This window comes from Pseudopipra pipra, chromosome 20, assembly GCF_036250125.1.
Source record: "Pseudopipra pipra isolate bDixPip1 chromosome 20, bDixPip1.hap1, whole genome shotgun sequence".
Lineage (NCBI taxonomy): Eukaryota > Metazoa > Chordata > Aves > Passeriformes > Pipridae > Pseudopipra > Pseudopipra pipra.
In genome coordinates, this window is record NC_087568.1 from 441,906 (window position 1) to 585,000 (window position 143,095).

Consider the following 143,095-nt stretch of genomic DNA (forward strand, 5'->3'; position numbering starts at 1 on the left):
TGTTTATCCTCTCTAGGGCCATGACAATCAGTTACATGGCTTATCCATCATTCCAGAGAAAGGAAAGGATTTTAAGAAACTCCCCGGGCAAGTTAATTTTTAAAGCTGTAGGAGGGAGAGGAGAAAAGAAAACAAACACCACCAAAGCCACCGGCACACAAAGCCTGACACAACCCTCTGATGCTGCAGGGACCACACCAGCCAGCTCCAGTCCCACACGGGCTGCTCCCCTTGGGCACTGGGAGGATTTCCTTGGGGGCAGGAATGGCCAGGAGACACCTCACTGGAAAGGAATGGCCACTCCCATGGCTGAAAACACTAAGCAGAGCAGAAGAAATTAGAAATTTTCCTTAGAAACCAAATTCCGTGAATGATGGATGATGTGAGCCAGCTCCTGTCCCACCCCATGTTGGAGGATGAGGGTCCTCCTGGCCAGTGGGCCTGGAAGCTCAGCAGCATTCCCAGGCACTGGGTCTGCAGCCCCACCAGTGTCCCGTGCCCAGGACTGAGCCCGTGCCCAGGGGCAGCAGCGGAGCAGGCAGATGGACGGAGATGCTCGCAGGCCCCACCAGCACAGGGATGGCTCCGGGCAGCTCTGTGCCCACCTGCCACCCCAGGAAGCCACAGGCTGGCGTGGGATGGGCCCACTCTGGTTTATGTCCTCCCCACACCACCTCCTCCCCAGGCAGAACATTCAATCAGGTGCCAGTGACGGCTCCCACGGCAGCTCCAGGATGCTGCTGCAGCTTTTGGTGGAACAAGTGGTACTGCTTTCAAAAGGTTATAAAAACATGTGCCTGAAGAGAATGTCGGGAACTGGGGTATTAATCTCCCTTAATTCAAAGAGCACTCAAAATAAGTGAGACAGAAATATTGGCTGGGGTGAGAAGATGCCAGAGGTCAGACTGTGCACCACCAGCCGGGGTCAAGTTCAGAAGAATAATTTAGCATAAAGAATAAGAATTTTCAGTGTAGTGGTGTGGTATTGGCCTCTCCCTGGCTGAGCAGCCAATTCCCCCGTGGGGGTGCCCACCTGCCCACAGTGATGCCAGCGTGGCCACCGCAGCCCAGACCAGGTGGCCGTGGGCAGAGCTGATGGGACGGGCACTGCCCCAAGCCGAGCGCTGCCCTCACTGCCACGGGCACCATCCCTGTGCCAAGGACTGGTTTTGCCAGGTTTTGCCCTGTCCTGCCCCATAAAACACTTAAATTGAGCTGGGTTGACTTCTATTTTTGACTTCACAGCATACCTTTGGAGCAAGACATTTTAGACAGATTTTCCAAGGGTTTTTATATCCAATTTCCAAGAACAAAAAACCCAAACCAAGAGCATGTTCCCTACAGGGGATTGTGCTGCCACCCCTGCAATTCACCATTCCAATCCAGGTAGCTATTTCAGTCAGAAAATTAAAACACAAAGCACAAAGAATAAACTGATTAAAACAAGTTTCATTTAACAAATTATATTAAGAATACAGACTGAGTTATCACAGAATGAAACTTCCCTTTGTAAAATACAGGAGGGTCATCTAAAATAAATATAAAACATAGTAACATTCATAAGATTAATGCACAGTAAAATCACTTTCAATAACCCAACCATCTTAGAAAACCACTTTGCAACTGCATAAAAGGTTCTTCTCTGCCATTTGCATGATGACATTTAAATCTGTTGCTGTTAGGAAACAATTTTGTAACAAATGACCAGAATATCCAAAGTGTTTGGTTTCCCTGTGGTGAATGAACTGAGCAGCACCTCACTGAGCTTGTTTGTGAGCAGGGGAGCAGCCTCCCCTCCTCCCTGCACCACAGCCAGGGGGATCTGGCTGGGGATGACTGACACCAGCACCGCTGGGCCCTGCCGGGATTCCCACTGCTGGCAGGGATTCCCGGCTGTTAGTCAAGGCTCCAAGGCTGAGGTAATTATCTGCATGTAGCAAGACGTGCCTGCCCTTCAGGAGGAGTGGGAACACCTCTCTGGGCTCCTGGGGCTGTCGTGGGAGAGGCCACGGGCACATCTGGGGAGACAGACCCTATGTCACCCTGGGGGCAGCAGGGAGGTGAGGGCCAACATGGGACCAGCCAGCTCTGCAGGCACCACATCCTGATTTCCCTCCCCCCAGGAGATCTCAGGGCCCCACGGAAGAGGAGATTCCAAGGTCAGCAGATGCATGCCCTTGCCACTAGCATCTGCCTGGCACGTGCCTGCCCATGCAGGGAATTCTCCAGGCTCAGCAGTGTGCACGTTCAGTCTGGAGAGCTCAGAACACTGAGGGAGCAGTGGTGGGTGTGAAACCAAACAAGCCCAAGGCTACAGACTACCAGCAACTTCTCACTGCACAGGAGGCTCCCAGGGATCCTCTGACAAACACTGCAGGCACACGCAGGGACAGCCACAGGAAAAGTCTGACAAAGTTCACTCCTACGGAACTACGGCTACGAGGTGCTCCCACAGGGGACACACCCACTACAACTGTTCACACTTGAATTTTATCACAAAGTTCACACTCTACGTCACTTTCTGTTCTAATTTCTTGCCTTTCTATGGTTAACACAGCAGACAGCACAGCCCGGCCTGGGTGGGCACAAGTCACCTTGGCACATGACCAGCTTCTTGCTGTGGGGGATCCAGGAGGCAGCATGTCACTACGAATTCACATCAGAAGGTGTATTTTACAGTAAGCAAACCCCTTATTGCTGCTTTTCTGTCTCTGTTGCAGATATATGATAATTTGGCAAACTAACTTCTCCATCAGCCGCAAGATTGAACTACCTAGAGAGCAGTTTTGTTCTACAAATTCAGGCAAGGTAGCCAAGCACATCTGGTAAAGCTCTGCAAATCCACTTCTGTTGCTTTCCACTGACTCATCCCCTCCCCTTGTGCTCCAGAAGACTTCCCCACAGCCAGACAACACCCGCATCAGGCTCCCTGAACATTTATTGCCCGGGCCAATACTTCCACAGTCGCATTTCGGACAGGGAGGAAGATGCAGAGAGATGCTCATACTGGCCATGGTACCTGCCAGCATGGAGGAGTCACTGCGAGGATGCAAGGACCAGCCTTGCAATGAGCTGCTGGGAGTACAAAAGTTATGGAATAGCCAATAAAACCTGCCCATGGAAATGCTGACCTGACACTCTGGATCTTGGGAACTCAGCGGTGCAATTAAAAAAAGCTTCCTCTGAGCAGTGGATTGAGAAGCTGACACAGTCAACCACCCTGCACTGTGTCTCGCTGTGCTTTCAAGCACTGGCTCTGAGCCCTCTCTCTTTTGGAATCGCCCAGTTTTCCAGCCTGTGGTTAGCAGGGCTGAGAGCTCAGCTGGCTCTCAGCAGCTGCAGCTTCTTGCTCCAAACACCTTGACTGCATTTGCCCAGAGGAAATGCACCTGCCCTGTTGTGCATTTGGAACAGGGTGTCCCTGCAGTGCCATGGTGCAGGATCGCACTGTGGAGAGCAAACTCACCTCTCAAGGTTCTTCACAGGTGCACCCCTAAGCAGCTTTGCTGGCCCAGTGTCAGAGGAGAAGTAGCTACAAATATATCCTGAAGATGTAGATGCCTGTCCCAGCCACATGTCCTGCCAGTGTTTCAAGCACCCAGTGTCTCCTGTAGGTCACTGCAAAGCAGGCTGAGCTCACTATCTCCAAGGCAGCTGAGCAAACCTAACAGTTGGTTAAAACATTAAAGCACCAATTTTATCTCTAAGCTAAATCTCACAGAAGGGACTCAAAGCTCTGCACCCATTTTCCCAGGCATACCCAGGGAGTGTGGCACCAAGTGCAGGGCTCGGCGCCCTCAGAACTGACTCCTCCCTGAGCCCCCCGGCCGCTGTGCAGGCAGCCCTGCCCTCACACGGGAAGAGGCAGCTTGAGGAAGGGCTCCTGGCAGCGGTCTCTCCATCTCCCAGTGGCAAGCACTGCCCCTGGAGCTCTGCAGACTGTGCTGGCTGCTCTGTGCTGCCCGCAGCCCTCACTCCTCCACTGGGAACAGGGAAGGTCAGCTCTCATCCCAAAGCTATGAGGAATGCACAGCTGCAGACAGGTCCTGCCTACCTGCCGTGACCACTGAGCCACAGGAGAAGCTATAAATGGATGTCACAGAAAACTACAGAACAAATTACAAGCAGAAAAACAGACAGACAAGAGATGGATGAGATGGGTACAGCACTACAGCGTGGAGTGGATTTGAACTTCAAGTGAACCTGAGCCGAATGACCAGGCTGCCATGGTATGTTCATTTGTCGATGTCGGCATCATCAATCTGGCCTTTGTGAAGCCTGGCAGTGAGGTCTGGCTTTTCTTTCCGGCAGGATAAATAACAACTAAAAATGTTGCTGCAACCTCCAAGTAAACGAGCACTTCCAGGGGGTCATGCGAGGCTCCAGAGCTGGTGCAAATGGCACAGCCTTAACTCTTTTGCCCAAAACTAACACACCTGCAACCAAACTGGCCTCTGCTCTCCAACCACATGGCTGCTCTACAGAGGCAGCTCCAGAAAATTATTTACCTGATTGGAAGCAGCTGAAGCAAAGATCTGGACTCAGTTTGTCTTGAATGTTACAGTATTTTGTGCTCATTATCCCAGCAGTACGGTGCGGTGCCTTAAAACCAGAAATGAATCTTTGGACAAGAAATATTTTACATATGTACAAATAAAAAATAGAAGCTGACAGTACAAAACCTGCACAGACAGTCACCATTCTGTGCAACTAGCAAATGCCAGATCAATCCAAGGCAGTGCAAAGCGGGTCGGGGCACACATATGACCCAGGCTGAGAGACAACACTGTTACTGTTACCATGGCAATTGCATTTCAGTGGGGTCAGGAAATCACTATTTTACAATATAAAAAATTGTATGTTTTAACACTTACTCAAAAATTGCCATTTTGCTGCCATGATGTAGCTTTGTTTTACAGCAGAGACTTGAAAGAGCAGCATGGAGTCACATGGGCACTTGTAAATAACTTATTACAGCAACAGACTTCTCCAAGACATGCGTTTGGCTCGGGAGTGAGCCCAGGTCAGCGATCACAGGGGGCTCAGGTCAGGGTTTAATGCATCCCACTCTCATCCTGTGCCACGTCAGAGTTCAGTGCTTCCCTGGGAGTGCCCAGGGAACAGGCACATCTCTTTTATTTTAGCAGCTAGCGGGGCACATTAGAGAACTGTCTCGAGTGACGGGCAGGTGATGGCATCCCAGTTGTCAGCAGGGTCCTGGCTCCACAGGCAGCTTGGCCGGGTCAGCAGGGTGCTGCCAGGGTCTGCCAGCGTGGTGCTGCCAGCATCCAGACGGAAAGAAACACAGGAGTTTGTTGGTCTAGATCCGGATGGACACATGGACACCCTGTGCAAAGCGGAGGTGCTTCACCTTGGCGCTCTGCCCGCCCTGCCCTGCCCTGCCAGTGCCCAGGGAGAGTCCAAGACAGGCATGAGCCAGCGGCCCCAGCTCCCCCAGCTACAGCAAATCCAGTGACTATAGTGGGTGTATGGGGGGGGCTGATCCTGGCTGTGGCAGAACTGCTGTGCCCAGGCCTCGGCAGAGGGATGGGGCATCTGCTGCAGCTCAGTGCTGCCACTGGACCGAGTGCCGCAGGGACCTCCTGCCACAAGGCATAGAGAGCTGACCAGCTCCACAGCAGCTTGGGCAGCGTTACCCAGCCGTGCCTTTCACTGTTCCTTTCAGGGCTGAGAGTTCTCGATGGTCTGCGAGCTCCCAGCTGTGTTTGCAGGGGTTTGCTACAGCTCTGGATTCTGTGACTGTCCTGCAGCAGGGTTACAAAGTGGGGATGACCAAGGCTCCCAGTCCTGTACTCACATGGAGAGGGGTCTGCAGCAGTGTGTGGGGTGCAGCTGCCGAAGGGGGTCCCAGCGCAGAGCGGCGTGTGCAGGGGGTGGTGCAGCGCAGGGTGGCGGTGGTGGCCGGGTGCACGGAGGTGTGCCAGGACGGTCCCAGCACGGTGTCCTGTGTCCTGTGTCCCGCTCAGTAGTATGCACGCACACGCCTGCTCCGGCCGACGGCCCCTCAGGATGGCGGGACCGGCGGGCAGCGGGTGGGGCTGGGTGGCAGCCGGGCCGCCGCGCTCTGCTCCGTCCGGAAGCTGTAGTCGTACTGCAGGGCAAAGCAGAGACAGGGAACCTTGGGGCACCGACCCATGCAGCCCAGGACAGGGCATGTGACCATGCAGCCACACTGCTCATGCCTGGGGTGGGACGATACAAGGAGCAGAAGAATGTGGTAAAAACTGGGCCTAGCAGCAGCTGGCCCAGGCAGGGCCATACCTGGTGAGCCTGCTGGCATCACCTGACCCCACAGCAGTGACTGCCCCAGGTAGGACTTACCCCCTCCCTCAAAACCCAGCATTAACACAAACATGACCATATTCATCCTGCACATAAAGCAGCTACTCAGAAAGATTCCCCTTGGCAGGTTTTATACACAAGCCAGTACCATCAGAATTAACATTTTTGGTTTGACGAGGTGGGTGAAAATTTCTATATACACATCCCTGCACCCCCACAATGTCACTGCAGCCGAGGGACACCCCTGCAACTGAGGGACAGCCCCGCACAGCCATGGAGCCCAGGAGCTGCAGCGCCTGGCGTGCACTGTAGCAGTGCCATCTCGTGGCACGCTGTGGCTGCACCCCGCAGGCCCTGGGCCACCCTGGCCCCTGCCAGGGCACCCCAGGAGAGGCCGAGGTGGCGGTGGCCCACCCACGGTGGGTGGGCAGTTGAAGCAGTGCCATGCGAGGGGGCTGTCGGGGCAGGAGCTGCCCGTGACCACAGCACACCCACTGCAATGGCCTCACATGGGGACTGCCCCCCACACATCTCCCAGTGTCCCATTTGTGGCCCCTGGAACGTCACAAACACATCTCCCTGTGGCCTTGGAACACTCCTTGCCAGCCGGCCAAGGGCACAAGACACATTGCCAGCGAGGTGACCCTGGGAACCAGCAACTGTGCTGGCACGTGGCCTGGGGCTGTGCCACCTGTGCTGGAGCTGTGCCAGTTGTGCCAGGGTTGTGCTGAGGCTGTGCCAGGTCTGTGCCAGTTGTGCCGGAGTTGGGCTGTGGCTGTGCTGGGGCTGTGCCAGTTGTGTAAGGGCTGTGCTGGGATTGTTCCCGTTGTGCAAGGCTGTGCCAGGTCTATACCATCTGAGTAGAAGGTGGGGTTGTGTCAGGCCTGTGTTGGGACTGTGCCAGTGTGCTGGGGCTGTGCCAGGTCCATGTCAGTTGTGCCAGGGCTGTGCCGGGGCTGTGCTGCCTCTGCTCCAGTGCCGACATCTCCTCTCCGTCCCAGCTTGGGAGACCACCAGTGCAGCACTGAGCTGCGGGGGTCCTGCTCCTCTCGAGCACACGGGACCGGCCCCGCCGAGCCCATCCCGGCCCCGCCGAGCTCATCCCGGCCCCGCCGAGCTCATCCCGGCCCCGCCGAGCCCATCCCGGCCCCGCCGAGCTCATCCCGGCCCCGCCGGGCCCATCCCGGCCCCGCCGGGCCCATCCCGGCCCCACGGTGCTCATCCCGGCCCCGCCGAGCCCATCCCGGCCCCGCCGAGCTCATCCCGGCCCCGCCGAGCTCATCCCGGCCCCACGGAGCCCATCCCGGCCCCGCCGAGCTCATCCCGGCCCCGCCGGGCCCATCCCGGCCCCGCCGGGCCCATCCCGGCCCCACGGTGCTCATCCCGGCCCCGCCGAGCTCATCCCGGCCCCACGGAGCCCATCCCGGCCCCACGGAGCTCATCCCGGCCCCGCCGAGCTCATCCCGGCCCCACGGAGCCCATCCCGGCCCCGCCGAGCTCATCCCGGCCCCACGGAGCCCATCCCGGCCCCGCCGAGCTCATCCCGGCCCATCCCGGCGGTCGGGGCGGAGCGGGGCCAGCAGGGGGCGCCGCGGCTTCGCGCCGGGCAGGGCCGGGCGGCGCCACCGGGCGGGAACGGGGCGGCCCCGGGCGGGGCGGCTGTGAGGGGGCTGTGCCGGGGGCTCGGGGGTTGTCCCGGGGCTGTGCCCGTCACCCTCCGGCAGCACCTCCCTGTCGCGACGCCGCCCCGCGCCGCTCGCAATAGGCGTCATTTTTCAACACCCAAACGCATAAAGATGTCAGCTCAAACTGTTTACTAATTAACACTTAAAAAGACACAAATTAGATATGCGTGGCTAAGAGCAATTATAATCAAGACGAATCTCTCCAGTCACTGGGGAACTGAGGAAACTCCTAATTGCTGGAACCAATGTTTTAAAAACTGAAATCATGCCAGTTAGCAAATATGTTCATTTAAAGAACATTTCATGTGACTGCACTCTGGAGAATTGACTACAAACATGCGAACAAGAAAAAATATTGCTGTGGAAAATTAAAATTTTAAGCTCTTCTAGATTTACAACTTCTTCATTAAATATATTTGTGAAGAGCAGCCCATGATAACTTGTAGCAATTCAGTGGTTAAACGAACTGCTTTCCCTGTCAGTTTAAAAGGAATGATGAGTATTGGATGGTTGCTTTACTAATTAGACTCTCTCGAGACTTTTTACTCCACACCAAGCTCAAAGGGAGATGAGATGTGGCCCATGAGTGGCCAGACCACTGCCCTCTCTGCCACAGCCACGGGCACCACAGAGCCGCAGTGACAGTGCCAACACCTTTGCTGTCGCCTGCATCTGCCCAAGTGCCTGCTTGGTGATGCTCCCCTAGCCAGGACAGGCAGAACAGTGAGGACAAAGCCCCACAGCCCCGCAGGGAGAGCCGGCAGCAGCGCTGCCAGGGCTCTGCTCCTCTGCTGTCCATCCTACACCCACCACAGCAGCCACGAGCAACAGCATGCACCGCTCACACCTGTGCTTCACCACCTCTTCATGCTCCAGATCTCCACACAATGCCCTGGGCATGGCTGTGCCATCCTGGAGCAATGAGAGCAGCCTGGGTGCAGTCCAGGATTTGCGCCCATTTCCATCATTTTCCTGACAGGGTGGAGTCCTGTCACTCAGCTGCCTGCAGCTTGGAGGATGGGTGCATACATCTGCAAATGTGGCAACAGAGAACAATAACTCTTGGAATTCTTTGGGAATATTTTTTGCAAGGCATCTTGCTCCAGGGAGAATGTTCTGGCTGCTTTGGAAATCCAGAAGATTTGCTGTAATGGTGCTATTGCTTGCAAGGGAAATAAAGCCATGCTGAAATTCACAATATTTATATGTGTAGCTCTCTATGTGCAGACAAGATGCTTCATCAAGGAATATGGGCTGCATAAACATACTTTTCATTACTCTGGAATGCACACAGCCTATGATGGAGCAGGAGCTGTGGCAGAGCCAGCAGGTATCAGCCTCTCTTCCCTGGCCCACACAAATGATTCCAATGCTGGTGTCCCTGCACTCCACAGGCCTGTGAGGGTACAGGCAGGGCTGCACAGTCCAGCCCAGCCCTCCAGGCAGCCCCCAAGCTGCCAGACCTCTTCCACACCAGGTAACACACAGAGATGCTGCAGAAGCAAATCCAGCACCACTTGGATTCCCCTCTGGCCAAAAGACCATCTGCTCCCTGGCCAGCTCCCAGCAAGGGCGAGGAAGGAGGCAGGCACACAGAGGGGCTGCCAGCCCTGAGCACGCCGGGCTCCCAGGGCTCCTCCTGACAGACGCAGGCAGTCCTGAGCAGAGGCACAGCACATGTGCCATGTGGCAGGACCGCAGCACCTGAGGCAACGGGTGCTTCTGTCAGCCACTGCCTCTGTCAGGCAGCATCTCCAGAGCCACCACTGCAGGCCCACTGCGTGCCTGCAAAAGCCCTGGCAGCCGATCACCTTCTTCTTGTACTCAGACAAAACTTGCAGGCAGAAGAGGATTGATTTAGGCAACTGGAGTCACAACTGGAATCAAAAAGTGGAGAAACTTTGAGTAGTCTGGCAGTTTTGTGATGTCATCTTGTTACTCTCTGCCTTGAACCCAGCTGGCTGGCACAGGAGAAGGTCTTTGTGACCAATGGTGCCTGAAGAAGTACGTGCTGCTGAGACAAATTTCTTCCTGGTCTACGAGGCCACCTTTGCAGAGCAGGCAGCTCCTCAGCACCACGTGACAGAATGGTCCCTTGGGACCACCCTCGGTTTGGTGGCTGCCTCCTCCCGGAGCTCCTCAAACACTCACACCCACTGAAACACAGCCCAGTTCCCCTGACAACAACTTAACAGCATCACCAAACTGAAAACTGATGAAGGTGTTCACTGATAATGCTGAGTCAAGTCCATTTGCCTTCCTGACATGCAAGAGGCACCTTCCTGCCTGCAGTATGTGTTGTTAATTCATGAGAAAGGTTAACCAAGACAGACATCTGGAATTAAACAGAGGGCCCCAAACTTTGCCATTAGATGCACCACCTAAAGCGTGTTCACTCAGCACGGATCACAGAGGACATCCCTGATCCTGAGCTTACTGCTTGACTTTATCCCTCCTCAGTGATTTGGGAAAGACAAGAGAAGCCTTCTCCATAAGGGAAGGTATCTTACAACTAAGTAAACAAAGCTCTTGTGACTTGCTCAGTGCTGGATGGCACTACTTACCTCCTTTTCAATTTCTGCAAGGGTTTTGATTGTGATGCCCAAGAGATCAACTGGCTGCATCTGGCAACAAAGAAACAATGTCAAATTTAGGTGGGTGGTGGTGGTTGTTGTTGTTTTGGGTTTGTTTTGTTTAAAGTCAGCAAACACTCTATCACCAGAGACTTAGAGACCATCTGTAAACAGGGATGGCCCTGTTCCTCACTGCACCAGGAGAGCGAAGCAGCAGCGGGTTGGGGCCAACAGCTCCAATGCCTTTCTCCCTCGGCGGGACAGCCGACACTCATCTCCGCCTCAGAGATATCTGCCACCATCTCCCGCTGCAGGACACAGTCTGTAACACCCCATGGACTTCTGTGGCAGCAGCAGCGAGGTGTGAGAGGCACTGGCTGTGGGAAGCCTCGACCAAAGTGACCATATGGTGGCAATGGTGTCTAAAGGATCCGCTGGGAGGATTAGCACGACCTAATCTCTCTGCATTTGTCCTCGCAGCAGGGACTCCATCTTTCTGGGAATAACGGCCCATAAACAACCCTTTCAGAAAGCAAGGGTTGTGCAAAACCCCCTGTCAGCAGGAAGAAGAAAGCACAAAGCCAGAGTGCTACTGAAAAATCAGACACAGCTGATGGTTTAACAGCTTCTTGCAAACTGATTTTTAAAGAGATACTGGTTTAGCATCGGATGGATTCAGGAACTGGTAGTGGGATGCTGATCTTTGAGCTCTGGATCATAAACTTTAACAAGTACTGGTCCAGTGACACTCAGATGTCATTCTGAGCCCATACCAGGGTTTCCACTCTGCCATGCTCTGCCGGTGTGGCCCCGCAGTGCCTGGTGCCAAGCAGGCAGCACTCAGTGCCCTCTCCAGCTCGCCCCACAGCCAGGCAGGAGCCTCCAACAGCTGCCAGCACTGGGGTGCACCCTGCCACTACCACTGCCCTGAACTTCTGGGGTGCCAACGGAAAGTAGTAAAGCTGATGGCACTATGCCATCCCCATGGCAGGTCAAATCCAGAACTCCACATCTGCAGCTTTCTTTACAATCTATGCTAAGAAATTAGAAATGCTTCCAGCACCAGGGAGTCCCATTGCCATTCCTATTTCTGATGGCAATAAATCTTCCAATCCCAGGACAATTCAGTTTTAGAAGTGATCTGGCAAAAGCCCTTCCCACCCAATGGGCAACTACTGTGATGTGTAACCTCGGCCCATCTCAAGCACTGGTTATATATTTGGCCCCACAACAGAAAAGCTTCCAGAAGCAGGTAATATTGTTGATGTTTTGTGATCGCTTTCCATGAAACAATGAATTTCAGACACTGGGAGAACAATGAAGGCAACTCACCCCTTCAGGAGCACAGGCAAACTTCTCCGAAATCATAAAAGGCACTCCATCCATTGCTGAAAGGGACAAGACATCACGTCACATTTCCAGCTGATTTCTGACATGCAACTTCTCACATTCCCAGTGACAGATCAAGTATTCACAGCACTGACACATGACTGATTGCTCCTACATGTTACTGCCAGCCTTTCCTTCCCTCTAACCTGCCAGTGGTTTCTTTCCATTTAAGACATAGCTGGGTCAGTCCCTACCAAACCAGGAATCCAATGAATCCTCCCTGCTCTATCCATATACAATTTCATGGTGTCAATTTTGCATTTTCCAATTTTGTTCAGCTGCCAAAGCAGGACAGTATTTGAAACTGGAAGGAGAACACACATCTATTTACCACCTCCTCACCGAACCAGCTGAGCACACTGGGTGGTGTCTGAGCAAGAGAACAAGGAACAGCTGGTTCAGGGGACTTGTACCCCAAAGCAGTCAGAACCACCACCTGTGTACTAGGCAGTAAGTGCTACCACTGCACAGGATGACGACAAACACCTGGGGCCAAGTGCCCTCCCTGGCCTGGCTGCTGCCAGTGCAAACTCAACAGTGAGCAAAGGAGCTCAAACACTTGCAAACCACGTCTGGAGGACAGAAACCAATGGAATACAAGGACAGACATGAGGACATGATGGCACATGGCACAGTCTCATGTCACTGCCTTCAGCTCTCTCTGCAGCACAACCTTAACGGTACTCAGAGCACTGTTTGCCTTTTTATTGTCTTGTATATTCATCTTAGTGCAATGATGTTCAGTGTGTCTTGCTATCACCACCTTGGAGACATCATAGGGAGCCTGCCAAGAGATGTGGCAGCACAAGGGAGACACTTATTTTTAAAACATGTAACTCAGCAATTTGCACACAAGACTGAAAAGGGCATATTTCTGAGGCAGATACACCCCCTTTATTACACTTACACCTCTAACATTGAAGTCTTTAAATTTCAGCTCTGAAACAAATAAAAAGTTCAAATTAACACAAATTTAAGCCGTGAAATGCCCCACTGTGATCCTCAAATAGGGTTTCCTTTCAGAAAGGATCTGTGCCCACGAACCCAGCATTTCTCTGCTTGCTGTTTGTAACTCCTACCAGCACCACTTAGTTACCAGATTAGTGATTTAACAAGGACCATTTAAGAATACTTAGCTTTTTACATTTGCTTTGTCTATTTTTGATTTAAAAACCCTCTCCAATGGAGTATTTTGTTATCAAAGGTGCTGTGTGGCAGCCACAGCATGAAGAGAAACAAAAGGAAACAGATGAAAAGCAGCATCACCAAATCCAGGAAGTTTTAAACCTAGAAGACCATCTGCATTTGTTATCCGACAGAAACCCGCTTTGATCAGCCACACGCCAGCTTTTGTAAAGTAATCTAAAGGCTGAGCCACGCCGAGCGAGAGCATCCCTGCAGCCCCCAGAGCCTCCCCCAGCCCTCAGCCCCGCGCTCAGGACGAGGGAGCGAAGCAGCAGATGAAAGCAGGGTGAGCCAAAGGCTCAGCAGCGCAATTAGCACTCTCCTAAACAAACGAGCTTCAACAGAGCTGTAATTAAGCAGGCCTGTAATTAAGTATATGCCCTTTATCATAACGATCATGCTTAAAAATGGCATGATGCATGGAAGTGTGTTATTAATGCTGCACTCCCCGAGCGCAGGAGCGTGCGCGGAGCCGGCGTGTCAGGCCCGTCACCAGCCTGCTGCTAAAGTGCATTAAAGGCAGAAAGCAGAAAACAAGGCGTGCATTCAGCAGGCTCCTTTCACAGCCAGGCACCAGAGTCACGAGGGTCTAAATACCACCAATTCTGGAAACTTTACAGAAACAAGGCCCCAGAGGCTGCTGCCTCTACCTGCCCCAGTGCCGGGAGGGCAACAGCCCCACTTTGCCCCACAGCTCTGCTGGGCTCCTGGAGCCCTTTGGGCACCCAAGGGGCTGCAGGCAGGCAGTGGGGAGCCCCCGAGATGCTTGGGGAGCAGTGTTCCTCCTCACCTCTGATCCCAGGCTGAGCAAAGGCCCCGCACAAAGTGACTGCTCTGGGGGAAGGACTGCCTGCTGCCCCACACACAGCACGAGACACCCATCGCTGCTGCTGCCCCAGACGTTTTTTTCACATTCATGAGGATTTCAATTGAGGCCCAATTCCCACAGCAGCTCATGGAGACTTGCAGGAGAGGGATGGTCATGATGATCTCCAGCGCCAGGCAGCTCCAGCAACAGCAGGAAAGAGCTCCCATCACCACGCTGGAGCCCCACTGGGTATCCAGCACTGGGGTGTCCAGCACCGGGGTCTGGGGACACTGCTCCTGCCACACACCATGAGGCAGCACAACTGCTGTTTACAGCAGTTAATTTCATAATAAAATTTAATAAAACCAGAACTGTAGGAGGGCATTTCAATTTCATGTCCCTTGTCCTGATGTTGTGCTGTAAATACACATCATCAGCAGCTTCTGATTCCTCCCTTTTTCTTTTTTTTTTCCCTCCTCTTGCCTTTAAAGCATTCCTGGCAGGCTCTGATGAGCAAGCACTGTGTTGAGATCCTGCCCTGTGTCACCACCTCCATGGGGAGTGCCACACTAACAGATCAGGCCCTGGCCCTGAGCTGCAGTTCCTATTTTAGTCTGGCCAAAAGCTATTCCAGGCTCCTCCATGTCAATCTGCACCACGTTTGAGACCAGCAGATGGCAACACCAGGGGATAAAGGAACTGGTTCTGGTGAATGATAAAGCACAGCTCTTTCCAAAGGTACCTGTGCTGATTCAAACAAAAACAGTGGGCGAGGTCCCAGTTGTACAGCTCCCACAATGACCTGCACAGGTTTCAACATCTTTAAAGGTTGTGACTTTAAAATATTTCTGAAGAAAAATTATAATTGTTTGCACCTTGCAGGTTAAAGCCTCCTTGCACAGGCAGGCAAAGCTGCTCTTGCCCCACAAAGCCTCACTGCCAGAAGGATGCCTGCCCACTGGGGCCCCCCACCCAGGGGCTGAACCCAGCAGTTCTCCCCGTGCCACTACACCCACAGCACCTGCAACAGGTGAGGGAGGTGCCTGCGCTCTTCTCCCTCAAAATGGAACAGCATAAAATGGGATTTCAGAAGGAAAACTCTTTCCAATGGCTGTTTGCTGCCTCCCAGGATCAGCTTCTCGCTGAGGGTCACAGCTGATAAGCTCAGGCACTGAAATTAGATTAAGAGTTGAAAGGTGCCAGCAGCCATAACTGCACTCCTAAAGCCCAGCCCTGAAGGACAGCGTTCCTGTGAACCCCCCAAGCAGCCAGGAGGTGGATGGATGCCTCAGTGAGGGCCCCTTTGGTGGTGCAGGACCCACTTCTACCTGGTGGCTACTTTAAGTAATTTACCAAGACTTGCTCTAAGGCTCTATCAGGGAGGACACCAAAGCATGGTCTATAAATCCAACTTGTTAGCTCGCTTAGAAATTCTCCCTTTAATCTGAAAAAGTACTGTCATCCTCCTCTAAGCACTCAAGAGATTCTGCCTTCTGTGCTGCAGACTCCAACTAAATCTCAGTTGTCAAATTAGTAATTCATCTTTCTTGAATAACTATATTTTTAGCAAAGCTACCAGATTTAAATAATCAGACCTGCCAATGCTACCCTAATTTGAACATGCTGACGAACTTTCACAGGCAGCATCAGCTAACATAATGAGTTTCTGGATGACAAAGAACTTCAGACTGTAGTTCTCTACCCAGCGTAATAAGCACTTGTTCTTTTCTACAATGTGCACATAAAAGAGAAATCTAAATAATAGTTGCTGTAATTATCTTGAAAAATATGTGGTGATTAATGGTGATTATGAAAATCTGTATAATTGTTCACTGAAACTCCAAAGATCAGATGCTCTCTTGAAGGAGCCATCAATGAAGAACTCGGGAACACAAAAGCTTCCAAGCTCCTGCCCGCTGGAAGCACGTGAAGATGGGATTGCCTGCGTGCCAGGTCAGCCCTCACCCTCCCGTGACCTCTGCCAGAGGTTCCAGGATGTCCATGATGTGATGCACGTGTCATTACGGTTCAAAGCACCAAGTTCAACCTGTTATTTATGCAAATAATTAATTACTCTAGTATGCAACTCGCAGTTTGTCATGACACATTAATGACTTGATAGACTTCTATGAACTAGTGAGCACAGGACAGCAGAGCGCTTTTATCGTCATTTAATTTAAAAACGATCCTGTGTGAAATTATCTAGTCGTGAGTGATGGAAGCATAAAGAACAGACTCAGCAAAGCTTCTTTTGGATCATTGCTTTATTAATGGTAACGTCAGGGAAATGAAAAATGCTAACATTGTCATATTTAGCTCCTGGGTACAGATGAATCGCTGCCTCAGAGCCTGGCGGGCTCCGTTTGCACACTGCAGTGAGTGCTAATTCCTCACACCACCATTGTGGGGATATGCAGCCACGAAAGAGTTTATATACCTCAACTCCCAAGGAAATAACAGCTGTTTCTGCATTAAATTCTCACCATAAGCTTTTATAGCTTTGTATTACTTTATTGCTGTTTTTGCATACCCTTTTACACTTGAATTTTTGACTGTTGATATTAAAAATATTTAAATAAATAAATCCCTTGCAAAATATTTTTCTGCATGACTTTGAAAACAAAGCACTGTTAATCCAAACCAACAAAAACCCCAGCACTGAATGTGCTACTGCCACCTTTATAATTTAAATGATCTCAGATTTTAGAAAGACCTTTCTCTAATGCTGCAGAATTCAGACTTTCCCCAGACCTGAGAGCTAGCAGAGTGTTCATGTTTTACCAAGATGAATATCTCATAAACCAGCATACACCAACACTATAAAACCGAGTTTCCCTGCTTAGAGAAGACTTGATTTTCAGCTAAATGACACCAGAGGAACATGGAAGCAGGTTGAGAACCAGCAGCTGGCAGAGAGCATGGGCATGGCAGTGCTTGGAGGGAGCCACGGTCAGGCTGGAGGGACACTGGTCCCTGTCTGGGGTGGGCAATGAGGGAACCAGCCCAGAAGAGGCTGCTGCCCCCAGCACACAGCCCAGCAGTGGGTGGGCACTGGGAGGGCACCCCAGCTCCTGGGAGGCTCTGAACACCATTTCCACTGAAGCAAGAAAGCACAGTCATGTGCCCGCTGTCCCCAGCCTGGGGAGGTCAAGGGACTGCTCTCTCCACTAGCAGCAGACCCTGCATGGGGTGAGGCTGGGGCTCAGCTGTGGAGTCACCCACAGCAGATGGACCCACTGCTACCTGGGTAAGCTGAGCAGCCGTGGGGAGCTGGTGGCACAGTGTGGCACTGACCAGGGCAGGCTGCAGCCAGGACACCTCCCCTGGTACCCCCTTCCAGCCCCTGCCATGCACACAGCTCTGGCTTCCATCTGTGCCCCTCTGCTTCCCACCACGGCCCCAGTGCGAGCTCCACACTCCTGAGGCTCTGCAGCCACGCACAGAGGGTGGCACAGGACACCTGACCAACCACCTCAGCACAGGGGAAGCCATGCAGAAAACGTTTTACATCAGTCTGCAATGCATCCAGAGAAGGGTGTGAGCTTTTCAGACCAAACCAGCTCTCCACGATGCACAGCTAAGCCTTCTCCTCACATATTTCTGTATATGGCCATTTAAACAGCAGTCTGAACAGTAAATGTGTGTGTGCTCTGTGCTACCACGCACCGAGGCCCAGATGAAACCACACCAAATCACTGATGATGGTAAAACCTTGCAGGCAAAACAAAAGCAGCCTCTCCCACCAGCTCTGGCTAAGCTGGCTGCAATGGGGAACGCTGCGGCCACCCCAGCTGCATCCCCAGCTGCAGACACCATCCCCAGCATGCACACACTTCTTCCTGTCAACAAAGACAAGTACAGGGGTGCAGGCAGGGGCACAGGGCTCAGCTCTGCCGGCCAAGGGCACATGCCCAAGCTCATGAGACCCCACGAGCACCTCATGCAGCTCCTGTGGCAGCAGGAGCTCACAGCAGGGCTGTCATGGGGCAGCAAGGCAGCGGGGGCACAGCCAGCTGGGAAGGCCCCAGTCCTGTGCCTGGTGTCCGGGTCTGGCCAGGCAGCAGCACCAAAGCACCCGACGTGTGGTGCAGTGAGCGGGAGAGCAGGGCCCTCCTGGGCTGGAGAAGGAAACCTCCGCCTTGGGAAAGGTTTACAGCTTTCCTGTTCATCTTGAAATGACTTTGATTAAAAAAACAGACCTGGACTAAATTTTCATTTTTGCTAATTTGATTGTCAGCCTTGATTTTCTCCGCTTCCTGCATAGCTCATGACATGGCACAATTAGTTCTTTACCGCTAAGATCAAGCCATGAAAACACTTGAGAAAATACTCCTGGTTTTGATTATTTTCTTTTTTTAAATAAAGTGAGGGTTAAGTACTGCATGGTGACAGCTAAGGAGCACCTCAGCACTGTGGCTCCATCAGCACCACAGAACATGGAGAGACTTCAAACAAGCTCTTCAAATTGCAAGTGTTTAGGAGCTCTTGATTTTATTATTTTTTAATAAAATGTCCCCTTTGAAGTCTCTGCACCACACTAAACTTCAAAGATCACACCTTAGCATGTGCTACTTCCAAGCAACAACCCTTAATTAATTAGAGCAGAGCAGATACAAACCAGGGCACTCGCGTGGGGCTGCAGCAGAGCCGGGCCAGCTCAGGCATGGGGAGGTGAAGGGAGGCAAAGGGAGGAGAAGGCAGGCTCTCCTCCAGCCTCAGCGCTCGGCCGCGCGCTGAAGAGAAACGCAGATGCTTTTCCACTCCTTTCAGCTCTGGCTGTAATGACAGACTCCTTGGAAGTCATTAAACATGTAATGTCTGTCTGCCGCGGCGGCGCAGGCTGGAGCAGCACTTGCAAAAAGCATCTCGGGCAGCCCCACAATGGCTGCAGTGTTCCCTGGCCAGCAGCTGGAAATTTCTGCTGCTTGATGAGAGAAACATCCCATTGGGTAACGTGGCTTCCCCCCAGCACGGCCATGTTTTGCTCTTTGGTCATTTCAGTGCTGCAGGGCAGGAACAGGGGGTATTAAAGCCACACACTGCACTTCGTTACAACGGCTGGCCCTGGAAGCTTCGATTTTCCTTTGCTAAGCCACCTACAGTGTGAGGTGGGATTTGTTGCCACCATGAGGGTTCTGGGCTCCCCAGGCTCTCTGGACAGTGGCCAGGTCACCAGCCAAAGGAAGATGCTCCCACGTGCAATGACGCTGTGATCCTGCCCAGCAGCACCCCACGTCCTCCAGCTGCGCACCGAGAGACCAACATCTGTCCCACAGGGCTCCCAGGGGAGACAAGGGTGCATGGCATCCTCTCTTTACATGGTTTTGGTTTAAAGGGCTTGAGTTATTTTTAACACACAGGCAGCTTTGTGTTTCCAGTAAAAGCAGGGGAACAAAGCCCAGTCAGCTGCCCTAGAGCACCGTGCTCTCCATTTCCCAGGCATGTGAAAGGTTAGTGCAAAGGATTCATAAGGAGTGTGGCTAGAAAGGACATGGGACACCCATCTCCTACCCTGGAGCTCACTGATGCAGAGAGTGTGCTCCCACTATCCCATGGAACACTCATCCAGCGAGGAGAGCCTTTACACAGACCCACAGCTGAGGCCTTTGGTGCTGGAGAGGAGAGCACAGGGCATGGGCACCGCCCGCTGCGGGAGCCTGGACCTGACACCGAGGGATGTGCCCTTCTCCCAAACCAGACACAGATCCACGGCTCTGCAGAGGCAAAAGCTCTTCTGCAGGAGGAGATCCACTGTGCCACTGCACAGCAACTCGGGATCCAGATCTCCTAACAGGATTTAATTTTTAAGCGTTCAAAGTCATTACCGGAGCCACATATTTCTATCAGGTAAATTTCATTTGCATATGCAAATGATATCTAAATACATTGCACCATTAATATGATCAGTAATTACATAATAATAGTCACCAATCTCCACATAGATCAAACTTACAGTTTTGTAGCTATTAAGGAAACTGTGCTTTGTAATTAAGATAATCCTCGTTTCCAGATGCTAATTAACTATATTATAATTAGCTTCTTTTGCTAATGCAAATTAAATATTTTCATCCTTATTGCTAAAAGAGTTGCTTATCACTTAAAAAAGGGACAACCTAGAAATAATCCCTCCTCCCCCTTAAAGGTGAAAAGGTAACTTCATTTTTATCAGTCTCATTTGTGAATGCAAATGAGCCCCGATTAATCAAGTCACAGATAAATGTGCCCATCTAGCATGGCCAGCGCCTGGCGCGGCCCTCCAGCCCTCAGAGGATGGGGATGGCTCGTCCCTGGCTCCTCTCCCGCCGGTGCTGGCCCCCCAGAGCTCCCTGTGCCAGCGCAGTGGGCACATGTCGCGCTGCCCGGCCACAGCACAGGCACTGGAGCTGCCCTGCGGAGCTGCCCCGGCAGTGCTGGGGGGCACTGGGGGCACTGAGCCCTGGGATGGCAGTGCTGGGGGGCACGGGGGGCACCGAGCCCTGGGATGGCAGTGCTGGGGGCACTGGGGGCACTGAACCCTGGGATGGCAGTGCTGGGGGGCACGGGGGGCACCGAGCCCTGGGATGGCAGTGCTGGGGGGCACTGAGCCCCGGGATGGCAGTGCTGGGGGGCACTGAGCCCCGGGATGGCAGTGCTGGGGGGCACTGAGCCCCGGGATGGTAGTGCTGGGGGCACGGGGGGCACTGAGCCCTGGGATGGCAGTGCTGGGGGGCACGGGGGGCACTGAGCCCTGGGATGGCAGTGCTGGGGGCACTGGGGGCACCGAGCCCCGGGATGGCAGTGCTGGGGGCACTGGGGGCACTGAACCCTGGGATGGCAGTGCTGGGGGCACTGGGGGCACCGAGCCCCGGGATGGCAGTGCTGGGGGGCACTGAGCCCCGGGATGGCAGTGCTGGGGGGCACTGAACCCTGGGATGGCAGTGCTGGGGGCACCGAGCCCCGGGAACAGCGATGGGCACAAGGGGCAGCACTGCCAGCCTGCGCGGCAGGGCCCGGCCTTGGCGCAGCACATTCATCATCTGCTAAACCAATCCACCCCTCCGCACCACCATTTGTCATTAATTATGCTAATCAGCGCGCCATTACTCTCCATTGACACCACGGCACTTATTAGCTAGTTACAGCTTTTCAAAAGCACAGCTTATTGTGTATGTGAGTGCTGTGCCTGCATTAGCCTACAGGGAAGAAATGTCCAATTATGAAAAAAAGAAATTTGCTATTATCTCCTCCTAACAAACCAATTTAGTAATTATAAAAGTCTCTGAACTCAGAAGGATTTGTTAAGAAGAGCTGAGTGATGAAACCAGAGAATTTTCTTTGCAATAACTTTTTGAGTTGAAACTGAAGAGACAATAGAGAACAAGCAGTTTTTATTATCTTAATTATGACTCTTGCATCTTCACTCAAGATGATCAGAAAGCAGAATTTATCTAAACGCGTGACTCTATTTGGCTCTTTCCTTACACCATCTGATTTGTTTATTTTAAGGGATATGCAGCCCAGTGTGTGCAGTACAGCACAGACACTGGCAGGCCCAGCCTGTTCCCAGCCCGCAGCTCTGACCATGCACAGCAGCCACCCCCACACAGCCCCTGCACGCCCAGGGACACAGCCCCAGGCTGACAGAGCTAAAGGGATGGACAGGGGGCCTGAGGAGCCCATGGAAAACCAGCTTTGCTGGAGCATCCAATTCCTATGTTGACTTGCTCACTGTGAGAGGACACCACTAGTTTTAGAAGCTTAATATGTGTTAAGAGCTCATTAATATCACCAGAGTAAATGGGCCTATTAAAACATCTTTAAGCAATATCTGAACATACATCTCCCTAAACTATATTTAATGACTGTACTTAAGATACATTATATGCAAGTCTTAATGAGACATTAGATATCATTTTGAAGATTAAAATTAGAGAATCCATATAAAGTCTGTCCACTTAATGTAGCCTTAAGCTGCACTGATGAAAAGCATTACCACCAAATTATTACTTCATTAGAACAAATATTTTCTAATCATTTCTGATTTATGCCATTAGTTGTCCCCACATATATTATTCGTATCTATATGAATATTTGAGTATACACTAAACAATTTTCCAGTTCCACAGGAGATGGGAGAAATTCTGAGCTTTCTAATGGCTGAGTTAATTACTTGTCTTTTTTTCTATTGAGTTAAAAATACGCAGTCTTCCTAAAAGTCCATTTACTGTGTCCCCACTTTTCTAATTTAATTGGGGATTTTAATTCCATTAACCACAAGGTCGTTTTTTAAACATTTGCTGTTCTGCTTTTCAGAGATCAGTAAGATGCCTTGGGCTCGGCCCTGACTGGTCCTTTGGCCCCTCCCTGGAGGTGGAGGGGTGGTGGCAGTGCAGCCCCCAGGATGGAGCCCAGCCCAGGCAGAACCTCTGCCCATGGCCCACGAGGGGCAGGACATGCCAGAGTTAACCAGGGCCTGACTGCTGGATAAACCTGCGGCTCCAGGGGCAGCCCCTGCCCACGGAGTGCCCATGGCCAGGACAGCAAGGCCATGGGACACCTCCTCCCACAGCTGAGTCACTGCCAAAACCAACTGCAATAAACTTATTAGCAAGAGGGCTTTATGTGGGGTTTATTTTATAGAAACAGCTTTTCATTAGATAAATGAAGCCCAACAACCTTTATAAATGTTTTCAATTATGAAATGATGCCATTGAGATATCTGGATGATGATAATCAGGGAAAACACCAGTGACATCTCCTGCTCAGAGCCGGGTGTGCTGCCTGGATGGCTGCTCCTCCCAGCACCATCTCGCCCAGCCACACCAGGCATTTAAAAACTCCTGCTTTAGTAGATGGAATCTGTAGCAACAAGACTATTTTCATTTGTTCTGCCCAAGTCTTCTATCCAAAAGAGTGAACAACTCATTGTAACAATCTTGCATTTTTAACTGTGCAAATTAAGCATTCTTCATAAATAACAGCCTGGTTTGCTGCACTGCAACTCCTTTTTATTAGCAGCACAGAAATGCACAATGAGCAACGTGTTCTATTATTCTTTGTCAAATCACAGAATGCTACATTAGAATAACTGTGCTGGTCAATGTAATATAGTAGATTAAATTCAACTTCTGTGCAAAACCCACTGTAAAACAGCATGATAAGAAGGCTATAAAAAATTTAATTTTACTCCAAACTCCATCAGAAAAAAAAAATGGTGTGAAAAGTAATTTTGCATAATCAGTATACGCCATCTGGAACAATTAACCGATTTCTATAGAACTATGAGGATCAGTCATATCTGCTTATTAAAGATCAGAAATTATACAAGTAATAAATCCTTGAAAAAACTAAGCGTACTCCCGCCTGTCAATGCTATTTTAACTTCAAATACTGAAGAACGCCTGATAAGGCTGAAAAGAAGAGATTAATATATGCAAATTACATCCAGCATTTAAAATCCCCAACAACTGTCTCTGGTTTTCTGTCCCTTATTGCTGCCTTTATGTTTTATTCATACACCAACTCACCTGTCACTTCATAAGCTATAATATTATGAGGGTATTATTAAACAGCATAAAGCCGTGCTTTAATTGGAAAGCTTCATTGCATTTTCCAATTATTTGGAGTAAATTAAAAGCAGATGCACATAGTTTAATAAGGAGTCTAATATCAGTTCCGGGAAATCAAAATTCATTGTCATTACTATGCCGTGATAGTTTTGCAAACTGTACTCAATTTCGGAGGTTTTGAAAAGAAAATCTGTCTCTGCAATCTGTTAATTGTCATTCGGTTAATAACTGTTTAAATATCCAAACCTCCGAGCGTCTTCCTATTTAAAAAAAATTAAACTCTGGCACTCGGCAGAGCAAAACAAACACAGCCCAGCCCGCCCAAGGCTGTGCTCCACCGGAACGGAGCCCTGCCCCTCAGCCTGGGATCAGCTCAGCTGGATAGGGCACGGTGCTAATAACACCAAGGTTGTGGGTTGATCCCCACATGGCCTTAGGAGTTGGACTTGTTGACTCTTGTGGTCCCTTCCAACTAAGAATATTCTGTGATTCTGTGATCCTCCTCCAGCCACCAGCCTTGGCCCACTGCTGTGGGGTATGAGGGCACCCCTGTCTGGGGGGCTCCGTGGCAGTGGTGGAGTCACCTTGCCATCACCCTCTCTCCATCACACCCCACTCCAGCTGCTACACACTTTGGGATGTGTCCTGCATCTGCCACAGCCCTGCCACTGGGCGGGTTACAGCTGGATGATCCTGTCAGCAGAGACTGAGCAGCCTCCTTGGAAGGTGATGTGTGAGCTGAGGAACAGGGGGGATGCCTGCATGCCACTCCCCATGCCAGCAGGGCAGTGCCCAGCCAGGGCCTTCACCTCCCATGCAGGCACACGACACCAAGGTGAGGAAGACAATGAATAGCACTTTGGGCAACAGCACGTTCATCAAAAAAACACGTCTCAAAAAAGACTCCAGTGGAGAATTCACAGCTCCATCATCCCCTTTTGGGGCTGCTGGCCCAGCACAGCCCAGATAACGTGGGGGGTGTGCTGCCACAGGACACCAAGGGGCTGTACACCAAGGGGCTGTACACCGTGGATGGGCTAATTTAATAACAAATGTATTTTCTGAATCTCATTAAATATAGTATTAAGTAACACACTTCCCTTTCTGAAATACGCAGCTGCAGCATTTTACACGAGAATCCCTGAACTGCTGGATATTAATAGGACCTTTCATATTTGGAAGATTATCCAGGTCTCTTAGTCCAAAGACTGAAAATTGCAATAAGGTAAAGAACAGGCTGACTTTAATCTCAGCCTCAGTAAAGAGGTTTCAATGCAGAATAAAGCTTGTGTCATAACTTGTCTGGTTTTTGGACCATCCTGATTAAAATTCAGTGTCACAAAATATAAATTTAGTTCCGCTTCTACTCTTAAGAAGTGCCAAGAATGTAATGAAGGGATGGGGACCAACAGTAAGATGTAGCACAAGACTTCCCCTTCTGAGAGTGGGGGTCCCAAAACCCTCGAACATCGGAGGGGATCACAGAACCACCAGGAACTGTGCCAGACAACAAAGATAAAAGCAATCCTTGTGCACTGATCCAAAAAATAGCATTTTTCTTTTTTTCAAAATTACCTGTTTTAACAAAGCAGACACACTGTGCCAAGTGAGCCATTTAATTATCTGCAAAAATGATGAAGGAAAACAATGGTTTGCAAAAATAAATGACTAACATCTGATTAAAATGTCTGTCCTACACACAGAAAAAAGATACAGTGTCTTTTAAAAGAAAACAGACATCCAAGGAAGTGGCAGGTGTGGCCAGATAACCTGGCATTTTGCAACAAGAAGGAAGTTGACATATGGGCACTGAAATGTAATGAAATCTAGAAAGCCCTTTGAAAGAAACTTTTGTCATTACAAAAAAAAAGGAAAAAAAAAGGATAGATCCCACCAGACGTTCCCAAGTCAGCCCCTGCAAACAGGAGAAGGGATCAGGAAGCAAACTGCTGCTTTAGGAGCAAAGCAAACCCTTCCCACGCCGCTGCCCGGACAGGTGACACCTGCCCCCCACTGAGAGCCACCACCTCCAGCATGGAAAAGCAACTTGCTTTCCTTTTTGGGAATCCACTGGCTTTGATGTTTTTCTGATCATTAACATCAGTTTTCTACTCTCTGCTGCCTCCAGAGAGCTGGATTAGAAATCAGTGTAGAGTGAACGCCCAACCTCACTGCAGTGCCTGCAGGAGCAGCCCATCCTCCTGCACATGGACCCCAGCTCGCTCGGCCCTGTGCCATGGCCAGACCCTGGCTCACCTCACCCCCGTGCCCTGGCCAGACCCTGGCTCACCTCACCCCCGAGCCCTGGCCAGACCCTGGCTCACCTCACCCCCGAGCCCTGGCCAGACCCTGGCTCACCTCACCCCCGTGCCCTGGCCAGACCCTGGCTCACCTCACCCCCGTGCCCTGGCCAGACCCTGGCTCACCTCACCCCCGTGCCCTGGCCAGACTCTGGCTCACCTCACCCCCGTGCCCTGGCCAGGCTGCACCAGGCTGAGCCCCTCTGCCCCTCCCCAACAGGGCCCTGCCCCAGGGCCTCCTGTTGTGAACGTTCACCTGTGCGACCCAGCAGGTGAACTTGGACCAGAGCATCCCCTGGCAAGTGTTTCCCCCTCCAACCCCTCAGACCACAGTTTGCTCTGGCCTTTATAGAAAGTGTCTTAAAGAGGGAAACAAATAATAAATATTATAAATAAATATTTATATATAAAATATAATAAACACCCATTCAAGTAAATATTTACCTCCTTAAGGTAATAAATACTGGGGTGTGATTCCAAAATAAACAAGGGAGAGCTGTGGAGGAAGTGGCACCTGTAAGAGCTGCCCATGGAAACCTCCTCCTCCGTGGTGTGCTGGCACACACCTCCAGCCAACACCAGGCTATGCTGGCAGCCGGCCGTGCTTCCCCTCCCTGGTGCTCAGCCCAGCTTCTCACAGAAAAAAATACTCACACAAGTAATTGTGTTAGTAATGTGGTTAAAGACAATCACATAATAATACCTTTAAGGTAAGAAATATATGCAAAGACATCGCTGCATCAAATGACTGCTCCAAAACCCAGTGTTCCTCAGCAAATGAACGGCTGGTGCTGCAGCCTTGATCCCAGCATGGACATTGCTTTATCAGTGGATAAAGTGTGTGATGCTTTGGGATGTGACAGCTAAGCTCCAACCCAGAGGACAACTCTGCCTGTAATCAGATTTTGTAATCCAGAAGGTTTCCGTTTCAGTGGCACTTACAGAGCAGAAAACTTATGGAGGCAAGATCCTGAGAGGCACCAGCACGCTGTGCTGGAACCCAGTGCTTAGTTACTTCAGAGTGTTAGAGCCCATTCAATTAGTGGGGCCTGCAGGAATATTTGCATTCCTAAATCTCCAGGTTCCTGAAAGGGTTAAAGCTTATTATTAGCATATAATTTACAGGTCCCTTCTCCCAGGAAAGAAATAATGCACAGTAAATGCCACATTCATTTTAATAATACATGTGGCAGTCTGTGCCCAACATCTGCACAAAGGTAAAGCAGACAGATTTTTTTGACATGTCCCACTCTGCCATCGAAACACAGGTTTTTTGTTTCGTAAGTGACGGAAGGTTTAATCAAGAAAGCAGGCAATTCATCAATCGAAACAAGGCTGCTCACACCGCCCTGACAGCACACACATGGTTTTATACAGAAGAAACCTGGCCACCTGTCAGCAGCACCTTTTACATCAGGATATACAAATACACTGAGTGATCAATCCTCCAGCTCTTCCCATTCATTTCTTCGTTTTCTTATTATATTTTTCTTTATGCTAGATGTTGCCCTCATTCTCTGCAGGGATAGATGGGAGACAAGGCAAGCTATGGCTGTTTATACACTATCATAAAAATTTATATACCCTTAGAGTGACTTATTTCCCTTCTATTTGAGTACCATTATTATAAATAATTTTTCACTTCATTCAGGAATTTTCCCTGTATGTTATTATCTGTGCCTGCCTGCGAGAGCTGCCTCTCCCTCACTGTCCTTGTGCCTCTGATAAGCCAAAGCAATATGCAGGCAGAAGATGCTCAAGTCTGAAATGAAGGCAGTATGTAGTCACAACAACATCTTAATTAAGCTGAAGGCCATGAGAAAAGACTGTGCTGTGAAATACTGAGCCATGTCTGCTGACAGGTCTGTCTGGAGTGAGGCATTCTTCTTCCAGCAGCTGCACATTAAACCTGTCAGCTCCTCAGCACCCCGCTCACAGCAGCACCCACAGACCTTCTGCACATTAACTTAGAACTAATTCTGCCTTTTGCTCTGGGACATGTGGCACGAGGTGGGACCAGCAAAGGTGCTGGGCACAAGGATGACACCAGCAGTGCCAGTGCTGCACTGCCATGGCATTGGCAGGCTCCTGCTGTGGGGTCTGGGCAGTGCTTCCCTATCTGCACCCTGTCAGGGACTGACTTACTAGTTTACTGCACCAAGAGAAGCCTCCTTAACTTTCTGGTCACCCAATGTCTCGTTGCCAAGACTGGCAATGACAAAAGGCTAGTTAAAAACTGTAATTGTTGCTTTCAGGACCATTTTTAACCTGACTCCAGTTTTGTGCAAACAACAACTGCATTACACAGTCCAAGGGGTAATGGGCAGTTCCAGGAAGGAAATGGTCATTCTGCCAAAATGTATTTGAGATAGAGAGTAGGACTGACAGCCAAAATTCATGTCACCTTCCACAAACATGCTGAACCCCAGCTTAAAATGTTTTCATTGACTACTGAGAAAATCTTAGGTGTCTACAGAGAGTGAAGCGAGACCACGCTGCAGCTCTTCATTCCAGCCCTCCCTTCCTGAGCAGCTCCTCCTGTGCCCACCACAGACTAAGGCAATACCAAAACTGGGAGAGAAGAGACTGTTCTCAATGCCTTTTGTTTCCCTCACCAGCCCCAGAAGCTGCTCCACTATGCTGGGAGCCAAGAGAGGGAGCCCACAGGCCTGTCTGCCACACAGGCACAGAGGAATCCTGTGCCCGCCAGACCCCGTGTCCCCTCACCCACCACACCGGCCACTCGCCACTGCCGCACCCACCCACCCCGGCGGGGATCCCACCGCGGCAAAGCCAGCCTGGCAAAGCCTGGCCTGGCAAAGCCAGCCTGGCAAAGCTGGCCTGGCCTGGCAAAGCCAGCCTGGCAAAGCCGGCCTGGCAAAGCCTGGCCTGGCAAAGCCGGCCTGGCAAAGCCTGGCCTGGCAAAGCCGGCCTGCAGCACAGCTCCGGCGGGCACTCCTAAATCTCCCGTTGCCATGGCACTGCAGCGAGCACTGCAGACAGACCGGACCGGCTGCACACAGCACCAACGGAACAGGAAAGTTGGGAATGGTTTCCACAGCACCGTCTGGGGGCTAATCCACCTCAGCAAGGTTTAAGCACACAAAGGGAATTGTCACAGCACCTCATTGCAGCTGCTGACAAGGCAGCCACGGCCAGGAGCTGTGCACGAAGATCCTGCCAATGCACGGGATGTTTCATATGACAAGACTCTTTCTTTGGAAAGGGCTCACAGCTGCAATAGCCATTACAGCATATGCACAACTCATATAACAGCATTTCAGGACAAGAATGTGCAATTGGAGGAAAAATAAGAGTTATATACTTTGAAATGTGCTCATGCAAACATGAAGAACTAATGCCCTGCCCAGTTCCATAGGCCTGTTTTGTGCTTTGGCTGTAATGATCTGGAAAAGTGTTCAGGCTCTTTGCAAAGGGCTCCTCAGGCTGTGCAGTGAGCAGAGGCAGCCCTGCACACCCTGGAGCAGGGTCTCTCGCAGTTACACCCACACAGAGCTGCTGTTGGGCATTTGGTGCTTTCCCAGGAGAGAAAACACAGCTTCCCATCTCCATGCAGGATTGTCTCGTGTGAACACAGGAACACACCTTCCCTTACATTTCCAAATCTATTAGGGCAGGAGAGTAACAAGAAAAACAAGGACTGACAAGAATTATGCAATTGTTAAATTCTATCTCTTTAGGAACCCGAAGCTGCAGTTTCAGGCAGAGATTACCTTTTAAATAACCCTTTGATTATGGTACATGAATTAATGCCATGTTCCCATGTTACAAGTGTCACTCACTATTAATAGCAAAAACCTGTGAATGGCACATTTTTGTCATCTTCTCTTCCCTGATTATGCACAAGCAGTACCTACTGCACAGCCCACTGAATCCACTGCTGCTTTTTCTGGGTTTCCAAACTGTCCTAAAATCTCCTTCAGCCAGAAGAAGGGACTGGACTTTCAATACGTTTTGATGGAGTCAGGTTTAAAGGCAATATTTTTTTCCCCTTTCAAAAACGACATAACAAAGAGAAAATTGTGGCTAAGTGTGACTCCACCATGCCTATCACAATATTTGTTCAGGTGTACTCCAGTACTCCAAAAAAAGATAACTCCAAGGAAAACTGCTGCACCCCAGCAATACCCAGCCAAAGCACAGCACATGAGCTGGCCCCTAAGAGAAGGGGGGAGTGAAACACACTCCTGGGCCACAGCTGCACCCAGCAATTTTTACTCTGCAGGACCAAAAGTCCCTTTGCTTTGGTCCATGAACAACTCCCAGACCACACAGCTCTCAGCACATCCAAGAGTGATAGAGTCCATGAGGTACAGCTCTAAAGCATCTCTCAGAGGCAGTTCTTCCTGGGCCCAGAGAACCTGGCTACGTTTCCTTTGAGCTCACTCTTCCTTATGGAGAGTGAGCACTTGGAGCCAGGACCTCCTCCCGAAGAGCAGAGCTGCCAGGGACAGGTCAGAAGCACCCCAGCTCCAGAACAACCCAATGCATGGTTGTGAGACACAATAACAGGTACCTGCACCTGCATGGAGGAAGGAACAGGCTTGACCCTCCCCACTCTATTTCAATAAACAACTCCCTGCAGATTAGTACTAGTTAAAAACAAAAATTAGCTAAAATTTAATTGAAGGCTTTTCCCATGTTGACATCTGGAAACTATCGCTGGCTCTAGCATTTGTCTACTGGTTTGGAATGGTGAAAGCTGCAGCTAGAGAGACCAAGCATGCATGTGCAAACGTAGCTCTCACAGAGAACCCAGAACTTCCATATCCTAACATCTAACTCCAAAAGTATGTGCCAACGTTGCTTGCCATCAGAGCTCTCATGTAGCCCCTCGGCAGGCTGCAGCATCCCTCCTCAGGGGCTGCAGTCTCCCTGGGCATCAGTAACACCTCCTGCTGGCAACACCTGCCTGGGGTCTCTCTGCACCCCAGCTGCTCTCAACTATTAAATGGCACTGATCAAAAGCTGATGTTGTTCCATGGGTACCACACACCTGGTTGTTTGCACGTGCAGGTTTGCTGTACTTGGCTACACTTCTGATTCCACAAGAGCAAAGAAGCCGTGGCAGCTCACCTGAGATTGCATACAGGTTGGAGTGCTGGTGCTCCAGGTCCAGGCGGGTGCTGTGACTCTTGCCCCGAAAGCTGGCCGGGAGTGTCAGCGAGATATGCCTGAGGGAGAGAGAGGGGAATTGGGGATGATGTTACTACAGAGCAGAAAATGCTGCTGCTGTCAGCTCGCTCCAGCCTGATGACTCCAGTCAGGTAAAGCAGCAAATATTGATATTAACATTGCTTCCAAAACTGTCTATAAATTCTACACGCAACGTCAGCCTCCTCCACCCCACTGAGCATTGGGCTCAGCCAAAAACTGAGGGATGCAACAGTGACCATCTACCCATGGTGAAGCATCCAGCCCTGGCAGGGCATCCACCCTGAGCAGGGCATTTGCCCCTGGCCAGGCACAGCAGCTCCACTCGAGCCAGCACCCAGGAACAGCCCACGTGGCTTTTCGCTTTTAATTAAAATCCGTATTTTTCTAATGCAGATCCCAGGTCTGTGTGAATTTTAATAAAATGTTATCATTAATCTTCTGGACTGTGTTGCCACACATAATGAAGAGGCTCCCTCTTCACAGAGGGGTTCAGTGCAGCACGAGGCAGTGGCAGCAGCTCCCACCTCACCCGGACACAGGCAGACCCTCAGCATCACCCTCCTGCCAGAGGGAGAACCAGGTGACCTTTGTGTCCTCCTGGAGTCCCTGTGTGTGAGACAGGGCCCTGTGTATTCTCCAGCAGAGCATCAAACCCATGTCCTCAGCCAGCAGGTTTTATCTACCACATGAATCATCTGGAAGTTATCTGTCTTTAAAAACAGGACACATTTTGGGAAGAACTATGTATTTTTAGCCCTAGATGCAGCTGATGGTGAACAGCACAGATAAAATAAGAAAAAGCAAACATCAGTCTGAGTTTGCTTGTGCTTCCCAAAGCTATTTCTAACCAAAAAAAGATGGTGTGAAAATATATTTGAATTTGGCTATCAGTCTGCTGTTTAAAACACAATCCACATGAGAGTCTCTGGAGAAGCAGGTTTGTCATGAACACACTTTAAAACAGGAGACCACTGCCTGTAGGCATGACACACTTTTCATTTGGTTTTTAATAGCAGTACCCAAAAATACTTTCCAAGGCACCGAAACAGCCAATAGAAAGACTTTGAATTTCTCTGGTCTGTAGGGGAACTGCTTTCTTCACCACAAACAGAACAGCAGGAATTGTTCTGGAAGCAAACAAAGCAGATCTACTTAAAAGGGCCATTTCTAAGGAGAGTATTTTTTAGAAGTTTGTACCAGCTTGTGCTGCAGGAGAGGCCGACCCCTGCCCTCCAGACAGCCTCCTGCACAGCCCTCTGCCACGCTAGGGAGGTGACACAGGTCCTCTCAGCCAGGGCATTGCAGGGTCTGTCCCACAGCCGGCTCAAGGCAGCACTGCCTGAGCACCACAACACAGCCCTTGGCTCCAGAACGCAGGCAGCAGCCTTCCAGCACAGCTCTGAGCGATCTGCTTGCAGAGAAATCTCTGCAGCACAGCCCCAGTGGGTCCCACCGTGCCAGGCAGCTCACACACACACAGAGCAGATGGAGGGGGGGCACGTGCCACACATGCAATGCAAACCTGCCAGGACCTGACCACACACACGCCTGTGGCAGCAGCAGGAGTGCCCAGCCCTCGCTGCCCAGCTCCACAGGGAACCCCCTTTCTCTCCATTTCACAGGGACTGATGTTAAGACACACTGAGGAATCCCGTGGTGGCAGGGGCACGACCAAGGTGATGGGGAGCACACATGCAGACCTGCCCTCAGCAGGCAGCACTCCCACCACTGCTCCTGGGGCTGGGGGGCAGTGCCAGCCCAGCCTGGACACCAGGGGCTTGACTGTGGCTGTAAACAATGGCCTGCATCCCTGCCCTGGGGGCCACTTGCCATTCCTGAGGTAGGACAACTGGGCATTCCATTGCTCCCACTGAGCTGCATGTGGACAGCCAGAGAGAGATCTCCAAGAAGAACATTAGCTGCAAGCCTACAAGACAGGGCAGTGACTGCTGGATGGAAATCAGGTCTCCCCTTCCCCCTGTCCTTTTACAAAAGCATGACTTTGTAGGGAGAAATAGGAAACAAAGCCTAATTTATTTTAAATTAATGCAAACTTTGGCCAGGATCAATATAACTTATACCTACAAAGTTGATTGCATAATACATTTTCCTTATGTGTTGTAAGAGCCAAATAATTTTGCACTGTAGAAGACAAAAAAAAGAGGCTGCCATTGAAAAGCAAGAAAATCCCAATTACAAAGTCCCCAAGTTCCTAAACACATATCGTGGAAGTATGTGCAGCTCTGCGGCATATGGCAAATCAATTACTAGTTCAAATTTTAAAACAAAAACATGGTAAATGTGTTGCACAAATAATCAAGAACAACGGTTTGGTTTAGATTACAGCGGCCACTAGAGTTTTGAATACAATTAATCATCATTCCAGGCAATGGGAAGCCATACTGACACTTATTCCTAATTTGAATATTTAATTAGGGTGAAGTTCTTCATCAAATTACCACAGAACTGGGAGGAAAGCCTAAAAGATTTAAACAATTACTACTTTAACCCTTCCACAACTTCTCACCTGTGAGCACAACAATCTTTCTACTGTTTTGCAAAGCTGGAACACGCTCAGGCAATGTGACAAGACAGCATGTAAAAGGCACTACAAATATCCTGGGAAAGGGGCATGGACACCCGGCATCCCAAAGGGCTTCTCTGCCAAGGCCAGGCTGGCACAGCCTTCTGACTGCCTGTGTTCCTTGGCCTTTACCAGAGCAAAGCTTTCGGGCCACATCTCTATTTTAGCAGCAAGTGTGGTTCCTCCCAGGGCTTTTGTGGTTTGAGGTTTGTTGTTGTTCAAGTTTGTTACTGGTTTGGTTATTTTCAAGTGAAGAGCCTGTCCAAAACCATCCAACAGGCTCCTGTGCTGAGGGACACCGAAGCTGCCACCCACAGCTGACCTGGCACAGCCGCCCGTTCCTGCCTGGGAGTGTCCCAGCTCTGGTCCTGCACCGGGAGCTCATGGGATGGGGCTGGACCCTGGTGCTGCTCCAGACCTGCTGCACCTCCCAGCACCCCATGGGCATCCTCCCTCTGCACAGCCCTGCCTCCAATCGCTCAAACACCCCTTCATGTGCTGTATTAATCCATACGAGAAAATCTCTTTTAATGAGGAGTGATATATAGTTATGAACTCTCTAGAGCCATAATTAGAGCAAACTAATTGAAGTTGTGTTTTGACACACTTTCCAAATTCACGGGTACTGCATGACATATTCACAACACTACTGCTGCACACCGTGGTGACAGCAAAATCATTAGGCTAATAACACTTATTTGCATTCTGATCATGCCAGCGGCGGCCGTTAAATGCTGCCTCAACCAGTGCTCGTTTACTCAGAAAGTTTCCACTGGAAGATATTAACAGTAATTATTAGTACTTTAGCGAATCTCTGATGTTAAGGAATGGCAACTTGCATTAACTATCCCCATGCCAATTATCTTCCTTTTCAACTGTCACCAGAAGCAGCTTTCCCCCTCCCCAAAAGGAAGCGATGAGGTGATTTGGTGCTGCAGAAGGACTGGATGGTCCTGGTGAGGCCAAGCACAGGGCTCCAGGCTGTCCCTCCACAGCTGAAGTCAAACCCACTGCTTCAGTACTGCTTCAATGCCAAAGATATTTTTCTCCAGCATACAATAACTTCCAGACAACTTAGAATGATCCTACTGCAACAGCTCAGGACAGGGCAGGTTTAACCATTCTCTTCATTTCAGTTGCTCTTTTAGTCAGTAAGTCCACAGAAGAAGTCAGCATGTGATGAGGAGATCTTTCACGTGCAGGTGAAGGGGATTTGAGGTCTGTGCACATTATGGCCGCTTTTTGAATGTTTTTGGAGAGTAACTCACATAAAACAGGCCCAGGAATGCCTGACAGTTCCAAACTGGTTAAGAACTGTCTGCAGGAAGGTGATGGACTGCTTTTGAAGTGAGGGGGCAAGTACTCATAAAAAGGAACAGAGGATCACAAGGGGAAATGCCAGATATCAAAGGATGCTTCATAATTCATATAAAAATATCAACAATGCACAGCAAAAGCTGAATGGTAAGATGGGCTTCAGACCCAGCAGTGACAGTTGGGTGGTACAAGTGTGGCACCCAGAGCAGCACCTGAACCATCAGGCAGCAAAGTTTGTTTCTTTCACAATGACCTTCAGAACAGAAAAACCTTCAGTCTCATAGGAATACCTTCCAAAAAAAAAAAAAAAAAAAAAAAAGGACCCTGTTTTCCATAATCAATGATCATGGAAGGATCACGCCTCATGAAAAAACTGAGGACAGAACAATTAAATTCCAAGCTGTAGATGGCTGAAAACACACCTAAAATGAGTTAGTATCAGGCTGCAGCTCTCAAGAAACGTAATCTAACTCAAAAGCTTTGCCTATGGAGACTGGAAAAGGCCCATTTCTAAGAAAGGAGCTGTTGGGATTCCACAGACTGGCATCAGAAGACTTGGCAACCACCTGCTGTACCGGGAGGCATTTCCCAGACCGCAGCTCACAGCCCAGCAGGTATCTGTAGTTCCGGCAGTGGCCAGATCCCAGCTACAGTATTTATTCACAGCCCTTAACTTTGACTGTGCTGGGGTGCTGTGCTGCCAGAACACCTACCTCATACCCCAAAGAACTGCAATGAAAACCAAAACTGCGAGGCAAAAATCACCTCGGGTAATGGACTTCATTCCAGACAATCTATTCTAATCGTGTAAACCAAATACTTAAATACTTTCTAAAACCTTCCTGACCCTTTCCCTAAAACAAGCAACATATGGGCTTTGCAAGCATTTCATCTCATTCCAAGCTACTAAAATATCCTGTTTCCTAAAAGTCAATGAGAACTGGGGGTGCCAGATTCAGATTTTATAAAAGCCCAAATGCAGGAGAGAATGAAAAAGGGAGTAAGCAATTCTTTCCATGTTCAGATCTCCCTGTTTAACTTTCCCAGCTGTAGGAAGGGAGGAAGGCAGCACGTGTTCTGTGCACTGTGCCCCCTGTGTTCCCCTCCCCAGACACCCACGCCACGACGACAGGGGTGATGTTGCACTCCCCATCAAACAAGAGCAGCCACTGGTTGAACACACAAGCCCCAGTGATGTTCAGGAGTGCACATGATCTCCTGCAGACCAGCAACCCAAAATGGTTGGGCCTAATGCAGAATGAAGCTCCTGCAGCTTCCTCTACACGGGGATTAATTCAGATCAGAGGACTCGAGTAACTAGGACAGAGCAGCTGCCAAACAATAGAAAAAACCCAACGAGTTTAATATACACCGCTTGGAAGTCTGAGCTGCAGCCCATTAAATCCTTATAGGCAGAGGCTGCATCAAAGAACTGAGACCTTGCACTGCAAGCACGAAGTGCTTATGAAGTGGTTGTCTCAGCTGAGCAGCGCCGTGTCTCGGGAGGCTGCGGCGGGAAGCGCGGCTTCCACATCCTTCACGAGCTGCTCTCCAGAGTCAGGAGTTTTCAGATAATGAAGCAGTAGGGAAAAATTGCCAAACAGCAGAAATACTCCAACAAGATAAATTACACACGGTGCAAGCTTCCTCGGTTAGGATTTTAAATTCTGTCAAATTAATCAGCACAACAAAGCCCAGGCTCACGTGCACAACGCAGAGCCCCTCGCAGAGAACAGCCCCTCCCAGGGGCAGGGGGAGATGGGGCTGCTGCCCAGGCCTCTCAGCTCCTGGGTGCTACAGGCAGAGCCTGGCCCATGGGAACACTGACGCTTCCCCTGCAAAACCTGTTAAACAAATATTCCACATAAAGACTCATTTGGGAAGAGCACATTGTCAGCACTTTGCCAGTAATAAATAATGACAGTCCAAACACTTTACTAAAAGCAATAAACTCAAGAAGTGTTTTGGAAAATGGTGAAAAGTGACTGATTTAAAGAAGGAAATATCTGAACACAACCACATGCACTTCAGGGTGAAAGTGCAGATTACAAATCAGCAGTGGCAGAGATCACAGTAAGTAGCAGACAACACACAACTTTTAGGAAAAAATGCTCAATACCCCCACAGGGCTTATTTAAAAACCCAGAGTACAGCTTCTCTGAGCGGATACCTTCGGTTTGGACTTAACAACCCTATGCTATGCCCTCAGAAAAACATGCCTCCAGGAATAATGCAGTATAGCAAGAATAGGGCTCTATAAAGAAAAATGACTCTTCACTTAGAGCACTCCCCAAATTTTTCAACGCATTCTCAAAATCAGCTAAATAAATCAGGATCCTTCTAACTACAGTTCATGGCTTTCCTTCTCAGCTGCTGCAAGGGACTCTTGTGCCTGGAAACCAACTATATTGTTTAAACATTTTTTCCTAATCATCATTTTCTACCACTAAACCATACTGGACTGTGACCAATTTTTGCACGTCTTCATCCAGCTGAGCTGGACACAAGCCACACGGTCAGTGCCGTTTCATAACAAATCCTTTATGGGAACCAGACCCTGGAGAAATGTGTGCCAACCCCGCTTAGCCACCCAAACCATCATGTTCAGATCTGCACAGCCTGTACGCATCATGGACATTTCATCCTTACATTTCCCTCTTACCATCCCCACAGAGAGCATCCATAGAAACACTTCCACCAGGATTCCGCTTACTGTTTCAGTCTCAGGGTTTTTAATCCATTGCTGCTAAGATGTGACCTCAGTCCTTATGCCATCCTTGGCTTCTGGTAAGTATGTGATTTAAAAACTAGGAATGTTGTGTTGTGTTTCGTGATGCAAGTGATTTGAGCATTCAAGTCAGATAATATATTCAACATGTAATAATATAATTACTATATTGTATTTTTTGCTTGATCTTATAGGTCCTTTCCAACACAAAAGATTCTATGACTAGCTGCAAGTCAGAAGGTGGTTGTACTTTAGAGCTCTCCTGATGAAACAGATTAGAAAACACAACTCCATCAATGCAGTGCTTTGCAGAAAGGATCCCACTCACAGTGTTTCTCAGAGCAGTTTCCAGTCACACCACAAACATCCATCCCAAAGTACTCTTTATCTGGCAGCATTTGGTTCAGATGAGGGATTTAAGGCAGATCCCCATGGCTCTGTGGAAGCATCCTGGCCCTCAGGTCACTGACAGTGGCTGCCCCCAGGCCATGGCAGCTTTCTCAAGTCTCTTCTTTCTTTCTCAGCTTCTTTCTACACCAGAGCAGAAAAGCACTGAAACCCTGGAACCTTTTCCCTTATGGACTCTTCATAAAAATCTATTTTAAATGCCTTAAAGAAAAAATTAATATAGTTATTTCTAAATAATAGGGTAGCTACTTAAAAAATAGGGAAGGCAGAAGACTTCCCACTTCCCTTCCATTACTCCATTGCACAGTCAGGCTGGCACATCCCAGCCCCAGCTCCAGTCTCCTCACTGGCTCGTTGGTGCTGCTTTTATGACCTGCCACAACTGCACATCATCAGCCTGCAGCAGAAAGCCACACACTGATCCCTTCCCAAGCTTACACCACCAACTTCAAACACCCTTAATAAATCAATTTGAAAAATCAGACTTCTCTGCCTAGCAAGGAAATTTTTACATTCCTCAACATGAAGCTCTACTGGGAGCAGAGAACAGCAGCAAATCTTTTCCTTTTTCTAAGGAGGGGCAGTTTAACTAATGAAAAGGTAGCTGGGAGCTCAGGAGGAAAATTCACACATCTTGCTCTTATTCCAGGGAATTAAGCAGGGCAATGGCTATCTACTAATCAAAGCCAAAGTGGCACTTCCCTGGTGCAGTGCTCTGCCAGAGCAGTGTTTGAAGACCTGAGCACTGGGTGGCACAGACAGATCTGCTCCACACAGGGAGGGAAGGAGGGACCCAGAGCTGCCAGGGCTGAGCTGTAGCACAAACGAGCTGTTTCTGTGGGTTTTCAGCCCTGGGGGTCAGGCACGAGCCAAAGCACAGTGGCTGCACACTGGGCCCGGGCGCAGGAGGAGGCAGGAGCAGGGAGAGGCTGCCCGGACTGGGGCAGAGCCCAGAGGAACCACCATCTCCCCTGGACAGGCCAGCACGGGTCCCTGTGGCCACACAGGAGTTGCTGTGGGACCAGCACCTGCCTGCAGCTCCCTCCAGCCCGGGCAGTCCGAACACCTGCTGCACAGGCATCCCGGGAAGGAGCTCTGCCCTTCCGAACAGCTGTGCTAGCACACGAGAGGAACGCAAGGAGATTGCAGCCAGATCTTCCCTCTCCTCTCCCTGGTAAGCCATTAACCTTTTGGATGACAGCCTCACAAACCAAATGACTGAATGACTCAGGGTCAGTGCAAATCTACATTTTCAAAACCTGACATCTACAAATAAAAGTTGTGACTGAATCCCAAGCCTCTCCAAGAGGGAGATTAAACACCTGTGACGCATCATCTGCAATCAGAGTGCTCCACTTCCCAAAGTATCCATCACAGATTGATAACATCCATGCAAAAAGTTAAGTGCAATTATGTCTGTCACTGTAAAACACACTCTGGCAGCACTGGTTGACATCTTGCTTGCAGCTGACAAACTGTGAGCGGGCTGTTTGAGTGACAGTGGCAGAGGCTCCTGAAGGAATGTGCTCCCGAGCCACAGAAGCCACCCAATGCTCAGACACCACAGCTGGGATGAAGCCACTGCACAGGCAGCTGCAAGGCAAAACTGCTTAAGGTTGCTTCCAAAATGCTGGACCTGGACTTGAAGAGGAGAACATCACCCACGAATCCTGCTCCAGCCTACTCCAACAGAACCTGAGGTATGGCAGGGCTGAGGCCAGAGACACTGCTCAAACACTTGTGACACGTGCTGTTCTTCAAGTCCCCACCCATGCACTGGCAACCTTCAATGCACAGGCTAGGTAAAGCAACAGTGTGCCAAGGGCCAGGTGAGTCAGCTGTTACCAGCACCTCTTCTGGGGGAGGATTACCCTCCTGCTCCCCAAAGCGATGCTCCCACACAGCACAAGTCTCGTGCACAGAGCAGAGGAAGTTACATCCAACTCCCCTGTGTGACTTGAGCCTACAAAAGCCACCCTTCAGCAGCAGGACAGGAAACTGCAAGTGCATTTCTCCAGGCTGCCATCAGTGCCAAGAAGCTGTCGCAGGATTTGGAGAGAAAAGAAGGAAAGCAGCTTGATGTCTGCACAGTGGCATGGCCATGCTCCACAGCACAGCATGCCACCCTCACCAGGATGTGCCAGGGCTGCCCTCAGAGGCCATTAAGCCAGGTGCCTGCAGTAGAAAACACCAAGGAGAAGAAGTGGCTGAAAAATACCACATGCAGTCCTGCACGACTCTCAAACAAAGCCTCTCCTTGTGCAGCCCTGACTGTGAGCCATAACCCCGTGACAGGAGCAGCAGAAGCAGCACTGCTGACGTGCAGCAAGCTGTGCAGGTCACACCTCTGACACATGACCATACTCTGATGTGCCGCCATCCACCACCATCAGCACCTCACACCACAGATCAGAGGGGCTGGTGCAGAAATAAACATCTCCCACAGTAAAAAGTTCTTCCATGTTGGAAGGTTATGTTGTGCAGAACACTGGTGTGTTTTACTGGTTTAGCTTATATGCAGCATTACCAATTGTTCTGAAGCACCCAGGTATACCATCTTAATTTAGAATTATTCTATAATGCCAGACAGCAACTGAGGAAAGCAGCTGAGATATGTTACCATCCCAACATCAGACTCTCCACAGCACTCCATGTGGCACTGCTCACCAGTTCTCCCTCAGCACTGAGGCAGCTTCAGAACAACTCACTGCTGTTCCTGTCAGGATATATCCACATGGAATAAAACAGCAAACTGGCTGCCAGTGTCAGCTCCTCTCTCTACGGTGAGGTAAAAATAAGAGGTTACTTCTGACTACAATCTTTCTCAAATACTGTGTTGAGCAACTCACCACATTGCTGATAAAGTATTAAAAGAGGCTTTCAAGTTGTCTGTGTTCCCTGTAATAATGAAATATTTGCAGGATGCACCTTTATATACATTTATATTTCTTAAAAAATATATTGGATAATAAATAATCAGAGTAAAAAAACCAGACATGAAAGATGCTTTGAATGATCAGGCTGGTGGTGTAAAAGTTACCTGTAAATCACACACAGGGTGTGAGAGTGGAGCTGGCTACAGACAGGTGGGTTTTACTAGGAAGCATTAATGTAACATTCAATTATTCCACTGCACACTGGCTGGTTTAACTCAGCCAAATTAGAATACATTTTATATTGACTATTTTGACATTTGCTTTATTTGGCAAGTAAAACAAAACTGATCCAATTTCCTTGGAGCCATTGTAAACCATAAACTGTACAACAAGAGGTTATAAAATATATAAGCCTTGTAAACACTTCAGACTGTCACTGATGCTCTGAGCTCTAATTCTGGCCCTGTTTCCAACAGCTCTGACACTGTTCTGCAGCCTTCCCTGCTCAGCCATAAAGTGACCCTTCTGCACTCAGTGATTAAGCACTGCCACTGACATTCTCTTGCTATGTTAATTTTTTTTTTTTATTGTGGAAATCTGCCCAGACAGGAATTTCTTGCAGACAGAAAAAGAAGATCTATGCTTTAAAATCAAGACATCTTTCTCTCTGATCTCACATGGCCTGGGCTGGCCTCTAGCTTGTGTCCAGCAGAACTTCAGAAAAATGTCTCAAGTGTACACACCTGCCTTAAAAAGACACCTGATACCTTTTTGAGGAGCATTTTACAGCAGTTTAAAAGCATAACTCTGAAATGATCTGTAAATCAAGACTCCAAAGGACATGAGCAATTTCCACCCATGTGATACAATGACCTTTGTACACAATGACCTTTGATTCCCCTGGAATTTCTCTCCTCTGTCTCTTCCGAAATTCTAGCTCTCAAGCAGAAGTGGCTGGAATGCAGAAGACCTACCTGGGCAGGTTGGGAGCAGGGGTGGAAGCTGGTGCTGGGGCAGGAGGAGCCGCAGGCTGAGCGGGGTCGTGGTTGCGTGGCACTCTGCCCATCCGGTACCAAATGCCCATGCTGTTCAGCTCCCTGGGGAATCAGCACAGAAGGCATCAGTGCTACAAACAAATGCTGCACATATGCATGAGCATCAAGCACTGACGTGTTTCACAGACACCTTAGTCAGTGAGAGCCAGTCTAACTGAAAAAAAGAGAATGAATTAATTCCTACCTTAAACCCAGCAACACTTGTACTTACTTGGACTTTTCTAACAACAAGCTTCAGCTCTTACAAACTACTACTCAGTAACTACAGGAACACAGGGTGTGTTGCCTTGGTACAACTGAACTTACAACAACAGCTTTGGAGTGAGGGTTACTTACCCTATGAATGTGTACTGAGGAGGGGCCTGTTTAGATCTTCCCAGGATTCGGATATCACAGATGGCTGCCTCTGTAGAATCTCGAGGGATGAATTTAATACACAGTCTCTTCTTTCTGAAAGCTATTTCTTCTGGAAAAACAATGCAGAACACAGGGTGTGTTTTATGCAAGATTAGGGTATAATGTTATTTATTGTCTCTCCACATATTAGGCAGACAATCATGGCAAGAACTGGTGCCAAAGAACAGACATGCCAGCAAACTAGTCAGTGCAGTGCCATTCAGCGAGGAATGTTTCATCAGGAGATGTGTTATGGGCACCACAATAACCAGATCTCCTCCTGCCCTCTGCAGAGATCAGCCCCCATGTGTGCCCAGTGCTGCCACACAGTGCTGAACGGAGGTGACTCTGCCAGTGCCACATACCTCTCGCACTCCCCTGCTCCTTCCCAGGTACTGTTTGCCTCACTGGCCTGGACAGATGTATCTATACATTTCTCTCACAAGCATCACCTCTAGGAATGTACCTGGAAGCACAACTGCTCAGTTCATTCTGCCAATTGCTTCCAACCAGTCACCTCCACCAAGAGGAGGGGCAGGCAGAGCCCACTGTGCAGAGAGGTCGAGGGTAAGAGCTGTCTGCCCAAACCTCACACATCCCAAGTGTTAGTGACATCTCCTGATGCAGTCAGCAGGCATGGAAATGATACTCCCACAGTGTTTGCCCTGGTTCTTCATAGGGACAAACCAGATTCACAAAGCAAAACTGCCAAGACCTCCAACGAGGCAGCTGTGCTGCTCTGACCTGTGCTCTGGGGGTGAACCTGCTGCACAGCCCTTTCTGTTACGTGTCACAGAGCAATTCCACTTCCTTCCATGTTATCCATCACGTAAAACTCAAGCCCATCAAAGTTAAGGCTTATCTGTATAATGAATTCACATATCTGCAGGCTGTCTGTCTGCATGCAGACACAATGCACAGCCAGCTCTGGGGCAGTCTGTGACCACAGGTGGCACTGGCACACAGAGACAGATTCACAGTGCTTGGAAACCACTGCTCCATCTCACCCTAAGGAGGCTCAGGGTGACCAAAATGAGGTTCCTGTTTGGATGCAGGCACTTGGAAGGCAGGACACAAGTCTACTGATAAACTGAAAATCTAAAGAGCAGATGCTGAATGAAAATCTGAAAACAACCAGCAACTACAAACAAGTGCCTGCAAAATAAAAACCCTTCAGCTTAATATGAATGAATATCTTCTAACTTAAAATACTGCTCTCACTTCAACAGATGGCAAGCAGCCCTGTCTCTGTAGGCTCCTCCTGTTTCGTAATCCACACCTTGGGAGAACAGCAATCCATCCCAGCCTCTGGAATGTGCTGCTGCACCAGCATCACCAACCGTACAGACAGTGTGAGGTGTGCCAATACAGCATCTGTGCATGCAGCTTGCAGTTACAGCGCTGCTTTAGAGATGGTAAATACCTGCATCCCTGAAGTTTAGTTCTTACCCTGATTTGAAAAACTAGGGCACCTGTTTGAAGTGCCTAAAACTGATTTTAGGAGCCTGGAGTTTAAGGCTCCCACACCTGAAAATTTTCTCAGGACCTAGTAAGGAGTTCTGTATTAAATATATTTACTGCAAGTCAGCTGCCACTTTGAGAGGAACACAGAGACACCTGTAACTTCAAATCTAACTCTGAACAAAATCAGTGCCTCTTATTTGACTTTCTCTGCAAGTACAAAGCTGAGTATTTGCTTTTGTCTGTGGTCTCTTTCACACTTGGCTGGAGTCTGCAGTCTCCAGCAAGTGTGGTTTAGGAGCTGGATTCAGTAGTTACACATGCTTAGCCAGAGTTAATTTTAAGTAAACCTATTATAAACAGTCAATCGAAGTGTGTTCATTCATGCCAACAGAGGCAGAGATATGCACTGCTTCCTTAGTACAGGCAGTGCCTCTGCTTTACAGACTGTGGGGTGACAACCCAATGCATTTCAAATTAGTAACAAAGCCCCCTTGCACCCTCCCACCAGGACTTTCACAGAAACAGCAGCAGCAGGCAGTAAGGCCCAGCACTCCCAACGGCGAGCAGGATAAGCCAATAACTCCACCTCACACCACATGTGCCCAGGGAGTGACCCAGGGGAATGGGCTGCAGAGCCTTTCGCTTCCAGGTGACAGGTTCCAATCAGAACCAGACTGCAGCGACTAAAAAACCATCTTCACATGCTGCAGCTCCAGATTCCCTGCAAAGCAGGCTCATGTAACCCCTTTCTGCTCGTTCCTAGGCTGGATTTCATCACTGACACACACTAGGACAGCCCTGCTGTGATCAGCAGCTGCACACTGAGCACCAGCACTGGTGTCCTCCATCCCCTCACACTCTGCTCCCACAGGGCTCATCCCCTGCCAGCCCCACGCCCTCGGTGCCCGCTGCAGAGCACAGGGGCTGCCACCAGACACAGCTCCAGCAGCCGCTGCCTCGAGTCCCAGGAGAGCTGAGCGCACTGTTTGGGAACTGCTCACTTAACTGTTGCAGTGAAGCGATTCTGCCTTGCAGAAATGAGAATGGTATTCCCCCTGGACACTGCACTTGTGCCTTCTCTCAGCAAGCACAAACATATCTCACCCCCCTCAGCACCACCTGGCAGGACGTGGGCCCTCGTTCGTTCACGGTGGGAGATGCAGAGCGGGTGTGCATGAACACAGCACCACAAGCACACCCCCTTCCTTTCAGTGCATTTGTGAACACCCCTCTGCTCCTGCAAGGCCCAGTCCACCCTTCAAAACGAAAAAATAAACTTTCTTTTCCTGCCTCAAAGCCGTGGGGCTCCAGCAGGCGAGTGGAGACAGCCAGGCAGTCCCATTAAACAGCTTGAGGAGTCCAAGGAAACCAAACTGCTTCACTGCAGCCTACAGCTGCCCCTACACATGCATATATCAATCCAGAGGGCAGCAGTGCCAAAAGCAACCCTCTGCTTGGGACACAGCCCGGGACACAGTCCTCCTCTGCCTGACCACACAGGCACTGGCAGAACAGGAGGCAAGAACAGGTATCAACTCACGTGTATCGATGGTCTCCTGGATGGGAATGAAGCCCACAGGTAAAGTGTCCTTGATATCAATGAGCTTCATATCAACCAAGACGTTGCCTAAATGACTCTTTGGAGAGAGAAAAGAAACACGTGATTATTACAAGGTCACCAGAATCAAACCCAGCTTTTCCCCCCTGCTGAACCACAAGATGCCTTGTCCAAGCACAGCTTTAAAAATGGTAAGAAGGTACCAAGCCAACCCTTGCAATGGTCCCTTCTGAAGGAACCAGACAACGATTGACTAGGAGATACCAGTCAACTTTCAGCATTCAAGATTTTAACACTTCGTTCACTGCCATACTTCCAGATATTTGGAAGCACAACCAAATTCTCTGCCTTGGAAAACTGCAGTTCAAAGTACCACCTCCACCAACTCATCCACTGAGCAGGTCACCTCAGTTCTTAGATACTCTACACCTACAACAGCAACAGCAGAAAGCATCACAGGACGATGGCTCATGCAGACACAGCCAAAGTTATTACGTGCATTAGCTAATTAGTACTGAACAGACATGGTTCTAGCTCCAAACAGCACACTCCAGAAGCACGGGCCATTTGGAATGAAGAACTTCATTTGGAGTCCATGTGAATTCTGAACTCATGCCTCATCCTATTAATCAAGGCTTGAAGAGCTCAGAGCACAATTCAAAGTGACAGCCTCCACAATGGTTTAGAGACCAGATTTTTTTTGCAGTTCTCATTAAAGCCAGCACTGCTGCCAACAATCTGGATTCACGTATGGAAGAAGAACACACTTTAGTTACTGCACAGCCCTTACAAAGAGAAATGCAATACAGAACTAAAATTTCATCCCAAGCCATCAAACCATATCAGTGAGTTTTACTGTTACTGGCTGCTAAGTACCTCCTTTAGTTTTTACCTGGCAGAGTTTTTCAGGCAAACCTCTACTCTGATTATTCCACTGAACTATTTAAAAACATATTTAAATTTGCAGGCTCTGAAATAAGGGGAGATCGGGTCTGTGTTTATTTTTTGGAGGTCCTGCATTTTATGGTCAACTCCTCAGCAGGAGGGCCAGCACATCTGCAGCCCTGTCCCACCAGGACGTGTGGCACACGTCCTTTGCTCATGGAAAGAGGCCGAGGCAGGGCAGCCCCACACGCCTCTGACCCTGCACGGCCAGGGCAGCTCAGAGCAAGCAATGCTGGATGCTGCCAAGCCTGAATGTGTCAGTTAACGTGGTCCTGGCACAGCAAACGGCAGATGAAGTGGTTGCTGCTGATTCATCTTTCATGTTTTATTTATCCAAGCTGTCTGGCTGTGTTACATCAGTGGCAACTTTCAGCTGAACCACCAATCACTCTTCCATCGGCAGCAGACAGGTAGGAGAGGTGCCTGCGAGGAGTTCATTAGCTCCTGGAAATGTGGGAGTAAGCACTGATGCTCTGCCACGTGCACAGGAGAAAAGGGGACAAAGCCCCCTGCTCGTGAGACCCACCATCCAGGACCTCATCACCACGACTCTCAGATACAGCAACAGCCTTATAATCCTCAGATATTGTTAACTGCTGAGAATGATGACTCTTCTAAAGAGACACTGCAGACTGGCTCTGCCATAACCCAGGTAACTGAGGTGCATTAACTCTGCTAACTACAACATGTTCTTCAGTTCCCAGTTCTTCAGAGTCCCCAGTGTTTTGGTAAACACAAAATAAACCTGAATGTAAAACTTTCAACCCATCAATGCCCACAGGAGAAGGAGCCTCTCCCCTCCCCTCCTTCTGGATGAGGGAATCGAGGCCCTTTAACCCTCAGAGGTTTTCAACAGGGACTATATCATATTCCCTGTGGCCAGAGAGGGCTGAGTGGTGGGGAAGCTCTTGCTTTAATTCATGCCTTATCAATATGAGGAAGGTACTCTCAAATCACACCAAGCCCAGGGCTCCTGCCAAAAGCCCAAAAGGCACCAGCTGAGGATATTTACACTGTCTCTGCAGTCAGCAGCTGCTACTGTCCTGTAATTATTTCTGACAACATCACATTTCAGGTAGCCACAGATACACCTAATATTCATATCAGCAGAAACCTTTCTGTTTAATAACCTCCCTGCCTATTCTGGGGCTGTTATTCCTGTGACTGCATGTACTCCAGAATGAAAAGCACAATTATTGTCCATCTACTCCAGGAAGCGATATCTAGAGGCAGGCAGGGAAGCAGATGGAATAAAGGTCAAATGCTGGGAACTGGTAGCCCCAGGCTCTCCTGTCAGGACCCATGAGCAGCCTCTGAAGCTGCCGTCACTTTTCTCTTCCCACTGCGCTGAAAGCACAAGTACAAAATGGTACCTCCAGCTCCTGACAACTGAGTCTCTGTGAATATCCAAACCACGACCAAAGGCAAGATTACCCACTAGATGGAGTGCATTCATTGCAGAAGTCAATAGTTCCCCCAGAAAAGAGAAAGTTTTCACACAAGCCTCAACCAAAACCACAGCAGAATGCATCAGGCCCTCCCTGCACAGCCTCCTCTCCTCCACAGAAGTGTGGGCAGACAACTGCCACTAATCACAAAATAACTTACGCTTAATAGTCACATCAGATTAAAACAATATAGCAGCATATGCACAATGTGGGCACATTTTCAAGAATCGGCAGCAAAAACAACAAAGAAAGCAAGTTAATCCTGCAAGAAAATATCCAGGATGCCCCAGGAGTCAGAAACTAACATTTCCTTCACCAACACTATCTCCAGGTTTTGTTTCTCAAGGTAATTTGGGTTAGAAATCCATCATGACCATGAATGTGCAGTGCCCACTGCTGCAGCAGGAAACATGAGTGTGAGGGGCTGCTGAAATGCAAACGTTCCCTTTTCTGCTGCTTTTATTGCAGATTTTGTCAGCAATTTCTTTCCATGAGGAACACAGACAAAATGCAAATATCCTGCCATTGCAGTTTGCCTCCTGACTCACCCAAACTCAGCGAAACGCCTGCTTGAATTATAATTGGCTCCATAAAATGAATCATCTTATGGGTAAGAGCATACCAGGCACAGATGCAAATCATGCAGATACTCAGCAAACAGACTTACATTTTCTTTTGAAAATGATCTGGTGAAGCACAGGTACCGTGTGACCTTGGATTTAAATAAGCCATCTTTCCAGAGGTCAGCATCCAAGCCATCTGCTGTTTGTGCAACCTGCAAAGAAGAGACAGAGGGAGAGAGGAGACGTGAGCTAAGATAAAGTTAATATATGTACAGTACTTCTTCCTCAGACCTCTCCTAATTAACAGCAGCTCGAACTCTCACAGCATCTCATTAGTTTCTTCACAAGGTGCAGCACAAAGAACTTCCAAGAGGAGGTATAAAAGGAAGTTCTAAAAATGCTGTCTCTCGGGAGCCCCTTGATTAAAGATGCTCTGACAAAGGCTACTCTAATGAGGAAACAGCAACTTGGGTTACAGTCTCCAAACAATAGTTTGGAAAAGTCAGCACATTGAGACTCTCATTACCACCCTACATGCAAGGGCACACCAGGCACGCTGCGAGGGTCTGTGGAGACAGAGCACAGAAACTGCCCCACCTCAAGACAATTTTCACAGAAACCCATCAAGGAATTCTGGCTTCAGGCCAAAAAGCTGCTTCCAGCAGATGAGGAAAGCCCCAGTCACCGGTGGATGACTGCAGCTCTTCCAAGTCTAATCTTACCGAGTGAGCCCTCGGTGCCAGAGCAGCCCGATAACAAAGAGCTGACATTGGTCGCCACTGTTTGCACCCCTGTTTAGTTGAGTGGAGACTGCACAGGGCATAGGAAGCAAGAGCTGTGTGCTGACAAGGCCTCTGATTATCGCCAGTGCGGGACAGAGACGCGTGTTCACGGGCTGATCCAAGCAGGGAAGTGCACTGGCTGCTCCCCACATTTCGGCAGCTGCTGTTTGCAAGCCCCAGCTCAGCTCAAGCCCTTGTACAACACACAGCTTTTGTGTTCAGGCCTCTGCAAAGAAACATGCCTGATTTTTAAACAGTCACATTTTAGAACAGGATTTTGCTGGGATTTTTTTCCTTACTTGAATTCCTTGAATTCAGCTCTTTCCTGAAGTGCTAGTTCAGGAATATGTAAAATCCACATGCATCTCCCTCCCCTACGGGTAGAGTCAGTCCTGGTGAAAATATATTCAGAAAATAATCTGCTTGGGAAAACTGCTGGCATATAGGGATGGTCAGCTTGAACTCCAGCCCTTGTGAGAAACAGTTTGAGGGACTAGATCTAGATTTCATCACTTTGTTCACTGGTATGGTTCAAGTTCTTTGTGCTAGCCAGTTTTGTTAAGATGCTCAAAAATCAACAAGCAGCAACTGATTCATGTGCAACTGCAAAACTGGTGCTACACGACTTGCTGTCAAATGAACTTTTTATCTAACTTCCGTAAGCTTGAGGAACTTCACATGACTTAACAACAATACCACATTTCTGAGGTGGACATATATCACTTCAATTGATAACATCTTCTCTACCATTTACTCCTCAGGGCACAGCTAAATCACAGCTGTCCAAGGCATCTGAAGGGCCCCTGCACTGGCACTGTTAACCCTCTGGAGAGGCCTGGCACTGTCAGAGTCCAAATTAACGATAAATAAACCTAAAAACCTCCAACCCACACCACACCTGTTTTTAGGAACAGCCCTGCCATTCTAACCCATCAAATATCTAATTCTAGTTGCTGAAATGCAACAGTCACAGGCAACATCCCCAGCAATGAGCCCTGAGTGCTCTGCTCTGCCTCATCCTGCTGAAGACTTTTTCCAAGCCTGGAGAATGCAAACATGCACGAACTTGTCAGAAAACTCATGGGGAGAGAAAACAGAGCAATATAAACAGGAAACTTCTTGCATCAGCTGCTGGGCTCCCGCAAGAGAGGAGGATGCCCTGCACCCCTGGAAGCAGTGCCATGGCTGAGCAGTGTGCCCTTGGGATAGGAGCCATGCCTGAGCAGCGTGCCCTTGGGACAGGAGCCATGCCTGAGCAGTGTGCCCTTGGGACAGGAGCCGAGGGCAGAGACTGGGCAGCAGGACGGGCACTCGGCAGCCCCAGCTCGCCCAGTCCTGCCTTGGCTCAGAGACAAGGAACGCGTGAGACGGACCACACGGCACCCAGCACCGGGCACACGGCGCACCAGGCACACGAAACAGTCCTTCTCCTCAGGGAGCTGAGGAAGTCACTCCTTACCCACGTGCTACAAACAGATGGACCTGACAGAGTGACACACGGTAAGGAAGCTGCCCCCAGCCCACCCCCTCCAAGTGCAGGGTGATCTACCTGCTGCACAGAGTCAGAATAGGTTACTGCTACCCCAGTCAGGCCATTGGAAAGCAGGCCCTCTAAACCTCCTACTCCACAGGGTGATATGCTGCTCCAGTGGAGTCAGGGCTGTTCCTGCTCCCACACAGCCCCGGGTGAGCAGCTCACTCGGGAGCTGCCCCACAGCAAACCCCACCATGGAGCTGGCGTTCAGCCTGAAGCAAAGAACACAGGAACCACACCTCTCTCCTACCCCAGGCTCCTGCCTCCCACCTCTCCTCCCCACCCAGACAGTCTTGCCAGTCTGGTCAGGTTTTCAGGAATCTAAGTTCAGGCACACTCTGTACATTTTGGCAAAATCAAGTCTTTGGTCCTTCAGCTGTAAAAAGGCCTGGCCAGTCATTCAAAGAGCCAGTAACACATTTGATTTTTAAACAGACACAGAGTGCTCCTTGGGAACAGAGAGGGAGGCAGCAGGACCAGAGCAAAGGCAGCTCCTCGCTGTGCCCCGAGGAGAGAGCGACCCACATTCACCAGCATTATTACACCACCACCGTAATTGGATTAAGCCACAGGAAGATTCTTTTATCTTGTTTAGTTTAGCACTGCAGCTCCCCATTAAGCCACAGACAGGCTATCTGGGGTGAGCGCTCTCTCTGCCCAGCCACTTAGGCAAAATGCAATTCTGTTATCACAACTCTCACAGTCCCATGCTCCTTTATCAGGGCAAGCAGCTAATTACACAGCCTGGCTCACACAGGTAATGAGCAGTTAGAAAAATACAGAAAATACAAAAAAACTCCCAGGTCTTTAAGGCACCTTTTCACAATTCCCCCCCTTCTTCCCACAGCCCATGTCCAGTCACACCAGCCTGATCCATTTTCTTCCTTCACACTGAACAAGGTATGCAATGATCCAGCACTGAAGAGCTGTGAGCAAAGCCTCAAGACAGCTGGTTTCCACTCCCACCATGCAAGCTGTGCAGCTCTAGATACCCAAGGTGTGATGTAGCACAGTTGGAGCAGAACACACAGAAAGGCAAGCAGGCTAAATCTTTCTCTATAGACCTGTGCAAGGTCAGCATTTTCTGGTATTTCACAGTTTGGGACACTAATCTATGGGGAGAAATATCCTGCTGCTGGTTACACAGCAACTAATTCAAAGAACAGGCAGCTGTTAAACAGTGACCTCCCTTTATCCACACACATTCATCTCTGCTGTATCCAGCCGCCTTTTCCTGCTGCCAGTCTCCTGCCAAACCTTAGTTTAGAGGTTTGCATTCTGCCCATCAAAATCATCCTTGCAATTTCATCTGGATGCAAAACTCTTTGCTTCCCATTCTGGAGCTTCTCATCATCATTGTGCAGTGTTGATATTTGGGATAAAACAGCTGATGAGGGATCCATTTATGCAGAGATATAATTTGTGCAATACTTAGGACTCCTTCAGGATGAATATTACCAGGATTATTAAATTTGCATGCCACAGTGGCCAGCTGTTTCTGAAAATCCCTCCTCCAGGTAATTAAGCTCCTCTGGAGTGGCAGAGGAGTGCACAATTGCACCCACAACCCTCCACTGAGGGAAAGCACTAAGTGCTGTGGGCTGAAAGGTGGGCAGCTGGCTACCAAATGACTTCTCACAGCACCATCTGAAGTCAAGCTCTCTCTGGAAGAGATGCTGTTTCCCAGCAAAGTAAAGCCTTGTCAGTGCAGAAACAAGCATTAGCAGCAGCAGCTCAAACAGCTCTACTTACTACATCATATCCCGTTGGTGCTCGGCTCCGGGATGCGACCACACCAACACCTGTGATGGGATCCATCGGCAGCTCGGGCAAGGCATCAGAGAGGTCTCGCACCTCAGGCATTATGGACTGATTCTGGAAGAAAGGAGCAGAATTAAAGGGCTGCTGGGCAGCACACCCTGGCAGAGCACCAACAGCCCACATGCATGCCACAGTGCCTGTGCTGACACACCAGACGGCCAAGGTGAACACAGGATTAGGCCAGACACACCTTCTGCATTTTCATTTGCTTTTGATAAGAGGGTACATTTGTGCAATGCCAAATAGTTTTGGAATTTGGGCTGGCAGCCTCTGAGACTCATTTTGTTGCTTCCATGGGCTGGTCTCCATCTAGCAATGATGGGAAAACCCAATACCTTCCCTCCCAAGCAGAGAACAAATTTCAACCCCAAGGCGGGCTGGTTGAAGCAGCTCTGTCATTTTAAGCAGAAAGAATTCTGCTCCTAATGGCTTCAGAGGGAGGCTTTTCATCCACTACGGGTGTTAAGACATGCTGTGGGTTCCCCCACAAGTCTTCAGTCCCATCACACTCCCCAGAGCCAGACCATTTTCACAGAGCAGCACAGATGTCTCTGGCGATGGATGCAGAACCGCAGTGGCCGCAGGGAGCTTCGACACCAGGAAACACAGAGGAAGCACAGGGTGGGCTGGTGCAAAGCAGACAGAGGCCTTGAGGAGGCCTGAGCATCTTCCAAAAGGGACACATCACCAAGAACGTCAGGGGAGGGAGATACGCAAAGGGGACAAAAGCAGATAAGACCAACCAATTTCGGAGAGATGCTGTTGCAGGAAGCAGGAGGAGAGGACAAGAGAGGTGCTGAAACAAGTCGCTGAGGAGGAGGATGGGAAAAGGTGCCACTGCCTCAGCATGTGGTCTCCTGCAGAGGCAGCCAGTTAGGGCAAGTCTTCTCTGGCTTTCAGACAGGAATGCCCCAGGAAACCGCCCCCCACGCACCCTGAGATAAAAGGGCAGTGCTTTGAGTAAACAAGCATCACTGCTGCGCAGCCAGACAAGCCGTGAACCAGCACTGCCTAATTCAATTCCCTCATCAGAGCAATCAAACCCCAGCGTTTCTGGGCCATGTAGAAGGCTGGTTACTTACTGCTTCTAGAAAAGGCAGAGGTGAGTGCTGGTGCCAGTGGGACCTGGGTTTACACTTCACAGTGCCCAGTCTGAGCAAACATCGTGCTGCAGGCAATAAGAAAGAGCAAGTCTGGGCCCTATGTAAATAATAACAATGTCACATGAACAGCCAGTCTACGTGAGAAGTCCAAAACAACAGACACTAGTGACCAGTAATGGTGCAAACACTATTGCTGAACCAAACAGAGAGGAGAGCTCTGCTTTGGCACCTGGACACCCATCCAGCATACACAGAGCAAAGCAAACCTTCTTTGCCCCCGACGCAGCCCAAGGCTCCAAAGCATGACAGGAAGCGCAGCCTGAGCTGCAGGGGTTCACCCTCCTCTCCCAGCAGGCTCCCTGTCCTCAGGGCTGGCAAGGAGCACAGGACCCCACTGCAGGAACGCTGGAGGCACTGGCACAGCCCCAACAGACCCCACACTGCTGCCTGCGCTGCCCCACCGGCTCATCCGGATGCCTTGCAAATAATCCAGAGGCCATTGCCTAAAACGTGCAGCATGGAACAAACACATATGAATTTAACAGAGATTACAATCTGTTCTTCATGCACGTTTTCTGAAACTTTTCCAAGCCACTCTCAATAGCACGATGACTTGTTACTACACATCGGGAGGAGCTGGAAGATAATTAATGCTGATGCAAGCTTCTCTTAGGCCATTTTGAAGCAAAATTCAGGTAAGTGACGATATTCCCCAGCATGCTAAGAACACTGCACAGCAGGTTCCAACATGGCTGCAGCTACATTGCAGGGAAGCAGATCTGCTCCCCCAGCCTCCACCAAACCCACCCTGATGAAGTGCCAGCTTGCTCCACAAAGGCAGGGGAGCAGGGGTAGCCGGATGGCACAGACATGTCACCTCGGGGAGGGAAGCAGAGGGTCTGTGTACCACCCTCTCAGGCCCTGGGAGAGCTCATGCAGGCAGAGCTCATGAGGCAGAGCCCCGGCATTGCCTCCTCATTCCCAGCAGTGATGGCATGAATGAGGCTAATGTGGGCCGGGGACCTGCTGCTGAATGCTGCCCAGGCCCCATCTCACCATCGTGGGGCCTGCTGCAGGGAGTCCCAGCTGCCCTGGCAGGAACACAAGCAGCAGTCGGGTCACCCGCGCAAGGCTGAGGACAGGGCCCTGGGCATCCGTGGCACCAGTGCAGAAAGGCTGGTGGGTGGCCCTACCAACAGCACGGTGCTGCAGAGCAGCCCCCTCTGCCTGCCGGCACCTCGTCCTCAGTGAAGAAGGGCACCTTTGTGGGAGCCATTTTCGGCTCCACTCAGCACAGAAGGGGGAGGGGAAACGGCATCAATCCTCACTTTGTGACAGCTCACACAAAGCCCTCTGTGGTGGCAGCCTGGGCGCGGGGCTTTCCGCCTCGCCAGGGCGGAAGCCACAGGGTGACGTGCGGTGGCACCGGCAAAGGGCCCCCAGCAGCACCCGCTGCGGCCGAGCTGCCCGCACCCAGCGAGCCCAGCACCTTCCTCTGCCTGCTGCTCAGACCACAGCCCGTGCCCACAGCCGGCACGGACAGTGGACAGAGCACCTGTCCAGACAGCAAACCTGCTGGGGCCACCACAGCACGGGCAGGCTCTGCCACACCAGGCCAGCCTCCCACCACGCGGGTGGCACTGAGGATGCATCTGGAACAGATATGGAGCAGCACCAATCAGTTTGCACACTGGGATAAATGTTTTTGTGAACTCTGTGCAGGTCAGAGGGGAGTCTCTGGCTCGGCAATCACACAGATGATTAGTTGCAGTGCACTTCTCCCCCAGGGCGCCAAAGTTTGGTTTCTTTTCTATCATGCCTTTGAACTTAAAAAAACAACAAAAACAAACAAACAGTGAAAGATGAGATTAAATTAAGGAGCAGGATTCTATAAATACTCCTATTAGGCAGCTTGTTATTTTAATGAAGTTCTCTTTAAGCAAGGTGAGTTTGACCTGTACGCCCACCTACCATCCCCATGGCTGACCACCCAGCCCAGCAGACAGCCCATCCCCACCCGCACTAAGCTGTGTGTGCTGGGCTCTGCTCGAGGGCCTGCGCGCACTGCTCGCTGCAAGGTTATTCTGGGAACAGCCCCAAACAGTAAGAACATTTTTCCCATTAGTTGGGAGCATGCTCCATGGAGGTCGTTCTGAGCTGTGGGGCCACATCCAGTCTTCAGCATGCCCTGGCAGCCGGATGCGAGCTCTGGGGCAGGAAGAAGTTTCAAAACACTGTGGGGCCACTTGGACAAAGCTAGCAGGGAAAGGATGTGCCTGCACCAGAGAAAGTGTCCATGCACACTACCAGCCCCAGCCCCAAGCAGCATGCAGCAGAGCTGCTTAGGATGGCTGCAGGATGAGACGCATAAGATGCACTCTTGGCACGCAGCCTCGCCTGCTGGCTCCATCCCAAATGCTTCCCGCCCCCTTGAACCGGCCGTACCACGGGGCAGGAGGCATGGGGTCCCAGGGTGTAGGAGAGGCCTTCAAGGACTCTGCCAGGCTGTGCTACAGCCTTCTTCCCACAGCCCACGTCCACAGTCACACACACCTCCCCTTCTCCCACCACCCCCAAGTTTGTCTGTTTACATCCTCTTCACTTGCTCTCTCCCATTTTCTTGCTAGTTCATCTGCCTTTATTAGTTTATCCCAGGCATACTTTTCTGCTGGCTCCACTGAGGTGACTGACCACACACACTGCTGGGCTTTGGCTGGGACACATACACAAGAACATGCCTTCAGAAATGAATGCATTATTGTGAGTTTCTAGAGCATATTTTGCTCTCATTATTCCTTTTCAACAAGTTAAAGAGCTGGTGGGTACATGATCATATCAGGCCTTTGGATGTATTTGCTACAGAAACATCACGCTGCCAGCACAGCAGGTCAAGCTCTGAAGTTAAATAGTCAGGATTTGGAGGGAGAATGGTCTTATTGTTTCTTCCTCCAACTACAAGCCCTGCACTTTGACACTGACTTGCTCTTCCCACAGGCAGAAAAGTATGAGCTAAGGCAAAACTGGGAAAAAAATTATCAACTAGCTTGCTGAGGCCCCGCAGTCTGTGGGAAGTGGTCCCATCAAACCAAAGCAGACACTCTGCTTAAACCCTTGCCCGTCTGCTCAGCCTGTCACTCCATCCCTCTGCAAAGGCGGGGATACTGCTGGCACAAGGCTCTGCTCCGGAGTCACACCGCCCCGCTCCCCTGGGCCTCCACCACGTCCGGGAACAGGACAAAGCCCCAGCCAACTTTCTATTTCTGTTCATGGAATAGGACACAGTTTCAGAAAAACAGGAGCACACAGTGCAACTGAGGGGTCAGGGCCCTGAAGGCCACCATCACAAACGGGCAGAACTTCAGTGTCACATTTTGCCCCCATCGAAGGCATGTCTGGAATCACCCCCATGCCCAGGCTCCCATAAGAGACACCTGCCCAGCATCAGCCACAAAATCTACACATTGAGACTGAATAGGATGGAAACAGGAACTGAAGTCACAGTATGAGCAAAACTGAGACCCTGTATTGCTTCACAGCACTTCTAACCATGGATGCACATCTGTGAAGAGTGTTTCCATACACAGATGACCTTGCATCAGGGCAGCAAAACATAAGTGACATTCAGTTCTGTTATTTCTATCTTGGCACAGATACGAACCTGGGGACTACAGGCACCCTTGAGCCTGGGATTCGCTTTGTCAGGGCAGCACACAGTATGAGAGTGAGACGTGTGCTTTATTTCACACCTCCAGAAGCTCAGGCTTAGCCTTCATCTAGTAGGTAAGGCCATCTCAGCTAACAATGACAGGGACGACACCGTCAACCTACCACACAACACACAGACTCCCTAAAGTACAGGTGAGCATGTTCTCACACAGTTAAAATAAAACACAAGATGGAGAAACCCAAGCTTTAGCCCGAGCAGCTGCACACCTCCTGACGCCGGCCTGTCGGGTCTCAGTGTTACTGTGACCAAGCCAAGAATGCCCTGTTTCTCTGGGAACGCACAGAAAACACCAAAGCCTGGTGGACTTTTGAAAACCTCTCCAGAAACTTCTGACTGAGCTCACAATCCTTGATGATGCAGGCAGTGAGAACATAAGACAAAGGCAGCTCTGTGTCGCTGCTCCAGCCAGCGCTGTACAGCGTGAGCCTGTATCACACCTCCAGCCACGCACCGAGCACAGGTGAGAAAAGGGCAGTCGGGCGGACCCACGCTGCAAACACTTGTAGCAGAAGACCACGCAAAACACAGGGGATTTTGTTATCTTCTCTAACTGTCACCAATAAGAATTTACATTCAATTCTAGAGCAGGTCAAGGTCACCGGCTCTGCCCCACGGCTGGTCGCCGACGCCGTTCCTGCAGCCGACCCAGCTCCGGCGGAGCCGCGGGGTCCCACGGAGGCCACCGGGGCGCTCCGGCGCGGGGTCCCCGCGAGGCCCGGCCCCGGCAGCCTCGGCCCGGGGCGCTCCCACCGCCCCTGCGCCGCTCCGGGGGGCTCGGCCCGCCCGCCCCGCCCGGCGCCGCGGCCGAGTGAGCGCCCGGCCGCTCGTCCCGCCGCTCGTCCCGCGGGAGCCGCGACCGCCCGCAGGGCCCGGCCCCGGAGCGAGGCCGCGCCGCGGGGCCGCGGCGGCCGCGGGGACACTTAACTGTTGCCCGTGCGGCGGGCGGCGGGTCGCGGCTCCCCCGGCGCAGGCAGAAGCAGCTCCTCATCGCCCGGCGGGGCCGGCGCGGCGCGGCCCGGCGGGAGGAGCGGCGGCGGCGGGGGAGCGGCCTGCGGGCCCGGGCGGAGCGGCGCGGGGCGGGGAGCGGAGCCGAGCGGGCGGCGGCCAGGCCGCGGGGCGGCCCCGGCTCTCGGCGCGCCCCGGACTCCCCCCCTCCACCGCCGCCGCTCCGCGCCCACCGCGGCCGGACCGCGGCGCGCAGGGCCCAGAGCCCGCCCCGCACGGCCCCCGCCCCGCGCCCCCGCCCGAGCCCCGCGCTCCGGCCCGGCCCACGGGACACACTCACCGCGCTGCCGCCGCCGCTCCGCCCGGCCCGGCCCCGCCCGCACCCCCGGGCAGCGGGGCTCGGCCCCCGCACGGCCCTGCGGCGAGACCTCCCGAAAACTTCCCTCCCCGGGAAAGGGGCGATCCCCGGCACGCTCCCAACAGCCCCCCTGGGCCCGAGCCTGGGGCTGCCGGGAGGTGCCAGGTGGAAATGGCTGAGTAGTTGTGATTTGGTCAATGTAACCTCTGTCTTCTGTCTGAAACGGGCGGCATCCAGGAGATGGGCAGCAGCTGCTGTGTGCTGAGGAGGAGCAAATGGTGTCAAACAAGCTGGTTGTCTTCTTGAGAAGGCAGTCCCTGGCAGGGGTGAGCGGTTTCAGGAGCCACCTTGAATTCATGAAGATATTTGATGCTCTGTGTCACCATGGCCTGACAAACCAAGCAGATATGGTCCAGAGAGGTCAGGGTATGCCAGGCTACATGGTTAACCCTGGCTGGTTATCCAGCCAGCCTTCAGGTCCACTCCCAGCACCGAAGACATCCCGAGCAGAGGGGCAGCTAGAGTCTGGTTCTGCTCAACATGGTCACATGCCAGTGCTCAAACTGACAACGCACTCATTGAATTAGCAGGTTATGTGAATCACAGCATAACCTGGGACAGGAGCATGGCCTGTAGCCATCATCACATGAACAAATCCTGCAGCTGTCCTGCGTTGGGTTTTGAGCACCTTACCTGAAGCAAGGTCAACAACATCCACCTGGAGAGCAGTGAGATCAGTGTAGAGGCTGATAGCAGCAGCCTTTGGTGCAGATGCAAGACAGGGAGGAGTTGGAGCTGCTAATCTAAAGCAAAAGAGAAAATCCTAGGGTGAACAATGAAATAAAGGAGGGAAGGAAACGTGTTAATTTGTATGTGAATTAAAGATAAGGGCAAAAACCTGTTCTTTGTGGGAAGCTGAGAAGTGATGGGTATGAAATGCAGCAAGAGATTCTGCAAAGATACGGTGAAAAACTCCCCACAGCTTGGGGGGGTTTTATTACTGGTCAAGTCAAAAGCCCTCCCAAAAACTCTTACCAGACATTACTCAGTCACTCCCTCAGAGCAGATGGTCTCCCCCATCTTTTGTAGAGCTAGTTTCCTCTATTTTCCATGATACCATGGTTTCCTTTGTGCTGGGAACCTGGCCTTTGTGACCTAGAAGAGGAGAAAGATCTCACTCAGACACCCAAATTTCCTCTCACTGACAAAACCAGGTACCATCTGTCAGATGCATAGTGCATTTATCAGAGGGTCCATCTCTATGATCACAGGGTGTTTCCTTGTCTGATATTCTGCCTTGAACTACACCACCAATTCCCTGGGGTTTTTTTCCCCTCTCCCGTTGTCTTTTTGCTTGGATTTGGCCGTCCTTTGAGGAGCTCTCTTCAGCCTGTTTTTTTCTCACCTGGATAATAGTTTGCATCTTCCATCCTGTTTGGACTGTCTTTGTACACTGCTTTAGCCAGGCTGAACCGAGCAGGACTGGTGGAGCCAAAGCCCTTCTCTTTCCTTTTGTGAGTGTCTCCAGGCTGGTTTTGCATCTCTCTGGCTCTCACTGAGACAGGCAGGAGCTCAGCTGACCGGGCATTTCCCACCAGCCCAGCGTCACTGGGCTGTAGATACCGAGCTGAGGACCAGGAGAGCTCTTGGCTTTGATCCTCAGGGCTGTTCCAGCTCCTTGCTCTTCATCCTGGTGTGGTCAGACTTACTACCAAACAAAACACTCTGAGCTTTGGTTAGCCAGTGTTTGAGAGGTTTGTCTGGAAAGCAAACATACACATTAGTGGTTTTGTGTTCTTGTCCATAAAGCAAACAACAGAACCTGGTGTCCCACTTCCTCCTGTGGACAACCCTGGGCTGGGACCAAACCTTCCTCCTGTCATGACTGGTGTTTCTCTCCAGTAAAGCATTTTAGACTGGTGCTTGTTGAACCACAGTAATAACTGGGTGTTCTGAACGGTGACTCTGTTCCCTCCCTGTTGGACCAGGGCTTTACAGCTCCTACTGCATACAGTCTTGATAGCTGGTAGTGGCTTCTGCATCCAAAGATTAAAAATATATTTTTTTTTTTTAAGCAATAAGGAATACAATGCATTTTTTTGATTTGGAGAGTAATTTAGAGTGAAGGAAAGATGATGCCTGGTGGAAATGAGAAATATGTGTTCCATACATAATATATGCCCCAAATGTCCTATTACAAATACAAGAAGATTTCCTGAACTGGAGAAGTTGTTACACATTACAGTGTGCTAATGCTCCCCCATGGAGGTGCTGATACTGAGAGAGTCTTTAGTGTAATAATATTAAAAATCCAAGAGTTTCAATAAGATCCTCCATGCTACCACAGCTGTAGGAAATGAATTGATTCCAAAGGAAGACTCTAACTGCTGCTTAGCATCCGCAAAATATTCCAAGATTCACTGCAAACATATATCCCAATGTGTCTGTGGTGTGATCTGCAATAACATCTTTTCCAAAGAGACAGTCCCTTCCCAGCTGCTGCCCTCGGAGTGACCGCCGGTGCCGCAGCCCTGCAGCAGCACAGCTCGGGGTGAGCACCAGCACAGCTCGGGGTGAGCACCAGCACCTCTGCCTGTGGGGACCTTCAAACCTCGGCAGGTTTGGAGGCTGGGAGAGGCCCTGTTGTGCTCTTCCATCGGGCATGAGCATGGACTCCGAATCAGCAAGTACTGGGTATGGGGCACATGAATAACTACACTAGAGTTGGTTAATCTACCTGTGTAAAGTTACTCAAAAGCATAAATATTTGCAAGTATAATGTTTTCCTCTCGATATTTTACATCCCTCTTTTTCAAGATGCGTATATTTACTCCTCTTTACTCAGAGCGTGTCTTTTCTCACGAGTTCTGCTGTCCTGTACATGCTATCCGGTTTGTACCAGTGTTGTCTTTTCAGGACACTGAATAAGAGGAATTTTGGTCAGTCTTGGCTCTGATGCCGGAGCTGTGGCTGAACAAACACGGTTCACTCATCAGTGGTGGATGGGTGCCAGAACTCACATCCTCCACAGCACTGTTCCCAATAGCTGTGTGTGCAGCCGGGGTTGTCAGCCATCTGGGACGTGCTCCGTTCGTGCCACCCCGCTCTGTGCCACCGCCGCAGCGTGGCCTGGCTGGAAGGCAGGTGATTGCCAGTGCCGCTCCTCAGGGCTTGATGCTGGGGACAGCACTGCTTCACATCCCACAGTGGGCTGCTGGCAGCAGTCGGGGTGATGAAGGTGCCCAAGGAGCCAATCCCACAGCCATTCTGGAGGAAGCCCAGATCTCTGCTGCGGCCAGAGCTCATCCCCTCAGTGCTGGCCGTGGTGAGGTCCTTTCCCCCTGCACTGCAGCTCATACTCTTCATGGGGAGAGCTGGCAGGGAAGGGGCTGTGGCTGCCCATGCAGGAGAGCAGAGCCCTTGCCCTGGCATCTCCAGCCCCAAAGCACCTCAAGGGAGCAGCCAAACCTGCTCCTCAGTCAGAAGCTGGACTAAAATAGGAGATGGTGGTTGAGCCCCACCCTCTTTACATTTCAAGCATTTTGTAACAGCAAAATCTGTCCCTTCCCAGACACCACCTCAGAAAAGCGGCAGTGCACAGGTTTCTACACTTCCAGCTGGGAACAGACAAAACACAGTCCTGGGGCTACCACAGGGAACCAGCTCTGCCTGGCAGCTGACTTCCTCCATCCCTGATACACACATTTAGGAAAATATTGTTTGCTAGTGTATTCACTACCCAGAGTGTCATCCTCACAGGGCACCAGTGAGCAATGCCTGGAAAGTTTCAAAACAGCTTTTTCAGAAATTGCTCCGAACATTGTTTCAGGGACCCACTCTGGAACATATGAAGTGATTTGGAAAAGGCAGTTTCTTGGTCTATTTCCCCTTTACTTTCCTATCCCATAGTTGTTACTAAACACTAGATAACTTAAAACATTTGTATTTCACTCCCATTTCAGTCATGATGTACAGGATACCAATATACATTGACACTGCCAGAAATAACTGATTTATGTAGTACCCAGTGGTGGATTTGGCCAGGGCAGGCATCTGGCCTTCCCCTCCCAAAAAGGTTCAGGGCATCCCTCACCTGGAGGGATGGTCCAGAAGGAGGGACTGTCACCAGCCACCTCCATGACAAGGGAAGCAGGGCCATGACCTGCCAGGGTCACAGGGAGCTGGTGGCCCAGGGTACACAGGGCACTGGCACTGTTTAGTGGCACAGGGATGAAATCTGGCCTTGTGAGCCCTGTTTCAAGGCCCCACAGCCAGGACCAACCCTGTTTGTTTTGCAGAGACACTCCAGGACTGAGGCACAACTGCTATTGCACCAAATGGAGGGCAGAGAGAACGCCATGCGGGTAATTACCAAGGAGAGCCACACAGCCAGACCCTCAGATTATGAGTAATGGCCACAGTGCGATGGAAACCTTTGCTTGAATAATTTTGAATGATGAACACATTTGAGGAAATAATGTTTTCTTTGCAGACCTCCTTTGATGAAATGCTATGGTTTGTTTTGCTTTCTCCCTCAGGGCACTGCTGTCCCCCCAGCTCCAGCCACCCACTGCTGCTGGCAGAGCAGAGGGAGCTGAACAGAGCACACTACTTACTGCTTGTCCATGGATACACACAGGGAAAACCCATGGATGTGGCTATCAGGGTTGTGAAGCTGCTGTTCCATGAACACGCTGGAAGCTGATGTCATTCTGATACTTAGTGTTTGCACGAAGGAATGCCAGGGAGTCAGTTCATAGGTGACCATTTGTCCGTGGCGCTGGGAAGTTGGTCACAGTTCAGCAGCCCTTTCTCCATTTGGCCATGCAGGACTCCAAAAACACAGCTCTGGTCTTCCAGGTCCTGAAAGCAGGGCTACAGCCAGCATCCCTTCTTCTTAGACTGGAAGAAGTAATTCACACACTGGTTAAATGGCTGCAGCCAGGGATCTCACGTCCCCAAGCTGTCCCCGGGGTCAGCAGCACTGGGGGACACAGGAGGCCCCATCCGCTCTTGCAAGAGCACATCAGCTTCCTCCGTGGCAGTTCCCAGGCCAGCTGGCAGCATTAGATGTTGCTGCTTGGCTCCTTGGCTACTGCAGCTTGTGCCTATTAGCACCCCAGTGAGTTTCCCATCCGTCTGACAGGACCCAGTGTAGATAACGATGCCAAAGTTGGTCGTAACTGGACAATTACAGTATCACTGGGAGACCAGAAAAATTTCAATCCAAATATCCTTAATGAAGGACCAGTAGGAACAACAAGAGGCTCCCCAGTCTCCCCTGTCTGTCCCCAAATGCAAGGCCACTGCCCCAATGGCATCATGACACCCTCAGGGGAGAGCAGGATCCAGCCAGACAAATCCCACAGCTGGGGCTCATGGGCAGAAATGGGGGTACGAGCTCAGAAATGGGGTCTCCATGGGAAAACCTAAACCCACCATGGCAGACTGCCGATGCAGAAGCCCCAGCTGACAGCAGGTCTGAGTCTCAGGTTGGTGAGGTGCAGGTTGAGCCTCCTGTGCAGGCAGGGATGGGGCTGCACACTCAGCACCTGCCTGGTGTCCTCCCAGCTTTACCCACACTTGAAACATCCTGTCTGTAGGATCCCTTTAGGAAAACACAGTGAACAATCTTTACAAGGAGAGAGATAAAAGAGACACGAAGTACATCAGATAGTTCCCTCAGAAAGCTCTCAGTGTTGCAGGGAAGTGCAGGCGGATGGGTACGGTTTGCCGGGAGAACTACAAATCCCCAGCACCACTAATGAGCAGCCAGTCTGTGAATACATAATTTGACGTGGTGTTTTATTTTCTTTCCAGCTTTGAATTTATCCTACCTAGATTTTAAGGGTTTTGTTCCACAATGACAGGCCTGCGGATGATCCCGAGAGTCCAGATCCTGCTGTCCTGCTGCAGAATCCTTCGCTCCTGGCTGACCACAGGGAGTTGGGCAGAGCTTTGCCTTCAGGGGGGGTGTGTGTGCCTCAGTAACGGATAATGAACTGACATTAGCCAGAGAAGGGCTCCTCTAGCTCCTTTCTACCCCGAGGATGCTTGTGCCAAGCGCAGCTTTCATATGGAAAGTGGCGCATTGTTTAAATGTAAATGTTTCAAGAACAGCGATTTGTGAGAGAGGAAAAATAAAATCTCACCTGAGTTGAGCAGCACGGTCTGCTCACAGAGGTTCTTTTTTGCATCACAGATCTTGTTGTAGGACACTCTGCTCCCTCCATCTCTTGGGTAGCTGTGGGATTTATTACACAGTTAATTTATCTATAAATATATACTCATAAATTTATACTTGTCTGGTAATCTCATTTCTGTGCTGTTCCATCTCTCCTGGCAATCCCATTTTCCCAGGAGGGGAGGAATCAGTGCCTCAGCCATGCCAGGAGCTTAAATGGGCTCCTGGGCCCATGGAGGGAAGTGGTGTGTGTGTTTGTGTGTATGGTCCCAGATGGAGCTGGTCAGGACCATTAGGACAATTAGTGCCCTCGGCTCTAGCTGGAGGTTCCTAGAAACCCTGCATCTCCCACAAGTGTGATGATCTGTGCCTGTTCTCAGCAGGTCAGAGGCCGTTGGGTGTTCTGTGACAGTTCCTTGAAGGAGAAATGCCTCGTCTGGTCCTGCCCCGTGTATTGCTCTCTTCATCTCACAAGTGACAGTAAACACCATATTATGATGACACTGGCAGAAGAGCTGCCGCAGGGTTGCCTCCTGCTTTATGCTTTCCAGGCAGAGGCCAGCAGCAAGAGATCAAAAACTGATTTTCTGTTGCTTCAGAGATGTGTGGGCTCAATGAGCCAACAAACCCCATGGCACTGGGCCCCGCTTAGCGCCCGAGAGCAGATCACCGACAGGATGCCGCCGGTGAACCTGCTGCACTCCTGGCCCAGGGACCTGGAGTCACCAAACCTGGAAGACACAAGTCTCCAAAATGTTAAATTTGCTGAAATATTCATGTTGCAAATACAGCTGGTGTAAAATCTTCAGCGAGGCTACAGTCTGCACATTCACTCATGTCAGCTCCAGCATCACCAGTGGGTCAGCCAGAACCGCTTTGTTCAACTCACAGGAGATGGCAAGGAGGGGACACAGGGTGTTCCATGGGTTTAGGTGACACCAGTTCCTTGCATACATTACTGATTCCAAGAAAAACCCCTCCCTGCTCTGGCACAGCATTAACTGCTCTTGCTATTGCACTGCTGGAAGCCAGTCAAGGCTGCAGCATCATTTCCACAACAGAAGGTGCAACAAGCAAACCGGCATTAATCCTGAATAACGGATCCAAGGGTGTCAGGGATGGGCCTCTCCTGCTCCTGGGGAATGTACCACCCTGGAAAAAGCAGGGAGACCCTGGCCATGGCAGCATTTGGTTCATTTCCCCTAACATCTCAGTGAGCTGAAGGAGTCACCAGTTCTCAGAAGACAGCTTTGATGGAAACAACGGTGAGCAGCAAACTGGAGGTACTCCTACCAAATATGTTCCCAAGTTTAATGAGATGCTTGAGGATGCATCCGTCCACTAAGAGGGATTTCCTTACACATGGGCTGCCCTGTTCACCCCTGCAAAGACCCCTGTGGTGTTTGTGGGGGTGAACGGGGCAGCCCATGTGTAGGGGACATGGATGCATGGGGGGCATGGCAGCTCCAGCTGCCTGTGCCTCACTGCCCTTGTGCAGTTGTCTGCCAGTTGTGTGTGCCGATTGCTATGAATGCCACCATCTGGTGTGCCACGTGGACATCATAATCTTTTCTTAATTACATTAGCAGTGCAATCAGTTACTGCATTACAAGGCCGGCGATGAGCTTTTAAATCTTGGTGGAAATCATAAATAATTGCACTAAGTACCAGGCGCCAGATGTGAGTGCCAACTTCAGTTGCTCTAGATAAATAGTAACCTTACAACAGTGTTAGATAACGGTCCAGTCACTGCTTTTCATGGCTTAACAGTGGCTGCACTCCCATTTTTTTCCAGGCAGGATCTATCCCCAGTGGTAGCTTTTAAAAAAAAAAATAGAAAAAACACAAGCCATAAACAGGATTTTTAAAAATGTTAAAAATAAGAGCAATGTGGAAGAAAAATATGTTCTGGTTTAACATGGTGAAGTGGGTGGGTGTCAGGCAGCCCCCCTCACCATAAGTCCCTCATGATGCTGATAGGGGTCAGCCAAAATCCAGCAGAACTGGGGGACACCTGGAGGTACAGACATGGCAGCAGCTGGAGTGGGAATGGTCCTGGTGGATCATTCTGGGGTGAGATGGGTTCCATGGGGCAGGGCTACTTGGCCTCACCCCTGGCCCAGCTGTGCTGATAAGCTGCCTCCTTTCGGGAAAACTTGGGATTTTTTTGTAAAAAGAGGAATCCTGAATCACTGACAACCTCTTTTGCTGGTTTCTTTGGAGTCAGGTAATTCACTGAAATTCACTGAAATGATCCTGCCCACAACAAACGTCTGGCCCAAAGGAAGACCCTGCATCATGCAAGCAGAAGAGCCTCACACGAGGTCCTGTGTCCCAAATGGGCACCATCCCACTGTCCTGCTCTTAGGAAAGCACGTGGATGCCAGGTGGCAGCGGGCACCAAGGGTGGCTTTGCCATGGCCATCCGTGCCCGCCGCCAGGAGCGAGCGGCAGCTCGGCTGGCAGCAGCGGGGACGAGGCAGCTCCATCCTGAGTGCCAGCACAGCTCTGTGGATCCACTGCCATTTGGGAGCCATCCCATGCCTTGTGCACCCCCAGGAGCTGCTGGCTCCTTGCACATGCCCAGCTCTGTGCCAGCCCCACTTGCACCCAGTGCAGCCCCTGCATCTCCAAGTGTTTATAGCATTGCCTGGAGATGGCAGCAGTGCCAGGGCCAGGCTGTGACAGTGCTGTCAGGGTGACAGCCTGGCCCCAGGGCTGCTGCCCCTGTGAAGCTGGTACAGGTGGGATGCTCACCCCTTCACTGCATCCTGGGGGTTGTGGGCGGGTCCCGTCCGGTGTCACATCGGGATCCATCCGGAAGGAGAACAGGAGCCAGTACCCTTGCAGTGTTTAAATAAGCAAAGTTTTTGTGCAAAGCAGAGGTTAATGTACTTTATTGTTCAATGTCATGTTTATAGTGGATTCTTGGAGGGAAAAAATGTGATTAATTGCCCAGAAACCCATGGATCTACAATTATTTGGTTGTTGTGAACAAATAAAGGGCTACAGTATTCATCATATTCAAATGAGGCAGTAAAATAAATGATGGCATGCCGTTTATGAACAAAACCTCGTCGTGTTCCCTCACAATCTGAAAATGTACTCGAAAAATTGTAAATGAGATACAGCCATTGTCGAGGGCTCACTGGTGATTTGTCTTTGTGTAATGTTTTGCAGTGCTGACCCATCACTTGCCTGTTTTAATTTATGTCACAATATGCACCTTCATTATGCACTTTATGAAAACGAAGTGCCAATTTGTAATAAAGACTTGTTTTCAATGAAATCTCCTCTTTTTGGTAGGTGTTCTGCTTTTCATTAGCACCCATTTCACCAGACCTAGTTAAAGAGCACAGGTACAGACTAAATATGTCCGATCATTCATCATAATTTTGCTTTCCACTTTGTCACAGCTTGGGTATTTAAGGAAGATAGATGATACAAGATGTTGTCTCCTTTTCAGACTCTTTATGCTCTGGTAAGTGTGTCCGATGCAGAATTATTTTGCCACTTTATTATTTTCTAGTGAGTGTTTGTCACAGCCCGCTCTGCCTCTGGTGCGGTGCCGGTGTTTGCTGTCACTCACCGCCGGCCACGCTCAGGCAGCTGCTTCTCACTGCCGGTGGCTCCGGGCAGAGCTCAGCCCTCTCTGTGCTGCTGCTGGTGCTGCCTGGCTATGGTGGAAGCCGAAACCTCGGTGCCTGTTCCACAGGGACCTGTTTCTCCTCACCTTGGGCAGCCACGTGCAGGTGACAGCAGCACCCTCGGGCAACTCTGCCTGACTGGGGTGTTTCACGGTGCTGGGGTTGCTGTGGAATGGGCTGGACATTGGGCAGCAAAGGGATGGGATGTCCACCTCAATGTCCATTCCACATCCTGCCCAGATGCCCTTTTCTGTCCAGCAAGACTCCATCCCTTCGTGCTTCCCTCTGACCCTGAGCCACAGATGATGGGTCTGATGGTGGTTCCTTGTTTCTCCAAGGGTAGTCGAGCGCCAGGTTCTGGGGTTTGTGGTTTGGGATTGCTGGGGCCTGGGAGACAGCTCAGCTCTGGGCTGCTGCATCTGGTACAGGAGCAGACGAGTGCCCCTCGCCCAGGCACCGGCACCGCAGCTCTCGGAGCAGCCCCGGGCCTGCGCCCTCGTGCCAACCCCCACAGCCACCCAGCCACAGTGCTAATGAGGGAACAAATGTCTCACCGGTTCTGGCAATGAGCAGTGTGCTGGAGCCAAAGCCCTGCTCTCCCTGCCCACCCCACTCCCTGGCTCTGGCCCCGCGAGTGCCACAGCCCAGGGAGGGCGCACAGCCAGGCATGGTGGACTCCAAATGCTTTCCTGTCCTCTCCGACTGGAAAAAGCTGTTGGCCTCAGCTGCCAAGCAGAGTGCTGTGCGTCGCTGGAACCCAGGAGGATGGTGGCTGTGGATGCTGCTCGACACAGGGCTGGCTCTCCCCCCGGCTGGCACGGGCAGCAGCGGCACAGATGTTCGAGTGCAGATAGGCCTGGGGCAGGAGGTGCCAGGAGGCTGGTGCGTGCCAGGGCTCGTTGTGCTGCTGTGGAGGCAGCCCGGGACACACTGGGTGATCAGCCACAGCCTGCTTGGGGCAGCAGAGCTGCTCTCACAGCACGGTCCCCGCGGCTGCGGCGGCTCAGGCAGCTTTGTGTTGTCGCCACATTCCTGTCTGGCCCTTCCCAGCCTCTGCTTCCCTGGCACAGGAGCACAAGCTTATCAGGACTCACATGCAGCAGCAGGTATTTTCATCCATCCCTCCTATTGCCATAGCCTTTTTGTTCCAGGTACCCTGACTTTGCACATACGGGGGCTCTCCCCAATCAGCAGAGGCAGAAAGGGAGAGAGCCAGGGCTCCCCAAAGGAGTCTCCTCATATCTGGAGCCCTCTTTGATATTTAGATGCTCCCCAGCAGATGCACAGGCAGTGTCTTGGGCAGGGAACAGTGTTTTCTGCAGGGCAGATGGGAAGAGGAATTCATTCAACCATTGCCCGTAGTTACTCAGTCTGCAAAAACCAGGAGATTTGTGCTTAACCTCCTGAGTCTGTCAAGGATGATTCCAGCCTGGGCAGGGCCCAGGGCCAAGGGGTGCTTTGGGATTGCAGTGTTGGTGTTTTACTGCCACATCTGCCAAGGAACCCCGCACAGCCCTGCTCTGGCAGCACGGGCTGGAGGGGCATGGGGGCATGTGGGGGGACACAAAGGCCACAACCATGGACACCCATCCCTGGCTGCACAGTGAGAATGTGGCTCTTTTTAAGTGATGGTTTGAACTGGATGGGTGTCACCCAGGGAGCAGGGCTGGTGCCAACCTCCAGGACATGGTGGCTCCTGCAGCTCCGGCAGCTCCTTGTTGAGGGATCACCAATTGTGTGAACATGTTAATTCTATTTGTAAAAGTCTGAGGAAAAAACCACTTTCAGCACAGCTCCCAGTTCTGCTCTTTAAGTATCATATAATTTAGATTAACAGATATTTTGCAGATGCCACCAAACTTGACAAGATATAATTATTTCCAACAAGAAAAAGTTGGTTTTTTGGCTGCTCTGTGAATGTGGGGCTGTTCCCAAACACTGATCCTGCATCGGGCTGTGCCAAGCTGTGGCGGCTCTTTCCCCATCTGCACATCGTGTTTGTGCTGATATTTGTGACCCCAAGGATGTCCTTGAGCAGCCCCCACTGTCATTGTGGGGCAACACCTTCGAGAGTAATGAAGTGGTGCTTGGCCCCCAGCTCTTGGGCTGCCGTGGATGGTTCAGGATGGAGCAGGCTGGGCCCTGGGACTGCCAGTCAGGGCCTCGTGCCCTGCTGTAGTGACTGCTCATTGTCCCTCAGTGTCCTGGAGAGAGGGCAGGGAGATCGGGGGGCGGCTGGAGTGGGGGACAGGACATGTAAAAACAAGGGAAACAGGAAAGTGCCACCCTGCAGCACAGCCCATCCCTGAGCCCTGTCCCACGGGTGTGGACTGAGCTGTCCCCCGCGTGCCCATGTACATGGGCCAAAAATTCCCCGGGCTCCCAGTGCCCCTCATGTCCCTGATGCCCCCCTGCCCTGCGTGGCCCTGGTGCTCCCCAGGTTCCCCCCATGTCCCCAGTGCCCTCCGTGTCCATGGTACCCCTCATGGCCCCCAGTGCCCCCCATGTTCCCCTGTGTTCCCCAGACACCCTGTGTCCCCTGTGCCTCCCCATGTCCTCACGTGTCCTCAAGTGTCCCCCCTGTCCCCGAGTCCCCTGTGTCTCTGTCCCCTCTGTCCCCGTGTCCCTGTCCCCGTGTCCCTGTCCCCCCTGTCCCCGTGTCCCCGTGTCCCTGTCTCCGTGTCCCTGTCCCCGTGTCCCTGTCCCCTCTGTCCCCGTGTCCCTGTCCCCGTGTCCCCCTGTCCCCGTGTCCCTGTCCCCGTGTCCCTGTCCCCGTGTCCCCCTGTCCCCGTGTCCCTGTCCCCGTGTCCCTGTCCCCCTGTCCCCGTGTCCCCCTGTCCCCCTGTCCCCGTGTCCCTGTCCCCCCTGTCCCCCTGTCCCCGTGTCCCCCTGTCCCCGTGTCCCCCTGTCCCCCTGTCCCCCTGTCCCCCTGTCCCCGTGTCCCCCTGTCCCCCTGTCCCCGTGTCCCTGTCCCCCCTGTCCCCGTGTCCCTGTCCCCCTGTCCCCGTGTCCCTGTCCCCCCTGTCCCCGTGTCCCTCTCCCCGTGTCCCTCTCCCCGTGTCCCTGTCCCCGTGTCCCCGCGCCGCAGTGGCGCTCGCTGCCCACGCGGTGTCGCTGTGGGAGCCCCGGACCCAGCGGGGAGCGGAGCGGGGAGTTTTCCACGGCGGGAAGGATTCCCACTGGAATGGGAACACTGGTGTCAGCTTCGATGACACCTTTGATGGGAGAAAGATTAAATAATTTTTTTGCTTTTAATATTTGGTTGAAAATGTTGATTCGATAAGGTGAAATATTAAAAGTAAATACAGTCACCGTTCTTACTTAAATTACTTTTTCTTAAATTGCGTATAATATTAAATATTTGGCATTATAATCTATAGCATGTTGTATTTTGATAATATATTTTTATTCACAATGAAACAATTTGATCTCATCAAGAAGGCAGCTCAGATGCTTCTAAATTAAAGTTTGGGTTTTTTCCACACGGTGAATATTAAAGTTTTGTTCCAATTTAGAGGAAAACATGTGTCACGGTGCCGGTGTTTTCCACAGACCAGGAGCACTGGCCTCTGGCCATTCCAAACGTGGTTCCTGAGGCTTCTGCAACCCCAGGCAGTGGCACCTCCCCACGCTGGGGCTTGCTCTGCCCCCCCTCACCCCCGATTTAGCCCCCTCAGACTCAGGACTACAGTTATGCAGGATGATCTCAAACAGTGCTTATTAATAATCATGTATTATGTGAGATGCCCAGCAATGATTTAAACCCACGGGCAGCTTTGGGAAGAGCGGGTTTAATTTATAGAAACTCTGATGTCTGATAGCAATAAATAATTAGGCGATCGCAAAAAAAGGGATCAGAGGGCTCTGCCCTCCGACTCCGGCTGGCTGCTTGTGTCCTGCTAATAAATTGGTTAATAAAAGGAGAGAGAGAAAGCCTGAATTCTGGGGTTATAAAAACAAATGACATTTTTATGTTTAGTGGACAGGAAGAACCAGAAAGGCAGAGAAGTCAGGCGGGTGCACCGGGAATCATTCTGCGTTCGCCATCTGAATTCCTTAATGACATTCTCATTAAAAGTTCTCACTGCCAAGTGCTGTTTGCTTTCGCCCTCAGACCTGCCTGCATTAACAATGAGTAACTTGCTTGAGGTTATTTACATACAGTGTTATTCCCCCGTCCCCTTGCTGGGCTGGGGAGGGGATGCACAGGGAGCTGGTGGCTCGGCCAGCGTGGCAGAGCCTTGGCCCTGCCAAGGAAGCCCCGGGGGCCTGGAATGGGTGAGGCCGGGGAGGCAGAGCTGATAACGTGCCCATTTGGGGGAAAGCATCCCATGCTCTGCAGTCAGACAGACCTCAATGTAAATGTTCAGAAATGACAGAAATGAGCCCCCCCCAGCCCGTGGGCAGCTGGGGCTGCAGCACCAGCCAGGTCTGCACCCGGCTCTGCCAGAAGCACCTCCCTGTGTCACTGAGAGCAGCTCCACCTGGGGCTCCCAGGGCCCTTCATAGCATTATTGTGTTTATTATTGTTATTTATTATTATAAATGTTGTTACTTACACTACGGTAAACAGAGCAAACTCCATGGGAATAGGAGACCCTCTCACCAGGCAACAAACCAGTGCAGAAGGGGAAGCCAGTTCTCACTGTGGAGAGCCATGGAGGCTGAGCTGGAAGAGAAGCCTGTTCTGAGTGGGAGGTGAGACCATTCTAGAATCTTCCATGGAACAAAGTTGTGTGGTAAGTCTCATTTCAGGTCAACAGAAATTACTTGCTTCAGGAAAAATTAAACATTTAATTTCAAATTTTCATTTTATTTACATTCTTAGTACAAAATTGAAATGAAACATGAGGCTGAAGTGGGAAATTGAAATGTTCTGCTCTGAAAAGGTTGAAGCTGAATGCTCTGACCTTATTAGGAAAACTTCCCCCACATCCCCGTTTTTTCTTTCAAAACAAATTTTTGTCAAAGGCAACACATTCCTACAAACCATCTTGTTTCTGTCCTGCAGAGCAGCACAGAGACACCCTGAGGGTCACCCAGTGCTAGACACATCCCCATCAGTGGTGGCTCTGTGGGATTGGACATGCCAGAGCATCACCAAACACCTCCAGGGAGAGCACAACCGTCCCACACTGCTCCGGAGCAGTGCCACAAATCCAGGACGTTTTGCTCAAGTATATTCACTTGGCTTAGCAGCAGGTTTCACCCTTCCCTGCCCAGCCATGAGGAGGTGGAGCCCAGCACTCCAGGTGCTGGCTCTGAGAAGTTGTTCTGAGCGTGTGCCCGGCGGGATCCCGGTGTCAGCAGCACGGGACCTGGCTCGCCTGCAGCCACACCGAGCTCCTCTGCCACAGGCTCCCCAGTGACAGTCACCTGCCAAACCTGCTCCAGCAGATGTTTGGGATGTTAATTCCCAGTAAATTTTGATGTATTGTGTTTACTCCTGGTCTGACTATCCCTGCGGGCACACTCCTGCATCACCTCCCACCGCCTTGTCGCAGCTGAGCGCTGTTGGTGCCTCGCTGCCACCGAGCTGAGCTGGGGGGTCACCTCCTGAGTCCTGCAGGTGTTGTCACTCCTGCTCCTGGTGGCCTGTGTCCCATCCCCCCCACCCCATTGCTGCACTCTTCCCAGGGGTTCCCCTGGCACGGTGATGGCCCAGCCCTGCTGCTGCCACACGTGCCCCGGAGTTTCGCCATTTCAGTTTCCTGGGTGATGCCGTCAGCTCCTGCACGGTGTCGCAGGCAGTGCCAAGTGCTGTGCAAACAGCCAGCAGTCAATAACCTGGGCCCTGAGCACACCAGGGTTCACCTGCTGCCTCATGGCAGGACAACGTGGCCGTGCCCTCGCACTGGGGAGCAGTCGGACGTGTGCCTGCAGGGCAGCAGACAGGAGCGAGGGACACGCCTGTGTGTGCAGGGCCTGTGTGTGCAGAGCCCACATGTGCGGGCAGGCAGCCTGGCAGGGGCAAGGGACACGCCTGTGTGTGCAGGGCTGTGTGTGCAGAGCCCACATTTGTGGGCAGGCAGCCTGGCAGGGGCAAGGGACACGCCTGTGTGTGCAGGGCTGTGTGTGCAGAGCCCACATGTGCGGGCAGGCAGCCTGGCAGGGGCAAGGAACACGCCTGTGTGTGCAGGGCTGTGTGTGCAGAGCCCACATCTGTGGGCAGGCAGCCCAGCAGGAGCGAGGGACACGCCTGTGTGTGCAGGGCTGTGTGTGCAGAGCCCACATTTGTGGGCAGGCAGCCCAGCAGGGGCAAGGAACATGCCTGTGTGTGCAGGGCTGTGTGTGCAGAGCCCACATTTGTGGGCAGGCAGCCCAGCAGGAGCAAGGGACACGCCTGTGTGTGCAGGGCTGTGTGTGCAGAGCCCACGTTAGCGGGCAGGCAGCCCGGCAGGAGCGAGGGACACGCCTGTGTGTGCAGGGCTGTGTGTGCAGAGCCCACGTTAGCAGGCAGGCAGCCTGGCAGGGGCGAGGGACACGCCTGTGTGTGCAGGGCTGTGTGTGCAGAGCCCACGTTAGCGGGCAGGCAGCCCGGCAGCACCGCGATGCACACGCCTGCACAGGCGGGCACAGAGCGTCTCGCAGCCCTGCAGCCAGCCTGCCTTCCCCAGAGGTGTTGGCAAACTGCTCCCCTGCCTGCCCGGTGCCCCAGCTCGGCCCCATCCCTCAGCCTTCCCTCTCTGGCAGGAAAACTGCATGCAAAGGGCTGTAAGAAATCACCCGAATTCGGTGAAAGATTTTCACGGCAAGAAATCAAATAAAATGTTCATAGTGAGGAAGTGAAAAATAAAGCATGTTTTCAGAAAATGGTCCTTTTCTTTGCCGCTGGGGGCGGGTCTGGAGGGGGAACACAGACAAAGGTGCCAAAGGTCTCAATCATCTCGCCACTTAATTATTCCATCTCTCAGAAGGCATCTCCAGGCAATTAGAATAATCATTCATGCCTGTGCTTTACAGGGACTCTCGCATTCTTCCCGTGAAGCATCAGAGCTGGATTGTAATTTTTTTTTTAAACTTTAGCGGTGACCTGCAACTAAAGGAAAAATAAAAGTTTTTTGAAATATTAGTTTAATAAGACATGAGAATAATATTAAGGATATGAGCCTCCCTTATTTATTATTTATATGTATAGTGTGATTTAGAGATGCACTTGAACCAAACAAGTCACTACCAAAGAGTGGATCTATCCCTCTATATATATATTAAAAAAACCTACAATATTCGCCTGGAGATTCTGTCCACATATTCGGAGATTGTGATTTAACATACACAGTTTATCAAGGCTGGTGTGCTGCACACAGAGGCTGGGGTTTTATGTAAGGGTATAAATAATCAATGCACATAGCAACTTTAAATTACTGCTAATGTGTTTTACTTATGTTCCCACTAGAACGATATGTGAAATAACAGGGAGTTGCTAGGCACACACTTGACAAATAATATCCATGCGTTTCCATTTTTATTATTTTTATACATTTCTTATTAAGCCAAGCAGTGCAGTTCAGGCCTGCGCAGCTGCCCAGCCCTCACTGCTGGATCACAGTGCTGTGAGCTGGGGAATGCTGCAGGGCTGGGCAGGGCTGGGCTGCAGCACCAGCAGGGCTGGCTTCCAGCACGTGGGCCCGTAAACCCTCCGGCAGAACTGGCAGTGCCCCACTGCTCCTGCCACAGCAGCGTGTGCTTGTGGTGGAGAGGGGCTCCTGCTCTCCCACCCCTCTGCTCTGGCAGGTTTCCCTGTTTGCTGCTTCTGTCCATTGGGGTATTGGCACAAGACCCACTCTGCCTGGTTTGCCTCCATGAGCTGCTACATTCAAACCGTAATTCCCTTTTTCTCTTCTTCCATTGACCTTACACAGTCTCTGTAAACATCTTTGCTGGACCAAAGCCTGGATCCCCAGGGTGGGATTCTGCAATGGTCCAAACCCCGAGGAGTTCCCTGGGACAACGTGCCATGACATGGTGCAGGCAGTGGGCTGACACCAGGAGCAGACAGCCCTGCACAGGGACCAGGGCAGAAGGGCCAGGTCCCTCCAGTAGCATCTGTTTTGGCAGCCTCTGTGCACACACACTGTTAGTAAAGCACAGCCTCTGTGCACACAGTTAGTAAAGCACAGCCTATGTGTGCACACACACTTAGTAAAGCACAGCCTCTGTGCACACACTGTTAGTAAAGCACAGCCTCTGTGCACACACACTGTTAGTAAAGCACAGCCTCTGTGTGCACACACTGTTAGTAAAGCACAGCCTCTGTGCACACACACTGTTAGTAAAGCACAGCCTCTGTGCACACACTGTTAGTAAAGCACAGCCTCTGTGCACACACACTGTTAGTAAAGCACAGCCTCTGTGCACACACACTGTTAGTAAAGCACAGCCTCTGTGCACACACTGCTGTAGAACCGCAGCCTCACGTGGGGTACTCGAAAGATGCCATCCACAGAAATCCCAATATTAAACATGGTACTGATAAGGAAGACACTTGAGTAGACAGGAGGACAGATTTGCTCTAAAGCATGCAATCATCTCATCTGTGGGCACTGGAGCTCATACAAAACCCCTGCACTGAGGCGATGAGTCTGTGAGGAGCAGGGAACACCAGCTCCAGGCCTGCCTCCGGCACCCTCAGCCCTGCACTAAGCCCCGGCAGGGAGCTTCCATTAAAACTATTTAGCAGACAATAACTATTTCTTTGTAAACAAGTCCTTAAGTGTTTATTACTATGTCACCATCAAAACCATACAGCTTTGTACTGTGTTTAATGGAAGAAAATTAACAGAGTGTTTTAAAACCTACTCCGCGTAGAAATGCAAATGGATTTCCCGGGGCTGGCAGGCTGGGGCTGCCCCTGGGAGCAGCCAGGTGCCCCCTGGACACTGTCACGACCTCACATTTTGGTGATACAGACCTCCTTTACTGCATATAGAAGCAATAAAGAATCAGCAGCTTTTGCAAAACCCAAATGTCATTCCTTGCAGGGAGAGCAGAGCCCAGCCCCACACTATCAATGTTAATTGAAAAACTTGCTTCAGCCTCTGTGAGAGCTCAGGCAGCCTCAAAAATGAGACCCAGATGAAATGATTGTCATACGGGACTGGTATCTTACAAGGCCTTTTTGTTGGAGATGCACCAACAGCTGCCAGTGAAGAATGTAATTGGGTTATGGAGAATATTAATTTGGTCAGTATGACTGTCAGGATTATCCTTGAAATGTGTTTCCAAAGAATACACAGCTGGGCAGCTGTGACTGCCCAGCACAGCAGAGCATTAGTGAGGGGCTGCTGAGGCTGGGCCAGGCCAGTGCCACCAGCAGTGTCATCGTCCCCCGCAGGCACAGCAGCACCAGCCACTGCCCGGGGCACCCACGGTCACACACACAGAGGGGAGGGACATCAGCCCTCAGCACCAAACCTGGTACAGGGGGAAAACACCCCATTGGAGTGAAAAGCAGCTTTGGATCTTTAATTAAAAAACAGGGTTCACAGCACTGGGGCATTGACTTCCACCAGTTAATCTCCATCACTTCATTTCACCACCAACTTCCATACTCTACAAAACTGCTGGAGACAATTTTTATTGATTGCTCTTCAAGCCGTCAAAAGCGTCCCTGGCTGATCATATGTTACCCCCAGACACCTTGTGCATTTCAGATAATAACTTGGTGCTCTAGAGAAGAAATGAATTGGATGTGCAGTCAGTAACTGTCCAAGTGAATCATGTTACTATATGTCAGCGGCCCAGGCTCTGACTATCATTTTAACAGAGAGAAATCTGCTATTTTCATGGCTGTTTGAAATTATTTTCCAGATGAATAAGATATAACAACAACTACTTACACTAAAGAATAATACTGGGAATCTATTTGCTACTTGGAAACAAATCTTACCAGTGTAATGCTGTTTAATATTATTTAATCTGTAACTATGAACATGAAATTTTGAAACTAGCTCTCATGTAGTACAAAAAGATTGTGATGTGGGAGAATAGGAAGCTGGACTTGGTGTGGGCGCTGGGTGGTGTTTGCTCTCACATAACTGCAAATACAATAATTCATACAGAAAACAGAACATTGTTAAAATGATGTTGACAAGGACGTATCCTGATGCCAACCATCCACAGTGATGGTTTATTTTGCATAAACAATTACCACGTACCAGGTACCTTTTTCCAGGTGTGTTTGGACTGTGTGTTTTGCCTGGAATTGCTGCAAATAACTGCAAATGGATTTTGTGAGGTTGAAAAGAAGCAAATAATTTAGAAGCTCTTACCAGCCTGGGAACTCTTTAGCTATACAAGCCTTGGTTTACTCCTAGAGCTGGATTAATGCCATTGCTCAGGCCCCACGGGTGGGGGTCAGACTCCCAGCCCTGCCGGGCACCCCAAGCCTCTCTGGGGCTCCCTGGAGTCTCTGCTTGCCCTGTGTCCCAGGCCAGGGGCTGAGTGGTGGGACACAGCCCTGGGCTCTGGGCACTGTCAGGGCTCCCCAGGCAGCACCCGTGGCACAGGCAGGGCGTGGCTGCTGGTGGAGCAGGGACTGCACCTGCAGTGGGGACCCCTCCCGTGGGAAAGTCCCCTGGCACTAACAAATCTGCTGCAGGAAACTCCCACCCACCCACCTCCCAGTGAGGGAGCAGCTGTCCCTTTCACTGCCTTATCTCCTGCTTTACAGAAGACTAATGAGAGGGATTATATGACTGATACCAGCCTGCTTTCCCTGTCTATCACACGAGGTTTCCCTTCCAAGAACTTCAGACTCAGTAAGTGGTTTTACGGTCCCGCCTCAGGCAGATGCTTGCTGACTCCTGAGCACCCCATCCACCCGGGGTTTTGCTGGAAAGGGCGCTGAAAGGACATTCCTTCAGAACACAACTTTGCAGCCAATTCTGCAGAGCCCCTTAGGGGCTGAGCCCACAGGCAGGATGGGACCCCCTGATGACTGACTCAGCCCTGGGAAAGCCTCTGGAGTGTCCCTGAACCAGGTGGCACCATCCTGGGACACAGCTCCATATCCTCACATGGAGGTGTTCTGAGAGACGTGCTGCACCCGTGGGCTAAAGTAGTAAAATCGATGGAAATAAAGAAAAGAGGGTTTGGTGACATGGAGAAGGTCTGGTGATGCCCACAGCTTGGTTTAGCAGAGATGGGGATTGTCGTGCTGCAGCTCATCATCCCTGGCTGGTGGAGTCCTTCTGCTGAAAGGATTAAATATGTCATGAGCCGTAACTGTTGCAAAAGAGCAATTTACTCCTTGGTGGGTGAAAAAAAGGTTGAGACAAACCATATTAATTCTAATGAGTTCTGGGGTTTTTCTGAGTCCAGAGACAGGAGTTATTTGCATACAGATTTGCATCCATTACATGTGCACAGTGTCCCAGCTGCGTACTGGGAGCAGTTTGACACTCCTTTCTAGGATGGTCCAAGACCAGCTCAAGAGCTGGCACCCTGAAGCAGTAACCCCACCCCAGCATGGCTGCAGGGCACCCCAAGCAGATGGAGATTTTCCATGACTCTCCCTTTCCCTGAGGAGTCTGTCCCAACCCACCCTGGGGGCATGGAGCAGCCCCACCTGGCGGGATGGGGGTGGGACAGGCCAGGCACACACTAGAAATGTTTTGGATTTGGCAAGATGGAACACCACCACCACCTTCCCTTCCTCTCCAGCCACTTCCCTCCCTCAATCTGTTCCCAGGCTTCTCAGCTTCCCGCGCTGGTCCCTGATGTTCTGTCACAGGCTCCCGGTGGGAGCTGGAAGCAGAAAATGGTCCTGCCACTCGCGTCGGCTCAGCCTGCTCATGTTCCAGCTGGTAAGTCATAAAGAAATGGTAAAACACAACCCCCTCAGGGCTGCTGGGAGCTGGATCGAGTTTTTCCATCTCTCCCCAGAGACGGCTCTTTATTCTCACACTGACAAAACTAATGGCCTCGCTGGGTCTGACAGTGACAAAGCGGCCGACGGCAGTGGCCCCACCAGTGCAGTGTCACATGTGATGGGCCAGACCCCCATCCCGGGCTGGGGACAGCTCTCAGTCTCCCGTGCTGACACAGGCCCAGGCTTCTCACAGGCAGAGATCATGTTTGCAGATAAATATTTAATTTTTAAGAATGAAATCTTAATTACTACACTGGCTTTCACAGTGAGACTGTAATGCAGGTGCCCTCCCCACACTCCACATAGGCAGCCCCCGGGGCTCGCCCTGGTGTTTGGGGTTTGCAGTGTGGAGGTCCAAGAAGAGCCAGGCGGGTGCCCAGTGCTGCCAGGGGAGGCACTAGCACCTCCTGCCTCTGTCTGCTCGTTTCCTCTTGAGGCTCCTGCCCCCAGCGGGTCTGTGCTGGTGCCACTTGGTGGGGTGAGGCCAGGCAGGTGGATGCCTGCACACGTGCTCCTCCATCATTTAATCTGGAGTGATGCATATAGAAATTTAGATCAGGCAGCTTGACATTCCTGACTGCTGAGGCTGTGAATCGATGGCCTCTCTACTCCCTGCCGGGGAGATCGATTCCCCAAGCACAATGGATTGGTTTCATCACTTTGGTTTCACCTTGTCAAAGTCATGTCTGATTTACTTTAGTCTGGAGGGCAGGTTTTAAGTATTTCATTGCATTTTGTAATCTGGCTGTGTGCCTTGCTAACCTCCATGAGGCTGGGGTGCGCCTGGCACTGAGCTGGACAGCACTTCCCACGAGGAACAACCAGCTCAGTCTAGGCAGGGCCTCTCAGAGCATCCCTGTGTTTGCAGTGAAACACTGCCAAGACTCAGAAACAGCTGGGAGATGTCCCTGAGATGGCTGTGTCCGGGGTGAGCCCTGAGGCTGTCCCAAGTGGGAGGAAGCTCAGTCCAGCTGGAATGTTTGGGCTGGTCAAGAATACAGTTTTGCAGTTTTGCATCTTTCACCAAAAGGCATGAAAATGAAACATGTTACTGGAGCTGGTGTGGTTGTAGCTCTCCTGGGAGTGATGTGGCTGGTCCCACGAGCTTCCTGGTGGCTGGTTGTTAGCAAAATCATATTCCTGGTGCCTGGTTTGGCCCAAATTCTGCTTTGTCCAATTATACTCCTGGGTGAGTTTCCTGAATGTAAGTATTGATCACTCTTCAGACAGGTTTTCTGTTTGGTCTCTACATTACCTCTTCTCTTCTTCAGGAAATCAATTATATTTTTATAGCCATGGGTATTAATCAATATACAGTAGCTATCTAATTGATTTGTCCAAGGCCCTCCGTCTGCAGCCGTTGGTGATCGGGAGGGCCGGGCTGTGTGTGCAGGTGGGGAGGGGTGTGTGGTCCCTGCAAGCTGAGGGGCAGCTCCAGGCCCCCTCCAAATGCTGCTGTCAGACTGCTCCTGTGGTCCCTGCGGCGGCTCCGACCCCCTCCCTGCTGCTCATTACCATTATTTATCTCTCACGGCTGCATCTGGAGGCCACAGGAAGGGTCAGGGAACATTCATACGGAGAATTAGCAGTAATATTTCAGGGGGGAAATATATATCTCCTGCTTTAAGCGGAGCTCGGCGGGGTAAGTGGGCTGGGAGCCGAGCTCCCCGCTCCTCCCTCCACCTGCTCCATCTGTCACCGCGACGGCTCCCACACCGCCAGCGCTGTATCGATGCTGCTGAGATGGATGCCCTGAAGTTTTGATACTCGCATGGGCAACAATAAACGTTTGTGATTGGAAAGGCCCCTTGGGATGCTCCAGCACTCCCGCGGTGCTGGGAGGGCGCACGTTGTGCGGATGCAGAACAGGGATCCCAGCCCAGCCCCGCTGCAGCCTCCATCAGCCGAGCAAGCCATGGGTGGCCAACGGAACCCAGCTGGGCCAGCACCGGGCTGGAGCCAAGTGGGCACGTGAGGGTTAATTTGGGAAGATCTGTGTTGATAACAAAGCTGCTTTTTTCCTGGCGATGCTACTATCGGAGCAGGGTTGCTACGGCAACAGTAGCTCTAGAAACACCCCCCCCAGACCACTGGCGGCTGCTCCCAGGCCGGGATGTGCCTACCCACCACCCATTCCCTGCCCACCCACCCCCCATCCCTGCCCACACCACTATCCCCTGCCTACATCCGTCACCCCACACCCATTGCCACAATCCCCTACCTGCCAGCCCTCCCCACAGCCACACCCCATGATGCACCCCCCTCTCCATGCACCTCTCTGTGCAGCTCTCATCTTGTGCACACACCCTGTCCTGCACCACTGTTCCCACCCACTCCCAGCACCCCAGATCCTGCTTGCCTCCCAGGGGTGCCAAGGCTACCGGACAGCCACAGTGGGATGGGAGAGACTCCTCACCTCAGCCTCGTGTTGCCCCCTTCCCACCTGCCCCCAGAGCTGCCCTCTGGGCACAGCAATCCCCTGACCCTCTCCCCACTCCTGGGGAGTGCCATGTCCCTCACTCTGCAGCCACCACTGGCAGGGAGCCCGCAGGGTGCCCTGGTGGCCCCTTGGCCTTGTTGGGAGCTGGCCAGAACCCCCAGTCCCACCATGGCACGAGGCTCCAGCACATGGCCAGGCGGTGCCAATCCAGCCGGGGGCCGTGGCCGGGCGGTGCCGGGGGCTCTGCACTCCCACCTGGGGTCCACTCCCACCCCAGTCCAGCTGCTGCGGGTGCTGACACGACGTGTGACACGCCACTCACTAAATCACGCACTCTTCTCCCTGCCCTCCCTGCCTCCCTCTCCCATTAATGAAATGAAATAAATTTTCCGTTTTTAAACATGAAGTTTTAAAAAAAAGCTGCAGTTCTGCGCACACGCAATTCCCAGCGGGAGGGGAGAGCGGAAGCAGGCCCTGTGCTAAATACAGAACAAAGCCTTCTGTCTGAAAATACCTACGAGGAGCTAACAAATGCTAATGACAAAATAATGTATGGGGGGTTTAACGCTGGATGCTTTTTATCAGCAAATTAGCACAGTTATTATGCTGTAAATGCATTTAACAATAATTTGTTTCAATAACTGTAGAACTGGTATTTTAAAAAATATACACCATATTTAGAGCACTTCATCCATGAAGGACCATTATTGTTTTTTCCTCCCCGGAGAGTTATAAAGGTCTCTCTTACAAGTGAAAGAAATACAATCATCACCTTTCACAGTTCAGTTATTCTCTTTTATTTTATTCAGAGCCATTTAAAGTTTGTGTTTTTAAAGGAAAAAGAGCAAATGTCTTTAAAGGGTCAGGGCTGGAGAGGGCTTGGGGACCTGTGCACTGGGCTTGGATTTGACTGGGAATGTGGGACCGGTGGATGGGTGAGTCTATGGCACGGCACGAGCTGGCACAGGGCTTGGGGCAGGGGATGTTGCCTGAACCTTGGGTACATCACAGGCACTCTGCCTCTGCTGCTGCTCACCTGGCACTGCTCACCTGCTGTGGCAGGAGTCCCACGTGCTGGTGGCCATCCCTGCTGGAGCTGGGTCTCCAGGGCCCAGGAAGGGGGCCAGAGCGGGCAGTGGTTTCTGGGCAGGGCAGATGGGTACAGGGTCTGCCCATGGGCTCTGCCCCAGGGTGGTCTCAGCCCCGCAGGCAGCGCTGCTCTGCACCGGAGCCACTTGTTTACAGCCCAGCTCTTCAGTCACAAACCATTAAGGAAGAGAAACAGCTACATCGACGCTCACCAGAAATGGATTCATGTGTAAATCAGCTGCTTTTAAAATTTCACTGAGCATGAAAGTTCACCTTTAAAATCTACATAAACCACAGCTGTTTCCAGGGCATCCGAGGCACAATCCCATGTGGGAGAGGAAACATTTACACGTGTAACACGAGCACGGGGCTGTCAGAAAGCTGAGGCTGCTTCTGAGTCTTCAAACCTTTTCTTGCACCGGCAGGTCAGGAGCAGCACCCAGCACCCAGCACCCAGCACCCAGCACCCAGCACCCAGCACCAGGCAGTGATGTCCTGCTGCCTCTGGAGCTACTGATCTCTGGTGCTGGTGCTGGCTGGGACAGCAGGTCAGCCTGGCCACATGCCACACAACCACTGGGGAGGCTCCACCGTGGTCTGGAAGAGGCCAGAAAAGGCTACACAAGTTGTCTTTCTGGGCCATAGGAACAGGATCCCCGACCCAGGTGGGCTGCAGCCCAGCCACATGCGAGTGCTGCTCTGTTCAACGAGGCCATGCCAGGAACTCCCATGAAACAGGTGGCACTGCCTCAGGCCTCAGGTGAATTCTGGCTGTTAGCTGGGGAACCAGCTCTGCTCTCAGCTCACCCAGCGAGCACTGCTGCCTGATAAAATCAAACAATAACTTCCAGGACAGTCTACTCACACCATAAACAGCTGAAAGAAAATCCATCTCTTCTCCATGCAAAACCACTGATGAGTTCATGAACTGTGCTGGGCAATAAATCACTTGTGCTTGTGTGGAGAGCTGAGGTTTTTGGGTTCCTAATAGGCACTCTGACAACGTGATTGCTCCATATTTCTTTGTAGCTGTCACCTTGCAGGCTTGTCAATGCTCCTAATCTTTTTTCACTGAGATGTCAAGTTTTGGTAAGTGAAGAGGTGGAAGGTGGAATGGGATGTGAACAATACTGAGACCAGCTTCCTGAGCCACCCCTGAAGCCCTGCCCCTCCTGGCTGGAGCACACCCAGGGGTTGCTGCCCTGCTGAGGGGGCTTGGGGCAGTCACAGCACCGTGTGTGGAAGGGCTGGCACCGGCATGCTGGGATGGTCACCGACTCCAAGCTCCCCTCCCTGCTCCCTGTTGCCCTTCCCCTCTCCCTGCCCTCCCTCCTGATACCCTCCTCCACCTTCTTCTCCCACCAAACCAGCAGAGGTGTTGTTCCCGTGGGAAGACAGCCAGCACTGAGACACCAACACAGACTGGAAAACATACTTTTAATATTCAGCATCTGGATAGACAATAAAAACTGGGACAAATAATCTAGTTGAGGCAATTACCTTAGCATAAATGTATATATTATTTATAAATGACTTTGAATATATAAATAATATTGATAAAATTTGCATGAGTAAAAAGAGACATAATTACAAATGATACCTCAGACAGTGGATCCTGCTGGATGCTTGCTGTCCTAATTCTCACCCAGGGGGCCTTGCCCCAGCCCTCTTCTCCCCCTGAAAATACGATATACACAATAAACTGAGCAAAAAATATAGAGCCTAAACCAAGGAAACCAGTATAGAAAAGTCAGTGCTGCCCACATGGCCTGCCCAAGGGGCTTTGGCTGGGATTTTTAGAGTTTGGTGTTTCCTGGGAATGTAATTCAGAATGGGTTTCAGAGATCCACAGAGACAAAAGTGCCTTATCCAGCAGCCAGGGGTCGTGGGGCTGCGGCCCCCAGGAATGCCAGGGTGTCCCTGCCCTGCCACCAGCACTCACCACCATCCCCGGGCACTGCAGCCCTTGCCATCCCAGCCAGCCCCCACCTGCTCTCTCGCTCCTCATGAAAGGGCCAGGAAACTCTACAGGCTTTCAGTGAAACCCAAAGTGGCTTTTGTAAAGTTAATCTCGCCAGTGAAGTGAACATACAAACAAGGAGCAGTAAGACAAGTGCCGGCGGGTGCCTGAGCCACCGCGGATGGAGTTGTCTGTGCCCGGCGCGTCCCACACGCGGCTCTTTAATAAAACTGGCTGAGATTTGTTGATAAGCCTGAAGCAAAGTCAATGTGAAGTGTCAATCCCGCCTGTTCGCGGGAGCCTTCAGGGGTCAAGCTGCTTCCTCGCTATGATGTTGTATCACAGATATGTCAGCCACGCGTTAACTGTTTTCTTATGGATTGCGCTCGGATCAGACACGAGACGCAGATAAGCCAAAGCAGAGGGGCTGGGGCTGAGCTGTGCTGTGCCAGTCGGGGCTCGTGTGGCCCCATGGGGCCTCATCACTCTCCGCCCTGCGGCTGTGCTGGCCAGGCCTGGGTGGCAAAGGCAGCCAGAGGCATCGAGGTACTCAGTGGGGGGACCACAGGCACTAAATCCCACTTGGTCCATGGATGCCACTGTGTGTGCCAGGCTGTTCCACGTGGGATGAGCATCTAATGGCTCACAGTCTGCACTAAGTGAAGCTGAGAGAGAAGAAATCAAAAGAAGTGGGGTTTAATTAAGTATCAACCAAGATTTATGCAACTTTCTCTCCCTATCATAAATATTAATAAGGAGCAAGTGGTGGCTCCGTGTGGCAGGCACTGTCGAGCCATGAAGGGATGTTAATTCCAGGCTCTTTGAGATGGACTAAGCATGAGACAGAGCCTCTTTGATTTGGAATATTCCTTGGGTTTAAAAGTTAAATAACATGAAGGGGGATTTAGTGAGGCCAGGATTTAAACTCCAGTATGCATGTTGTGTAGTTCACGATTGCCAAACTGATTAATGAAAGTGTTGCCAGAGGAGCTCCTTCAGCAATGTCGGGTGCTGGCGGGATGGGCATGGCTGGGCCAGCAGTGGTGGGATGTGGGGCCACTGGGCTGTGGGTGTCATGGGGGGCAGCAGAGGGGAACCCCTGGGAGCAGCACCAGGAGCCAGAACACCCAGGGCCACCCTCCAATCCTCCACAGCCCACTGGCATCTATTAAAGGTGACACGGCTGGACTGAGGAAGGACTCACAGAGGCCACTAAATCTCCAGCCATCCCTTAAATAAAACTTTACGCTGGGTAATAAATTTTAATGCTGCTTGTCAGTGCTTGATAACTGCAATCATTTAATAGAGGAGGAGAAGCCCCAGTGCTGGAGCTCAGTGGCCGTGCCCTGCACAGTGCCCACCGTGCCTGTGGTGCTGCCCTCTGCACGGCTGCTCGCAGTGTCTGCCCAGGAACAAGCAAAGCCTGCCAGCTCCCTCCCTCCCAGTGGCAACCTGTCCTTTCCTGTTGTGCACTGAGGAACAGGCATCTTCTAGGGCTGGAAAACAACTGCAGCCTGAGGAGAGGAGCAAAGGGCTCTGCAGGTGACATTCACACTGAGGCTCAATGACAGCAACGCTGCTGTGGCACAGCTCACTGTTCCACAGGCACCACGGCAGCTCAGGTTTGGTTTGCTCATCCTCAGGCCGCTGTCTGGTGAGGTTCTGAGTCTGTTGGCAGCCCTGGCCACTGCACAGCACAAACCTACAATTTCAGCATCACATCTGTGTCCAGGTGAGGCGAGGAGGTGTAAGACTGTTACACACTCACAGTGTGAGAAGGGGACTGTCCCCTGACAGAATGGGCACAGTGAGGCTCTGGCCCTTGGCTGTGGCTGCTCAGCTACACTGCAATAATCAATAATGATAATAATTATTACAGGAGCAGCATGAATTTCCTATCAAATTAAATCACACAATGAATAATTTTCATGTTTTATTAAACAAAAGCCTCTCTCTGAAGAGGTTTGATGGTGCCACAGTGTCTTTGGTTTACCACAGCAGGGCATCATGACAGACTCCAGCACAAGCCTGCTCTGGAGGGATGGGGGCATAGAAGCCCTTGCTTCCTCCTCTGCTCCCCCATGCCCATGCTGTACTTGGGCTTGCACTGACCTGTGCAAGGCATGCAGTGGGACCTCCTGGGCAGAGCCAAATGGCCCCTTGCCTTCCCTCCCATCCACATTCAGGGTTCTGCAGGGCAGTTTGGAAGACTCAGGTGGGCCAAGGAGGTTTGTTTCTGTGCCAGCAGCCAGAGTTGTCACTGTCAGCAAAGACTAGACTCCAGAGGCTCCATCCACAGCCAGGGCAGGAGATTCCCTGAGCCCTGCCTGGGAAATCCAGGTCTCATTAGCACGGCTTTAAACTGGCCTGAATTAGCACAGGTTAAGCCCACTCATCCTCTGGCCATCTATTTTTAGGAACTATGTAGGACTGGAAAGAAATACTCCTACATGGCCTCCAACTGAGCCACCAACATGTGAGTGTCATTCCCTCGCTGAAAGTCTCGCAGCCCTCCATGAGCCCTGTGGGCTGCAGTGGCAAGGGGACAAACAGCTGGGTGGGCTGGTGGTGACCTGACTCAGTTCCTTGAGGTGCCAGCCTGCAGCTTGGACCCAGCCACTTGGGCAAATAATTGGGGTTTCTAAATTTGCTGGTCAAACAGAGAGGAGTAAAAAGCAATTTATGCCATCTCAAAACCAGTAACTTTCAGTGTGTTTGGGGACAGAAAATAAAAGCTTTTGCTTTTGGAAGAATGCAATGCTGTGTTTGGGATTTGGGGGAATTGTAAAGAATAATCACAAAAGTTTTCAATTTTCAGAAAATTGCTTTTGAGGCCAACAGATTTGTTGAATTTCGCACAAAAATTCAGTATTCTGGGAACTGTGTTTTTTATCACTGATTGAAAACGCTTTTCCAGCTTTACTCCAGACCCTGAGCCAGGGTTAACAGCAGAGTTTATACAACCACAGCATCTCTGAGAGGCTTCCAGTGGATGTCGGAACCCACTGGGACCTGGCTGTTCGGCCAAGGCAGTGCCCGCTGCTGGAACAGTAGGTGCCCCCCGCCCTGTGCTAACCCTGCCAAGGTACAGTCTCACTCCTGGTGTGTTTATTTGGTCTGTGCATTGTACAGGCAGTGTTGATTATGGCTGGGTGCATGTGGGGCCTGCACAGCACAACCAGGCAAGAGGAGCTACCTCCAAAGGTGGCATGTGGGAAGAGATCGGATTTAACTCGCAGGACAGAGGAGCATCACCCAGGCAGGAGATCCAGTGGAAGGGATCAGCTCCGTCTGTGTAATAGCATTTCCTTCCTCTGCTCCCTCGCCCGCCGCCGTGCAGCACGGCTGCACACTGAGATTTCATGTAATTTTGTTTTAGTGCAGAATTTAATGTTAAGTTTAAATATGTAATTATCTTTAATTGAAATTACATCCATGCTTTTCATTAACAAGATGCACAGAGTGAGCAGTGTAAGGCAGTGCCATGCGGGAGCGGGGCTGGCGCGGGGCTGTCCCGGCCGAGTCCCGCAGCTCCCGCACCCAGTGTCCGAGGTGAGTTTGTGAGGAGGCCGGGGGGCGAGGGGGGACCCTGCCTGTGCCCCCCGCCCGGGCTCGGCAGCCCCAGCTCCGCTACCTGTGCAGGCAGGGGCTGCTTCCCGCCCCGCTCCGCGCCTGGCCCTTCTGCCCCGTCCCGGGCCCGGAAGGGGCACCGGGCGCTGCTCACAGGGGCTCTTTGCCGTCGCCATGGAAAGCCCGAGGACCGCGGGCGGACGCTGCCCCGACGACCCCCCGGCCCCGTGCCCGGCCCGGAGCTGCGCGGAGCGGCCGCGCCGGTCACCAGGGGGTAGCATCGGCCCGTCGGCCCGGCTGCTGCTCCGCCGGCACGGCCGCTCCTCCCGCTCCCCCTGCTCCTCCCGCTCCCCCTGCTCCTCCCGCTCCCCCTGCTCCTCCCGCTCCCCCTGCTCCTCCCGCTCCTCCCGCTCCCCCCGCTCCTCCCGCTCCCCCCGCTCCCCCTGCTCCTCCCGCTCCCCCTGCTCCTCCCGCTCCCCCTGCTCCTCCCGCTCCTCCCGCTCCCCCTGCTCCTCCCGCTCCTCCCGCTCCCCCTGCTCCTCCCGCTCCCCCTGCTCCTCCCGCTCCTCCCGCTCCCCCTGCTCCTCCCGCTCCTCCCGCTCCCCCTGCTCCTCCCGCTCCTCCCGCTCCCCCTGCTCCTCCCGCTCCTCCCGGTCCCCCCTGCTCCTCCCGCTCCTCCCGCTCCGCCGGCACGGCCGCTCCCCCCGCTCCCCCCTGCTCCTCCCGCACAGCATCCCGCCGATTCTCACGCTCCGCTGCTCCGCGCGACCCCCTCCATCCCCCGCAGTCCCCGTTCCCCTCGCTCCCGCGGCTACCCCCGGCAGCGCCCGAGTCTTGCCCGTCCCAGGGCCCAGACATCTGTTTCTTTGCCAAAGCGTTTCCATAAGTGATCCTAAAATCTCATTTCCATAAGTGAACCTAAACCCACCCCGGCCCCACTGTCATGTCGCATAGGAAAAACCATCCGTTCCCAGATTCGGTCCTTTTCAGACCTTAAGGTCAGTGATTCAAGTGGACATTAAACTAATTCAGTGAGACAACGTGGTTATGACTGTCTGGTGGCTCTTCTGGAAACCTCCCGATCCTTTCCAATTCCTCATAGGGATTCACCCTCCAATGGCTCAGCTCCCTGGGGCCTCAGGGGCTCACCACCATGCCTGAATCCCCATATTTAAAAACCAGGCTGATCCAGGATGTGTTCTGCATCTTTATAGCTCCAATGGGATAATCTGTCCCTCACTTGGACATGGGTTGAAAAGGCTCAGCAGTGGCTGACCCCTGTCCTGGCAGAGGGGCTCCCAGCGCTGGCTGGGGGTCCTGGGGAGCCCTTGTCTGTGAGGAACAGCCTGGCCAGAGCTACATCCCCCCGGCCAGCACTTGCCACAGACCCTGGGGGCCGGGGCCGGTGCTCCCCATCAGCTGCTCCCCCAGACCTGCCTCCTCCACTGAGGGCACTGGAACGGGGAAGGGTCTTCCACCTGCACTGATGCTGCACATCCTGGGGACAGCCAGGGCAGGGCAAAGATGGCACCAGTGCTCCAGAGGGGCTTTCTGAGGGAGAGCAGAGCCCAGTATGGTGCTGGGGCAGGCAAATGAGGACCCCCCCACTTATCAGCTAAATTTAAATTTTTCTCAACGATTATCTTAAAAGTAAGGAGAAGGACCCTGCTGAGTGTGAGTGACTGCACTGATCACTGACTATGGTCCATGAACTCGGGTCTTTGCTGCCCCCAAAGCAGTTCCTGCACCTTTTGCATGCATGGATCCTATGGATTTATACTAAATGCTCTTCAGCCTTGTTAGCAACAGCCAGTGAGACAATCAGCATGTGCTAAAGTCCTGCTCTGACATGCAATCAATTAAATATCAATTAATCAGTTAATCAGTTCAGAGGATACACACAACAGTGACATGATGGCCACTTTTTAACACTGGATGTTTCGTGCCAGTTCCATGGATGCAGCTTGACGGCAACGTTACTTTTTTCATGAGGGAGTTTCAGACTGGAATTTCCAACCTGTGAGGCAGAGCTGGGAGAGAGCACTGCCAGGGCTTTCCTAGAGGCACTCATGACCACAACTAAAGAGCTCCCTTCCTCCACATCTCCTGTGTTTGCACCTTATGCTGTGCTAATTTTCAGCCAGAAAATTGCAGAGAACTTGGAGAAAAAAATGGTCAAGAATTTAGGAATTTGCTTCTGAAAAGGAAGAAACTAAATTTGCCATGGAAGAGTCCCAAATTCCTCTCCCAGCTGCGGTGATAGGACAGATGCCAAAACGCTGATGTCCCACACCTTGCTTGAAGGGTTCTAGAACACTCCTTCTTGTTCTTCCTGCCTTTCTCCTCCGCTCCGTGACCGTTCAAACTGGGGCATCTGCACATCTGTGTCCTTTCACCCTACGAACCCCTGAACACTTGTCCCAATATAGCCAGGACAGGTGGCCCTGGAGACCTTTTCACCTCGGGCATGTCCTGCCTGTGCCTTAACCTGATTTGGATGTGTCTGTGATGTGAGTGATACACCTACTCAGAGCCTGAGACCTCCAGAAGCCACTGCTCGTTTCCATAGACCCCCATAAATGGATAACTGGCTCTTTTAATCTTGTTACTAAATTGTAATAGAATTATCCCTCTAATCCTTAGGAGCAAGAGCAGAACTCAGGCACAAATATAAAATTAAAAAAAATACCCTACAGTAATCATAGATTTTAGAAGTATTTATTTTGTGCTACTCTCAGATAGACTGTATATAAAATTTTATTTCAGAGGAATAATGTCAGATAGTGCACATTGTGGCTGCTCTGTGATTAAGTCCTTTTTAATCTGCCATGTGTGTGGAGGTGCAGTGCTTTCCCAGCACAGTTCCTTCCCTGCCAGACTCTCCATTAATGGCGTTACCGGCTTATCGGAAAGAGGCGGAATTACCCAGCTCCAGGAGGGTTTTGCTCTGATCTGCTTAGCCCAGGCCATTCCAGGGCAGGAGGGCTCAGGGACATAAGCCTGTTTCCTCCTCAGGACCATGTGCTCCTCATGGCTCTGTTTTCTCACAAGGAACTTTCTAGCTGGTAAATCTGTTCAGAGTGATTGGTTCCTGCTGCTGCTCTGTCTGTCTGTCAGTCTGTCTGCCTCCCTGTGAGTAGGAGCTGCCAGGCCAGGCAGCTGGCACTGCTGACAGTGGGATGGGAGGCAAAGATGGGGCCAGCAGATGGGGCAGCAATGCCAGTAGCTGGGGCTGCCCAGGCCTGGTCACAGTGAGCACAGCAAAAGCATGTCTGATGCAGAAACCTTTGGCAATAAGATGGGGAAGTGTAGCTGGCTCTGGAGGCTGGGGTACCTGCTGCCATCAGCAAAAGGCAGCTGGTGCCACCACAGTCAGTGCATGGAGCTATCCTGCTGTCACCCTGCACAGTGCCACCACCTCACCACACTGTGCAGTAACAGGTCCTTCTCACTCCTGTCCAACCATGGCTCCCAAACCCCAACTCCAAGGAGAGGGGGTGGCACAGAGATGGGGACTGGGGCAGCAGAGGCTGTGGCCAGGCCAGGCAGGGCACGGGGAGAAGGGCTTTGCTTCCTGCAGCACAGCCGTGATGGCATGGGTGCACAAGAGAAATCATTGGGCTGATGCAGGAGCATCCTCTGGAAAGGGACGGGGCACAGGCAGAAACGTTCCCCAGCGCCGGGCTCGCAGTGGCGTTCGTGCCACGGGAAGGAGAAAGGTCGGCAGGAGGGAGCTGCGGTCCTGGTTTGCTCCGCGCCTGGCACGTGGGCGAGACAGGGAGTGGGAGAGAAGCGGGTTAGGGATGTGCCAGAGTCCTGTCACAAAGCATTTGCTGACCTTTCCATAAATATTTCTCAGAAAGGCTAAGTGCCCGGGTCAGTTCAGAGGGTGCCGTGCTGTGCTCAGCGCTTTGCCTGGGGCCGCGGCCGCGGCTGCTTTGACAAATAGCAGCTGACCCGAGCTCTGCGGTGCCTGCGCTGCTGACGGCCACGGCTGCCTGCCTGGGCAGGTGATGCTTTAGGGAAATGAATGCAATTTTGCCCTTAAAAAAGTGAACGCTGCAGAACACAAGACATTTATGAAATGCTGCTTCTCACCTGATGGCTTTGCCTGGATTTCTAACCCCAAATTAAAGAGGCCTTATGTGTTCCCATTGCAAACACCGGATATGAAGTGGAAAGAGTTTAGTGGAAGGTCACATCTCAAAACAACGTTACGTGAGGGGAAAAAAGGCCTTCACAGGAATGATTTTAAATGCAAAGCGTACTCACCCTTTTTTTGTCATTTGGTGGCAGAGATTGCAACACTGAAATGAAAGCTTGGAGATTCATACAGTGAATCTCATAGCCCAGAGCCCTGCAAATACCGTGCTGCTACATACAATCACCCTACAAGCACCATCTGCTGTCAGGACATACTGCAGCTGGCACAGCATTTTACCAGTTCTACCAGTCTGCAAAAAATCTGGTGGTTTCTTACATCAGTTTAACTCTGGGTCACATTGGACCAGCTTTTATCAGTGAAAACGAATGTGGTGCATTGGTACCTGGTGACAAATCTACTTGAGAGTGTTTGAGCACAGGAGGCTGCACTAGATGAGCTGGGCTGGAGTGAAGCATCTGCACACGCTGCCACGGGTCCTCTCACACTGCCCGATGGAACATCTGAGAGCAAGCAGCCCGTGGGGAGGGAGGCAAGGGAGACCCTTGCTGCACAGAGAACCTTCAGCATGCTTCCCTTTCCATGCCAAGTAAGTGGCACATCAGTGCTTTCCTGAGCTCCTCCTGTTCCCACTCTGACCCCAGTGCTGTCTGTGGCTGTGCACGGCTGCTCCCGGCTCACCTCCGGCACAGTCACCGCGCTGTCGTCCCCCTCCTGCTTCCCGGAGATGTTGGCTCAGAGAGGGGATTTGCCAAAGGTGGTGTCAGAAGTTCAACTCCCCGATGGCATCCAAACTGCTCGAATAATGCTCAGGAGGTTGGCACAAGTGTCAGGGGCTCGGCGTGGCCCTGCACTGACACACGCTCTGGTTGCACGGGGCTGTTCCATTACGCGTGAGCGCAGGAATGCGTGTGCATGTGTGCGTGGGAATGCCTTGGGCCCCAGCCTGCAGAGATTTATGTACATGCTTAACTCTTAGCAGATGAGAAATCCCACTGAGACTATGCATGTGCTACAGGTTAAAGACAGGCATAAAGCTTTGAAGAGTCTAAATCTTGGATTATAAAGATTATAAATTTTCAGAGGACAAGGATAGCCTCTGTGTGGATGGCAGCAGGGTCCTGCAGACACAGATACCTCCTGCCTGCAGTTGCACCACCTCACCTTCCTCCCCCGGCGGGTACCCGTGTGGCAGGACTGTGTGCAGCCCCTGTGGGTGCCCAGCATGGGTGGGGAGGGGCTGGGCAGGCTGGTGGCCACAGTGTGATGTCAGTGGATGCATTTCTCAGGGTACTGGCTTCAGCCACTCAGAGGCAGGGAATGCAATGAGAAACATGATATGTTATCCATTCCTCTTTTGGCCCTGGAACTGCTACACTCATAACCAGGACTATGGAGTGAGTAGCAGGCAGCTGGTGATGCTGCCCAGGAAAGCCCATGGGTCCAGGGCTCCATGTGGGCACTGGCCCTTCACCTGCTGCTGTAGCAAGACTGTGGGGAGCTGATGCAGCAAGAACTGAATACAAAAACTAGGGGTGTGCCTGAGCTTTGCCAGAGCAGCCATGCTCAGGTGGGGCTGGTGCCGGGTGGCAAAGGCTGTGGTGCAGGTCTGGGGTCCAAGCTGGGTCCCAGTGACCCATCCCTGTCACAGGGAATGCCACAGCATGAGGCCATCCAGCTTTGCTTGGTACAATTTCCAAAAGATAGGGCAAGAGGAAATTATTTCCTGTTACTCTGTATTTTTAATTCATATTTCAGAGCCCTGCCTGTCCTAAATCCCAAGCAGATGGTGCAACTCAGCCTGGCTCCTCAGCAGGATGATCCCCGGGGCCTCCCTGCAAAGTGTACATTTCAAAGGGTAATTCCTCGAGCACTTCTTACCCTTACCCGGAGCCTTCTGAGCATCCATGCCCTTCATCCCTCCCCACACTGCCCTGCCCTGCCTCATGCCAGCTCCCACCGGGGTTCCTTTTCCCTTTAAAAGGTCATCGGAGTCACAGGCTCTTATGGCCTTTGAAGCAAAGGGAGCTCTGAAATGCAAGAACCAAAAGGAAAATAAAAAGAGAAAAGGAGGAATATCCCTGCACGACTTCCCTGATTTATCCTGCAGAAATGTGGGCTGCCCCCACCTCCAAGTGGGCTGAGCTGTCCTCCAGCCTTGGGTGACATGGGGGTAGTTTGTGCCCTTTGCAGAGCAGCCCCTTACCCACACCAGCAGCCCCTTTCTTGTGCTCAAGGAGCATTTCTGCACTAACAAACCCCGTTAGATAATTGTGTTGCAAAAGCCTCACTCTGAATATTTAATAGAATTATTGCTAGTTATCAGCATGGGAAGGTGATAAATCACCGCTGCCTTTGCCCACCACCAGCCAGAGCCATTAGAGGGTTTCAATCACGGTTCCCACCCCGCCCCCGGGCCGGGATGACCACGAATTAAAGAGAAAAGCAAACAAACAACCTGCCTCCCCTTCCCCAGGCTTCATCCCTCTGAGAAATAAAAGATAAAGCAGCGCCGATGGGCTCTGGGCTGGGCCCCCTGCCCCCAGCACCGCGCCCCAGTTCCCGCTGCCCTCGCCCCCTGCTCTGCCCCCTCCGTGCAGGAACGAGGTGATCTTTTAGCTGCCCTTTGTCTTGGAAAAAAATTAATTCTCATTTGCATTACCTCGACTAAATGTCACCCACCGATATTTTGTTAGACATTAGCAATGCTGGCAGAGAGGGGCACGGGATAATTGCGTTCTGCCTAGCACTGGGATTTACATAATTTCAGACAGCAATTAAAGAATCCCTGGGAATTTTTTTTTTCCCTTCCAACCTCTCCTACAAAGAAAGTGTTCGTTTACATTAAGCGCTCAGCTCCTCGCTGTTCATTTGCATAAAATTAAAGGTTTTTGTGTTCTGGAACAGCAGGGTAACATTTAAAATTCCGTTTCAAAAAGCTCACCTTAGAATAATAAAATGTTAATATCATTTCACGGGCTGGAGAAGGTTGCCAGCTGCCTTTCACTTCAAACTTTTACCCAATACTAACTGTTAGGGTAGGTGATATTATTATTATTTTTTTTTTTGTTAAGATATAAACTTTGTTGAAAAAGTGGAGGGCTGTGAATGTGCCTCTGGATGGGTCTCTGCAGGGCTACTCCAGAGCAGAATGTTTGTTTACTCCATAGTTTTTTAATTAAAAAATCATGCAAAAGACCAGCAGTGGAATATTACAGGTTTTAATGTGCCGTCATACTCCAGACTAGGAGAGGAAATGCAATTTGGATCAAACCCCGTTCATTTGCATTCCTGGAGGTGGAAGCAGCATTCCAGCACCGGCCGGGAACACCAGGAACTTCCGTTCTGAGGCCAGAGCAGGGCCCGAGGCTGGCATGGGCGGGGGGCCAGGCAGGATGTGGCTCTGAGGGGCTCTGAGCCCACCACGTGCAGCAGAGGGCTCGGAGCCGGGGCCAGGCTGGACAAGCTGAAGGTCCCCCTGCCATCAGCTGCCTTCATTCTGAGCGTTCTATCAGCTCTGAAAAATAAAAAATGACATTTCCATTTGAGGATGACACCGTTGAGGTCCCTGGATGACCTTTCTTGTATCACCAGGGTCTCTTGTGCCTGGGAAGTTGTCAGCAGCATTGCCCATTCCACGCAGAGCCCCCAGCGAGGCACGTCGGACCAGGGAGGGGACACTGGGTCCCCCAATGCTCCCACTGTGGCCAGGTGGGCCATCCCACAGGGCTGGCACTCCCCAGCAGGTCCTGCATGGCTGCCCTGGAGGTTGGCAGCCAAACCTGGGGCAGGGATGCCCCTTTTTTAAGGCAGAGTGCCACCAGCACCCCTCAGCCTCTGCCTGACCCCGCAGGCATCAGCCTGGGTGCGGGACCCCAGTGGGCAGAGGGTGAGAGACCAGGCAGCCCTGCCCTGCCCTGCCCTGCAGCGCGTGTCAAGGGGTCCCCAATGCACCCACACTCACCTTCCCCCTTCATCAGCCTCATCCTCACCCCACCTGCCAGCACTGACACTGCTTTTCCACGGCCACTACCCTCTGCCAGTCCTCGTGCCTGCCCAGTGTCCCTCCCCACCACCCTGTCCCACTGCTCCCCACAGCTGGCATGGGGGTTTCCCTCACAGAGGGGCTCAGGGAGCTGCTGAGGCAGCAGCAGTTCTTCCACCTGGCGTCCTCTTGTCTGCCACCATTTGGGGCTGCTGTAGGATTGTTGCAAAAAGTGTTTCATTAAAAATGAATCCGAATCCCAGCCTCTGTGTTACCGACTGCCTCACAGCCAGGAGAACACAGAGCATAGCCTGCAGTCCCTGGTGCCCATGTTGGATTCCTGCTTTAGTCTCCAGGCCACCAAAATTCCCACCTGCCTGCCAGCAGTGCCACGTTTACTCAATGATTTGCACAGGAAATCTGCACCTTTGCAGTCACATCAGCCACGTGCACTGGGCAAGCTCAGGCTCACAAGCACCCAGCTCACCAGCAATGTGCTATAAGTGTTTTCCAAACTGTTTTGTGTTTCTGTGGGAATTATCGTTGCATCCCTGTACAAATGAATATAAATCAGGGTCAGCATGCTGTGTACTTCACACGGGAGCTCACAAGTGAAGCACGTGCCAGCCTGGTGTCAGCCAGTGTCACTGTCACCCACGTCACCTCCTGTGCTGGACACATCCCCACGCTCCAGGTCCCTGTGCTCCCCACACGCTCCTCCTGGAAAGCTTTAAAACACCAAACCCACCTGCTGTGGGTGAACAAAGCAACAAGCAGACAGCAAAGCTGAGGATGAGGAATGAAAGGTTTTACTTGGGGGAAAAGTGGAGTAACCTAATGAAAAAAACTTTTTTAAAATGGAAAGGAAAAATATTTGCTTGGGAATTTCTCTCAGGAAAAGTCATGAATTCCTTCTAAAAACTAACATTTCAAAAATTGTTTTCATTACTTTTACATTATTTTATAATGTCGGTAGTAGTGCATAATGTGACCCATCAGATCATGTCAAATCATGTCATAATATGCACAATAGTAGAGAAGTGCATAATATTATATGTCATATTGACATAATCAGAATATTCTATTATTATTGACTTTGTCAAACTAATTACAAAAAAGACAAATATTTTGCTGTAGAAAATAAGATTAGGAAGGTGCAATCTATAAAAAAATTAGTTATTTCCCTTTGCAATCATATTTTTAGTTAATTTCAATGTATTTGTATGAAAATATTTATGTTAGCATATTACATAATGTAATACACTGATATATGTAATTCCACAGAACAACAGAATAAGATAAATTAAACCAGTCCAAATCAAATTTTCTGTTTAAAACTAGATCAGTTTTTCATAACAGACAATTCTCAAAACAAAGATTAGCAAATTCTTGGCACCGCTTGGGGAACGGTTGGACTCGATGACCTCAGAGGGCTTTTCCAGCCTCGGTGATTCCATGACCGTGTGGATCACTGTTGTACAGCTGCTGACAGCTCGGCGGTGCCGGCGGAGGGGCGGTGCCGGTGCAGGGGCAGTGCCGGCGGAGGGGCAGTGCCACTGGGGCTCTCCCTCCCGCGGGGTCTGATGGGCTGCACTGCCCTGGCTGTGCCCTGGCTGTGCCCACTGTGCCCACTGTGCCCACTGTGCCCACTGTCCCACACCCACTCGTGTATGCAGGCTGGACCTGCCTCGTCCGGCCCCCCACGCCGGGGCTCGCTCTGAGCCCCCGGGATTTCTAATTGACTTGACACGTTATAAATTGCCAAACTTGGTTGTGATTGCTGTGAAGAATGGTACTTTAAAGGACTCAATATCTGTATATCTCCCTTTGATAAACATTGGCTTGCTGAGCTTAGATCTTATTTATTTACCCTTGGAGCAGGTTCATTACTATGTATTAGGTAGATATGACATATTTATGGAAATATGGGGACTCTTTGTGGAATATATTAAGATTAAATAAATCATTGACTATGTGGTCAAGAACTACAGCAATCCTGATGAATGATTCTATGATTTTTTTTTTTTTTTATCCTTGTATAATTTTAAGAGCCATCCCCTTTGTGTTCCTGGACTGCTGCAGAACTTCCTGCACCACCCCAACACCCCGGGAAATGCAGGATGTGCACCTTCCTTGTGAGGAAGCTCCAGGTCCCAGGTGGCCTATGGGGAAGGCACCTGGGAGACCTCCAGATGCTAAAACCCACCCCTGAAAACCTGCTTAGAAAGCTGAGAAGTGGTTCTGATTTGGTTATCCCACATCATTCCATCCACTGTGACCTGCCATGAGCATCCATTAGCCAAAAAATTTACATATCTAATGGCTCACTTTGCCAAATTAGTGATAATTATATTTAAAACAGCTATTTTGATACAAACCAATGAGAGCCACGGTTAATGTGATTTCCTGTGTCCCTTGGCCTCAGTACACACCTAAGAGACAGGCAGAGCACAGCCCACAGAGCCACAGCTCCTGGGGAGCTCACTGGGTCAGCTCCAGATCCCAGGGAGCACCTTGGGCTCTTCCTCCTGCACCAGGTACATTTGTTTTCCAGCACCTTTGCTGCCATTAAACACCTGCTCCCCACACTGCCCTCCCGGGCTGCCAGCATCCCACAGGAGCACCAGGCATTGGGCACGGGCTGAGCATGGCAGTGGCCGGGCACCTCACAGGGCACGTGCCACACGAGCCTTTTGGCTCAGGACAACAAACGCCTGTAAATGCTGGGGGATTCTTAAGGATAGTTAAGTAGCAAACTATCTGTTGATAATAAAATTTGCTTGCTTCTCACAGATATCCAATTTGCCTACTATCCAAAGAAAGGAATTGGGTGTCTGCTTCCTAAATTGTTTTAATCTCTGGCAAAGAGTGCTTCTGGCAGAGTCCCTCAGCTGGAAAATAGGAAATGAGTTAGAAACAACAGACAAATGTGAGTAATGCATAGCTTAAGATGTCTGATCATGATCTTGAGGAGAGAAGTTTAAATAGATTCCTCAATCCACCTGCCTGTGACCCCCCTGAGAAGGAACGTGCCCTTCCTCGGGGAAACGCAGGGTCAGATCTGGCAGGGACGTGTGTTCCCACCCACAGTGTGGGGGCAAGCAGGGATGTGGCTTCCCCACGCAGAGGTGACACGGTGCCACCTTGCCAGGGCGGGCAGATGCCCACGGCATTGGGAACCAACACCAGCAGCTTGCCCAGGCTTTAACAGCAGAGATCTCGTTCCTTAATCTCCCCTCGAGGCATTCATGCACATCCCACTGCTCCAACCCCCAAGACAGTGGCCACACACAGTGCTGCCAGCGAGGGGAGGTGGGTGCTGCTGCACCCCTGGCACTCCCACGTGGGTGCCAGGAGCCCACTCCCCTCACCTGCCCTCTGCACCCTCCTCCCTGCTTGTGCCTCTGCCACCCGCACGTCCCTGCCATCAGGCTGCATCTTTGCTTTAGCTTTACAAATAATTTTCTCAATAGACCTTCAGACATTTTTCTATGATAGTCTGAAAGGATTTCAAGAAATCTTCAGATCCTGGGAAAAAAACCCCAACATCCTGCTTCCCTCCCAGTGAGAGCTCTGTCTTCTGTAGCCCTGCCAGTCACATTCACTTCTCTGCGATGCTGCTTGAACTTTTCCACACAAAGAGGCCCCTGGGCATGCAGGTGCCCCCTGTGCCCTGGGATAGCCCCCACAGCAGCCTCCTCCCCAGGCTGGACCCATCCTGAACCCCCGGCTCAGGTCCCTGTGGAGCCAGCACCAACACCTGTGCAGCTTGCCCCAAAAACCTGCCCTGCACCCTCTCCTGCCACAGGGCAGCAGGACCCTCCAGAGCCAACATGATGTTTTTGGAAAGGATTCCCTGTTTTTTCTCCTCCTAATCCCCACACTTTCTGCGAGGACAGAGCTCTTGGCATCACACACGCGGCAGGAGCTGCCCTGAACACTGAAGGAAATGCTCCTTCCCATCGTGCTAAATGAAACAATTCAAACTGGGAAAATCTTGATAAAAGTTTAATTAGGAAAACGGACTCCATCTGTAACGTATCCCTGTTCTCCCCATGTATTAACCCTTTTGCCATAAATCTGCCACCCTTGAAGAAACCTGCCTTCCTCACAAAACCTACTCAGGGTTCACATTATTTTAATCAGTTAGAGGGGTTTAATACATTATTGATTTTTAGGAGAATTGAAAAAGCTCCTGTATTAAGTCCAGGTTGCTTATTCTTTCTGTATATGACATTCAGGTACTTGTGAAAAATTATACCAATTATGAAATCAGCCATTTACTGCTTCAAAGTGCAATCAGTTGTCACACTGGAAAGCACTTGCTCCTGAATATTATTAGTTGGGCTATGTGCACAGGAAAGTGCTGAGAGGAAAGACTTTAACCAAAGGGCAATTGCATGAAATTTACTTAGAAATAGCTATTTATCACCCTTGGATTTCCTACTGTTCAAATCCACTGCAGACACTTTATGGAATGAAACAGCCATCTCACCAACGTAACTCAGCCAGCTGAGGGGTTTTTTCCTCACTGACATTAAATGAAAAATTTAGAAGTCATTGTAACAGCTTAAAGATGCATTATCCTTTTTGATGTGCAATTTTAGCTTCATATCAAAAGCCATATAAAATAACCCCCGCACAAACACAAAAAAGGAACTTTTAAAAGTTTTATGACATGTAGTTCATCTTACCTTTTATGCATCTACCAGGCACTGCTTCTCCTGCTGTTCTCAGAGACCATTGCGTGATTACCACGATGGGGGAGAAAATATTGCCATAGCAGCAGCAGAGCCAGCCAAAGGGAGGATTAGTCTCTGGAGCCTGGGAAACAGAGTGGGAGAAGCTGAGCCCCACCATGTCAGCAAATGCCGCCCAAGTCAGCGCGGTGGAATCGCCCCTTGGAGGAGCCTTCAGTTGTGTCACAAACTGCCACCATTAATGGGCTCTGCTGCAGGCAATGAAGTGAGAGGGAACGTAAATTAGAGAGGGGACATTCAAGAGAAATTTCTAGCTCAGTAAAGATGTCTTGTCTGCTTGTTTTCCAGAGCAGACAGGAATTTTGGAAGACAAGGTCAGATTCTCCAAGCAGGAATGAAGCTGGTCAGCCTTGGGGCGCTCGCACAGCACCAGTAACGTGCCGGACCAACAGTATTTGATGACTGACAGGTGTGACCACTGCTCCTGTCCATCTCCCCAGCTGCATGCGAGGCAATGATTTTTCCTTTTCTAATTCCTCCAGGTAAAATGAATAATAGGAATGGAACAACTGGCCAATTTCTGTGTTGGAAGCATGGTCAGGTGGACAGTGGTGAGCCTGGACACAGCACCAGCCACCATGGGATTGCAAACAGTTCTCCCACAGGAAAATGGGAAAGCAGCTCCTGAGCCTCTGAGTCTTGAAGATCTAAACCAAGAGCAAAGTGCAGTTCCTGTACCTTGGGATACAGTTGGCTTGACCACAGGAACAGCACCCAAACTGGCCTGTGGGTTTGGAAATGACCAACAACAGTCTGAGCAGGTGGCGCCGACCGAGCCCTGACAGCAGGCTCTGTAGCACAGAAATAATGCAAAACCAGAACACTTACGATATTTTAACTTAGCAAAAGGATTGTTATAAAACCATTTAATTTAATAAATAGTAAAGTATTTATAAAAGAACCATTTCATAAAGTGTTACCAATTTCTCATACACAATAATATGATTTGCACAAACGTTTGTCCTTGAGGCAATAGAAATTTTCTTTGCAAATCAATCCTTACAGGGATTGTAATTAGTATCCGCTCAGGCAGCTTGAGGTACCTGTAGCTGCGTTTCTCCCATAAATGCCCTGATTGCTGCAAGCTCTCACACAAAGCTAACGACACAGAAGGAAAATGCACACGTCGTCTAGACTATTCATTTTAATCAGGCAAGAGTGATTTTTTGTGGCCCATTTGATATGACTTTTACACAAGATACAACCTCGCTCCACAGGGGCTGGCAGAAAAGGTCAACACTGCTGTATAAAAATACATTTAAAGAAGGAGTTTAGAAAACTGAACACTGCAGCCAAGGCCCAGCATTGCTCAGGCAGAGCTGAAGGTGTTGTGTCTATCTAGTGATTTCTGAGAAATGTATAAATCTACCAGTTTCTATTAGATGCACAAAAAATTTAAAAAATGGGAACTTATTTTCTGCCCAGGACCCAGAGGGACAAAAGGCACCATCCAGCAGTCTCTGGTCTGGGACATCGTACCCTTGGGTGTCCACATCTCCTCTGGTGGCTGTCACAGGACACTAGCATCCCTCAACACAGCCACAGCCACACTGGTGGCATCTGCACCGAGCTGGACACGAACAGGAGCCCTCTGATCCCTTGAACGCAGCAGGAGCCAGGGGTGTACATCTGTTGGGGGGTTCACATGGAGCACCCCACTGCCTTCAGCTGCACTCTAAGTGCCCCCAAATAGCACAGCAGGAGCTGGATTATTCTGTGCATAGGGTCTAAAATTCCAGCTGTAGGTCTGAGTTCCAGCATTAATCATGCCATTCATCATCATTACCCGCAGTTGCTGCCCCAAAGGCAGAGGCAGGGGCAGGGGCTCACGCTCTCTGTCCCTTTCTCCCTCCAAAGGAGGAGAGGCCAGGCATCAGTAAGATCATTGATCTGGAGTGTTCCTGTCCTCCTGAGCAAGAAGGAAGTTAATTTATCACAGGATGGAGAAAACTGAGTCTTTAAATTCTCTGCTTGCTCTTAATTAAACAAAAACCGACCGTGTTTGCAAAGCCCTACTCCGAGGACCCAACTGCCCTGGCACTGCAGCCAAGTGCAGGCAGCCTGTCCTCCAGGCAAAGACCCCCAGTTCAGGGGGCTGAACTGACCCTCCTTCCATCTCTGCTGCAAAAACACCAGGGACAGATGCAACTGGGTCTGCCTGGGTGTGTGGCTTCAGCCTTGTGGCAGATTGGCTTCTGGACCCTCGTGCTACCCAAAACGTGTTAGTCTGCATAGAACAGTACACACAGGGGGAGATGGTGCTTCAGAAACGGCATCTCTTCTGTCCAGAGAGGAAACAACAGACCTGTATCCACATCCCAGTGCAGCCACAGGTGCTGCTGTGCCTGGCGCTCAGAGAGCAAGAACAGCCAAGTCCATCTCAAACCTGGCTGCAAGGCTGCCTGGAGATTTAGGCGTGTTCCAAGGTGTGAGGGAGAGATTAATCTTAATAATGACTGTCCTCAGCTCGCCTGGCCCCATTCAAGCTCCCCTGGACACGTGCAGGTCTCCCTGTGCCCCCACCTGCCCCGCGCTGGGCAGCCCAGCCTGCAGAGAAACCCTCCATCCCAGCTGCCAGGCTCGGCAGCACCTCGAGGCCTTTCCCCTCCTGTCCATGAAGTAAATGAAGTGGGGAGAGCAATACAGTGCGTGCTCGCCGAGACTGACAAGGCTGAGCCTCTCCTGGAGCCGCTGTGCTGGTATTAAACAGACAAGACAAGCTTGCAGTCAGTTATCGGCCAAAAAAATAATGAAGGAACAAGTCGGCAGAGCAAAGCCAAGTCACCCGGACCAGCCAAGTGGAGAATTTAATTTCTCACAGGTTCCCCAGCAGCAGTGTCTCCGTGCCGTGGCCCTGCTGCTCCGACAGCTCCGGCCCAGTGGCCGCTCCATCCCCCGGGCTGGGCAGTGGGTGTGCCCTGGGGCACAGGAAAGGGGCTGCCCCGTTCCCACTGGTCAGAGCAGGGCTGGGTTATCACGAGAGACAGCTCTGGCTTGGGGTGTCAGAGGGGAACATTTACCTGTCACAGCTGCAGCTGGGCTGAGCACAGAGCCGTGTGAGAGCCGGGCTCCGGGGGTGCTTCCAGCCCAAAAGAGCCGAGGGCAGGGAGACCCTGCACCCACCACAGCTTAGAGGGGCTCCAGCACCACGGGTCCCACCAGGGCAGTGACAGGAGCTGTGGGCCCTGTGCCCCAAGGCAGGGAAAACCAGTGTCCAGGTCCCAAGGCCACCAGCATTTCTCCAGTTTGTAAAAAGGGTGAGAGTTTGTGGGAAATCAAAGCCAACAGAGCTGCCTGAACCAATTCTGGGCTCCTTCTATTTGAGTCCCTTTCCATCCTTCTGCTTCCAAAAACATTTCTGAGAACTCATCCCTGGTGTCACTGTCATGGATAGGTCTGGAAAAACAGTCAGTGGTCTGGGTTAGCCCCCACTACAAAACAATCCCAGAAGCAGAGGGAATAAATCAGCTGCCAGGGAGAGTGTGCTGTCTGCTGATGCAGGTCAGTGTGGAGTTACCCATCCTGGGCCAGAAATATGGGGCTGAGCTGGAAACAAGCTGGGAACTGGCTTTGTTTTCTCCCCCTGGTCCAGCACATGCAAGGGAATTTATTTTCTGGCAGGTTTTTGTTTGCTTGTTTTGGGGGGGATTGTTTGGTTGGTTGGTTTGGTTTTTCCCTTTTCATCATCACAAGTGCAGCCGTGGTGAGCAGGAAATCTACAAAACTCCTTGTCATGCAGGGACCTTTGGGGTACCACAGCTTGGCCAAATGCACAGCTCTGGGCTGATGCACAAATTCCAGACCTATTTCTGGAAGCATTTTAAAGTTCAGTTTTGAGAAAGAGGAAGAGGCAAGATGCTCCAAGCATAATAGATCTTTCAAAAAAAGGTAGCTGAGGACTGTTAAACTGAAGTTTGCAGCAATTCAGCTAACAAAGGTCAAGGCTCCCATGGCAGCAGCCCAGCAGCTGCCCAGGCTGCCCAGCACCACTGCCCAGGGGTCCCACAGCCCTGCACCCAGCAGCAGCAGACTCCAGCAGCCGTCCTCCCTGCCCTGCCCAGCTGCACGGAGCCAGAGGGTGAGTTTGTCGTCGCAGAGCACAGAGCAGTGCCCAGCCCAGCACCAGCCCAGCATCCCCACGGCCCGATGGGCAGGGGCTCGCAGGCACCAGGACAGGGGGCCCCACACCAGGGCTGCCAACAGCACCTGGGCACAGTGACACGGAACAAACGGGCTGAACCAGCCGGTTTCTGCCTGGGAGAAATCAAGCAACGATTTTCAGCTTCACACAAACATTTACAGCCAAGTTATAAACTCCTGGAAAACGCTGACAGACCCTTCGCTCCAGCAGCGCGAGCAGGTGCCCCGTAATGAATGTGCTGAGTGACCTCCCCGGAAAAGTTGTCGAGGCAAAAAGCACCGCGGTCATTCGACAAACAATTAGCGAGTGTCCTGGTGGAGGCAGCACACTAACAAGGGAGGGAGCCAGGAAGAGCTGAGCAAGCATCCTGCCTTCCCCCCAAATTCCTCCTCTTTCCAGCCCAGGCTCTGATCTATAGCATGACTCACTGGAGCTCCAATAAAGCTTCGGAGATTGTTATGCTAAATGAGAAAAAAAGTAATTGCCTTTTCCCCATCTAGAACTCCAGATATATAACTTGGAGAAATATAATTAGCTGCTAACTTCAAAGATGCATTGGAATTTTTGTAATGGGCATTGAGACCTGGTATTAAAAAAAGCTAAAAGAAAAATTATACACTCCTTCTTGTAAATGGAATAAGACTTAAAGGTTTTAATTAGGATTCACCGTGCATCTGCAGCCAGGAAAACAAGAGGAATACCCTGGAAGTACCTTCCTGTTTGAAAAACACATGTTGGGTAAGGAACTTTCTGCAAAAATAATTAAGAGTGACACATTTTTGTCTTATGAACAATAATCATCTATTATTAAAATTAAACTGTTCTTTTTACTATATTTAAAATCGTTAAAAAAGGGAAATCTTTGCAACAGGGATCTAGGGCTCTTGGCTGTTTGGCATGGGAACGGGAGCACCTCACCCAGCATGGCCAGGCCAGCTCTGAGGAAAACATGGAACATTCTACACTGCAAGGAAATGCACCTGCCTGCAGTGTCCTGTGTCCCCTGTGACTGCAGGGTGGGTGCCCAGGGGATGCTCAGAGCCTCTTGCTTAGCCCCATGGCCCCCACAGTAATAGTCCTTCTCCTAGAAAATCATCCGTGTGCCACAGAGCCAGGTGCCCCAGCACAGCCCCAGGAAGGGGCTCAGAGACCCCTCATTCTCCTTGATGAGACACCAGCAGAAGCCCCACAAAGGGCTCCCTGCTCTGCTCTCGGGGCACAGCCTGGCTGCTCAGGGGCCAGAGGGGAGCTGCCAAGGGAACACCCTTCCCTCCGTGGGGTACACCAAGCACCCCTCACCTGGGTTCCCTGCACCCTGCCAGGGTGGACACTCAGTGCCTCCCAGCCCACACTGGCACAGGACAAGGGGAGACTGCACAGGGAGCTGCTGGGCAGAGAAGGGAACAAGCACCTAACGCTGCTGCCTGTTCAAACCTCAGTCACCAGAGAGCATCCTCCACCTGCTGCACGGTGGAACCTCTGCCCAGGGAGCTGCAGAGGCACTGAGAGGGGTTGAGAGCAGGGGCACAGAGCACCGAGGAGACCAAGCTCCAGCCCCCCAGTGCTGAACAGGACCCTAAAGCCGAGAACTCAGCCCCCACCCCAAGTGTGGGATGTTCACTGATAACCTCAGGCGAGGGTGTCCTGGGCTCTCTTATCTGAGAGGCCCCACCCCAGTGAGGGGTGAAGGGAACTCGGCTGCCTATAAATGACGGGGGGGAGGGTTCAGGAGGTCCCCTGGGGCTTGTTTCTGCATATCTCTGTACAGATATGCTATTCAGGAAAGCTGTGATATCCTTAGGCTCTGTGTTCTGGCCTTGCTTAGGGGGATTCTGTGATGTTCAACATGTAGCTTTCTTTTTTTTTGTTGCTGCTCTGTGTGCTACATGGAAAAAGCTCAATCTCTCCTGCAGAGTCTGGTCTAACCTGGAATTTGGCTCTTATGTAAGATTGAACTAGTTTGTAGAAGAAAGTGCCTCTAAAAGGCAACTGTAGTTAACATGTTTGGAGCAACTTTCAAGACAAATAAAACCCTCCCCAGTTTAGGGAAGAAAAAACTGTTTTCTTATATCTATAGGGAGAGAGTTCAGTCTCTGAACACATTGAGGTCCTGCTCTTCCTTGTGGTGTGTGGAGACCAAACTATAGAACAAAACTTATGATCTCCTGCTGCTTGACTTTTAATAAATCCTTTCCCTTTTAGACTCTGCATAGGCTAATTCTTGATTTACTGCTTCAGCTTTAGTAGCTGGAGCACATCAGTCATCTGAGCAGGAACTAGCCTGGCCTGTGGAGCAGAGAAGCCCTGATGTTCCTCCTGACTTGGGGATGGTGCTCTGAACCACTGCAGAGATTTCTGTGTCTGTGTCTGGAGAAGCAGACTTTTCCTATGCGTTTTCTACTATGAAATAATGATTTCCTGCCTGGTGTGTTCCTTGTGTAACACTAACCACAAGCTCATCTCTAATCTGAGCTATGTAGGAGCTCATCACTGCACAAAACCCTTTATTGTGCATGCAAGGGCAGGCACATCCCCAGCACAGGACTGGGCTGTCACCTTCCCCCTGTCTGACGGCCCATGAGGGGCTGGGGCAGTGTGGGGGCAGCTCCCACCCCCGGGGCAGCCCCTCGAAGTGGGGCACAGCCTTCGGGGCTGCAGAGCTCCTGAGGGCTCTTCCCACCTCAGTGTGGAGCAGCACAGGCTGTTTTCTGCACAAGCCTGTTTTGGTTCAGGAGTTGGTGCTTGCTGAAGAGCTCTGCATCTGTTTCCTTCACTAACCAGTCTGGCAGCAAGAGCAGGTGCTGGAGTGTGAGAGGGTGGCTGGCAGCGACAGGCTGGCACAGGGGCTCTGCTCCCCTGGGGCCAGCACAGCCTCGGCTTTTAACACTTATATTCGGTATTTACTGCTTTTGTTTATATTGATCTTAACTGCACTTGATTTATGCTGTGACCCCTTTTCTCATGATTCCTGATCTCATTACCTGTCTGGAGGGCCTGGAGGTGGGGTGAGCAGGGCAGGAGCCCTGGCTGCTGCTGCTCTGGTGGCAGTCAGACTCCTGTGATCAGGGTGAGGATCAAAGCCAGCAGGAGAAGGGCCCAGCTTGTTCCACCTGGTCTGACCCTGTCCTAAAATTTCCTCTGACTGATGAAACCATAGTGGGACTGGATGAAGTGAGGAACAGCGTGTGGGGCTGCTGGTGATGGTGCAGGATGGGGATGGTGCAGGATGGGGATGGTGCAGGATGGGGATGGTGCAGGATGGGGATGCCTCGGGCTGGTCCATGGCTGGTGACCCAGACACCAACTGCTGCTCAGGACCTCGCACAGCACCTTCAGAAATGACCCCCAGCTGTGGCAGTTCCTGCCCAGCCCCACTGAGCCGGGTGCTCCCCAGAGAGGGTCTCCCAGGCTGGAAGCTGGTCCCAGCAGTGCTGGGGAGGAGCTGCCGCCCACCGTGTGCCATGTGCGGAGGACGTGATACTGAGTAATACAATTTATTTCCACTAGCGAGTGAATTGCCCATAATTCATGACAAGTAGAGCCTCGAGTGATGATGAAGGTCAGCCCATCAGATCTGGAAATAAATTGTATCCTATTCCAGCCTCCTATTAGGGGTCTATTTATAGCAGGGGTTTGCAAACTCCTGGAAGTTGGGAGGGGTTTTGGTGGGATTTTTGCTTTCTTTTTGGCTAGGGAGGGTATGAGGATACAAAAAACTGATATAAACAACCTGTGCTGCTGACACAAACCAGTCCCTGTGCTTGCTGCTTAGGGGTGCTGGGTCTGGAGCTGAGAGGGGGATTCAGGGTGTCTCATGGCTGGAGGCACAGCAAAGGGGCAGGGGAAACCTGCATGGAAAATGCAGGAAAAAGCATGGAAACTTGGCTGCTTTGAGGAGGCTGATCTAGAAAATGCCATTATGCTTTTATACTGCCAGCACGGCTTATTTCTGCCGAGAGCAGAGCAGTGCCTCTCTCCTGTATTTACCCCTCTGTTTACCATGCCACTGCAATCCCCAGGTGATAGATAATGTGCAGGATGTGGTTTACCATGGAAACAGAGCCCTGGTTCTTTACATTTTTAAAAAGATTAATATTTCTCGGCTGGGTTTCATTATTCTGATATTAAAAATCATCAGTTATGTACCGTTTCACAGCCCTCTCAGGCCTTGACGTGCCCTTTTGGGCACCTGCTCTCCTGTAGGCAGGACACCAGAGGAGTCTCGGGGACGGCAGGATGTGGGAAAGCACCTGGTGGCACCTGGGCCACAGGATCTTCTCTCCCCAGCACCTCTGGCTGTCACCCCAGGAGTGTGACATGTTGGGGTACTGATGCTCCAGGTGAGGAAAATGGAGCCGCTGCTAAAATCCCACAGATGAGTGTGCCAGTTCCTGCCTCTGCTGCATGCCAGGTCTGGAGGTAGAGAGCTGCAAAGAGCATCTCAAAGCCCATTAAATGCCAGAGAGAAGAAGTGGGCCTCCAAGAAGGAGGAAGTGCAGCAGCTGTTCCTTCCCCTGCCCTCAGCAGTGGTGGGGGCTCAGGAATTGCACTGAATGGGACCCCCAGGTCTGCACCCAGGGGCAGGTGTAACCCTGTCTGTGCTGGCCTGCTCAGGTCAAAGGGGTCACTCCTGCTGGAAAATGGCTGCAAGTTTCGTTCCTTAAATGCAAACAAATAAGAAAAACAGTTGTCTTTTAAACCTCATAAATCTGTACAGTAAGAGGTTTGGGCAAAACCATATTTTATTGTTTTTGCTGTCAGAAACAAAGAATTAAGGGCCATGTGACAGGTAATTGCTGTGGACTTTTTTCTGACAGTAAACATTAAACTTAAAACTGTATTAAAATCATTTGACAATTTTTATGCTTTAACAGCTGAGAGTGAATAATGTTTTTTGCATATAAAACACTTTCTCTTGTCAGCCTATAAAACTGTCAGAAATAAATTAATCAAAAAAAATTATATAATTAAAAGTCACTTCTTTTCTTTCCCTAGTTTAGTTGGCATTATTTGTTTGTCACTTTTTCAGGACTAAATTATGGCATTCAGAGACAACTTTCTTTGTTCAGACTATTATGAAATGTATGATTCTTACAAAAGAAGCCAAACTTTCTCCACTAATGTAACAATTCAATATCACTTCTCAGAAAATACTTTTGAGATAGTTCTCTTTCTGAAAAGCTATTTTATTCTGCAGATGAACGGGACCAGTAATGGAAAGCTTCCGAATGTAGAAAGAGTATTTTTATTATTGAGCTGCATGTAATTTATGGGAAATTGCTGAATTAATTTTTTAGCAAAGTAAATTGTTAGCACTTCAAATTGCTAATTCTCTCTTAGAGTGAGAGCCACGCAGGTGTTTAAAAGGTAAAGTAGCAATATTGATTTTTATCTCATAGTAATTGGGAGGGGCTGTTGGGCTCTGGTGGCCAAGCTGGTGTGTGACCAGGGGGACACTGCCCTGACCTGGAGTGTGACTGCAGGGGGACACTGGGGGGACACTGCCCTGACCTGGTGTGTGACTGGGGGGACACTGGGGGGACACTGCCCTGACCTGGTGTGTGACTGGGGGGACACTGGGGGGACACTGCCCTGACCTGGTGTGTGACTGGGGGGACACTGCCCTGACCTGGTGAGGCCCCAGGTCATGGCCATGGTGGGGCAGCCCTGGTGCTGGAAGGGGCATCACACTGGCACAGGGCTCTGCAGAGGGAAGCCCTCCCAGTGTGATCCTTGGCACTCCTCCCCCAGGGAGGGGGTGTTGGGAACACCTTTACCTGCCACCAGACCCTGCCTTCTGGGGAGACCTGGTCTCTTTGGGGAGAGGGGAGGGGGAGCCCCTTCCTGCAGGAGGGGATGTTTTGGCAGCCACACTCTGTTAACAAGCTGTCTTGGCTCCTCATGATGAGAAACCACGAGCTTGTCAGAGCCGGGTGAGTTTGGGGTGACTGGGTTTTCAAGGCTGGAGGGAGATAATGGTTTATTGATCCATTGTTAAATTATTGGAGCCTTAATGGAGCTGATAAACCAATGGTGCCCATTGCTGTCATGTGGCTGCATCAGCTGGAAGGGTAACAAAGCCTCCCTGGCATGCAAAAGGAGGCTGGTGGTGCCACCTCCATACTGACCCTGGGGCCAGGGAGCATTTTGCCTTAAGGCAGCAAAGGTGCTGCTGAGAGTGGGAGCAGAAGGTTAAAGGCATGCTGAGCACTGCACAGGACTGGGGTCTGCTTATTTTCTGAGCTAATAAATCATTAAATCCAGAATTATTCTGAGTGATGATTTAAAAAATGGGGTGGGGGCGAGAATGCACCACAACTGCTGCTTCCCCTGGTTTGGATAGATCCTGGTTTTGTCCAGGAGCTGGGAGGCCAGGCTGAGCTGCTGAAGTATTAACTCTTGGTATGGTAATTATTGTCTGTGATTAATCCTGCTCATGCTGAAGAGCTGTGCAAGCCTTTTTCAGAGGGTTCATCTTCATGTTTGCTTCTGCTATTCCTGCGTAATGCAAATTGATGTGAGCTATTGTTGAAGGGGGACAGACAGAGGTGTCTGTGCCACAGAGGCTTCTAATGACAGGTTGGGATGACTAGAAATGTGCTGGCAGGAGTCAAAACCCCACAAGGCTGGGGGTCAGGGTGTGTTCAGGCCAGGTGACTGGGGCTCTCAGGGTGCTGGTGCTGCAGCTGGCTTGTGATCAGGGTTAATGAAGTCCCACTTTCCTTCCCCTTCATCCTCCTGCACACCCAGCACTCACACTCCAAGAACAGCACGTGTACCATGGGCACAGCCTGAGAAACTGCCAGCCACAGCTTCAGAGCTCAGCCCAGGGCTGGGAGTTTTTCCCTGCCACCCTCTGTGGTCAGCCAGGAAATCCTTCTACTGGCAAGACATAAATATTTATTTGTGAAAAGCTGGAAATACATGGAATATTTGCTGGACTCTCAATAGCTCTATAGTCATCATTTAAACAAGTTCATGCTCCATTAAAAACAGTTATTTAATACAATAATCATTCAATTAAAAACCTCTTGAAGCGGCTGCCAAAGCCTATTTGTATCAATACAATATTTTAATTGTAAATAGCAAAGTATGGACCTGCCAACTGTGATTGTCAAGGAAATGTTACCAAAATGAGTGCTCAGTCTCGGGGAGGCTCTGGCAACAGAGCAAGTCTTGGGTAAGAACTGGGGGCAGCTGCCCTGGACAAGGAACATCCTCCCAGCTCCCTCTCTTGCACCCTTGGGCAGGGCAGCCTGGTCCTGTCCCTGTCCAGCCTTCTGTGCTTCCTCAGAGCTAACGGCTGCTGCTTCCAGGCAGGGAAGTGCCAAGATTCAAAATACCTGTGCTTGGAGACTTAGAAGGAGGGAGGAAGGGAGAGTCTGTCCAAATCTCTGCTGTAGGGCTCTCTGCATGATGGACTCCACCACTGGTCCCTGATGGCACCGGTCACGGGCTCAGCTGGCTGGGGAGCTCAGTGCAGCAGGGCAGAAAAGCTGCAAACCCTGCGTGGGATTCCTGCTGCCATGTTCCTACTCCCACACCTTGCATTTTGCCTCATTGCATAGGTGCCATCACATAAATATTCCAGTCACTATCGCTTACTGTCAGACCCAATTTAGAAAAGTACCTGTCTGTTACAAATATTTTATAGTACTTGAATATGCAATTTATGTAACATGCCCAGCAAAAGAAATCCATTATACGGTTTTGTCTGATTGAAATTCTGGCATCGTAACAGTAGGAAAAAATTAAATTATTCTACAAAGTTGCAGTCCATTATGAAGACCTAACTGCTCTTCTCTGAAAAAGCTGCTGCTCACTCAGTGGTGCCATCACTGTGATATGAGCACTGCGTGCCCTGGCTTCATTCCCACATTGCCCAAGGAAAACTGGGCTTCCCTGAGCAAACGGGGTATTTTGTTTCTTCCAATGGCTGCTTCCTGCAGCCCCTCAGCCCCAGGGCTGGCCAGGGGCTGGCTCTGCTCTGGCAGGAAAATGGAGCTCGTAGCACTTGGGGCCAAGCTTGATGAGCACAGATTGACTGGGCCAGGTTCTTCCCTGCCTCTGCCCTTCCCACTGACCCTGGCTCTCCAATAGCCACCAGATGTGGGTAGCTTCTCTTTCCCATCTGGGGTTCAGAATGGCCTTGCCCAGTTTTCTTCTGCACTTCCAGAGGCATTGGTACTTGCATAGGGAGGAGAAAAATCCCAGCAGGTTGGTACCCCCTTGTGCTGGGGTGTGCAGAGCAACAGCAGAGCCCCAGGGCAGGGCAGAGCTCCTCTTCACCCCCAGGCTGAGCATCCTGCTGCCACAGCTTTGCAGGGCAAGAGGAAGGAGCCTCTTCCTCTCCCACTTTTTCTCTATTCCAAGCAGCTGGAAGTGGGGACAGCTCATGGTTCTGCTGCTCTGGCACCAGCTGCCATTGAATTCCCATTACTTGTGTCTCTGGCGTCAGGTTCATTTACATTTTGCAAAGTTGCCTCTCTTTTACCTTGCACTGATTAGGTCTGTCTGAAGTAAATTACTGAGTTCATTGATCTGAACAGTTTTATTTCAATTGGGGTGAAGAGTACCCAGTGTGTGGCCTCAGCAGCACCTCCAATTCCAGTGCTCCCAGCCCTGAACGCAGCTCTGGTCCGGGGCATCTCCTCAGCCAGGAGGAGGTGCAGTGCTGCAGGAAGGTATTTGAAATTGATGTCCACTGCTGCAGTGAAACATGTCTTCAAGTGTGTTTTGGGAGGAAAAACCAGGTCAGAGTAGAGCAGAGAGTATTTATTTCCTCCGGGACTTTGTGTGTTACTTGTGGTATATTTTATGGATGGAGTTGGCCCCATATGTCTTGGGGAAGGCGTTTGGCTCAGCAATGTGTTAACAGTTAGTGTGCTAAGGAGCCCTTGTTTGGGTACTTTAGTTTTGACATTTAAATGCATTTTTCAAATACAGTGAGATGAATGTGATGTCACCGGGGAGTCGCGAAGGACTCTCAAGCATAAAAGCAGACGGCTGGGTTTTAATCTTTAACAGTGCACCGGCCTCTTAGCCTTGAAGGTCCCTTAGCAGAAACTGTGTTGGGCTTTAGGTACCCACAATATCAGGTTCTTTATCCACTTATGACACTCTATATGAAAGAAAAATGTGTGTAATGCAAAAGTGATATTTAATGCCACTCAGACCTTATTTTGTTTGACCATGGGAAATCTAGAGGCTAAAGATCTTTGTGGGTTTTGGCAACAGGCAATGGGTCAGATACAAACAGGTCTGGACTCAGGTGCTTATTTTTATTGATGTATGGCTTCTGCAGAATGCAAGGATTTTATGGTTTGACTCTGAAAGACATTAACTTGTAGAATGTGAGTACCGAGGAGGAAAGTTGTGAGGAAACAGTGGGCTGTGGAGATCCCAGTTTTGGAAATAACACAGGATGGTTTTAAGGAAGGTGTTTCTCTAATTGCACAAGCATAAAGCTGGAGCATCCTTCCCCTTCAACAGGGACCACATGTCTCTTAAATCCACAACTCAGTCCATTACATTATGCCTTTGGAATAGTCTCCTTAGTTAAGGCAGGCAATTTTTAATTTTGGCTCCACCTTGTAGAGCCGTGGTTCATTTTTGGTGTGTAAGGGCTGGATTCCTGATTTCTCTCACAGGGGGGACAGACCAGCTGACCCATTGCCCTCCTGGGTGCTGGTTGCTCATACTGTAAGGTCTCCAAGAAATTTCTGTGAGCCAAGGGGGACTTGTACCCCAGGGAAGCCAGAGAAATTCCCCCTGAGGGCTGTTGTGCAGGCACAGGAACACGTGGGAACCTTGTAACATATTTGTGTTAGTAAAGAAAAATGTTAAGGTTAGATCTATAAATATTTAGAAGTTACTTGTTAGTACAGTTAAAAACATTGGATTTCTCGTTCCTGTGCAGCTGCCAGCAGCCCTCAGCACAGTGTCTCTGGCTGTTCCCAGCTTGCAGAGAACAGTGTCAGGGACAGGGCTGAGGGCAAGGGGACAGGCACAAGGCTGTTCTCAGGTGGCTTTTATTTTCCAAGAGGAAAATAAGTGCCCCCCAACTGACCTGGGCTCGATGATGCCAGTGTGGGCAGGCAGAACTGGCTGGGACATCTCAAGGGCAGGCACTTGCCTGCTCTGAACCCCGGGGGAAAAACCTGTGAGCAAACTGCTCTGAGGGACTGGTCTGGGACTACTGAGTGAGGAAAATGCTGGGGACAGGCCCGTGAGCCTGGTCCTGGCCCTCTTCTTTGACCAGCAGAAGGAAATGGAGAACGTCATCTTCTGTGTAACTCAGTGGAATTTGATGGTTACCCCAGAGGTTGATCTGTCCTTGTGTCTCGTTTTCCACTGGGAATACCCAGTGCTTACCTTCTTAAATATTAATGAAGATCAGGAATTTTTCCACTGTGGAGAATTCATGGTGAAAATACAGAAGAATCTCCAAAAGCTGACCCTCTGAACGCTGCAGGTGCAGCTGTTTGTGCCTCCGCTCAGGCAGGGATGTGTTTGCAAATGTTGGGGGGATTTTCCTGGGCGAACAGAGCTGTGTTATCTCTGTGTGTGCCTGAGGGGGAATGAGCACGGACGGGGGTCCCCAGGCTGACTCCTCCCAGCAGGCTGGCCCTGCTCAGAGCAGGGGAATGATAAACCCACCGAGCCCACGGTGTGCCCGCAGCAGCCTGGGCTCACCTGCCCGACAGCGCCCGCAGCTCCCCGGCTGCACCCCGGGGCAGACAAGGGCTCCCCGAGTGATCAGGTGGTTCTGGTACCTCCCACAGGTAAGGGCTCACCTGCCCGACAGCCCACACCTCCCCGGCTGCACCCCGGGGCAGACACAGCTCAGTGAGAGCTCACTCAGGTGGTTCTGGTACCTCACACCGACGACGACGTTTTGATTTCAATGAGTTTCTTTACATTGACACTTTTTCCATTTTGGAAACATCTGTAGCCTGTGGTTTTCGCAGGGTTTATCTTTGGGGAAGGATTGCAGATAAACATGAACAAGCTTTTAATTACAAGATACTGATTGTTGGTTTGCACAGCAATATTTATTCAGTAAATCGCTAATTAATGGAAAGAAAGCATCATGTGACATCAAATATTTGCTTCCATTTACACTACAGAATTTTATTTATCAGAATGATGACAGTAAATGAGATTTGTGAGGACAGGCAGGACAAGGACAGAATCATAGAATTGTTTAGGTTGGAAAAGCCCTCTGAGATCATCAAGCCCAACCATTAACACAGTGCTGCCAAGACCACCACTAACCTGTGTCCCCAAGTGCCACGTCTACATGTCTTTTAAATCCCTCCTGGGATGATGACTCCAGCACTGCCCTGGGCAGCCTGTGGTAAATAAACAGGAATAAGGAAGTGCTACTAGAGGAGCCCTTTCCAGCAGCCGTGTTTGATAGTGAAGACAGACACAAAGTGGCCCCAAAGTGTGTGAGAAATTCAATGATAGCAGCCCCAGCCAGAAGTTACACAGGTTTATCTGGCCTTGCTGAGGTGACCTCCAGTTGCCCTGTTGATATGGAGTAATTTATAGACATGCTGAAAAAGCTGGATTTATGCCCTGATCATAGGAGAGAAATGCTAGTACATAAAACTGGTAGTACCTTTTGCAGTATATACCTAAATCTTTAATTTTTATAGCAGCTAAGAGAAAAACAAGCTTGCATACAATATACACAGCATAAACCAACTGTAAATCCTGGCCCTGTGGAGAGCCCTGGCAAGGAGCTGCTGATCCCTCCTCCAGCCTGTTGGCAGAGGTGCTGGAGCTGATGGCTCTTGCCTTGAGTCACAGCTGGAGCCACCAGGTTTCTCCTGGTTTTCCTTGACCAAACTGAAAAGCCAGAAATAAGGAAAAATGTGAAACAGACCCTTGGTTTGAGACCAGCCTGGAATGTCTCATTTGACTGAGCAGAAGCTGTTGGGTCTCTGAGGATCTGGAGAGTGTTTGTCTCCCTTTTGTAGGATAAACTGCAAGTGAAAATGTCCATTTTCAAACTAAGTCCAATTTAACTGTCAAAAGGAAATTAAACTTTTTCAGTGCTTTAACTACTTTTTAAGGAAGGAATTATTCACTAACTTCAGGTCTTCCTGACCAGTGTCAATCCCTCTGACTCATCAGTAAATTCCTTATTTGTTGAAGGAATTAGCTAAATAAAATAAATTTCCAGACCATCTGGCTGGCTACTCATCCTCACTGCAGCCTGAGCCTGGCAGCAGGAAGAGATCCAACTGCTTTCAAGAGTCTTCAGATCAGGGGATTGGGCTGTAGTGACTTGTGCAGATTATGTTAGATCTGAAACACTTCAAAAAAAGTCAAAATAACTTTCAGATCCCAAGAGAGCTGCTGAGTGAGTGTGAAGAACTGGATGAGGAAAGGGAAAACGGAAATTAATTCAAAATATGGTGAACATTTGAAACGGATTTGGGTTTTCTTTTTTCTTTTCTGCCATTCTCCCTGATTCCTGGCTCTCACAAGGAGCAGCTGCCAGGCCCGTGCCCCAGGCCCTGGGCAGCTCCCAGTGCTGCTTTGGTGCTGCTGCTCCCAGTGCTGGCTCTGAACCAACCCGGCACTGAGCCCCGGGCTGCAGGGAAGCACTTTCCAAGGAAATTCAAGAACCCCTTGGAATGCCTCTGTCTATTAAAGAGTGACATTTAGTGTTGTACTTTGAAATATGTTTGAAGTACCACACAGCATAAAGGCCCTAAGGGGACCCATGAGACAAATGAGATTTCCATGTCAGCACCAGTCACGACCTTTCCTTTACTGCATCTGCTTAAATACAGAAAACACAGTTTTGTTGTAAAGTCAAGTCAAACCAGGGATTCAGAGTAAAATTATATTATACACTTAGGGCTGCCCTCAGGGACCTTTTTAATGGTTTCATATAAAACAATATTCTGTTTACAGTAAGATATCTCTGCCGAGCACTGAGATATCCCTGCCCTTGTCTCAGAGCTCAGAGGCTCTGGTGAGGTCTCCTGTGGCAGCTGCCCAGGGCAGCTCTTCAGCAGCCCCTCTGCCTGTGGGAGCTGAGGCCAGTGGGTGGGAACCCACTTCTTTGGGTGTGAACTTGGTTGGGTGACTGGTGGTGGCCTGCAGGAGGGTCAGCAGGGTGGACAGCTCTGCTGCTGAGGGGCTGGAGAGGGTCTCCATGCAATGCCACCCCGGCACTGGGATGGGCACTGTGTCTGGCTGCTGGCAGGATGGGGTGCAATTCCACCATGGGCTCATGGAACACATCTGCAAACCCAGAGTGGGAAGCTGCCTGTTGCCCACATTGCTACCCTGGTGCCTCTGGGAGTGGTGTAGGAGAAACGGGGCTTGGCAGCCCCCTCGAGCCTCTTCCCTGCCTGGGTTGCATTTGCCACTTCCCTGTATCTGCAGCAATTTCTGCTGCCCACGTCAATACCCCAGAGAATGGGTTTTGGGGAAAAACAGCCTTTCTGGGGCTGGTGTTTGTCAGCCATGAGGGCAGGGCAGTGGTAAGGCCCTGCTTTTCACCCACCAAAGCAAACAAAGTGCTAATTGTGAAATGTTCGAGCTTGGTATCCATAAAATTACTTAGTAAGCACTTTGCCTGAGGCACAAAAGACTGGCACAAAGTCTGTTCCAGGCCATTGAATTCCTGTCAAAAGCAATCCCCCACCCATTAATTACCGTGTGACAGGTGCAGGCGCCAAAACCATCGCACCGGCCACGGGGCTGCTCCGTGATTGATGCCCGGGCTGGGCACGGGACAGGAGCCAAACCCGCGCCCGCGATCCCGCAGCCTGGCCGGGAGCCCGGCGGGACCGCGGCTGCCGGGACACGGGACCCAGAGCAGGGAAGCTTCGGTCGGTGTCTAACGACTGACTGTCTGCAGAACAGCAGCGCTGCAGCTTTCCCTGCCAGACTCTGCCTGCTCCTCCCGGATCGCACCTCCGAGCACAGCAAAGCACCCTGATCTGTCCGTGTGTGGAGCTTGCTGGCTTTCTACACTGAGAAGTCAGCATGAGGTTAGAGGTGTAGAAAGAGAATCCAACCTCTCTGTGGAGATGCACAGCTGCTCTAAAACCAGCCAGTCAGAGGTGGGGATGTTGTGAAAGGTGATGAAATTCAGTAAATGATGCATTTAGCTACATGGAGTTTATACATCATGAATGATTTATTAATTTATAAATACTCCAAACTCTACATACATATTCTTCTGGTTGTTTAGTTTCTTGTAATTTATTGGTTCATTATTATTTAATATGCAAGTTATGTCATCCAAGAAGTTAAAAAAATGTATTTTCCATCTGCTTTGTTCACACTCTTCGAAGAACAGAGGGAGCAGAGACTTGAGGTGGGTCCAGGCAGGAATGGGTTTTCCAAGTGCCCCTGGGCCTGCTGGAGGTGAACACGCGAGGGGCAGAACGGCCGTGGTGAGGCACGTGTGTCTCCTGTTCCTGGGAAATATTCGCTTTTTATCCACTCAGAAATGGTCAGGAGCACTCAGAACTACCCAAGCATGAACCAGGTGACAAAAGCACCACCATAAGTGCCCTGGACATGAAAAGTGGAGGGAAAAAGGCCAAGTTTGGACCCCGTGTCCCCTGGCCCGGTGTCCTTGCCAGTGCTGCTGGGACCGGACCATCCTGCCATCACTGATGCAGCCAAGTGGAGAGGAACTGACACTGGCAATTCTTTCATGTACTGTTAGTGAACAGCCATCAGAAGACATTGACACTAACTGTGGGCCTTTTAAGAGTGTAATGTATTAGCAACTTGTCTCCTTGAAAGCTAATGACAAATGCCTTGTTTAAAAGGAAGATCAAAACATCAAGAAAAATTAGATTAAATGGTTATGAAACTCCCAGTGGAGGACGCATTTCTCAGAAGTATTCCCTGTTGAATCTTGGAAATCTGTAATTATTTCCCCTGCTTACTGCATTAGGGCTGGGAAGTGTTTGCATTGCTTCACTGTGGATCTGTATCCACACACGTCCAGCCCAGCGAGCCCTGGCCCAGGAGGCAGGAGAGGAGGCACCCTGGCAGTGGGGCTCCTGTGTGGGGTGAGCAGCAGCAGAGGGCACACAACACAACACACGTGGCAGCCACGTGTTGGAGAGGGGAGGAATGGGCAGACACTGTGGCACTTGGGGATCTGTAGTGCTGGAAAGGGGTTCAGTATCAATAAATACTGAATTGAAGATGGCAAGGGCCCATTTGGCTGGGGTTGGCTGGATTTGCAGAGGTCCAGGCTGCTCCCAAGCAGGGCTGCCCAGATTTCTGCTGGCTGTGGTGCAGCACCTGAATCCACAGCAGCATTTTTTTCTGGGCAGAAACGTGGCTAGGGCTCCTGAAGCCTTTATTTCAAAGCAGACAGAGCATGAGCAAAATTCGTCAGAATTTGCCCTTTGCAAGAGCAAAGAAAATTGAAATAGTACATTTCAACCCTCATCCAACGAAGGCAATTTATGTTTTTAATGAATTTTACTATTGACACACAGACATCAGACCTCACTTGCAGTAGTGTGCAATTAAGAGTCCCCAACCAAATCTCAAAGGACTGACCGTTCATCTTTTCGGTTACAAAATATTTTAATATGTAAGTCAATAAAACAGTTTTCCTTCTAATTTTTGGTTAAATAAGCACATGTGTAGTTTTCTGCTGCACATAACTGCTGTAGCCCTGTAGCTGAATGCTGAGCTCTTGCACAGAAGTTTGGTGGTGAACTGGGATGTGAAGTCCTTTCCCATGCAGTGGAGGGCTGGGACGAGGGTCCATCCTGCTGAGCACTGTCAGTCTGCTCTGGGATGGAGAGCTCTGCACTGGCTGGTGTGTTTGTAATCAAAGCCAACTGAATTAGGCTCTTTCTCTCCTATTTCTATGTACCAATTTGAAGAGCTCAGATGAAAAGTGTTGCATTACACCAGCATCAATAAGTCACACTATCTGTGTTGTGACACACAGAATGTTATTAATTGTCAATCACAAACCACCAGGCTTGTCAAGATGTTCTCTTCTGAACAGGCTGCTTTAGACCTGAAGTGATTTTTAATCAAATGTTAATAACACAGCATCTGTCAGTGGACCATTGGCATCATACAATAATAAAAAGTTAACATATGACATGGCAAATTCTAATGTTTTCATTTTTACTTCTTTCCAATTATCTGTGGAATTTCTGCCAGAATGAGAAGTGTGCTGACATTATTACATGCAAAACACACTGCTGAAAGATGAACATGTCTATTAAAGCCTGCATTCCCCATCACACCAGCTCCCAAAAGCACCTTTTAATCTCTGCTCCCAAGGCCTCGCTGCCAGAGCTCGCCCGTGCCCCAAGCAGGGGCTGGCAGTCACTGCTGCTTTGGTCCCTGAGCCCTCTGGAGGGCTCCCTGCCCGCCTGCAACCTCCAAGCATGGGCACCCTGGGACACGAAGCCACAGATCCCCTCTTAGCCCTGGCATCATCCCAGCAAGCCCAGAGGGAGACCAGCAGGAGCAGGTGAAAGCCTCCCCCTCTTTGCTGGGGCCAGGGATGCTCCCAGGTGTTGCGGCAGCACCTCTGCCACCCCTTCACCACAGTCTCACAGGGCTCAGGGTCTGGGTAAACACATCACCTGTGTCCACCCAGTCCATGGGCTGGGTGTCTGGGCAGGGCTGGCGTGGAGGGCCTGGGCAGCCTTTCCCCTGCCTGCAGGCACAGAGCCAGTGGGAGCTGGGGCAGGAATGTCCCTTCCCTGTCCTGCTGCCCACGCTCACCCCTCGCAGTGCACCAGCAGTGCCAATAACCAATCAGTGCACCAGCAGTGCCAATAACCATTGGCAGCGAGTTAATGCTGCCTGAGATCAAACACTGATGAAGTACCAGGGATCACCGTGGTCATTAGGGCACTTCCCCTAGCTCTGGCACCGCGGGTGAGAGGATGGAGCAACCGAGAGTCTGGCATGGGGGAAACTTTGGCTGTAGAGAGGCGAGGGATGAAAAATGCCACTCAGCAGGACAGGGGCAGAGGATGGAGGATGGAGGCCCTGGGGTGCAGGGCTGGGAGCCCCTGGCTGTGCACAGAGCTGAGGAGCTGCCAGGGAAGGGAGCAGGGCTGCCCCGGGCTGGGCCAGCCCTCGCAGTCCTCACCCGCCCGCAGCCGCCTCCTTCCGGGGCGTGCGGAGTTGCAAAAGCTTTGAAACCTTAACAAGAGAGCTCAGTGCGGCGGGAGCGTGATTGTTATTAATGGTTTGTGTTACAGGATAAGCGGTGCATAACAGATCTGCTGCAATATCAAGTCTTCCATCAGAAATTCATCATTTTGAGGACTTTGTCAAAAGTAGGCTGTGTATGCAGTGTATACAAATCTGCAGGAGCATAAAGCGATATGGAAGTTCCAAGCACCTGTATATTTAAAATACACTCAATTTCCTTTCCTAAATGCATTGTTTTCACTTGAATACTTCATAGCATTCAATGGATTGCAGTTGCTTTGTCTATAGATTCAATTTGTGTCTCTGGACAGAGTTTGAATGGATTTATTATATTGAAATGCAATTTTGCAGACATAACCTTATATCTGACCCGTCATTACTTATAATGCTAAACTTTGATATGTTAATTCTGCCTTATGTTTTTATATATTTTACGACACTTGGCTTAAACATTTTTAATCTACATATTGGTTTATGTCCACCTAAATTATTGTTGCTTCCGGGGACAATGTGCACACAAGATCTGGCAATTCATTATGCTGGCCCTGCTTAAATGAATTTCAAAAATTTAATAAAGTTCTCCCCCTCCTTCCATTGTGTTCAAAAGCTCCAGCATAAACACTAGTCCAGTGTTATCAAATCACAGAAGAAGAATAAGGTTAACCTCAAACAGCCCAGCCATGCTGCAGACCTCGAGAAATGTCGCCTCTGATTAACGCTCCCCTCTAAAGCTCCCTGGGCCTCCTTGGCTGCTGCCCGGGTCGCTGCTTGCAGGGATATCGATCTGCTCCCGAACTGGCCCTCCTGTGCTGCCCTCCCACCGCCAGGACAGCCCAGGGTGTCACTGTGTGGCGGCCGAAGCGTCGCAGCCACGAGGGCTGTGCTGACACCGAGGGCTGAGCGGTCGGGAGGGGAGGGACACACACAGTCATCAGGAGGGGAGGGACACACACAGTCATCAGCCACCGAGGGGAGATGCCACCGGAGATGCCACCCCAGCGGCACTGCTGGCAGATCCCGTGACTCGGCCAGAGGGAGGAGGATGCTGCCTGTGCCACTGGCAACTGCAGGGAGGAGCAGCCGTGACTGCCAGGGGAGGCCACCCCTCGCCCACCTCCAGCCTTCGCTCAGCAGTTCTGGGAGAGCAGAGCACCCAAGGGTGACACTGCGGGCTCAGCGCTGGCCCCGCCCATCCCCTGCCCAGCGTGTCCCTCCATCCTTGGCCTTTTTCTTGCCACAATGTCATGAATTTTTCATCCTTGATGAACTTCAAAGTCTTTTAATGACTCTTCATGAAAAAACAGAGGGGCCAAAAGTTGAGCAAAGGGAGATGATTAAAGGACCTTATTAAAAGCAACCTTGTAGAATTCTCCACATGAAAGAGAGCGCCATTATGAGGGCTTATCCTTATAAATGACACTTCGCTTTTGCGAACATGCCGAAACCTGATTAGAGTGACAAGCACTGAGTGATACTGCAAACCTGTTAATAACATGAAAATTAGAAGAGGCTCATGCAAAGAAGGGAGATTAATTTAGCCCGAGTACATCTCGCGCAAATTGCAAAGTTGTGAATATGTTCTCAGATAATGAGCCTTCGCAGTCATCAGCTCACTTGTCATTTTCTGTAATTAATGTTAAGGAAGACTCCTTCCTGATGGTTCGTATTACTCATATACCAAGAAAATTTCTTCAGAGAAATAATTTACATTTATTATCATCGGTCTGTTTGTGTGGTTTATTTCACTGTGGAGTAATTTATTGCAGCACCGTTTCACTTGCCTTGATTAGTCGCTCGTCAGCCTGAAATGTAATTTTTTTTTCCTGATGGCAACGTCTGAAAATTGACAGTGGTGCAATACTCTTTTTAATCTGAGGATGTGTTTTCTTAACTTGAATAAACTTCTGGGCTGGAAACTGAAACTACTTCACAAGTTGAAATGCTGTTAGAAACTCAAAGTTCTTTGTTCACTTTTCAGGTCCCCAGGCTGTACACGGGACTCTCCAGCTCTCCTGCTGGTACTCGGCTGTGTGGATAGACCATAAACAAAGTACTTTACTCCAAGAACAAGCTCATTATTGGTTTATCCCTTCAGTGAGCCTGAAGTCCTGTGTAACGTGCTCCTTACACGGACTGTCTGATTTCATCTTGGATCTGAAGCCAACAAAAGCCTATCAAATCTTGTAACTGTTTTCCCTGGCTCTCAACTCCTATTTTTTATTTCTTTTATTACCAACTTCTTCATTTTTCCTTATCTTAAAAAAGCCAACAGTTTAGTTGTCTGACAGAAGCAGCAGTTAAATTTTGCAGCATGCCCTCTTGACCCCCCGTGGCCGTACCAGTGCCTCTTCAGCAGTGCTGCCCCAGCCCCAGCAGCCACTTCTAGATCTGAGGAGTAAAACTGAGAACTCTTTTCCTCCCAGACATCACAAACACAGAAGCAGGAAAAGTGAATTACTGACCTCAGAGCTGCAAGTGAACCAAACATTACTGATTAGTGTTTTTAGGCAGAGATAATGATTTTTTTTATTGGAGGCCTTCGTTCTCAACAAGCTTTACAGAACACTCTGTAGGCTTCAACTGTCTGTGCCAGTTAATGGTAATCCATATTTATAAAACTATAGTCCATCAAAGTGGGATGAATATTTTAAAAGCCACGGACAAATCAAATTGTCTTTGTCAAATTGCACGCTCTCCACATCGAATGCATTTTATGATTCTTCCTCATACACGAGCCAACAGGGTCCCTGCACCAGCTGAAAGCCGCCTGCCTAATTTTTGCTTCTGTAAACAGACAAGTCTCTGCTGTTTTAAAGAACTCAATGAGCTGTGGAGATTGACATTTAAGCCATAAAATTGTACTTTATTTGATGAAGTTAACAAATAATGTATGAAGTAGATTTATTTGGTGTCTTTGTGAGAACTAGCTGGTTCATTTTTATAGGAACAAATTGACTATTTTTGAAGGACTTTTTAAAGCTGTGGGCAGCCCACTGGGGAGGGGAGCCGTGGCTGCTTGGGAGGATCCCTGAGAGGAGGATGAGCTCCGGGGCCCTGGACCCTGGCAGAGCTGTGGCACATGGTACCACCCTGCTGCTGTGGAGAGGAACAAACCCAGACAGGTGAAAGAGTGCACTGCTCAGGTTGTAATTCCTGGCAGGTATCCACCAGGCTTCCCTCATCTTCCACAATGATCCAAACCTTGTACAACACCTGTAGGCATGAGCTCTTCCAGCCCAGCAGCCCCTGCTGTGGAGGAGCACCATGGGCTGTACCTCTAGGCCCCCACAGCCCCCAGAGCCTGGGGGTCGTGTCTCTGAGCAGATTATTTCCCCACCAACATCTGCTGGAATCAGGGGCTGCTCTGAAGTTTCCTTCCATTCTGTCCCATGTATGTTTTAGCCTGATTCAGCACCAGCAGACATGACCACAGTTCACTCATGATCATGCCAACCCTGCAATAACCACAGGCTGGCACTCTGTGGGTCATGGCCAGCAGGGCATGTGCTCCCCTGCTGTCCCAGTGCTGCAGAGGAGGTGATGGGTGGGGGTGTGGATGCTGGGTCCCCACAGAGGGGTCCAGCCCTGCTCCTCAGCAGCTCAGAACTATCTGTTGTCTTGTACTGGAGAAACACTCCAAGCCGTGTATCTGCAGGAGGAATGGGCACAGTGCTGCCTGGGACTGGTACCTGCAGTCATGGTTTTTAAATGCCACTGAATCATAGACATTTTAAATTTTAAAACATTTTGAGAAACATTTCTAAACCACTCCACCTTGCTGACATCAGCGTGCCGAGCACCCACACGGCTCTGTGGGATGGGACGTCCCATCTGCCAGCCTTGCAAACAAACAAAGGCCTTTGCAGAGGGAATGGCAGCAAGTGGGAGGTGGGGAGGTTGGTCCCCAGCCCAGAGCCTCAATAGGCATCAGAACAGCGACACCACAAATCCTGCTGCAGACAGAGGTGAGTGCCGAGCGTGCAGGGGAACAAATCAAGGAGGGAGCAGCGAGGTAAGGCAGGAGCACATGGGGGGCAACGTGGTGATGAGATCCTGGGAGTGATCGTATTGGAAGTGTCATCCCAGGAAATGAAATGCTGGCGTCGAGGCAGGGCTCACCTCTTCTGTCTGAATTTAACGGCAAAAAGTTTTGCCACATCTATCTTGTGATGTCAGAGAGACAGGCTGATAGCGTGGAGACAGCTGAGACAGCACGAGGGTTAGCAGACAAATAAATTTGAGAATCATCTGCATAGAAATGGAAAGCTACTCCATGCTGATGAATAATATAACCCAGTGGCAGCATATAAACACAAAATAACAACGGGCCCAATATAGAGCCCTGGGGAACCTAGGAAACAACTTCACTAATGGAAGATGAAAAATCACCCATCGAAACAAAATGCTGTCTATTTGATAAATAAGATTCGAACCGACTGAGAGCAGCATCAGATAAGCCGAGCGAGCTGCTCATGTGATGATCCGAGGGAATACCTTGAGCGGCAGCATCAAGTGACAACGACCCAACAGTGTGAGAACAGATCCCAAATCAGGGCTAAAATATGAGCCTCTCAGGGTCCCTCTTGTTGGACCAGGCTGTCCCTGCTGAACTTGGCTGCTTCCCACTCAGCCAGCTTTGCTGGACTGCAGGAAGGGAGGCAGCATGGGTGGCACTGGCAGCAGTCCCAGCACAAGGAGCCAGGGCCCCTCTGCCCAGGTGGCACAACTGCTGTGGGCACGAGAGAGCTCCCATGCTGCTCCTGGGGATCACTGTGAACATGGCAGTGCTGCTGAACTTCCAGCTTGGAGAGGCGCGGAGGGAGCGAATCCAGAGGGACCCTGAAGCACAGTCAGCCCGTTGCTGCTGGCCCAAAGAGCTGACAGGAAGCCTCATGCTGCAAAAGACAAACTTCCCTCAGTCACAGATGCCTCTGCTTCTCATAGCCTGGCTGTTCTGTGTTACAGGTAGAAATGTGGTGCTAATCAGGGATCTCTCTCTGCTCATTTGTCTCTCAAATTTGAAATTGCTCTCTCCAATTTTGTGGCAATACAAAATAATGTGAAACACAGGTGGGAGCCCTCAAACTGCAAAAGCAGCAAGTGAAATGCTCTAGGAAGCCTTTGCAGGCACGTTCTGAGCAGTGATGCAGAGGATGTCACTGCATATGTGCAGCATTCTGGGGAACCGTGGAGGAGAAAAGGGAATGAGTCACCTCGAGCTCCCACGTTCCTTCTGCTGGGGAGAGTCTGACAGCTCTTGGCCACCTCTGCTCCAGCCCCTGTCTGACACTTCATGCCTGTCACAACTTTGGGGTTGCTTTTAGTGTTAGCTGTAAAAAATGAAAGTTGCAAATTTAAAGAACAAAAAAGTCACTGGATGAGTCCAGTCCTCAGGTTCTCCACTGTGTCCCTGCCACCACAGTCCCTGGCCCAGCAAGGTGGACTGCATATAAACAATTACATTGTTTGGAAATACATTAATAATTCTGTCAGCTGCACTAACATTAGCCATTGGTTTCTAACAAATTGACACCTTTTGAGCTGAAAGAAATCCTTATTAGTTTTCATTTTGATGGCTTTTCCTGGAATAACTATAAATTATGTTTATTTCACATAATTCCTCCTGTCAGTAGTTATAAATAACTGGTTCATATGGAAATTGTGACTCTGGCCTGTATATGTGTGTACCTCAAACCCAGCAGGGCAGCAGCGAGGAGCAATGAATTGCCCAAGTTTCCATTGATGGACTTTCCTAATTTAAAGAGTGACTGAAAATGTATTTTCCTCAGTCATCCTATCTTGGGTTTTACCACTTTAAATACCAACAGCTCTATTGTATCAGTCGCTTTTCTACAGCATTTTTCATACAGTGTATCTCAAAGCACTTTACAGGGCAATTAATTACCTGAGCAGTGACGGGGTGCAGGCAGCAGTGACGGCCCAACAGCGGCAGTGTTTGCAGGGCTGTCAGTTCATCTGGGGGGCTGTTGGTTCATTTGGGGGGCTGTTGGTTCATTTGGGGGACTGTCAGTTCATTTGGGGGGCTGTCGGTTCATTTGGGGGCTGTCAGTTCATTTGGGGGCTGTCAGATCATTTGGGGGCTGTTGGTTCATTTGGGGGCTGTCGGTTCATTTGGGGGCTGTCAGTTCATTTGGGGGGCTGTCAGATCATTTGGGGGCTGTCGGTTCATTTGGGGGGCTGTTGGTTCATTTGGGGGCTGTCAGTTCATTTGGGGGACTGTCAGTTCATTTGGGGGGCTGTCGGTTCATTTGGGGGGCTGTCGGTTCATTTGGGGGCTGTCAGTGGGGAGAGGGGGGGAGCGGGGTGGGAGAAGTGCCCCTGCCAGCTCCCTGTCCCCACTGCCCCGGAGGGAGCAGGGCAGAGGAGGGGGCTCAGCACTGCTGTGGTGGGGAGGCTGCAGGGCAGGGGCAGGTCCCCACCCCACCCCTGCCCAGTCAGGGCAAAGCCCCCTGAAGGGATGCTGCCTGAGGGCAGGACTCAGATTCCTCCATCAGTGGGGGAAATTCTGATAGTTCCCATTTCTTTCTCAAAATCAGAACAAAGAAAACATTTCTAAACCTCCCTATACAATGAAAGCGGTGCTTTGGTTTTGCTGGAATGCTAAAACTCTTCCATGATGCTTTTGGAGCACAGCTTTTCCATTGTTATTATAAGCATATAAGTAATTTTTTAATGGTAGTAGAGAACCCTCAACACCAAGATCTGTAATTTCAATGTAAATGTTTTTGGTCTTAGTCAACTCACTGTTTGGTGACTTTTCTTCAAAGATTTAAAAACAGAACAAAGAAAATGACTATTTGAACAACAAAACTTAAATCTTTTCAGGGACATTGCATAGCAACATGCAACTATTGGCATAATATAGCCAGAAATTATGTTTTAAGAATAATTCTTGGCATTCTTAACTCCCTTCAAATCAAGACTTTCACTTAAAAAAACCCAAACAAAAAACCCCCATACTTTGCATACTTTCAAACATAAGGTTGGCCAAACCCATTTCCAGTACGTAAGAAACATGCTCTGAAATTACTGCCCCCTCAATTCTTCTCAGAGCCCTCTCCTGCTGCTGCAGCCCCAATTAGCCAAGCTGCATAAAATGCCCCCAATCAATATCAGCATCACTCACATTTTAAAACATTGGAGGAGTGTCTTGCAATTTTTGCCCATATGTTTTCATTACAGTTGACTGGATAATTCATAACAAATTGTTTAGACAACACAATTCATCTGGTTTCTTCCCCCACCACATCTCCTGTCTACAGGTAGGCAATGTGATCCTTCATTCTTTTTTTTTTTTTTTTAACTCCAGGACTTCTCCAGAAAATCATTCTCTCTGAACCAAAAGTGTCGTGGTTCTGATGATCAAGGCAAAGGCTAAACTCTCTTTTATTTACTAGCTGATAAGTTAAAGGTGAACTTGTTAAAGGTGAACTTGCTTTTGGGCACATCCTGACCCAATGAACCAATCATGTCTCCAGAGCAGTGCCAGCAATGCCATTTGGTTGCAGACCTCTCCCTTCAGGCTTTGCTTTTTAGCACTAAAAATGGCATTTTTGTGAAGACATACACCATTCAAAATTTAATTTCAATAAATATTTTGATAATCAAGCTTAAATTATTCTTTTTGAGTAAAGAGAACTCAAAACAAGTGGAATCAAACAAACTTTTGTGTTGAAACAAGGAAATGTTCTGTACCCCATTTGTCCAGGAGCCTGTTTATTTCATCCTCTGAACTTGGCTGGCTTCCAGAGGCTCTCTGTGGTGAGGGGCTGAGATCTTTCCAAGCACAGGTTGGCACAAAAACATCAGCTACAGACTGGTGGAAGGCAAGTTTGAGTGTTCACTGAGTGTCTGCAGCAAAGGAAGGAAGCAAGGAAGGAAGGAAGCAAGGAAGGAACGATGGATGACCAGGACACCCCAGCCTGCTCACTTGCCTGAGTGGACACTGGTGCAGCTGGGGGTCCCCAGCAGAGTGAGCACCCCAGGGCCTCCGGGCTCGCTGAGCTCCTGCATTCAAATTGGCTGCTGACAGCCAGGAGTGTGGGCTCAGCAGGCAGCAGCTCTTCCACTGTCCTGATCCCTCTCGGAAGCACCAGCTGTTGTTTCATCTATCTTTGTGGCCAGCAATCTGCTCCATGGATTGATAGATACCATCCTTCTAGAGACAGTAACAGCAGATTTCACCCTGTCCGTGGCAGGAAAATGGTGAAAATGGTGCAGGCAATGAAGGTGTCCCACCCACACCCCCAGCGTGACCCCCTGTCACCCTGCTGGGAGCCTCCCCTCATGTGCTGGGGGTTGAGTGGAACACTTGGCTGATATGGAACAGCCCAGCTCCTGCCCATGCCCTGCACTCCCCAGCCCTGCCAGCAGCACCACGACACACCGCTGTGGCTGCCCTGCCAGGGCTGGTTGTGCAGCAGAGGTGGAAATGGCTCTGCAGTTTGGAAAGCTGTCCCTGTTGGGCTTGTGCAGTGTCCCTGTCATGTGCACCAGCCTAGCTCCTCACACCCATTCCAGCAGAGAGGGATGCTCCCAGTAGCAGTCTGGGGACCTGCTGTCCCGTGGAACGTCACCCTGTCCCTCCTGTCCCAGAGTGGAAGGGCTGTTCAGCAGCTGGCACAGCCCACACCAGAGAAACCCGGGCTGGCTCTGGACAGGCCGTGCTGCTGCACTGGCTGACACAGCTCGGTGACCCACAGGGAGCCCTCCCGGGCTGCCAGACACCCTCCCCTGAGCCACCCCTCGTGCCCCTGCGTGGGTGCCCTGGGACAGGCTCCCAGGACCTCTCCACTGATGTGATCCCCCTGCCAGACCCACTGTCCCCCTCCCAGCTCCTGCTCCACATGGAGAACACGGGTGGAAATCTGCAGTGGGCGGAAAACAAAGGGATCCTGCACTCGGAGCCATATGGATCACACGTATATCTGATACACAATAAACAACACATCCTTCAGTCTGGGTCTGTTTGAAACCTTCCGACATATGTTCTGCTAACAGTTTAACAAATTGATTGCTAATGTTATCCTGCTCGGAAATCTGGCAGAATGTGCAGGAGGGGAAAAAACCAAAACAAAAGCATTCCTACCTCAACAGAAATTCACAAGAAAAGCCATTAGAAAAGGCTTCAGGATGCCTGACAGGAGAGAATTTCATGCCAATTTGTGTGCTCGTTGGAAAAATCATTTATTAAAAAGAAGATATACCTTCATGTTAGTGAGATGAGGGTGTAAAACTGAGCTGGGTCTCCCACTGCTTCAGCTCTATAACTCAAGTTATATTCATCAGAGGCATATATTTAAATCATAGCTTACTTTGCTTTGTGTTCTGAAATTTATTAGCCTACTACTTAAATGTTTTATTCATTAGGCCATGTAAATAATGCATGGTTGTTTCCATGGCAATTTAACCCCTTCTCTCCAGGCTGCCCACCGATCCCTGTCTCATTTCCTACTTAATTGCCACCATCAGATTTGCCATTTTCTCCACATTGAGGCCATGGCCATTTTTCTCCTTTTTGTGGCAAATTCATTAGGAGGAAACTTTTCCATTGACAAATCAGATGTATTCAGGAATGATGAGGGAGGGGAAGGCACCATTTGCAGGCCATTCAGCAGAGTTTGGGCATAGCTAATGATGCCAGATTTTGCTCTTTGTGGATCCACACAGGGAGGAAGGGCTTAAGGATGCCTGATTCCTGCATCCTCTGGCTTTCATTGCCCAGCTGTAACCTGTCCTCTGGAACCTCTTACAATAAACAGGACATCCTCTTTGGTTTGCAATGATAAAAGCTCCCCATGCTTGTCTCTGGAGTGGTGCACTTGCAGTTACACAGATCTCTTTATAGGCAGCAGTAACAGGCTGAGTTAATTTACACTGGCAATACGCTTGGAGCCTGTTCTTCCCCTTCCCTCTGCCTTTCCCTGGCTGGGCTGTCCCCATGAAACCTCTCCTCTAGTGGGGGATGCTGCAACCCTGCATCCACTGCACCCCCTGCATCCCTGCCCCTCCCTTGGCACAGCAGGCACCCGCTCTGTGGGCACTGTCTCCAATCCAGCCCCACGCTCAAGGAAAAGGTGTCACCTGCCCAGTGTCAGCCTAAGGAGCCCCCAGGAGCAGCCCCTGTGGCTGCCCAGGCCTCCAGCCTTTCTTCTGAGCAGATCCTGCAGGTGACCAAGCAAAGAGGTCTGTGAGCATTTCAGAAGCAGAATTTAAACTCCTCCACATGTGACTGGCTGTAGTCTGAAACCAGTGAGGTGCAATTTGGTAAAGGCAAGCACAGAGTAGTTCTACATGGGAGAGGAAAAGGCACACACAAATGCAGAGTGTGGATTGCTGCTTGAGTCAGCAGAAGCTGGGGAGGATCCAGGGTCTGCAGTAACCACAGCATCTGTCAGGAATGTGATGCTCTGATAGGATGGAGGGAAAACATATCCCACATTTCCAGCCTGATAGAAAATTCAACTTTGGTCCTTCCAGGGGCAGGCTTAGCTTTCCCTTTTAAGGGAAACAGAAAATGGAAGAGAATCCAGAGGTCACGCAAACCCAGCAGAAAATGCTGGGTTTATAATGGAAACTGGTGGGGCTGGAATTCTCAGTGTGGAGCAGAGAAGTTCTGGCCATTAAAGTCTGAGGACACAGAAGTTTGGGACAAAAAGGATGGTTGTCCTTTTTTCTTGAATAATGAGAAGGACAAAAATATTGTGCTGACCTTGCAGGAAGGAAAATCTAGATGGTATAAGGCAGCATGGTATAAGGAATCACCATCCCTCTTCTCCAGCATCCCCGGCATTTTCTCTCTTGACAGCCTCAGGGGGGGTTCACACTTGCCACCCCTTGCCATGCCCATGGCAGTTACCAGGCCTGTGGCTCCCCTGCCCCAGAGCTTGCTTTCTTCCTAACAGAGTTTGCCCAGAACCTCATTTACCTCTCTCTCTGGTTCCCTCCAAATGCTGCTAATTTTTTTGCTCTTCTACAAGCTTCCTCCCACCATCAGCCAGGTCCTGCAGTGCCTCAGTGCTGGGGAAGCTGGTCCCAGGGGTGCAAGTGCTGGAAGGTACCAGTGTCCCTTTGGTGGACTGTCAGGCTATCACTGCACTTAAAGAGAGGGGGAACTGTGTGTCATCACAAAGCCTGGCAAGTTCATTGATCTTCCTGAGACATCAGTCTGTCTTTCTAATACCGCGATCAGGTGCCTTGCAGGACAATTTGCTGAGTGACAACGCTCACAAAAATGTGTTCACTTCCTCCCAGTTCCCCCCAGCCAGGAATGCCCTCAGGGCTTGGGACTTCCTTCTGCTCAGGGTTTGAAGGTTTAATGCTGAGGAGTCACTGGCCTCTGTTCTGTGTGGGACAGATCCTGACAGGAAGCACCAGTGGAGAGGAGATGTCGTGACACCAACGTCACCTGCGAGAGCGTGAGGGTCCCACTGGCACTTGTGTGAGCGCTGGGCACGTCCCTGTGCACGAGCACTGGCACATGCTGGCCCACAGCCAGGCTTCCACGGAACATGGTAGGCTAAATACAACTCAGGAGAAGTGCCAACCGAGTTTATTATATTGCCACGTCTGCTCCTGCAGTCTGTCATTTCCATCTTACCCGCTATTTTCCGTAGCAGTAAGCATGCATTAAATTTGCAGGACACAACAAACCCAGTGATGCCAGGCTGCCAAGGCTGCTATTAGCTGGAGAACTCCAGCAGCACGCAGTGTAATTCATGGCATTCAAATGGATGTATTTTATTAACGAGGCTGTGCTGATTGCCCGTTAAGTAGCTCTGTGTTAATGGCCCACTGCAGATGCCCTTCTCTGGGAGCCATGTTGTACTTCCACAGCTGCTCCATCAAGCTCGAGCACCCGAAGTCACCATCTCCCTGCTCTCACACGTGCCTCAGGATGCCTGTAAGTGCTTCCCAAGCCAGCCCTGCCTTGGGCTGAGCCTCCTGCACGCTCAGGTCCATCGGGAGAATGGAGCCAATCATTTCCCGCACTGTGAGGTGCCAGGCACGAGCCTGGAGGAAGACAGGGAAGCAGGAGTGTCCCTTTGCTGCTTCAGAGGCCCCTGCCCTGAATCCTCTGCCTGAACTGTGCAACAGCAGTGTCCCTTCCTTCTGCTCCTCCCTACCTGACGATGGCACCTGGAGCCCACAGCAGGAGCTGGGAGCTGGTGTCTCACATGAGCTGTGCTTGGTTCTTGTCCTCCATGGCAGGAGCTGAAACCCTCCTGTGGGATTTCATTGCTCCTGCTGGAACAGAGCATCCGCTCTCCTGCTTCCTTGAGCTGTTCACACCCACGGTTCCCTTTGAATGCTGTTAGCAGGTTCACAACCCTCCTGTTTGCACTAAACCAGCCTCGGGAGGGCATGAGAGGGGCTGCGCACATTTTGTGTTCTGCTGGTCCATAGAATCGTTGTGGTAGAGCCTGTCCAGTGCTCCCCTCAGCTGGGATTCCTGGGATTGCTCTGCCAGGACAAAGGGCTGTGTTGCTCCAGCAGTGACCTGGGCACTTACCAGTGCTGCTGGGACAGTCTCCAGCCCCGCACGATGTCCCTCGTTGGGGAGGGGTGGGGCAGGATTTCCACCCCCTTCATAGTGTCCAAGGCAGGCAGTGGCAGGTTTTCCTCTCCAGCAGAGCACCCTGGGGAGCAACTCACTGCTGAACAGTTCTTAAAGGGGTTTGAAAAACAAGCAGCCATGTAAAGGGTTAACAGTTTATTATATTTTTTCTGAGTGATTTTATCACTGTCGTTAGAACATTCATTGAACTAAGTGAGAAATCCATCAAGACGTGACAGCAATGTGCAGACTAATGGCTGTTAGATGGTAATAATTTTTAATATGATTTTTATTTCACTTAATTTCATATGTGCTTGACAAAAGGTCCCGTGTCACTAGGGAGCTGTGTAGAACTGGGAATACACTGATGTGAAGGTCTATTAAACCAAGTGTTCAAAGTATTTTTAAGTCCCAACTTCAGAATTCCAGAGAAAACTCAGGCATTTTAACCTTTTTTGGCAAGAAGTCAATGAGACAGCAGGAAAACGCTGCGTGCCAGCTCTGCGGGCGGCTCAGCCCGAGGCACACGCTCCGTGTTCCTCGGCTCATTTCTCCAGGGCTTCTCTGATGTGCCCCAGGCAAAGCCCAGTTGACTCCTGTGCCCCCCTGGCTCCTCTTGCCTGGACATCAGCATGAGTTTGTCTGTGTTTGGGGTTAGGAGGTGTGGGCCAGGACCAGCCCGAGGAAGGAAGCTTCCCCAAACCCTGGAGGCAGCTCTGCTCATGGCAGCTCTTCCCTAATGCCCTTCCCTGCTGCAGCAAGTTGTAGAACACAATGTTGGTAGAGAAGTTTGTGACTGGCTGCTGACAAGCACTGCCACAAATTAATAATTAATATGACTGCCAATAAATCCTCTCAATAGAAATAGGAAAGACCCCTCCTGAAGTGTAATTGTCTGCAGCTGCAGCAGAGATCCAACACCAACCTCTCCCAGCTGTAACCCTGGGAGCAGAACCACACAGCTCCTGTTGCACGTCTCCAGGTGTCTTCACCTTGTCCATCTCAAAGGTTGGGAATTCGAAGGAAACCCTGACATCCTTCCCTTGACAAAGTGTTTTGCTGTCTAGTAAATATGGAGCTGGACTTTTCTTTTGGTAAAGTCAGAATGTCCTTGGGCAGCTGAAGGTAAAGCCATGGCCTCCCCTCAGCAAGGGAAGGTGGGATGAGGAGCTTTCAAATGCACGTCCCAGCAGTGTATCTTCCCTTACCTACAGCCTGCCAAGGCTCTTCTCTGAGAGGAAATCTCAGAGAGAAAAGAGGAGAGTCAAGGGCTGTTGGGGCATAGATGGTGTCAGTGCCAGAAACAAACGCAAACACTTATTTTAAAAATAAATACCTAAAAAAAATTGATTTGTCAAGGACTAAATCCCTCCTCCAAGGATCTGAGCATTGAATCCCCAAAGGTTTTACATTAATTCCCTTTGGTACCTTGTTCTAACATCTCTTCCAAGGATGAGATCTCTCAGTGCAGCTGGGGGAGCCCCTGGGGCACTGACAGCCGTGGGGGAGCAGTGGCCACAGCCAGCGTGGCTGGTGGGGAGTGCAGCAGGACCAGCCAGGGGACACACATGTGGGGAGCCCCACAGAGCCACCTGCACATCCTGAACTGGCCAAGCCCCATGCGTCAGAGGTCCAGAAGATCCAAATTCATCTGCTTTCCTCAAAAGAATCTTCCCCTGGTTCCTGTGAATTTGGCAAATCCTCTCATCCATCATCTTAATCCTGGACACCGGGATTCAAAACAGGGAGCCCAGACCCAGGAAGGCTTTTCCCCACAGATGATGTTATAATTAACGCTGGAAGACCCATGAACACTTGGCATGATGGCAGAGTGTCTCACTAGTAATTGTAAGGACTCAAAAATATTGCTGTGCCTTTAACACAGAAGGAGGGTGATGTGTGTGTGTGTGCACGCGTGCTTAAGTATATAATATATAATATTTGTACTAAGAGTCAAGTATGGAAGCTATACATTCCCCTGATAAATGGGAGGCTTAATAGAAAATCCTGAGATAGAGAGATTTTACACAATCTGACACTGGTTTAAGGAAGCAATATCAACCATTGTTTAATGTAATAAAAAGCCAGAGGTGTAAGAAATGATGGTAATTCTATTGTAACTGAACTCGAAGATCCCTGTCAAATATGAGTGTGAATGTGGCAGTTATTTTAGGTATGTTTGTAATCTTTGCAGGCGTTTTGTCAAGGAGGCACTGTGATATTAGTAAGAGTGCACAAAGGCTCGGCAATGGTGTCATGCACAATTAATGTCCCCAGGTAGCAACTCCATTAGTCTTATGAAGTGAGCTCACAAATGGGAATACTAATGGGGACGCGCCTTGGGGCATTTGCTGAGCTCACTGCGAGTTTATTTCATACCCTTTATGCTCAACACCAAATTTACCTAGCCTGGATTTAAAACGTGTCTCATTACACAGGCAGCATCCTTTTACTTCAGTGCTTCCCTTTTAACATGCAAGATTTGCAATTCTAATCATATCAAACCCTGACTACTCTTGCTAAAAGGGAAAAAAAGGGATAAATAAATGGAAAAAACAATCTTATGATAAAGACTGTCTGGGGTTTTAATCTTCCCTGACAGGTTTTTTCCATGTGTACATACAGTAGCACATGTGCTCCCGTGGTGGGGACTCAGAGCCACAGGTGGCACAGCTGGGGGGGTGGATTTGGGGCACAGGACGGGGACCTGGGTGCCAGAGTGCAGGTTGGCACCAGCCAGGAGGGTACAGGGGTGGCCTCTGTGTCACCCCAGCTCTGTGCTGTTGAAGCCGGGGAGGGAACCAGCAGCTCTTGGCTGGAACCCCCTGGGAAGATGCTCCACACCAGTGGGGCCACTGTAGGTGGTTGGGGGGACGCAGGGGGTGTTTGGGCAGCCCTGCCTGGGGACAAGGTCGTTGCCCCCCAGATGTGCTGCACGGGGGAGTCTTTGCCTTCACCTTTGTGAGCACTGTGATTTCTGCCTTGCTCGTTCCCCTCCTGAGACCTTGTGAGGAGTGATGCTGGAGCAGTGAAAACTCTGCCCCTGCCTACATGCAGAACCTGAATAGCTCATTTATTTCAAAGCAAGTAAAGCTTCTCAGCAAAGAAGCTTTCTGGGAAATAATCTGGAGGGACATCAGAATAGCGAGAGCACCCCCTTGTCCCTCTCCTGCCTCACTCCCTACCCCTCTCCTTGGCTGGGTCCCAGCCAGCAGCATCTCAGCTATCACCATTCCTCTGTGCAGCCATTCCCAGGGGGACAGGCTGAGACTGAGCCCCCAGGGAGGTCTGTGTGCCCATTCACAGAGAGGGGCTCTGCACACAAAGCTCCCATCCCATCCCATCCCAGAGGACGAACTGCCATCCTCACTCTCACAGAAGAAACTGAAATAGTGAGAAATATCAAGTTTTCCTAAAAAAATCCAAAGAACTGGGGTTTAAGTCCTGCTCTGACACACATTCACATGCTTACTCAGTCCTTCCCCTGCATCACTGCCCATGGGGAAGGAGAGCATCATGCTCCCTGCCCTGGGGCTCAGCAGACTCCCCTGCTCCCAGCACCCTCCCAGGGAGGAGCATCTCCTGCTCTGGCAGAGAAGCTGCCATGTCACCCAGTCACTGGTAGAGTGCCACGAGCCTTGTGGAGTGATGGGCCCTGGCAGGGTCAGGACACGGAGCAAACTACGACAGTTGGGAAACCTGTGCCCCAGGTGACACAGTCCCAGTTTGGAGAGCCTGGCTCTGCAGCCACTGCTGGCTCCCCTGAGGAAACAGGCCCTGTCTCCAACACTGAACCCCCTGATCAATGACTGAGAGGAGCCCTGTGGCTGTGCAGCCCCTGCACCCGCGGCCGGACAGTCCAGCCCGCAGCTGGGCCAGAGGAGCAGCGCCTGATGCCTCCTCTCCCAGCACCAAAATGCCAGATGAGCCCCTGACAGATTTATTTCCAAATCCTGATTCAATCACAGCATTGGATTTGTAATCACAGGCTCCAATTTTAGTGGAATAAATATACTAACAAAACTAATAGTTTGTTAGCTGCAAGGTAGGGACAATCAAAGTGTCTGCAGTGAAATACATGGCTCCTTGGGAGAAACCCCTACATGATAAAGACATTTGGAGTTTTATTTTTTTAAATAAATATATAGTGAGGTGTCAAGCTGCTCCCAGCGCGTGCCGCTCGCTCGCGCTGCATGTGTGTGTGCCCCCAGTGGGGGAGGGCTTGGAAAGTTCACCAGTGTGTAACTGTCTCCAGCCACGGCAGGAGCTGCACCGGGAGAGGACATAAACCAAAATGACTCCTCGGGAACCCAGAGGAGAAGCAGGAACTGTTTGGTGGAGAATTATAGCTATGGGTGAAATTAGATGTACTCAGAGCCCCAAGGCTGAGAGAAATAAAAAGCATTTTAAATGGAGTGTAGAATTCATATTCCTCAGCCACTTCCAATAAATAAATCCTTGACAATTTTTTCTGTAAACACTGGTTACACTTTGCTCTATTGTCTCCATGTCACACATTCCAGGTGGGACTGTGGGCTCTGCACTCCAGCGGGACACACTCACCCCCTTAGCCTGGGGAGCGACCGAGGGCCGGCGGGTCTGGGGGCTCAGGTCATGGCATCAGACCCCACCTGTGCCAAAACTCATGTTTCGAGTGCCTCCTAAAACCTGAATCCTCATGACCTCTTCTTTCCCTTCCAAACCCTTTGGGCAGGGACCTGCCTGGAGCCCCTGCACGCCTTGGGGCAGTTCCAGGATGGGACAACCCCCCAGCTGGCAGGACATGCCCACCCAGTGCTGGCTACGAGGCAGCACAAGCTGCAAGGGCCCTCTCTGGCCATTCAAATTTCCATTTCATGAACAACTGAAGCATTTTATACTTTATGACTTCCTTGCAATGGCAGTCATCCCATTCCACCTGTCTGGGACAAGAGATGATGGAGGGAGAACGGGAGTGCTGGGCTGCTGGCAGCTGGTGCTGAGCACACAGGAGGACATGTTTACATTCACTTAAATTGCATCTTTTATTAAGAATAGTAATAACTCTTAGGGCAGTAACAACAGGCCTTCTCTCGTGGGGCTGTGGAAACAGGAGACAAGCCGAGCACTGGTCACAAGGTGGGGAATGCCCAAATGTGCTCAGCTGCTGCAGAGCCCCCCATGCCTGACACGTTGGTGAGATCTGGGGACACTGCTATATGCTTATTAGACCATGACTAGCAGAAGAAGATGAAGAACTCAAGGTCTGGAGACAGTGGATTCAGCCCCATGCTCACTCATTTATTTTTGGCTAATTAAAAGTGTAAGATTTTTCTCTTTATTATGTACTGTTTGCCAAGTTCATTATTTGCTCACCCATAAATCATCTTCACTAGCCAAAGGTAAATTCCCTCTCTGTGGTGAGACTGTTGTTAGTTTGTGTCACAAACCCCCCCGTCTGTGGAACTGCTCCTTCCACTGACGCCACAGGAATAACCACGATCTTGGGGATCCTGCAGGAATCAGAGACAGAACATGCAAAGCACTGCTCTGCTCTCTTCTCCCACCCTGATCTGCATCTTTCACTCTCTCTGCAATGGGCTGGATCTCAGCATCCCTCCCCACGTTGCTCAGGGATCACCTGTTCTCCCCAGCTCCACTCCTCATTCCCACGCTGTGGCAGCAGCACAGGCTGGAAGGGGCTGAGATGCCCAGCCCAGGAGAGGCTCAGTTTGGAGCAGGGCTGAGTGTGGAGCAGGAGAGTTCCCTGCAGAGTGGAGTGGAGAGGATGGGCAGACTCACCCCCACCTTGTCCTGGCTTCCAACAAATCCACTCAGTAGAAAAACCCAAGGGAAGAAAAGTACCAGAGGAAACCTATGACAAAGCACCAGAATCACCTCAGTCTTCTTCAAAAGCATCAGCAGAGCTTTAAATCCCTTGAAATGGTTGGACAGCTGTCAGTCTGCAGCAGCCCCTCTGCCTCTCCTTTTAGGGCCTTTTCCCACAAAGCTGTTCACCATCCACTGGGATTCAGGAAGCAGGAGAGACATGAAGAGCTTTTGCCTTTTGCTATGGAATCTCCATTTGGGAAACCCAAAGGAGCTCTACCCAGGCAGCAGTGAGGAATATCTGCTTGTCCATGTAACACCATTCCTTGATGCTGAAGCCTTCCTTTAGGCTGACATGGTGCCAACAAATTTACCAAACTTTTTGTAACTAGCAAGTTATTGAGTGTCACTTTAGTACAGTGTGTGTGGAAAATGCGTGGAAGGTGCCAAGAATGCTGCATAGTCTTTAACTATTACATTAAGCATCTGCTGCTGCCATTTATGGATCAGATAGCATTTTACTCTTGAGATATTTGATTTTATTACCTTCTAGGGAGAGAGCCAAACAAGTGTTCTTATTGATTTGCACATTAAATATATTAGTAATAAAACAACATCTCTGTAAACCAATTGTAAAATCAATATTAATTGGTACCAAAATATCACAAGTAGTTGAATTACAATTAAAAAGGGTAGCTTCAAAATCTTCTACAACCCAGAGGCAGTGCATCCAGAGGAGAGAGGGGCACCAAATCTGAGCAGAACAACAATGTTCAAAGCAATTAACAGCTGTTGCAAGTAAAACATGAAGGGACACTCAGATTTGTTTGAGGAGAGCAAGGGATTCAGTTCCTGGAGAGCTGCTCACTTGGCCTGTGTGGGCACATGGTCACCTGATTAAACCTTGTGGCAACAGATCCAAAGTTCACTTCTGGCTTTGTCTGCAGGACAGCACTGGGGTCTGTAAGGTCAGGCTGGGCAGACGGGTTGGGCTATAAGGTTGTGGATCTGACCCAGGGTCCCAAAGCCCAAAGCAGAGCTCACAGAGCACGAGTGGTGGGAGTGCAGAGCTGCTGAGAGAGCAGAGCCTGAGGAACATCCTCTGCACCCAGTGGTGAAACTCTCA

General features: G+C 50.7%; 1 protein-coding gene and 2 long non-coding RNA genes across 12 annotated transcripts; 1 reads left to right on the plus strand and 2 right to left on the minus strand.

The window, feature by feature from the left end:
- Positions 1–1,429: 1,429 nt before the first annotated feature.
- MVB12B (multivesicular body subunit 12B) lies at positions 1,430–58,954 on the minus strand. 8 transcript variants are annotated; one of them, XM_064676492.1, is made up of 11 exons: positions 58,564–58,954; positions 53,531–53,616; positions 52,380–52,502; positions 48,416–48,523; positions 45,338–45,434; positions 42,274–42,403; positions 41,857–41,979; positions 30,889–30,986; positions 11,894–11,949; positions 10,553–10,612; positions 1,430–6,112 (listed from the first exon to the last, which is right to left on the minus strand). In XM_064676492.1, exons 1-11 carry the CDS (start codon positions 58,937–58,939, stop codon positions 6,026–6,028), a joined length of 1,344 nt encoding a protein of 447 aa, XP_064532562.1. In that variant the 5' UTR covers positions 58,940–58,954; the 3' UTR covers positions 1,430–6,025. The 8 variants fall into 8 exon arrangements, with proteins under 8 accessions (XP_064532562.1, XP_064532568.1, XP_064532569.1 ...); XM_064676498.1 differs by lacking the exon at positions 58,564–58,954 and adding an exon at positions 58,204–58,322 and having other exon boundaries at positions 53,531–53,648; XM_064676499.1 differs by lacking the exon at positions 58,564–58,954 and adding an exon at positions 58,204–58,221.
- On the plus strand, positions 57,170–68,054 carry LOC135424885 (uncharacterized). 3 transcript variants are annotated; one of them, XR_010435410.1, is made up of 4 exons: positions 57,170–57,738; positions 62,880–62,945; positions 64,402–66,030; positions 66,993–68,054. It is a non-coding gene; the product is annotated as an uncharacterized LOC135424885 (long non-coding RNA). The 3 variants fall into 3 exon arrangements; XR_010435409.1 differs by having other exon boundaries at positions 57,174–57,738; positions 62,880–66,030; XR_010435411.1 differs by lacking the exon at positions 57,170–57,738 and adding an exon at positions 58,818–58,907 and having other exon boundaries at positions 62,880–66,030.
- A 28,656-nt stretch (positions 68,055–96,710) lies between these two features.
- Positions 96,711–102,727, minus strand: LOC135424886 (uncharacterized). The gene is made up of 2 exons (XR_010435412.1): positions 102,185–102,727; positions 96,711–97,022 (listed from the first exon to the last, which is right to left on the minus strand). It is a non-coding gene; the product is annotated as an uncharacterized LOC135424886 (long non-coding RNA).
- Positions 102,728–143,095: the final 40,368 nt, after the last annotated feature.

Excerpts from the sequence above, each read along its gene's own strand:
- MVB12B (XM_064676492.1), bottom strand. The coding sequence starts at position 58,939 with ATGAATTCAAGGTGGCTCCTGAAACCGCTCACCCCTGCCAGGGACTGC. Across the intron at positions 45,435-48,415 it reads GATCATTTTCAAAAGAAAAT|AGTCATTTAGGCAACGTCTT; the intron begins GTAAGTCTGTTT and ends CTCTCTCCAAAG. Across the intron at positions 10,613-11,893 it reads TTGCCTGTGCTCCTGAAGGG|ATGCAGCCAGTTGATCTCTT; the intron begins GTGAGTTGCCTT and ends CTTTGTTGCCAG.